At 39.0% G+C, this 144,179-nt stretch overlaps 3 protein-coding genes across 3 annotated transcripts in view; 2 read left to right on the top strand and 1 right to left on the bottom strand.

Annotated features, from left to right (window-relative positions):
• Positions 1-33,079: 33,079 nt before the first annotated feature.
• plpp4 (phospholipid phosphatase 4) lies at positions 33,080-92,369 on the bottom strand (the record flags this gene model as incomplete). Its single annotated transcript, XM_080507839.1, has 7 exons — positions 33,080-33,288; positions 34,818-34,988; positions 43,604-43,728; positions 43,816-43,879; positions 48,361-48,451; positions 56,304-56,412; positions 92,281-92,369. The coding sequence occupies 7 exons, from the start codon at positions 92,367-92,369 to the stop codon at positions 33,080-33,082; spliced, it is 858 nt and encodes a 285-aa protein (XP_080363965.1).
• A 16,022-nt stretch (positions 92,370-108,391) lies between these two features.
• LOC308138314 (uncharacterized protein) lies at positions 108,392-110,880 on the top strand (the record flags this gene model as incomplete). Its single annotated transcript, XM_080507396.1, has 2 exons — positions 108,392-108,560; positions 109,689-110,880. 2 exons carry the CDS (start codon positions 108,392-108,394, stop codon positions 110,630-110,632), a joined length of 1,113 nt encoding a protein of 370 aa, XP_080363522.1. The 3' UTR covers positions 110,633-110,880.
• A 30,594-nt stretch (positions 110,881-141,474) lies between these two features.
• The window catches only part of cdh23 (cadherin-related 23), a gene marked incomplete at its 5' end in the record, with an annotated part of 177,234 nt that continues 174,529 nt past the window's right edge, over positions 141,475-144,179 (top strand). Inside the window, one exon of the mRNA XM_080507244.1 lies at positions 141,475-141,559. Within this exon, the coding sequence (XP_080363370.1) occupies positions 141,475-141,559 (85 nt within the window). The remainder of the gene's footprint in view (positions 141,560-144,179) is intronic.

Here is a 144,179-nt window from a genome sequence, read left to right as displayed (position 1 = left end):
CCTTTTTTTCTGCTACCTTTGTGTGACACTACCAAAGGATAATTTCTCAATCATCCATGGGTACACAATAATTCAGTCTTGAGGTGTTTTCACCCAAAAAAACACATGCATGCAGGCACACACACAGGCCCACACGACACACACCAAATAGCATCCATCCTTTCAAACAAACATTTTTATTATCGAGAGCTGTATCATATCAAAGCTCAATTCACCCTTCAATGTCAGTTTAGTAGTTAAGTGATTCCAGCTCCAAGGACATATTACAGCTTTTAACTGAAGCCATTCATCTTCTGTACCTGTCATTCTTCTGTTTATGGTCACTCTGATGTTTTCTCTTGTTGGATTTTTGGCTCACAGGGAAATAATAATGTAATTACATAATCAAAGATAGTCTTGAAGGATAATGTATAAGTGTAATCACTCTGGCTCTAACTCCTTGTTTTTACCTCAATTTGAGCTATATGGTGTAGACCAGATTCTGGGTAACTGAAACCAGGTGGGGTTTGTAGTTTGAAGTAAAACATGACTTAAGTGTGTTCTGGTGAGAGAGCTGACTTTGATCTCTCTAATAGGAATGCCGTTCAACATGGGGGGCCAAGAGTTGTTGCTTTTTGGAATACAAAAGCCGATTCTTATCACACTGGAATGATATTACTATCTGTCCTGCTCCAGTTTTAACCTTTAGTTATCCACTCTGACCAAAGCGGCTGCTTGAGAACAGGTGATTTGGTGCAGCCACAATGCTGAGAGTAGAGGAGTGTGGTTGGTGATGGGTAATCAATCACTCACTGCTGAGATGAGAGCAGGTACCGCAGCGATCCCGAGGCAGTGGTGGGGAGGTGTGAGATGAGGGACACCACCGTGGCAGCAAGGAGAAGGTTAGAGAGATAAAATTCAACAGAGTGGAAAAGACAAAGCCAAAGTGCGATCACGTCCGCACTCAGCACAGAACAAGACCTGATCCAGGCGGGCAGGGAGCTCAGTGGTGTAAATCTTGGTTCAAACTTTAAACTCAGATAGTAGCAGCAGCACATTTTGAAAGGATCAGATGTTATTTTATTTAAGCTGCACTTTCAACCGATGTAAAGGAAATGCCTTTGTGTGTTTGTAGTTGTTTTTCTTTGAACAGGTGACAGCTTTATTTGTAGCTTTGACAACAGTTGTAACCAGGAAACAATTTCTAACAATCAGAACTTCATCACCTGCCGGACTTTCGGGGCCTTGATGACTTTGAGATTGGGTAGGCGGGTTTCGATCGTAGGACTTATATGAATGGTTCCTTGTCACATATAAACATACTATGTACATATGGTGTTTAATGCATTTGTGTTGATGCGGGTGGTCTCACATTGGTCATATCTTCTATGAAGCAACTTTAAAATAAAAGAAAGTACAGGTACAGTTTGATTGCTTTCAGGTTTAACTAAAACTTAGAATGAGAAAAATTGCTTGTGACTGTTCTCGTCCCCTCCTTGACTTTCGAACCAAAATTGGGGTTGAATAAAACATGACATCCAGCTCAGGTTTGTTGCTGCTAATTTACATTCTATACAGTGTTCCAAATACTGGTGCTGACATTTTAATGCATTTAGTGCATGCCTCAAGCAGTCAACATCCTTTGGTATGTACATAATTGGCTCTAGGAGGAATATAGCTTCCAGAATTGATCAATGTTCAAAAAAATAAATAAATAAAAGCAAAGTATACTGTTCAATCAATCACAGCATTGAAAAACCACAAAGTTGGCTGGGTTGTCAAAATCAATTTTTTTTGTATTCTGGTTTTGCATTGTTTGCATAATAAACATGATGAACTTAAACTTCAGGGGTGCCAATAATGGTGAGCAAGACTGTATGTGTGGTGTACTCAAAAGTAGGAATGCAGGCACAAACTGTCAATACAAATTAACACAAACAAACTTTACTTTTCTTCTGTGTTGCTGTTAGAACCCAATACAACACGCTGAAATGTGGTGAGATTGCATTTTGATATGAATAATTCATTGCAACATCCATCAATCAAGAAAGTTTGCAAATTTAAACAGCTGCCGTGGAGAGATGAAAAAACAAAAACATTAACGTTTAAATGGATGAATGCAATTCACAGCTTTTCAGATGAGCACACTCAGAATGGATAATAACAGTTAAAGCTGACGAAAAGAAAACATCTTCCCCTTTGCGAGCAGTACTGTGTCCATCAGCAAATACATGTTTATGTTTTTATCACAGCAGAGTGCTTATTAAAGTGAACCTGGGAACTTATTAAGAACCAGATTGCGGGGGGGGGGGGGGGGGGGGGGGGGGGGGGAATTGCAGCATGGTTTAACAGTGACCCTGGCTGAGTTGGACAGTTAGCTGTTGCAGATGGAAGATGCAGTACTGACCTTTAGCTGCTTAGTGGGTGGAAGAGGAGTTATTAAAGTTCAGACAAAACAAGGTTCTCTATTCACTGTCGCTGATTTTAAGCATTCTGATATGCTGCATTTTAACTACACTAGCAATCAAGATAAAAGCATCCATTTATGAGTTGTGTTTGGAAAGTGTGTAGAAAGGACTGCAGTTTTTAGTTTCACACCGTTTACCTCGAACTGTGTGAACAACATCCATATTGTCAAAAATATGAACAACTTCGGTGATACAATTTTTTTGGCATCACATGCAGGTCCACATGGTTTACCTATCCACGAGTTACCAAAGACATTCATAGTTATCTTCTGACACTGGTCACTCCCAGATGACTCTCGCCTTGCCTGAAAGTCAGTGCTTCTGTTTCAGAGAGAGATATCATATTGAATCCATCCTTGTACAAAAAAATAAAATCAATAAATCAATAAAAAAAAAGAATCTGCAGAGTCTTGGCTGCCAAATTAGAGGGTGTTATTTTACAGTTTTTACTTGCAGGACTTCAGGAGATCTTTGAAATCTGCATCAATTACAATGAGAATACAAATGTTGACATTCAGAGGCACGCTGGGGATTATTACAGCCATGTCACCACATACCATTAGATCCAGGTAAATGCTTGGTCTTTGCCTTAGCACAATCAACTATATTTGATATGTAAACATAAATAGACTGTGACCTATACCTATACCTTTATCAAAATGAGCATACTCAACTGTAGTATGTACATTTTATGACACACATAGTATTTAGATGCATGTCAGAACTTAAAATAACACCTGTTCTCAAAAGAAATGCACTTATGATCTCACGACAACCAAAGGGGAATCTTAAAAACCAAATGAAATAAATTACCAATATGCAGACAGCTCCTATAAAGTAACGTAACATTTATTTAAATTGCTTTAATCTGGGGCCAAACAGTACAAGCACATTGGAAATGGCAATAATGGAGTTTCCTGTGTCATTATTTTAATGCTGTATTGTACACATTTGTATGATGTCTGATCAAATAATGACTCCATATAATTTGGGGGTTTATTTGGGGACATTTCATTCCAAAATTGAATATAATTTGGCCCCGCCATCTCCTTTTTTCTTGTTCTACCAAGATAGATAAATGTGGTATGGTCATTAGATATTGCTTGGAAATTAATATAAACTCATAAAAAAACTATACATCATAAAAATATCCACAATGGTGGTGTACAGTGGTATAGTGGTTCATACTTTCATGGGAATGTCCCAGAATTATATCAGTGTGTGAGGAGCTTGCATGTTCCCTCAGTATACCTCGGTTGCCATCACATATCCTGGTTCCCTCCCACAATCCAACAAACATGTTTGCAGTTGATACATGGATATATACAGTAGTTAAGTATAAAGTTGTGCAAAAGACTGGTGGACAATTCTTAGAATTGTAACTTATGACGGTGTAATTGGCACACTTTTAACATAGATGTGAAATACATTTCAGTGTGAAACTGAACACTGCGAAGCTGACGAACCAAGAACTCTGCACATTCTCTTCTTCTCAGGCAACAAAACAACTAACCACACTTGTAGGCTGAAGAGGTAATTCTGTAAAAAGTGAAATAAACAACAAACAAAATTGAATAGTTATTTTAATCTTATATTTCTGCCCAAACCTTGTTCTGGAGTCCAGTCAGCATTGCAGGGGGGGGTTGTTTACTCACTGTTCTCAACTTTCATATGAGATTTATTGAGCCTGTCAATCTTTCACTTCTTACATCCATTTAAATGTGTGGAATGTGTCTGAATAAACTAATAGTTTAATACATATTATTAACTCATATTCAACACATGCATTTATGTATGCATGCTATCATGTGATTAACCGACAAAAACAAATATAACAAAAAAAATCCTTTGCTCTAAGAGGACAAATAATTCGTTTTCAAATACATTTCTGAAGAAATTAAATGGAAAAAATATGAATATGAAAAGAAATCATCTTTATGCACTCTAAGATATTATTTCATTTCAAATAAGACAAGTGGTACAAATAACCTTCTCTTCAGACCATTTGCTCAGAAGAGTGATAGAGACACCCACTCCTCATTAAATGTTTTATTGGATGATTGTTTTGGAGTAATTTAATTGATATAGTAGTTTAAAGACATGCAATAGACATGGAATTGCCAGAGGACAAATTTGTGCGGTTAAGATTTAAGAATAGTAACATGTACTGTTGCTCCCAGAAGAAGTAGCACCATATTAACACATTACTATACAACAAATTATTTCAAAGAACGGACAAACCATAACTACGGAGTAACCACTGGTGCCTCAGATAATAACAAAGCATATCTAATATTTATTTAAAAGTCCCCCTAAGGAGAAGCTGACGTCACTTTAATCTAAGAAAAAAAAATCTCTGGATTTCTCACATCGAACTTTAAGCAGTAAAAACTTGTGAGTTTGCTTAAATATATTCTGAGCATGTTCATGTTCAATAGAAAAAGTAAGACATTGGCTGAGATTCCGATCATAAATCTTGTTAAGCTGTTCTTGTTTTGGTCCAATAAGTCAAGTTTATTTGTCACAAGCAGAATTATACACAGTATAATATGCAGTGAAAATGCAACTATGATAATAAGAATAATACACACAAGAAATAAAAAAATTATGTAAATAAATACAGAATGAAGAAAATAAGCAAGGAAATTAATCAACCAAATCAAAAAGTCAAATAATGCAACAAAGTAAATACAGTACAGTATAGAGTTTGTCTATTCCGTCTGTTGTTCCGTGTTGAGCAGGCGGACAGCCTGAGGGAAGCAGTTCTTCCTCCTGTGTGCTGTTTTATTATTATCGTTGATACTTTATTGGTTCCAGGTTGCGGCAACACCTCAAGGTTCCCGACAAGATGGTAATTCTGAAAATCTAACCTGTATCAAGTGAAGTGTATTGAATAAAAATGAACCAGACAATCAATCCGTGCCGTTATATCATAAGATTGTGTGCGCGACTATGTGATTTCATGTGTGTGCTTGGTATTATAAAACTGTATCTTCATGCCTCTTCCCTGTGAGCATCTCAGTGCTTGTGTTTGTTGGCATCTAATTCCCAGCACAACAGTGTTAGTGTGATAGTAAATTTTACTATCTTTTACTGTCAGTCAAGTTATCTCCTATTTGTAATTTTTGTACAGAGTAACATAACAATGGTCTAGATTGATGGGATAGAATTATGACATAAAAATTGTTAGCTGAGGCATTCACTGGGAAAACGCCTCAAATTTGAGTTGCTCTAAATGTGTAAATAATAAAAAAAAAAAATAATCCCTTATGCATATGGCAAGGACCTTGTTTTTTGCCGCAGCTCTATTTCTCTCTTTCTTTTTTTTTTTCTTTTCCAATATAACTAGAAGTCCACAGTGGAAAATAAAATGTAAATTTTATCATCCAGATGCGAAACACAATAATGCAATGCTCCAATTCTCTGTGTCTCTGCCAGAGTTCATGGTGCTCTTTTGATTTTTATGTGTATTCACTGTACGCTCACTAATGGCAAATCTTAATGTGTTTTCTCTTAATAGTGGAGTCGTTTTCCACAGGGGGAAACAGGATGGACCAAGGACATTGTGTGGCTGGAGCTCTTAATGGGCACCAATTTAGTCAAGGCACCAACTAGAGCAGAACAGTGAATGAACAAAGAAACATTTCACTTTGCAGGTGTAAGATGAGATGCCAAATCTCCACATTTATGGCACTGGGAGTAAATGGAGAAATAGATGAAGCTACAAGGCCTGTGTGTCTCTAATGCATGTGTTTAAAAGGAGACGCTACATATATGTGTGCATGAGAGAGAAAGAAAATAGAAAGACATCCCAGGGTCACTAGGTGAAGGAGCATGTTGAGCGTTGAAATGTGTGTGCCTGCCAGAGATTCTCCAATCAACTACTGGCAACTGTTCCCCACTGAACTGACACCACCAAGCAGCTGTGAGAGCCAATTTATTGTGTGTAACAAAGCTTTTGGATAATTAAAACTGCAAGAGCACATCACCACAAAAATCCTTATGCAGATTATGCATGCATGCTCAACTTAAACAATAAGCCGTTTAAGATCTAGAAGACAAATCCACCTTTTTGCATTACGATGTGTGTAATTGTTCTGCATTATTAGCAATTGCAGCACTGTTCCACTTAATAATTCTGAAAACAAAGCTCCACAAGCAGACCAGAGATTGAGCTCAACATGTGTGTGGATACGTTCAGATAGGATTCATGGCCCATATGAGATGAAATCCCTGGATATGGTACAATTTTGCTGTGCTACCAGCTGCAACTAAACGATTACTGACTGCAGCTTCTGCCCAGACACGCTTGTAAGATGAGAGCACTCATGGGAGGAAGGAGAGGGAAAACAGACAGAGGTTTATTTAAAATATCAGCAGTCAGGTAATCCAACTGCTGGTGGAATAAGAAGATTAGCAATACTCACTGATGAGTACGAATCCAGGAGAAATAGGTGAGGAGCCTGTGCCGTGCTAAGCTCTGACTGTTCAGGTTCAGGGAGTTAAATTCTGCATATTTGAAGCTGATATTTTTCACCTTGACACATTTTAGCGTGTTCCTGCAATGCAGTTAAAAATCACACATTCATTAAATCCTGACTCCTCTCAGCCCAAAGTGCCGTCACCCAGTAGCTCTTCCTCACTGTTTGCTACAGTCACTTTGATTTGACATCCGAACTCGCAAAAATAGCTTCTTGCTAAGACATTTTTGACTAGACTTTTTTTTTGTTGTCGCATGAAATGTCACAATGAAGGCATGGGGAACTTACAGGGCTCTGGAAATAGAAGAGCATTTTTTCATACTGATTAGCAGAGGAGGAGTTTCACTTGCCAGATGACATAGTAAGAAGCATTAAAAATTCATGGACAGGAAATTATCTGTAAATCACTGTTATGATTCATGCATGTTTAATGAATCCTCTAATGTAATAAAAACTGGAGTGTCGATCCAGTGTTCCTTCCGCTTTATATGATAGTGGACATATAGGTGCTGTGAGCAGCTGGCACCCCATCGACCAGCCGGTGGGCATCATCTTTCACTCCTCCTTCACAAAGCAAAGCCTCTCAGATGGATGAGAGGCATGCAAGCCTAAATGGAAATGACTGGATAAACAAACCTATCTCTTCTCATGCGCATTCATCTTTTCATGCAGCAAACAATCTGCCAGAGCCAACAAAGACCTCCGTTAAGACATAGACCGACTGGAGCAAATTCGGAGAATTTCATTGTGAACTTTCTGAACTCTCCAGAAGTGGTTTCAAACCTGGGGTTTGGCACATGTACTTGACAACAGAGTCAGTTGATGATGTCCTGCATTTCAATTCATCAGCGAAGTCTCAATGCAACCTGCCCTGAGCATGCTTGGTGTTGATCAACCAGATAGTGAGAGGGCTTTTTTGCTGGCTTATTTTATTGTTGGTGTCTACTGCCTTGAAGTTTTTTTTTTGGTTTTTTTTTGCATTTTGCATTTTGACTTTGAAAAGCACTGCTCTCCACTATTGCTCTCAAAGCTTGAAAACAGATTACTTTTTTTTTTTTTTTTATGAACAATGCTGTAGAGTGGGAGTGGAGTACTGGAAATGCATCTCATTGTCATGTATAGTCACCCAGGCAACTAGTAGATAGTCTGTCCTCCACAATGAATGCACATGTAATTAGTAACAAAAACATTTTTTTCATATTTTATAGATAAATGCGTTATATTTCTGTTAACCTTACATGAAAAACAAGGCAAATGAAAAAAGTATAAAGAAAAAAAGCATCCTTTCTCTCTCTGAGCCAAATTTATAGAGTAACTTCTACAAGTTTGATTTCATGCCAAATGACCTTGCAGGGGAGGAGGTATGATTTGCTGGCGAAAAAAAAAAAGTTTTTCTAACTTTACAAATCAACAAGCAATGTTTTATTTCTACTGGGACACATGGGTGAAGTTGGTCCATTGTCAAAATGGTTTCAGAACTATCTAATGTATCAAGCCACAAATATGTTGCTATTGTATTGTCACCTTTTGACTGTTTCACACGTATTCAATACAGATGGGAAATCTACACTTGGCATGCTTCCTTTGTGAAAGTGTGCAGGGTTCCAAGGTGTAGGATGTCAATGTCACAATGCCAACGTTGAAATTAAATTTTTTCAAGCTGAAAACAGTATTATTTTGCTGTTTTACGATCAAACCAACACAGATTTGGGTTTTTCATGGTCACGCCTTCATAAATAATCCCCCAAAAAAGACCAGGGCAGTGTTTAATTTGAAGAAGATTTCAGGTGTTTGTTTGTGGTAAATTTGAAATCTTATGGCCTAGAGGTTATGGCAGTGAGAACTGGATGTTTACTGGAAAGCATGATAATAGATCACCACTGTGGGTAACTGACCTATAAGCCTATAATTGTCATAATACTACATATTATGAATAATACTGTACATGCAGATCACAACGTTCTCAGTGGCGAGCCCTGAGAAAACACACATGATAATGTTTAAGTGTTTCAACTGTTCTGAGAGTTTGAACTTAATTAAAATGAACCTTTCCACAGTTTTATGAGTGTAAATGTTCGGAAGGTCATATGGTGATGTAGTGGATAACATGCCTGCCTCAGAGTGAGAACATTGTGGGTTGGAATCGGGCTCATTCTGTGTGGAGTATGTGTTTTCCCTTGGCGTGCGTGGGTTCATTTCTGGATAATCCAGTTTCCTCTCACAGTCCAAAAAGCTGCATTTGTGCTTTGGGACTTCCAATCGCCCATAGATGTTTGTCTTGAAATGGCCTGTGACCTATCCAAAGTGTGTTCTATGAGCTTGGATCAGCTCCTGCACTGTGAGACAAATAAAGTTGTCTGAGACTGAAGCCTTGAATTCGATAAAGTGGTGTTGAAGAATATGTTTTTATTTGACCTTACAGACATCTAATATCATTGAGAAACATTCCTGTTTATGAGAGAGACCTGTTGATGACCTGGATGGATGAATTGATGGATATTTCAATGAATAGTGTTAAAATTACCTTCTTGGTCTTTCTGCATTCTGGTACATGCACATTCTCTTATCCTCAGCATTGTCTAATTTTCAACCAAGTGCTGCAACTAACAGCCTAATTCTCCTCACGATGAACTCAGCTTTTTTTTTTTTCATTCTTGGCAGAGATCTGTGATCTCCAAACATCACACCAACTAAGTAGATTTCAGCTGTTGAATCAGTCTCAGAAAGTGACAAATCTGACATGCTCAGGTCAATGGGCTTACATATCCAGTGAGATAGTTTGAACAGGTAAAACCTCCTCGCAGCAAATAGATAATCTTCCTTGGCTGTTTAGTCTTTTCAAAATCGATGATTGTAGATATTTTTTGTCTGAAAGCAGAGTGCATCTTCTGTCCTGGTGCCCTTGTGTTTCTGTCAGTCTTCACAAATGAAGAAGACAACAGCAGCATTAGCAGCCTCCAAATGTTCCTGGATGACCCATGTGATCAGAGTCCCACTGAAGCCAGGTTGCTGTCGCTCATGATAACAAATCTTATCCAGGCCAGCTGCAGCTTCCCTCCTCTGCAGGGTGCCTCATAGGCTTGGCACAGTGATGCTGCCAATGCCCATCAGCACTGAACATCAGTCACTCCATGCCCCAGATTCACACATCATCTCCACTTCAGAGGCCTGGCCAACTGCGTGTACGTCTGCGTGCGTCTAGAATTACAAACTGAGGCAATTAGAAATTTCATGAATATCATTTTTGCATGAAAGGGCCCAGACAAACAAACCTGATACTATTCTTCTATATGAATAATGTAATCTTTCTATGGTGAAAGGGGTAGTTAATCTGCAAATTCCTTCCCATTCTGAGGCTGGTCCATCTACTTTATGTTTGTTGTTCACAATTTACATGGAATGAAAAATGGAAAGCAGCTTCTGCAGATTTCTAAAACATTATCTTATGCGCAATATATAATGTTTTATTTTCAAATTATGTTAATCTATATAGTTAATGTGACAAAAACAAGAAGCTGATAGCAAGTTAGTCAGAAACATTACAAATACATGCCTGCCTTCAAATATAATCAAAATATCCTGATGTGGTTTAATTATTATTTAGAGAGGAATAAAATAACACTTTGACCTCCTTATTGGAGGACAGTATAAATATATTCCTAAGCAAATTTATCCTCAAATACTCCTGAGGGGAAAAAAAAGTTCATCCAACAATTTGTGTGATCTGTCAACTGGAACCAAGCAAAGAATGAAAGGTTAATTGAATAAGCTCAATAAAATGAATAAATAAGAATATAAATCATGAAGTTTAAAATGTGGATGATCTCTTTTAGACACACATCTTTGTCTAGAATGGATGCTTAGGTTTTCTTTATTAATCTATAAACTACATGTTTTGGTTGTCTTGTTTTAACTTATTAATTTAAATTGTCAGTCTGGAAGGTCTGCAACAGCAACATGCAAAAAACAACATTGACAGGAGAAATCCCAGCTTAAACTAAACATTTGTGGAAGTCATTTTCACACTGTGCTGTTTTTAGGAACTCAAAATACCACTGGGGTGTAAATGACGAGCCACAATTCACCAGGAAGGTAACTGAATATACTCCACCAATTTTGGATTCCCTTTTCTGGCTGAATTGCTTTTATTTCAGGAGATCAGTCCAGTTCTCATGCTGATTACAGCTCCTTCAGCTGCGCAGACCAGCCATGCATATTAAATCAACCAAGAGGAAGGAAAAACCCAAGTCTCTTTGTGCATTCTCTTTTCTTTTTGGCTTTATAGCAGACTGCTCTTCTGGATGGTATGGGTCGTGATGATTGTTGTGATTTGCGTGAATATTTTTCAAAGTTTTGCTGAGTACTTCTCGCCATGACTATGCACAGGTTAAACAAGACAGAAAATGGATGAAATTATGCTTACTTCTCTTGAGAGCTGATATTTTGAGACAAAAGTCACTTACTAAATCAAAGCTGTGCACTTTTATACATGCATGTGCTTCCTCTAAATAATGCTGTTTCACTTTGCTGCGTTGCCTCCTTAAATTAAAGGAAATTAGGTTCAGTTGCATTCTTGCCAATTAATGTGAACAAGAATGGGCTGGATCAGATCTGTGAACCATTTGCGAGTTATAAATGTTTATAATCCAGTTTTATAACCCAGAAGGCCTTTCTGACAACTTATTGTAATTGCTGAGGTTATTGCAATTTTTCCATTTGTTTAGTGTACCTTAGAGGTGTGTGCAGGAGTAACTCAGTCTCATCATGTGGTTTTCACTGTGAGTTTGTGTAGGATAACTTTGCTGTGTTCAGAGACTTCTACAATGATGTGAGTGTGATGCTCTTTGGACTCAAGTTACACCCTACATGACTGGTTCCTGAAGAAACTGGAATGAGTTTCTTGCACGTGTGGTACATTAGCATAATCAGTTCTAACAATTGTATTTATGTTTATCTCTTGGTTTCAGTTTTTCAGTTTCACTTGATGACACAGATTTTACATTTCAGAGAAACGTGTCTATTGAAATAAACTATGCAGTAATTGATGGTATGAAGGATGGTATCTCTAGAACCATGTTTGTTATGTTTTTGTTTTTCGCATGAAACTCCAAAGCAGAGACGGACATGGTCTAATAAAAGAAAGGAGCTTATTGTCTGAGGGATGTCTGGAGATTTCACCACAGCAGCACTGACTGAATGTCCTGGTGGAGTGAGGTCCAGGCATGAGGAAGCAGGTTGATGAACAAAGAACATTTGTGCCTCAGTGGCTCAAGTGGAAGGAGCTTGTCACACATAAGAATGGAAAAAAGCAAAAGTCAATATTATAACAATCACATTTCTTGCAATCAACACTGGAGTGTTGAGTGCACAGGAGTGCAAAGCAGTTCCAAAAAAATAATTCCACATGTTGTCCAGGATAACTGTGGCATAACCCTTTACCATGCAATTTACAATATTCGGTGACTTCCTGATTTCACTACATTTAAAAAAAACAACAACTGATGAGCAACATGATAAGCAAAAAAAAAAAAAAAGGTTTTGAAACAGTCAAAAGTTTGAAGATTTAATTTCTTTGGGAAATACATATTAGAATGCTGTAACTGACTACTCAATATCCCCTCTCAAACATCCTGCAAGAAATTTAACACAAAGCATCTTTTTTTAAATTAAATGTGATTTTGGTGTGGTGTTAACAACTATTTTGTGTGTTATATTAATAGTCTAGAATAGCATTTTTGATAAATTCAAAAAGCCATTGATGATTATCAGTTTCATTGCATTTTCATAAAACCTTTTTCAATAGGACCCTTATAAGAACAGCTGCACAACAGTTTTTTCTTTTTTTTTTTTTTATTAAAAATGCATCAGTTTTCAGAAAAGTTTTGCATTTACATGGCAAGTTGTCAGGTTTCCATTTGACTTGTCTGTTCCCCCATGAAGTCTGTGTCTATCACCTGCTTGCTTTTGTGTGTGGATGCTCGTGCCTCATGCCTCTGATTCATTTTGACTCTCTCCTTGTTGTCTCTCCCACATGTGTCTGATTAACTTCATGTGATTCACCTGCGTCTCCTCCCTCCCACTGTGTTTAAATATCGCTTTCCTTCATGTGTGTGGCTGGATCATCTCAATTGCTTTGTGCTCTGACATCCCGTGTGATCGTGATCATGTTTTTAGACTTCTGCCCATCCTTTCGACTCTCTCATGCCTTTGTATCGCTTTCCTCCACTTTTGAAAATAAACCTTTTGAGGTCAACCTTTTTGTCAGTCTGCTTTTCAGTCCACCATGTTCATGATAAAATGTTTTGAAAACTATATCCGTTGGCACAGAGAGGAGAGATGTGCTGAAAATGATGTATTTAGGATGTGGGGACACTAGTGGGTGCTGTTATGTACTTATGTAATGAAATCACATTACACACATAGGTGGAGAATGCTAGAAATGCTATAAGCATTAACAATAGTGAGTATACGGACACATGATGTTTGGATAGACAACCAAGTTGGATTGCTCTTATGGCAGATTTGCAACCCAGCAGAATGGGGACCGGGAGTCATGATGCTCTGGAGGCCGCCATTGTTGTTGTTGTCCATCTACTCGTGCATGTGCAGAAAACCTATTGACCACTGCTATGGTGTGCATGCACAGTGGCAGTGTCTCAGACATACAGAGACTGAGGTGGACCGTTTTCAAAGTGTTCTGTTTTTCCCTTGATTCACGGAGGTGGAGCATTTTTGAAAGGTTCTGCCTTGTGTGCCATTTTCCAAGAGTTGTGTTTGCAGTGACTCCAAGCACCGTTGTCCTGTAAATGGACCCCCAAAACACAAGGAAATGTTTTAACTTTAAAATGTTGTGAAAACACAGCCTTAGCTATGAGAAACAGGTCAATACTAGGAAATGTGAAATCTATTAAAAAAATATTGGCTAAGGTCAGAGACTGAAATGCAATCTACCAAAAATACTAACAAATGTTGTGTCCCCTCCTAACTAACTCAGGGTGCGATCAAATAAATCAAAGCTATAATAAATCATTCTCACCACGTAACCATTAACACCACAAAGGAAACGTTTACTCAGACTTAACGTCAGTAGACGTGAAAAAAATGGGCTTAAATGTATCTGACCAAGGTGTTTCTAAACCTTTGACTCATGTATAATTCATTGCTCGCTGTGGTGTTTATCTTAACATGTAAAGTCTGATGCTTTTTTCCAGAGAGAGAAACTGAGACACAGCTTCAGGGAGCCTTTGGGCAGAAGAGCTGCCAAGCTGGAACAAGGTACTTCATGGGTAGATATTTTGGAGGTATTTTTTTGCCTCGGGCAATATAACTATTTGTTGTGAGATTATTAAAATAAAGTAGAAATCAAAAGAAATAGTTTTTAAAAACATATTCGTGCCATACGTTGGGTGTAGGGAAAAGTGAACGTGTAATGAATGTGCTATTGTGTTATTATTACTCATAAACAGGATATCTGTTTTACAGGCAGAATGCATTTGTGACTGCACCCTCCATCGGTTTCTTATCTGTGAAGGAATCCATGGAGAAAGTCATGGTTTCTCAGGATCATTTTAGCACTGAATGAGGCCCATGTGTTTTAGAGAGGATGTGTTTGAGTGACTCAGTTGAAGCTCCGGCAGTCATTACTTTAGAGGTGTGACAATATTGCTTTGAGGTCACACAAATCACTTCTCCAGTGAAAGATATATTTATGTCAACTGCCTCACATACTCTCGAACGTTTAATCTTTATGGACTGAAGTTTCCGCAGTCACAGCAGAAATAGTAGGAAATGTTTCAGAACTTATTGCATCCACTTATGCGAAATAAAATAATAACGTATGCACGGGCATAAAGGCTGGGGGAGAGAAAACGTGTTTTGTTTCAAGGTCATTTATGCTGGAATTAACAGCATTGAAAAGGGCATCTCAATCATGTGGCAAGTACATAAAGATGTGTTGTGTGTGTTATTTCACTCTTAAAAAAGCTCCATTTGTTCATTTGTTGGTAAGAAGATATTTCTATGTTAGTTATTAATGAACTAATGGTTTGCTTCAACAAAGAGAGCAAGGGAACATTAATGTTGCCTCTTCACCATTAGTCAGCTGTTTGCTTTGTAAATAATTTATGATTCACTCCCTCTGAGTCACTTTCCTTTAACTGTAAAGACTATGGGCTTGAACTATAAGACTGGACAGCTTGGGTCTTGTTAATGTCTGTAGCTATACCGACAGTATCACACATAGACATCAATGTCCAAATTGTAAAATCTGTATCTTTAATATTAAAATAACAACAATGTTGAAAAGTTTTGCAAACTAAAGTATAAATCTTTATCTCCTTTCGGTGTGTAATATGTTTTGTATTTGGAAATATGCTTTTCAGACATCATCACTAAATCTCAAGCTTTTTATTTCACTAAAAAAACATCCGACAACCAAATTAAACCAGACCTGTTATTGCCAAGTTTATATATGTGCAAAGGAAGGTAATAGTCTAACATGAAGCATTCCCATGGTTACACAAAGAAACCCCACTGTCATTTAATTCGCTTTAAGCTGCAGTTTTTCCTTCATTACTGAGTGTTCACAGACAGGAACGCCACATTTTTTCAGGTAGTGACATGTTGCCTAGCGAGCAATTGATGAAAAAGTGGGTTAAAGAGGTTAAATTAACAAAAGAAGATGTAATTTGAACACAGTACAATAAGACATAGTGATGAGTGTGGGATGGTTGAGATTCGTTCAGCGGTATCGAGGAGTTTGTGCCTCAGTGACAAATCTGTCTTGGTTGCATGAGGAATCCTGAGAGAGCAGTAGACATGTGGTTTTAATACTGTGGATGATCAGTGTGGCTGTCAGTCATGGACGATTTCTGAAAGAAGCCAAGTTAAGCCATCATTTTATGCCAAAGGGCAGTTTTGGATGGGTGACATTCAACAGAACTCAATCAATCAATCAATCAATCAATCAATCATTGTTGGGACACGACTGAGGAAAATTCTTCAAAAGGAAACACTGAAAGTAGAGTTAAACATTAATAATAAAAACGAATTTTTTGTTTAAAAAGATGGAACAATATATCCATAAATAATAGGTCCTCTATCGAAATATAAGTTGCCTCAACTTATGTTTTGATTCTAACTTTTGATATTATTAGAAGATCACTTAAAGAAGACCTGAGCACTCTCACAGGCTCCCATGAAAAAAAGTTAATCTGATAACTGTTGAGAAGCAAAACCATTACAAGCTTTAAAATTCAATCAGAGAAGCTTTGAATCTATTTGAAAATGATCAGGAAGCCCATGCAGAGGCTTTGAAACAAGTATAATGTGGGCTCTTGTTCTCGTCTTTGAAAGTAGCCTGCATTCTGCAGCAGCTGAATCTGCAGTGTTCTTTCAAGGGAGATCAGAAAGAGTTCTGGGTCAAATATCATGTCTGTGTGGAACTTGTTTTGCAGGTATTCAGAGTTTTTGTTTGAAGTTTAAAATTCCGTTTATCTGCACCTCCGGTCCAATAACCAGAACCTAAGTTTTTATTTGGACTTCAGTCTTTTACTCTGCATTGTTTCTTGTGTGCAAATGGTATCAAACTCATGACAGATGCCATGACCTTCATGACCCAGTCTTCCATGAAGTGGAGTCTCTAGTAAGCAAAAATGTTCAGCGTTTTTGAAAAAAAACACCCCGTAGTCATTTCGTCCCAAGCTAAACAAGCGTTAGAAAATACCATTCATCATTAAGGACACCTTCCATGGTTTCAAAGCAAAAATTGAATGCACATAAGTTGATTCGGGGATGAATCCAAGACTGAAGTGTAGGGAGACAAAGCATTAAAATAAATAAACATAACAGCAATGACTGCAGCCATGGGAAGAGCTTCAAGAAAGGCAGAAATTAAAGTCCCGAAGTGTGGAAGAAGAGGGAAAAACTGAAGATCCAAGCTGCTCTAAGTTTCGTGTGAAGTGTTCACGTTCAGTAATGGATCACATAATCAGTGCAGCCATCTTCGACTCCATTTTAAAGCACTTGATGCTGCCGTCTCCTAACAAGCTTTATGAAAAAGCTGATTTCCTTCCCACTTCCAAAGAGACTTGGCTCCAGTCCACAGTGCTCAGACTGCTCAGCACTGCTTTGCTAACCGTGGGAACATTCAGCTGGACTGGCGGGCCAAACGGCCTGACATGACCTCTAAAGAGAGTCTTTGTGCTGTTGTCAATACAGAAGGGCTGAAGAGCGTATTTTAAATCAATCTGAGCCTCTGGAGGGCCTCAGGTTGATTTTCTCCCTGAGACTGATGTGGGATTTGATTCAAATGGAGTACAGATCAAGATCAGTGTTAAAATGTGCTTGTCATATTTAAAGAATTATGTCACACTTAATCAAGTTCAGCAGGGTGGCATAGTGTTCTCACCTCATAGCGAAAAGGTCATGGGTTTGATGTTTCCTCCAGAAACATATATGTCAGGTTCATTAATCACTTTGTTAGTTGTGAGTATGGGGTTGTTTATCTCTGGTGACCAGTTCGGGGTGCTTCTTGGATGGTTTGAAAAAGCTCCCTTTCCTTTTAAATGAGTTCGAACCTGGCAATGTCAGTGCTGACATGAATGTGACTCTTGGGCTTTAACTTCATCACAAAAATTTTTATGAAAAGGAAATGTTAATGACCACCTTTTCAATCTTTTCCCCCTGAGTGTACTTCTGTGAATCTCCACAGCCACCCCATTGCCCTCTATAAAGCATTTTTTCTGAATAATTCCAGGAGGAAAGTTAATAGTCAGATTCAAGGTACTGTAAACCACAAAAATTAAACAAATTCCAATTTAGTCACCTAAATCTCACCAAGAAAATGCAATTCAGGATATTTTCTCCCCAAAATGGTTTTTCTTTAAAGATGTAGCAGATGGTTTTCGTTAGGAAATCAGTTGATTTAGTTCACCTATGAGCCAAGGAGACAGAAAGGCAAAAGAATCAGAGTGAAAGACGTGTTTGATTGGTACAAGAACGGGAAAGAAAGCTTGACAAAAGTTTGTATTACTACTGTAATCGGGAGCCACAGTTCAGTAGTATCCAGGTGAAATTCCATGTCAAACCAACATCCAGTCATTATGTTGTGGGTCTGCTTTGCTGTTGTCTCCTATAAGCCACAGGTGTTGACACCATTTGTCACAATGTTTGTGTGATTAGAAGACTTGCACCAGTAACTGGCTTGTCAGTTCTCAGGGTTAGATGTTGTGACTAGAAGCTGAATTTCATAGCAAAAGACACAGAGGTGAGCATTTTTTTTTCTTTTAAATCATACAACCAGACATGGAGTTTGTACCACACAATGAGCTGTTGAATTATTGATGTTTCTCTCTTTTTAGGAGACGGGTGTTGCTTCTGGTGACAAGCTATTGTCATGGCTTAATTTTATCACTTGTTTATAGGGTTTCTCTGCCTCCTTCACTGACAGGCCTGAGGTCTGAAAGACATGCAGATACGCATGAGGACCCACTCACCCAAACATATGCATATACGTGAGCATGCACCTTGATGTGGAAGCTGTATGCCTGGCGTGTCAGTAAATAGGCTGACAGGCAATCCTGTGGTTTATAATGTTCGTGGAGTCATTCAGCTGGAACAGATTGAATTTCTGGACTTTGGCTGCACAGCTATTTGCAGCAGACCACCAATATGTTTCAGAAAATGTTACTGTGTATTGTAGTGGTCAAAGATTAATATATGGAGTCCTCACATGGGCCGTACAAGTCCCATGAATATGAAATGTAGAAATTAGACCAGTGGTTAGTCCAGGAATTTTCAGTTGAAGTAAAAAAAGAAGGGTTTTTTTCCTGCAGGAAAAAAAGAGAAGAAAATAAAGTGACTGCAAAGGATAAATTCCTTTTTTTTTCATATTTATCATTCTTGTTTATTTTTTCTGCATTATTATATAAATGATTTGAATATTCCAAAAATATTGTGAAGCACATAATGACTATTTGCAGTTTTAGTCACTTGAGCTCATGATGTTGATTTAGCTTGGCTTCTAATTGCAGATTGAGGAGACAATTGAATGCAAATATGTTATTGTGTGTCCAAAAGACTTTAATGGAGGAACATATCTTAACGATGTGAGGAATTTTGCCAGATAAAACTGCACAACATGTGGAACATGTTACTTTTGAAGCGGTCAGTAAAAGGATTGACTTCAAGGCCAACTGGGTTATAATCAATCACAGGACTTTAAAATGAGTTTTATCTTTACAATTAAAAGAGAACCAGTACAACAGCTGTGTCATCAATTCTGCTTTATCAAAGGTATTGATATTAAGTTGGTCTTGTGAAGGCCAGTCATTATCATTTATCTACATATCTAATCTACAAAAGATTGGTTGCATGCTGATTAGGTGGACTCAAGGGATGCCTGACACCACTGTAGAACCAAAAAAAAAAGAAAAGAAAAGAAAACTACTTTATTTGTCCAAAACAGAAATCAAGATTCTAAAAAGCCAAAATCCTGCAGTCAGGTGAACAAAGGCCACAAAGACACAGGGAAGCTGCGGCTCAGGAGAAAGGTCCACAAAAAACATGAAAGCTGCAGCACAGGAGGGCAGAGACACAGGCATGCTGAATGAAAGAACACAGGAACAGGTACCAGGTACAGCTAATCACACACTCAGGTGAAAGACATCAGGGTGGGGAACAGCAATCAGACAAAAGGAGGGGAAATCAAGGAGCCTGAAAGGAGAGACAGAGTTAAAGTCCCTCCATACTCCACGAGAACGAGAAGAAAGTTTGGCAATTTGGATCTTGCCAAATGAAATGACGTGCATTTCTTTGGCAAACTCCATGTGGCAGTGGAAACCGTTTGATTAGAAGTGTCTCTGTGTCACACAGCCGACAGTTAACGTTAGCCTGAGCAGATCGAGTTGCGCAGTGCATCCCCATGTGTTATTTTGAGAAAGTGTTTTTGAAAATATGAATTTACTCGTGAATGTCGATTAAAGTATGCATGTAGTATAGTATACGTGTGGAAAACAATTTCTGCCCAGACAAGTACTCTTTCCTGTAATTGCTACACAGTACATGAAGCAAGCCTGAAGGACTGCAGATTTAGTCTCAGGTGGTGTACTGAATGTTAAAGAGATAAAGCAAACACCAATGTTGTAGTTCTCCACTGACTTGAAATGAAATTCCACATGCAATATTTGTACAGTCTCTGTCTGTGTTTAGGATGGAATTTCATGCACTCTTGGTTTCCATTTACCTGTCAACCCTACATGTCTCCTGCCTCATATTGGTTCATATCATGAAATATTTATTCATTCCTCGCTGGACTTTTGCAGCCATTTCTAATTCTCACCAGTCCACAGGCTTGTTGTTTGAGATTTCGAACGGCCTGCCACAACTCATCAGTATGAAAATCTATCGAGGTTCGTATTGGAGCGAAGGCACAAGGCAAACACACGTGCAACAAACATATGCACATCACAAACAGTCATCGGGAAAAGAAAGGAGCACCATCAACCTCTATCAGTGTCTTTGTTCAGAAAGGGATGCGTGGCAGTCTTTTTCTTCTCTGTGGTCTCTTCATCACACAGGCCTGCAGATGCCAGATAAGTCAATATTTCGCTGATGTCGATTAGACTCTCACCCTCAACATACACCGTGAGAGAGATGGTGCCCATAAAAATGACTAATTTTACAGCTGTGCTGAAAAAGGTTTCTGATGTCTATCATTCAGTATCTCACAAATACATTAAGTGATTCAGCCTGTGAGGATGTCAACTGCAGATAGAAATGGCCTGTCGTCATTTTCACCCCAGAATCATAATTTTGTGCCTGTCGGTGCAACAGGCATCACTTTGGCAAATGCTGTATTTCTGCTTACAAAAACAATACATACAAAATGTCTACTACTCCTAAATATATGACATAAAGTTTTAGTTTTAAGCAGCAGATCTCGTTCAAATCCGGTATTAGTGGAGCTGAATTTTCTAGAAGGATAAAACAGGCTTTCTTGTCATTGTCCAGTAGTTTAACAACTCAAATGTTGTGGGTTCTTCATGCTGCAGGGCATGAATACATAAATAAAAACATCCTAACTAAAAGTACAAAACAGCAAAGGTCTGTATGGCCCAGGGGAAGAAACCTGACCCGGGGCGGTGGGTCAAGCAGGTGATGGGTGGGATGTGAGGTGTCTGTCCTTTCCTGAGGCAAAGGACAGACAATGTCTTTGGATGGTGTGATTTCTGACTGCACAGTCCTCTTGTTCTTAGCTGCGGAGCCCTTGTGACACATACAGACAGTCAGTACGCTCTCCAAAGAGTATTGGGCCAGCAGCAGCAGAAGTAAACATTTATATGGACGAATAGAGAGTCACAATTTACAGTTAAAGTTGTTATTTTTGACCTGAAAACTAACATTTAATATTTGGACCCAAAGCAACATCAGATGACATCAAAACACAACAGAAAACAAAAACGAGATGACATGTTAGCTTACTTTAAAGAAAAACTAATTCACCATGAAATTACAGCAAAGCAAATGCCTTGATACCAATTTAACTGGATCTTAACTAAAAACTTTCTTTTCCATTTACTTTAGACTTCCTCATTGTATATTTATCCCCTTTATGCCAACATCTTTACATTATTTACACTTCTACTTATGGTTTTCACCTTTCACGTTCAGCAAATCTGCTCTCTAAATGGAAATATGGCCGTACAAGATAAATCTTAAATTTGAAGTCAACATATTCTTCAGTCAGCCATGAATGAGAGTCACCTATAGAATACAGATTGCACCTTCAGTCGTGGCACCTATGAATAGAAGAAATAGATTTAAAATAAAGGAGGCGGGGGTTTTTCAACCTCATCGTTGAATCTACTGATGAACAAATCTACTTCAATCTGTTCTGTGGAACGGCTGTATGTTTTTTTCATTCCTATTCAAAAGTGCTCACCGGGATGTTTTTTGCTATACAATGCAACAAATGTTATCAGAGGTTGATTGGATCATCTGTACTCTTGATATGAAAACATTCACTTAATATGAATTTCTCATTTGAATGGAACTATACATGGGTTGTTCACAATTTTACCAAAAAGCAAGGACAAGCCAAATATGAAGCTGTCTCGATGGTTCAAATGATCCTCCAGACTCATGAATACTGTTCACCTTTCATGTAGCATTTAAAGATCCCATGTGCAGTAATGCAGCAATGCAACTGGTTATTAATAAGAAACTGGATTGTCCTTCCATCTTTACCAAAGAGAACATAAACACCAAAACTCTAAAGAATAATTTTAAATTCTGATTCATCTGTCCACAGGACACTTTTCACCTCTTCCTTGTATCTGAAATGAGCTCAGGCATGGAGCTCAAGGCAGCAACACTTGGAGCTTTGACTTGAATTCACTTCACAAAGAAAACCTATTTCCACTGCTTGAATTGTAATGCAGTGTTGGATCAAGCCAACTTGTGTTGTTTTTCCAGGTATTTCCCAGCATGATACTTCTCTTGCTGACTAGTGAGACTTGATCCAACTTAACTTTTGAAAGAATCTGCTGTGCTGGGATGTTCAGACACCTGTAAAGTGTCTGCATCTTAAAATATTGGGTAAAAATAATGTATATTTTAAGTAGCAGGCATTTTCTTTGATTTGTTTCGATAGTTATAGAACATTTTCAAAAAATTAGAAATGGGATTAATATTAATTTAATAATGTTTTCCTTTTAGAACTCTCTGAATTACACAAAGCTTCATGGGAATTCTTCTTGGCCCGATGCAAAGTTGTACCACAATTTATTATTTGATGCACGCCCTGAAACTGAAGCTTGAAATGTTCAGCTTTGTACAAAAGTGATGGAGTGTGTGTGTGCGTGCGTGCGTGCGTGCGTGCGTGCGTGTGTGAGTGTGAGTGTGTGTGTGTGTGTGTGTGTGTGTGTGTGTGAGAGAGCAGTCGGCTGTAGCAGCCGCTGCACAGCTTGGTGTTCAGTCGCAGCAGTCTCAATCACTCCTCTGGTCTTCTTCTTGAAAGCACTAGCAACTAGGTCAGTGGCTGTTCGCATAATGCGGCTCACCTGTGGCCGCAGTACCTGGTGCAAAGCAGATAATTTGCGTAATCCTTCAGCTCTGTTCCAGGGCATTTCCTGTTGGCTTCAGCTGGCCAAAGTACTGAGAGTGTTGGTTGACTGCAGCAGTGCGTCACAGTGTCCCAGAGAACATTCACACACAGGTGCTTTAACAGTGTTGGGAATAACACTTTATAAAGTACCACATTGCTGGGCGAGTTTTGCTCTCATAAACATAGTAATGGATTGGTATTATAAAATAATACACTTATTGAAGTTTCCATTCGTTAATGAATATTTTCTTGAAGTCTCCACAAAGATAGTTGTGGACCTCTTCCTCGACTGTTCCCTGTTCTAGCTTTTTGTACAAGCCTTGCCCACAGCTTCTTAATGTTACTATTACACTAAAATCCTGAACACTGCAGGAGTGTCTCATTACTCCTGAGCTAACGTAGTTCTCCTGATTGCTACATAAAACATGCCTCACTGTGAGTTACATCAGCCTGTGTGCCCTGCATCTGGGATGTATCTGTATCCCCAAAGAAAAGTCAGCTTAACTCTGTAAAATCTGTAGTTTATTCCAGTAGTTTAGCTGCAGGTTCTTCTCATTGTAATTCATTTAGGAGTTAAAAAATCAGGACTTTAATAATGACAAATGAACAATAACGTGTGGGTACAACAACCTTGGCTTCCAAGTAACTGATGTAACTTCAGCTGAACATAATGAGTGAATCAGGAACTACGGTAATAAGCAACGGCACAACTTTAGCAGAGATAAGCAGTAATTATAGTCAAGTACTTATTTCCAGTAACTTATTGACCTATTTTCCACAAAGAGCAGCCCCTTTGAACATTTAAATTTTTATAGCACGATCCATATCATGCTGTCCAATTTGTGGGCGAAAAAAGTCGAGGAAGCCACAAATGAGACTTGATTGTGACACCTCTCTGAAGCTGTTGGGAATTAGCTGTCTTGGTTCCTGGAGAATGTTGGAGATGTCAGACGTTGAGGCTTAGCTGTGCTGACAGTGCAGAGTGGGTTTGTTGTCTCTGGGTGCCACCGAGCTCTTCCCATACCTCTGTCATCAGTACCGACAAAAGCAAAGAGGAAGATATAACAAGATCCAGCGTGAGCCAGCCGCCTGCCTGCCTGCCTGCCTGCCTGCCTGCCTGCCTGTCTCTCTGCCAACAATCCTGCTGATGCAGCAGGAAACTCCAGCATTTCACAAAACTGGTAAATGTATGAATGTATTCAACAGCATTGTTTATGATGCTGTGTCAGAACACATTACAACACAGTTTGCGTAAACTGGTCTCGTATTTCAGCGTAAGCGAAGCACAACTTTCCCTAGCCTCTGTATTGCTTAAATACGACGAGCTGTGTCTGTTTGTTTTCATTGACACACAAAGATACAGTCCTGTGCTTTCTCTCAAGCAAACACTGGGAGGAAAGTCAACAAAATAAGACACTGGGAGTAAGACAGACAGACAGGAGGCAAAGTAAAAGTAACGGAATGAAATAGTGGAATGATGATGGACAACACACACAGTTCAAAGGGAAAGCACAGAATGCAATTGTAGATAATAAGGATTATGTAGTGCATTGGGAATGCTTGTGTGTATATTTTAGATGGGGTTTATGACAAAAAAAATAAATCTAAATTAGCTTTTAATGTTTTGTTTTGTTTTGTTTTTCCATTTCATACCAGTACAGGCATTTCTCTATGGTAATGGATGCAATACATGTTAGTGGTCAAATCATTCGTTTTCAGACTTTTATCAGGTTTTTAAAGATGTCTTCATTTGATTTAACATGTTTGGGAAAAGAAATAATGATTAAAAGAAAACTGTACCGTACAACTGATAGTCCATCCATCCATCCATCCATCCATCCATCCATCCATCCATCGACCCATCCATCTCTAGAGGAAAGGTAGGACATGTTGGCAGTCCATCACATTGCTAAGACAGGGAAACTGACAATCCATCCATCATCCACCCACCTATCCATCCATTTTTTAAATGCTTTATCCAGTTCAGGTCCTAGGGCAATGAAGCTGAATGCAGCTAACCATGGGTGACAGGTCGTCAGTCCATCAGGGCAAACAAAGAGAGATAGACTCTTTAAGAATTACCAATTGACCTCATATGAATGTTTATGGACTGTGGGATGAAAACAGGATGTCTGGAGGAAATCCACACATGCAAACAAGTATAATATGCAAACTTATTTAATTACGAGCAGCATGCCATAATTTACTAACTTATGCTAACGTTAAGACAGTATGTTTTCTGGGTTGTTTTTTTTATTATTATTGATGATTAGTGACCTATGGTAAGAAGCCAAAATACATTGCATAAAGTTACAAATAATTTTTCAATGCTGCATAAAATGAGCTGCAGGCTAAATAGAGCACATGGAAAGTTTCTCAAACCCCTACTCATAACTAATTGACAAGAATTCCTCATGGAAAGATAAAGTTCTTCCATGCAAGCATGTTTGTCCTTTGCAAACTTGTGTCCCTTTGTTGTGTATCTGGCTTATGTGGATCAATTTTTTCCCTTTGAGTGAAATGAAAAAGAGCATAATCAGTACTTAACATTTAAAAGTACAACCCTGCCACTCACACTGCCTGCAATTCCCCAAACCCTTAAGTGGGGGAAGGGATTATACTTAGTGTGGCACTTTGACAGAATTGTGGTTTGTGTATTAATGAGACAGACATGACAGAAATCAGAATCCTACAATATAGCACAGTACCCCGAGGAATTTACAGGAGCCTGAAAGGTACATCCGCTGCTGTCTGCTCAATGCTATTGATCTATTATGAATGTCACTTTCCACTTTGGTTGTGATGCAGGAGAAGTTGGGGGATTACTGTGCATTTTACCTTACATATGTTGAAATATTCTTTTTTGAATAATGCTTTATAATTGAAAAGTTGAAAAAAAGTCAAAGCAACAGTAATATTAATGTATAATATAGTTCATGTAGTTTTAATCTTAATAATGACTTTGAAGTTTGTTGAAATTCTGAACTTTTCTTACTTTGTTGAAGAATCCATCAGAACTTCGCAAAACTATGCAGCAAACAGTGTCCTGTTTCTTATTGGAGCTACTGATCAGAAGCAGAGTGTGATTCGCGATGAAACCTTTGTCATTGTGTTTTTGTCTAAAGTCACAAGGACAAATTAAAACTAAATGAGCAACCATAAGTGTAAAGGGTTTTTCAATGGCAGGTCAATATTTAAAATGACCCATCCAGTTTCAGGTAAAAGTCTCTAACTAACTATTACATCTCTGATATATTGTTCTTCCTTGAATCCCAACAATTGCATGTTGAATTCTTCAGGAAGATTATCTGTGATCTTAGAGTTCATACTGGAACTTGTACTCCCCATGTCTGACAGTTGGCAGCTGAGATTTGCTTTGGGTTCAAAATACGAATATTTGATATGTTAACTTCTTAACAATTTTTTTTTAATCTCCTGTATGATTGGAATGCTTAAGCAGAAGGGAGAGATACATACATCAAAGAGGGGGAGCTCACCTTGATTAGAAGACAATATGAAGACAATTTCTTTATTTCCTGCTTTTTAAAATTATTTATTTCAAATAATTTTACTATTCAGAAATGATAGATTCTGTGCCAAACAATTAAAAACATCAACACTGATCTTCATAACGAAAAGTTAATACTATAGTAACAAACATGCGCTTCCTAAAATGAGTTACCATAATAGTAAATCCAACAATAAACTTTTAAACACACCAGTACAAAGGAAGGCAAAGGAAAACAGAACTAATGTTTGGCAAAACCTTCACAGAAAAAAATCATATGGTCTCTCTGAAATGTAATGCTCTTATTGAATATCATGTGTCATATGAAATATTTCACTGTTACAATAGTGCAGATTTCCACTTTAATGGAAGAGCAGCCATTACTACCAGATTGCCCAGACAGAAGTTCATAAGCTGTTGCAGTCAGAATGTATTATAATGAAATGTTATTGCAGACATTGAGTGCAGGGTACATTTTATGGTCTCCGTGTTGGTGTAGTGGTTAGAACTCTTGCCTCATAGCAAGAATATCCAGAGTTCATCTGGAGTTCCTTGGCAAGATGGTCAGAGAGAGAATCCTGTCTGTGTGAGAACTCAAGTTTCAATGAATTCAAGGTGAAGGTGTGACTCCAAATTGCTGTTTGGTGTGAATGTGAGTGTGTGTGCTTGTCTATCTGTTTGTTCTGTGATGAACTGTGTGACCTGTCCTTGGGTGTAGTCTGCCTTTGCTCATTGTCAACTAGGATTGGCTCCAATGCTCTGCTACATTTTATGATTACATTTTTTTTATTTGTTTCACTGTGCGTTTTCTTTTTCTTTTCTTTTTTTTTCTTTTTTCAGTGTTGCACTTTACCAAAATTGACTCATAAACATTTCTTCCTGATTGTTTTGTTTGGAACCATGTTCGTTTATGGGAAGTATTCAATACGATCCGATATAATGTCCCAAAATGAAGTACTTATGTTGATTTACAGCCACCAGTTCAGGCACAGGAAAACTACGATAGCTGAGGTTGTCCTTGCAATGATCAACCATCATCACCACGATTTGAACAATTGACACATTTCACAGCGATGTTCGTATAAAATGAACTGCAAACAACTCATATTGGAGAGGAAGGAAAAAAAACATAGAACTGTACCAAGCAACCTTGTAGTACTGTAAAAGCTCCACAAATGCCAGAAATCCTGCTGGGAGGTGTTTTGTTGTTTCTCAAAGTTGCTATATAATTCACACTTATTGTTGGTTTCCATTATACATTGTAGATATAAGTCTGTAAAAAAAAAGCAGTGTTTCCTACTGGAAACACAGAAGAATATTACTGAAAATATTCATGACCTGATAGTTTTGAATTGTAGAGATTGCAGAGCCTATATAAATGATGATCAAGCTGTTTTCAGTGTACCTTTCGTTGCGTTACACATTATAGAAATGCCCGGCCAAGATGTTGATCATCCCGTCAGATATTACTGTATGTGCAATGGAAGCTTCAGGTTTTCGCATGATACTGGTATTGGCTTTAACACATTTACTGTGTTCTACCATTTGCAGGGTGTGAAGACGATATTGAGTTTAGTGTGATAAAGTGCCCTCTGCAGTCCTGGACTTTTACAATCGATCAGATGTTTATATAGTGGGACATTTTATTCGGAAGCAGATATCTGATAAATGCCACTCTCCGTGATGAGTTTCTCATATATATTAGACAGACAACTACATTTTATGAATTCATTATTTTCAGTCTAACTGCAGCCTTTTTAAAACTGCATTGCGAAACAAGCGTAGGGATATCGAATAAAATCTTTGGTTAAAGTCTCAGCAGAGAAAACTGGCCTGACATCTACCACTGTTCAATGTCTTATCAAACATTCATGAAATCTAATTACCAAGTTAATGATCTCCTTTTTCTGATAACGTGAACCCAAGTTGTGACAGCCTTCCATTTTAATCCCCCTCTGACCACACAGAGGGTGATGGAGTGCCGTGCACAGCCTCTTGAAGGGTATTGCAATGTTAAGTGATATTAGATCCCCACTGACTATTGATGCATTAGATCCAGGTTGATTTGACTGCTGTAATGGTGCTGCTCATCTACAACTGCCCTTCACAGGAAAACAATATGGGTATTGTGACAAATTGAGGGATGACATACAGTATACACCTTTAACTGAGCAAACTAATCATCCTCACACTGATAGGAGACCATCTCGGCTTAGCTACTGTTTTCAATATGTTATCTTCTGCAATGGTAAGAACTGCATCAGCTGTTACACATATAATCTCAGATCAGATAGCTTCTTGTGTCAAAGAAGTTTCAATGTGACAGTTGCTTGTAAGCAACACAAGGCATGCTGTGTAATTGCTGTTGTGTGGGTGTTTTACAAATTTGTAATGTGCCTTGAAAAAAACCCTATATTTTCCGAGCCTAACAGCCACAGACACTGTGAAAGATAAGATTTTTGACTTTCAGTATATCATTCTTTTTATTAAATGCGTTAGATATTTAGAGCAATACAAAGTGATTTAATCAGTCATTGAGGTTGAAGAAAGCTCATTTCTTCACTCGGTAGATGAGTGAGGAATAAGCTCTCTTGGTTTGATGCACAGTTGCCAGACGCCACAAAGCACTTTAAGGTTTTATCCAAGTGTACATTTCTTTTCTGCCATTCTTTCTCTCGCCTTCACCAGACTCAAGGCCTTGTGTTCTTTACAAATGTCATCACACTTTAATAAGCTTTAGAGAAAGAAGCTGTGCAGCAGCTCATCGGTGCATTTGGTGAGGGCAGATGTCTGGCAGGAGCTATCTCATTGATCCCTGATGTATTTGTCCCATTATTCGGAGGGAATAATTTTTTTTACAAATGACGAGACTGTGGGGGTTTAAAGCATCTCTGAAAACAGTGAGTGATTCAATTTTCGCCCTTCAAAGTATTTTTCAAACTGTATTATTTGCTCTTTTGAAAAGCAATGTTTCATACTATCCACAATCGAAGGCGACCGTGGGTGTTCAGTTCATTATAACCTTTGCTCAATAGCCAAAAACACATTAGCTGGTCATTTGAAATCAATGCACATTTAAAGGCTGGTGTAAATGAAACTGATGTTCAGACAGAGCTGTAATTTTGAAATACAAGCTATTTGTCAAGCTAAGCAATGGAGAAGTAATGCAGCGGCAGGTTGAAACAGACCACAATCTATAACAAAGCTGGCAGACCAAACACTGAGTTTGACTGATATAACTTACAGCTGTGTATTTGCACAAATCTTACATTTATTTCTTTTACACATTTTTTAAGGTGGTTAAAACTGCCTTCATCTGAGATTTTCCTACATTTCAGCACAGAAGATCATTCAGCGGGTCCCTCACAGTACAGTAGGCGACACTAACAAGTAGGATGAAAAGCAAAAGGCAGTCTTAACCATACACACATTTATTGAAAACTCTTAAACAAGAGAGCATCACACACACATAATAGTTCAATTATATGGGAGAGCAACACAGCCAACAGCAAAAAGCAGAACACACACTTTAAGCAGAGTTACATTCACGCACCCACACACACACACACACACACACACACACACACACATCCAGATCACTCTGTATTTGTACTTGTGCAACCCGGAAATTGTTTTTTCAAAGTATAAACAGGTTGAAAAAAAAGAATTGAAGTGTAGATTGGATGTCTTTGACTGAATAACTCAAGGATGAATATCCTCAGTTTGATTTATCTTCAGTGGTGTATTTAATCCAGCTCACCACCTGAGCAAACATAGGCTCCAGTGATACTGAAAACACAAGTTCCTTTGTTTTCTTCATTGACAAGATTCACAAAGCTGCAGTCCTTTATTGTACATAAATCATACAAACAGCAAAACACATCTCAAAGTGTTCTCAAGGCCCAACATGCTTAATGATAGAAAACAGCCTTTTCTCATAGAACTGGCATGCCATGAACAAAGATTCTCTAGTCTTGCACTCTTTTTTTCTTCTTCAGACATCTATTCATAATAACTGATTTTTTTTTCACGCGTTGGATATTTTAATCACTTTTCTCCCTTATGTCCATGTGAAGGTGAGATGAGAGAGGAAAAAATAGCCAAGAACAGCATACACCACTTGCCCTTCAGTGTCTGATTTATTGAAGGGATAGAGAATGTGTGGTTTCCTTCTCTGTGGAAAATGACTGAACTTTGTTTTTAAATCCACCGATTGAAATAAGCAACACCAACAGCTACAAAAGTATCTATAGCACCAAATGGTTTCTGAGAAATTGCAGAAACCTGTCTGCCTTCTGAAAAAACCCCAACGGATAACACAGGTGTATAGACTCTAAAGTGTCCGTGTCACAATCATCTTATCAATGAAATGTGCCTTGAGTGTCCAGAATCATAAAGATAAAGATCTCCAGGTCTGCAGAGAAAGATTTTAAGGACTCACAAAAAGGCTCCACTGTGAGTGTTGTTTCTCAGAGTCCCATCAAGTCCCATCACAGTGTCGAATGCCTTCCTCTGTCTGTTAAAACATCCAGCTCTGAAGAGATTTGTTTTGTATTGCATTGCTGTGGGTTAAGACTTGCCAAATGCATGTACGCGAGCACGCACACAGAGTTTGAAGAAGCTGCCAATGGAATGCAATGATGCCAAACTGTGGCTGATTTAACTTTCTCTTCTTTCTTTGATGGGTGACGTTAAAAATAATTGTGCCATGATAAACTGTGTCCAGAATGAAATCAACCACCAACTATGGGTGCAGCTGATGATTTTTACCAAACAGTAGAGAAAACCAAAGGGGAAAAAAACATGCATCATTAACATCCTGCAAGGTGATAAATTCCAATTAAAACTACACTTGACTTACAGCTTGTTTCACTCTCCTTGCAGTACAAATGCAAGCCTACTTGTGCAGCTTGTGGTGTTAGAGAAACACTGAGATTGTTGCTTCCCATTAAAGTCCCATTAAAAATAAAATGCTGACCAAGGCAGCACTAGGATATGTAATGTCCAACAAAACTTAACTAAAAGGCTACAAATTACTTGGATGATGATAGGGAACCAGTAATCTGTCATCTCTGCTAAGACAGCCAACAGGGTGAATACAATCGAGCTACAAGTCTTTGGTGTCTGCTTTGTTTCAACGGACTTCCCTATGTCAATAAATAATGGAAGTTAAATGAATGAATAATAGATCAAAATCACAGTCCTCTGTTTCAATCTGTCGCTTGCTGAATTCTAGATTGTCTATTTGTAGGGCTACAGTTTGGCTGAAAGGCCATTTGCAATGCTTGAGCAGTCCGCAGGGCACTGCCTATATTCCTAATGTCCTCATAAGTAGTAGTGGCTGACTTTGCTTAATAAGGATTAATGCAGGATCAGATTGGAGTTTGCACCTGTTGGGACACACTTGTTCTATGCCAGGGGTGGCCAACCCTGGTCCTCGAGAGCCGCAGTCCTGCACGTTTTAGATGTCTCCTCACATCAATACAGCTGACAGCAATTAGTGGCTCCTTGTCAAGCTTTCTGCAGAGCCTCATCATGACAACAGGTGTGTTTGAGCAGGGAAACATCTAAAACATGCAGGACTGCGGCTCTCGAGGACCAGGGTTGGCCACCCCTGTTCTATGCTATCTTCCCCTGCATGTTATTTATTATGTTAATGATGGTCCGTACCCTTTCGCAACTTCTGGGTAGCACAGGTATAATGCAGGGCTTGTGAAGAGTAGCACTGGACACACAGACAGTGAGGAGGATGGAGGCGACAGTGGAGATCTGAAGATAATGTGGAGAGATAGAGCAATCAGAGGAGAGTAGCAAATAGAAGAGGTTCGGTGAAAGAAAAAGTAAAACTGTTTTGATGTTGATCAGTGTTTACCCAAGAAGGTGTCCTGTATTCTTCATTACATTGCCATGAACAACAGAGAAATAAGGGAGTTCTGAATCTAGACTATTTCCTCCTGAAACCCAACAAATGTCAAAAGCTTTATTTATTGTATGTATTGGATCTAACATACCATATTCCTAAATGTTTTTGATGTCATGGTTTCAGTGCTATCACATTTCATTGGATTTCTTAAGATCTCTGCATATGTCTGTCCAAATCCCTCAAACAGCTGAACAAATAAACTCAGCCCATCATATAACAATCTGCCAGCCATGTTTGTTGTCAAGAAAAGTTCCAGTAAATCTACAAGTATTTATGTTTTCCTTCACAGCTTTCCAGGACATTTCTGCAGGATTTCCAGCACGTGTTTCAATCGTTCCTCTCAGTGGTGATGTCCCATATTTGTAGGTTCCTCTTCAACATCGCATCTAAATATAGGCTTTGATGGCTGCTGAACAGCAAACTGGATCCAAAAAAAAAAATACAAACACAAAAAGGTGTAGGTGTCACCGAGACGGGGGTCTGACAGTATGGAGGTGGGTGAAGGGCTTTGCCGTCCACTGGAATGTATACAAGAGCCCGTCAGTCACTGGGAATAGGAGGCGGGCTCAGCGGCTTGGTGAGGGTGTTGAGGGAAGTCTCGGTGGTGGCCACTAGTCATACTGGCCCTTCAGTTAAACCCTCCAGGGGAAGGGTGGTGGCATTGTCGGTCGGCTGCGGGTCGTCCAGAGGCTGCACGGGCGTGTGGGTGGCAGCAGCCAGACTGGCATAAGGCAGGTGGCCGTCTGTGTGCAGAAAGGGTGGGTAGTGCTGGCGGTAGCAGATGTATGCAAACAGCAACCCGATCACTCCCCCAACGAAGGCATCTGCAAAGTCACAAAAACACGTATATTTAAAAGTATGCACATTCAGCTAATTTCACCCTCTGTGGAGGAAGATGAATAGCACCTGTTCTTAGAATGGACTCAGTCAGCTGCCTGTGTTATGTTTAAATGAGCATTAGTCTTGGCAGGATAGTTTAGCGGTTGATGAAAGTAACATGAAAGACGAAGCAATGAATCTGTTGTACTGAGAGTACAGGGCTCACTAGCCTCTGGACAGCCTGCTTCTGTCATTTTGTCATATGCTTGTAATATACCTGCTCCCTTTAAGATACAATAGATCACATAATATCACCCTGTCATAGTGATTACTAAGCTTATATTACTGAGTATAGATCAAAATGACACCAGCAGCTGGTGGCCTGAAGCAGCTGAAGCGGAGGGTTCCATCATATCAAAATCATATTTTTCCATAGGTCTCCCTTTATTTTCTCCTTATGGCTGAGATGAAAAATAATCTGACATCGATTCTCACAATTCATGAGATGTACAATGCATGAGCTTGCTCCGTGAATGTCTCATCGAGTCCTGTCAGCTGAATTTAATAGACTGTGATTTGATGCAATATATTAGTGCAGTGGCCTCATTGAGATGGTGATTGGAAGTCCAGGCCTTTTCCCCTCCCAGAGGCTAGGGCACACCTCCAAAGAGCAAAAAGGGAATGGTGACAATATTAACATCTATCAAGCATCGCACAGCTGCCATGCTAATGGGGGCTACCAGCTTGTGTTTACACTGAGAGGAAATTGAGCCCCTTCATATTTGGTGGGCCGCACCATTGCTGCTAATCTTAGACTTCTGAGGAGAGGAAACAAAGAAGATTCAGAGAGCGATCATTGAGGTTATAATTGCTGCATGTGTTACCCTTTTGATGCAAATAAGTCCTGGTTGCTAAAAGAGTTGTCTGATATCTAGGAACATATGGCTTCATAAAACTAATTAACACCATATGACTGAGTTGTCATCACATTCTCACATATTATTTCCCACTCCCCACCCACATATGTATTCCCTTCCCTCCATCTCTCCAAGTCTGCTTCCAATTTCCCCGGAGATGATAAAAATAGCCAACCCTTGTAATTATACACTTAAAAAGAAAAATCCTGTACTGCTGAAAGAAATGTTACTTCACAGGTATCTGACTGAGTGCTTAATCGATCAAACCCTGTTATTATGTTCTAACTGAAAAGAAAGCAGCCTGTTGGATAAATAAGCAAGCTGTTTGCCTAACAGGTGTTGGCGCTTTAACATGTCACTCATACTGATGGTTAAAGCATTTTGTATTATTGTGTAGCTATTCATTCACAGTCCCTTTATAATTTGTATGTGTCATAATTGCACAAGTAGCCCAAGCCAAGTTTTATTGAAATATACAAACCAACATCAAGTTCTTTACCAGCCGACAGAAGCACATATAATGATCAAGCAAGTCAAGATGGGACCGTTTTTGTTTGATAATAGGTTTTGATTATTACAATTAATCCACAATCAGAAATGTGAAGATTTCGGCAGACCTTGCCAGTGGTGCTTGTAGTCGCAGGTGCGGGACAACGCAATCATCATGGCACTGTAAAGAGGCAGCACCATGGCACAGAGGCGCCAGCTACGCCCTCGACCTTGATCCGTGAAACACTGCAGCTTTCCCGCCAGGTAGAAAGATGTAAAACCAAGCCCGGAGAATGCAACTATTGCAAATAAAGGACAGAGAAGAGAAGCATGGACATAAAATTCTGCATTCACTTTATAGACTGTCATCTCTGCTGTGAATTATTCATGTAAACCAGCAAAAGTCATCATCTTGGAAATATACATACATATAATAGTGATAAATTAGCACACATCAAGAATTTTCTAGAATGGGATGGTCTCTATTCCAATGCATACAACACAAAACATAGACATGAAATTGGCAATTTGTAGTTACTATGATGTGCGTAAACTATAAATACACATTTAAAAACTGCTACATTTAAATGCACAGTGGTGCATTGGTTAGAGTGGCTAGATGACTTGGAATGGATGGATGGATGGATGGATGGATGGATGGATGGATTCCATGTTAGAGTAAAGAATGACAGCATTTGTTTTAAACCCCTAAGTATGTATTGTCATTATATAAAAGATCCAAAACGCTCTCTCAGGCGACTATTACACTGATTGATTAATGTCCCCATAACTAGCCAATGTAGTGAATTCAGAACGATAGTTGTTTTGAAATAAAACAAATGACACTTCATGTCAAAATGTCTATAAATAGATTCTCAACAGATAGGTTCCATTTCAAAATAAATCCCATTCTGAACAGGACAGGTGGTTTAGTATCAAAGGAAAATGAGGTGATAACACAGACAAATGCATTTTTATTGCATAGGAATCCACACACTGACGTCATCACTTTATTTGGTTTCATGTAAGCAGAAGAATCTGACCACTTGATCTGGAAGAATTCAATCAAATTGACAAAAACAAAGCAAAAACATAGATATATAATGTCAGCTCATGTTTGTTGCAAAGAGAAGCCATTAAACTATCGTGTTTTTAACTCCATTATCTTCAAAAACACATTGTTTTCCAACAGAATTCATGTATATTTACAACATGTCAGTCTTTTTTCTGATGGGTAAACAACAAGTCCCCATGATGCAGATAATTAATTTTGAGAACATGTTTTAGAGTATAGGTTACTCACTGCGCAATGAACATATGTATGTATGTGTGTGCATGTTTGTGTAGGTGTGACAAGAAATGTATTAGAGAAACTTTAATGAAGGAAGCTGATGTGACTTTTGCAGCTTGTCCACTACCACACACTTGCAAATAATCTCACAGAAGGAAGAAACTGACTTCTGTAAGGCGAAAACCGTGCTGCCAAATCACGGCTGCGGGTGCCCGAGAGCAGGCTAAAGCAGGGAGACAACTACATTCAAAAAAGCTATACTGAGCACAACCCACACACGGAGAGATTTAACAATGTGTACTGTATATTATTGCAAATAGAGTAGTGTGACATCAGTGTACATTCCACAACACAGAATTAGATTCCAAATGAGTCATTTACTATGTAAAAGCTGCCTTACCCCCCCCAAACTGATGCAATGATCATTTCAAACATAGAACTCACTCCCTGCATGAGAATTGTTATGTGCAGCTGGCTTTCCTGCAGGTGTGATAAAAAAAACCCAAAAATATACACCCCACCAGCACTTTCTTCCCAAAGCCTAAGCTGATCACAGTCAGAATAGGAGAAGCAACTTTGGTATAATTGTCTGAGTTAAAGGATTTGCCATCGAGCCATATGAGGCTATGCAAAGACAAGGCTACTATCTAAGCTACAGCAGGCCAGAGAGCACCCATCAGTACCTATCAGCTGCCCATTTGTCACTCAACCCACAAACTGGACCACTAAGGATGCAAGGACACGTGTGCTGCCTGTAGAGAGGAAGGATGGTGGGAAAACGAGGCAGACACAGAAAGTCCAGCTGTCTCAGTGCCTGTCCTGCTGTTTAACTCATATGTGAATTAAAATATTACAACGTCCCCCTTGGTGCCATTTTGAAAAATTTATTAAATTCCTGGTTTAGGCGGACACTTGTGTTTTTTAATCCTCATAATCTTACATCCATATCTAGAGCTCAGGATGTACTCTTATTCTACTGCATTTGTACTTTGAATTCTTAATTAAATCCTGTTTGATTTTTTCACAGAACTAAAAGCTTTCATAATACTCTGCCAGCTAGCCATCAAGTTGAGCTGATGTAGGTCAAATATGTGCAACAAGGGGGCATTGATTTGAGAAGTGAGCTATTTCCAAATTGTGTGGACCTTGTCAAGGCGAGCGACATATGCTTCCAGGAGGTCAGATACAAATATGTCTGATTATTTGTTGCTTTGGGTGAAAATACAGCAGACTGCAGAGGTTCTCCAAAGCGTTGCACACATAGCAGACCCCAAAAACACATTGTTAACCTCTGCATATCTCAGAGCCCCACTGGTGGCCTCAAAATAAAGCACTGCAAATTGAAGTGGACAAAGTGAAGCAACAGGAGACGTTTTTTAAACCAATTACACGTCAGCAGGAAATTAGCCTGAGAGTTAACTGGCACTAAATACAAAAGTAACTGAATTTATCAAAGGCCACAAGAATTAAGTTGATAATATGGACGCAGGGAAATTTGAATCCTATCATATGTCATCTGGTACTTTGTGGTAAAAAATAAACCCCAATATAGTCACCATTACTTACAAATTGTACCACACAGACTATGCAGACAGCCTTTAATGTGATTTGGCTGCTCAAGTCAGACTCGTCCTTCTGTTCTGAGGTTATGAACAAGCCATCCAAGACCCTCGGCCCCAGCATCCCTCTGTGCCCATCCATCTCACTTCCTGATGACCTCTCCACATTTTCAATCACACAGTGGCTACCACCATTCATTTTAATGGCCTTTAGCTCAGCCATGACAATTACACTACTCATTTGAAGGGACAGAACTAAATTATCCATGAGATAAAGATGCAGTGTGCTAACTGAACATTTCAACTTTCAACATCGTACAGTTTCAAGACAAAATCTCATGTTTTCAGGACTTATTTTCAAAGTTTCTGCAAAACCAAACCCATTATAGCAGAATGTGTAGTATTGTGATATTTACATGAAACTGCTCATTTGTAGTTTCATTAATTATTGAGGCATTATAAATTAAATTCTGCATATTTACCTTGCTTTGATTTTTGGATCTTCTTAAATTGTTAACATACAGCAATTGTGATACTTGGTGTTGGTTTTGACATTTAGAGCAGAAGGGCAAAAGCTCGCTTGATCTTGATTTTTCAAGTATGGATACAGATTGTTAAAACTGGGCCTCACGATCCTTCTCACATTTTTGGTTTTAAGCAGTGGTTGTCAGAAAAGTCACCACATGGATAACTGGCTTGTGGCAGCAAAGTGTTCATAGCGGCGTCGCTTATTGATCCCTCAATGTCAACTCTTCCTATCACTATGAAGCAGAATTCACCAAGCGTTGGATTGTTTAGCCAAGAATAGGGAACGTGTGGTGGGATTAGACCATCATAAGACAGGTTAGTTTTGCCTTACTGGCAATGTGTTGTTGCAATAGTAATCCTGCTGTAAATATAAACACCAACACCAACATGTTTATTTATCTGTGAGGACATCAGCAGCAGCAGCAGCAGCAGCAGCAGCAGGGATCCAGTAAACTCTTATTGCCCATTATCATTATTCATCCATACTGACAGGAGCTGGAACTTATCCAGACAAGCTGTGTGAGAGAGGCAGGGAAAAACTCTGGACAGATCACACTCCTCAGAGAGTGAACACATTTATTCATCCACATTCACAATGTGGATGAATAAATGAAAACAGTTTGGAAGGTCACGCCCGACAAAACCGACTGCATCAGTTCAATACTCAATCTTTGAATTTTTGAAACATTCCCAGCTTCATCAGACAGCGCAATTATTTTCCGTTTTCATTTAATATCAGACTTGTTGATATATTTCACATTATATCATTAACAGCTCTTGGGACCATCACGGAACAATAAAAAGCATACGTTTATTGTGTCTTCATATACAGTCTGAAACTGGTGTAACTATACAAGCTTAGAAGCTTATTACTTTAATTCATCCCCACTACATCAACAATGAATTCAGTTAGGAAAACACATTTCAATAAAATATGTATGAGGCATTCAAGAATTAAAAAGGGAATAAAAACAAAAAGTGAAAAAGTGTCCCCTTGACTTTCGGATTTACCCGACATTAAAAAAAGGATGTCTATTTGCACTTGTGTGTATGTTTTTGATAGTCTGGATGAGTTTTGACACTGTAGACTTGAAAGAGGATGAAGACAGTAAATGGGAACAACATTCACTGAGCTGTTTTACATTTATCTGATTGAAAGCACAGATATGAAGGGATTAAACCTTGCCAACTAATTAAGCCACACAAAGCTTGAATTGAATTTCAAAAGAATAAAGAAAATGGTTTACTGAACTGAAGCAGGAAGACTTGAATATTTTATTCCTCCACTACACACAAACAGCATGTTTGCAGACACATTGAGTCAACATCTTGAGGATTACACTAATAGAAATGCTTTGGCAGCATACATAATACATGAGCAGGGACTGCAAGTGTCTGTCAAGTGCATGCATAGCGACACACAAGAAAAGCACTCACGCGTTTCTACATGTAAAATTACTACAATTAACTGAGGATGGGAAACACAGTGAATATGAGGTGTAGTTAATAATCGCTGAAGAATTGACTTGTGAAGAGGGAGCAATTCCCAAAAGGCCAGGGGACAGAGAAAGGAGGCCATAAGATAGGAAAACATTGTGGTAATGAATTTGCTTCATGCATTTCAAAAGCCTTTAAAACGAATTCCCCTGAGACAAAACAAAGACGCCTAATGAGAGTATTGAGTGCAGCAGGATTCATCAAACAAACACAGGTTGTTCAGAGTGTTCGAAAGAAGAATGTCCATTTCTGATAATTCCATAAAAAAAAAAAAAAATGGAGGTGGTGGTTTACTGAAACAGGATTTATTTTTTAAAAACATGAACTAGGAATCCATAGTAAGAAATTTCAACATCAATATGCAATTAATTCCAAACCTGGAATGAAGATTTAACAGTCTGTCAGACAGAGGAAGCAAGAACAACTTTACTAAATCCAGCAAGCCGCTAACACTGAGTGGCTCACATTTCACAGCATGAGCGGCTTTGAAGAAGCAATTGAAAGAGAAGGTCCTTTGATTCTTTATTAGTGTCTGAGAATATGACGAACATATGTGCTCACTCTGAAAACCCAATTCTCGCCTGGTACTTAATGTGTTCATCTCAAGATGTTCGAGGAAGTGGCTGCGATAGGTCGAGGAGATATGAAGAATATTATTAAAAGGGCATTATTCTCACCACGATTCCAGTTTTTAATAGAATGTATCTTGTCTTGGTTAAACCATAATTTTTAGTATGAATCTTCAGTGATCCTCTGGATTTCCATCAAGAACGTTGAGCGAGTCTGTTTGATAAAACCAGTTGCTGGTTTGATAAAAAACAGTTCTTGCTTCTCTTTGATACTGTTGATGTTGGGACCAATGCTGTTGTTGGCAGAATTTTCTGCTATTGACAGCTGTTGTTGATCAAGGTCACTTGAGGGGAGAAAATAGACATTGTTGTTGTGAAAACTTTCAGTCTCTCAGGCTTTCTGTGAAACTATTTTTCTGCAAGAATCCATCTAAACTGATTAACACAGTGTTTACACTCAATATCAGGCATCTTTAATATTGTGTGTCCTTTCCCAATACTCTCTGGAAATAATTCTGATTTGCCATCTGATGAAACTGCATTTTAGCAACTTATTTACTAATGATTAGTAATCCTAGTAAGTCTATCTTTGTAAAGCCGCCCATGGTCTTCTGAGCATTTGTAGATACATATATATATTTTGAATTTCAAGTCTTCGAAAATGTTATTCTTAATTTGTAATTGTAAGTCATCCTCCATCATTTTCTGTCAATACCTCAGTTGAGAACAGAGAAACTGTAGATTGCGTATCATTAGACCTCAGCAAACCATCCCCACTCTGTTCTGTCTTCTTCCTCCTATTTTGATCCTTTGACCTTTGCAGGGACCGTTGAGACCTTACTCTTGTTTCTCACCTGAAGCAATGCATATTAAGTACCCACTTGGGAGTTAAGGCTGGCTTAACCATTAACATACAAAATCTCAACAGAAACTCCTTATTAGCACTGTATAATTGCTGTTCCCCTCCTAAGTCAACCTAATTCTGCCTCTTTACAGAACTGCAATCCTCTTTAGATGTCATACTTGTATTGTGGCTACAGCAAACCACGGCGAGAAAATAAACGTAGCTGTGCATACGTTTAAAGAAGTGGAAAGATGCTAAGTTTGACTTGCTCTGTCTCAAAGGATTAATTTATCCATAGAACAGAATGTGGACGTTAAAATGCCAGATGATTTTTTTATGTACATTAATTGGTCATATCTGATGGCTTTAATTTGCACCAGGGGAGGTGGAGGTAGTGAGATGCATATGAATAAGATGCAGACAATTACAGTAGAAGCTTCAGGGTTTGCTTATTTGCTTTACCGCTGCGTATATTGGTGCAAAGGCTTCCGGGGGAGTTTGTATTTATCTGTTTGTTTTCCCCTTTCTGGGACCTGCCTTCTCCAATTTCTGTTTTTCCTCTCGCTTTGCTGCAAGGTGTTGAAAACAAAACTAATCACAGAGCATGTGAGCAGCCTTAAAAACTCTGAATGCAGCCATAATAGTCTGTGTGCTTTAAAAAAGAAGCCATCAAACAGTGACGTCTGGAGTATATTTATAACTGCATTTATATATTTTTCCTGGCCGATTGTGATGGATCAATTTGGGTTATATCTTACCAGGCAGCATCTCGTGAAGCTTTTATCTGCCCAAATGTGGGGCTTGTGAAAACAGTTTGTGTCTTGGGCCTCACACTTGCCAGAAGTATTGCTGTATCACGTCCAGATGCCACTTTAAATAAGGCTACATCACTCTGCAGACCCTGGTCCTCTGTCCCTTGCCACGTTTGTCTGGGTAAAAGCTTTGTAACTTATGCGTGGTCCAACAAGCACTGTCTGGCGGAAAGGGACACAGACAGGAAATTGGATTTCTTCTGCTTCTCAGAATGTGCTGGCATATGGGTGCTCCCTGTGTCCCGCTCGCACTGTTCTCTCAATCACTTTCTTACTCGCAGTGCAACATAAGGCTATTAGAGCTGTCGCATAGAAGAATGTAATCCATACACAGTTCTGCACTGAATTACAGGCCAATGTGCCTCTTTTGCACTTCTAATATGACTCTACCAGCACTTCAAAGCATTTCTTCCTTTCCTGATGCAGGTGTGTTTGAATCTGTTCATCTTAACCTTTAATTTCATAACAGACCAGACCGTGAAATTACAGTCATGATGAATATTGGTAAGAATTTTTGCTGTCAAAGCTCATCTATCATCAAAGTATCTTAGCATGTTTCTGTTATTTGGAGTTTGTTGCAGAGTCGGTCAAAACGAGATGCCAATTAAGCAGATTTTCAAAGAACTTCACACAGACACACACCTTTCATCTGTCAGGACCACCTCTATCTGCGGTGAAATGCATGCCGCATTATGCTCATACCTTGGATACAAATGCCTTCAGCAGTCAGTTTAATTCTCAGTCTGTCATCATTCATTGTATGTAAATTAACTTTTATCTTTCCCTGCCGTCTTTTTCTTCATCGTTCAGTTAGGGCAAAGAAAACCAAAACAAACTACAATTAAAACAGTGAGATGCATCAGTTGTTTCACTGAAATACATTCTTCCCCCTTTTTAACATATGTTAGGTAAAAGCTTCAGTTCATTACACGTTGCTGGAGAATTCCACACAATGGCCTCGCGTATGTGTACCCAGCAAAAGGGCTCAAACAAAAGGGGGAATAAAAAACTGAAAATACAAATATCAGCCATTGTCACAGCTTACTGAAAGTTTTTTTTTCTTTTTTTTTTTAAGGCCAACTCTTTATAATATAAGAAATATTTGATTTCACTGTAATACTGGTGTGAACTGCACTGAAACATACTGACACACAAGCATATATGGAAAAAAAACCAAACAATTCCAAATATCATCTCTCATTTTATGTTCAATGGTGGAAAGGCAGTTGTGAGACGTTTCCGAACATATATCTTCGTATTTGCGGCCTTTACATGCCTGATGTACAATTCTCTGCTGAGGGTTTGTGCAACATCTGTGTGGCCCTGAGCAAATACTCTGTGTTTTACAGCTAAACATTCATCAGCAGGACAACAGGAAAACGTGAATTATTTAGCACACTGCTGAAGTGAAAACAGCTTGGAAAGCAATATGGTCGAAAAGATGTCCGGGATCCCAACTTGGCCCAGGCAGCTGAACGCAGCAGGAAGTCAGACAAAACTGAAACAGCCGGTACAAATTTTACTCTCTTCTTGCACCAAGTCAGCAAGAAGGAATCTGCCTGAGGACTGGGGAACCTTATGATAACTCATCGCTACATGTACATAATCACCTTTGAAGAGGGATAGAAAGAAGAAACACCTTGACACAGATAATCAGCACAAACAGAGGCTTTCTCCTTGTTGAAATGTTGCTCAGAGCATCAAGACCAGACTGACTGAGAAGTGGAAATGCAGTTTTAATGAGGTGATGTATGAGTGTAGATATCTTTTGACATTGTTTTATAAGTTTAGGCAGCGATGCTCGTAATACTCACAGGAAGAATGGCTGCTGGGGAAACTCTTGCGTCCCTCTGAGATGAGCTCTGGCTGACCGGTGCAAAGCATTTTTACATTCACTTGTCCGTCTGGGAAACAACGCTGAAAATAATCTGGTCTTGGTCTGGAGTTTACAAAAAAAATGCAAACGGTGAATTTTGTAAATCTATGCAAAAAATGTGTGTGAAATGCTTCTGTTCGTTTAGCATACCTGCCAACAATCAACTTGATTGTATTTGTGAAGACTCCATTCAGTGCCAGAGCCAGGGAAACAGCTGGACAAGGAGAGACACATGCATGAAACCTCTTACAGCAGCTCATTGTTGAAGCTGCTGAAACGAACAATATTAAATGTTAATTAAAGCAGTAGTTCTGGTAAAATATACAAGTAAAGTTCATGAGAATTTCCCTTCTGGCTGGGCAGGTGGTTGGATTGTGTGGATTTATGTGTGAAACAGGCTCTCGTGATTCCTCAGCAGGTTTTACACACAGTCAGAGCTTCACTTCAGCACCTCTGTGAAGTACTTTTCAAGCACAGTGGCCCTTTGAACAAGTTGACTTTCTACCACACTCGCATTGGATCATTCTGAAACAAACACTTGTAATTTTTAACTGTTCACCATCTTCACCATATCAGTTTAGAACATTACAATTTGCCAATTATCACTGGAAAACCATGAGAAACATCCAAGTTATTGAGCATTATGGTGAGCAGTTCAGCAGTATTCCATACTTTGTGTTTCTGGGGCCTCAGTGCTCCGTCGAATCACTTCATATCGAACACAAGCAATAAAACTTGCAAAACTTTGCATCCATGAAGTTTGACATGCTCTGCAAGTTCTTTGTAAACCAGGCTCTCAGTTTCTTCCATGCTCCTCTTTCCTTTTTGCTCCTCTTTCTTACGAACTTATTTTAGGCTAAAGTCACTTATATTATATATCAATAATATTATATGAAGATATTATATTTTAATGTTTACAGACAAATTCTAGTGTTTTTTGGCCAATACATTTTTTTAAGATATCATAAAGCTTTAAAAATCCAGAGAGTTGCTCAGAAGTCATGAATGTCTTTAATAGAAACATATTTTGTGTTCATGTTTAAATTTTAAACAAACTTAACGTTTCAACTATTGTGTACCGACATGAAAAATAGTGTTTCACTGAGTTGCACAGTGATAAACAAACCTTATCATACAACATACATAGCAACCATTGGCAGCTACATTCTCTATCATCATAGTGTTGGTGAATATACATAATGAACAATTCAAAAGAGATTCTTGCTCCATGAGTGGATTTAGAGGTTTTAGAAAACATTATTTTGACACTTTGTTTTTAACCACAATTTGATGCAACATTATTCTCTAGATGGAGTTATGCAAGTTCAATATTACTCATCGAAGTCAAAGAAAGAAATACAGCTAATAGTGGCGATTATCTTTTAGATTTTCTGAATGAAGTACTGAAAAAATGATACTTCAACTGCAATGAAGCAATTAGAGCTTTTTCACAGAGTTGGTGAGAGGAAACATGAGTTAGTTGACAGGTAAGTCTCACTTTGTAACTGTATGCTCATTTAATTAGCTATAAAGAAACCCACAGGGGCTCATCATTAGCCAGAGTTCCTGCCCTCACAGGTTAATCTCAGTAGTCCGCAGTGGAATTGAATTCACCCCACGTTGCCAGAGCTCAGATGTGAAATCTTCCTGAGCTGCCGAGAGAAGCACAGTGTCAATGTTATTTAACAGCTTGTTAATTTGAGCTGTTTCAGTGCAGGCGAGAGGAAAGCACCAAAAACCAGACCTGTTCTGTTTGACCAGCTTAAAAATGGGACGTTGTAAATTGCAGTGTGTTTCCTCCTGTCGGATCTCAGAGCTTAGCACTCAGGATGTAAAACTATTGCCCCAGACCTGCGTCCAGGCAAGCTTTACGATGTTTGCCATGGTCGTCAAAGTACTAATAGATTTTTTCTTTTTCTTTTTTTTTTTGTTGAAAGCTGAAAGCAGATCTTAACCAGTTTTTACAGTTTGTATTTTAGCTCCAAACAATCAAGCATCTGTTCAAACACAAAAAGTAGAAACTGTGGGCTCTTCAAGCACCTTTGAGGGGCTTCATTCACTTGTGGGACACACAGAGGTCGGAGGTAACAATTTGCTCATCACTACTGTAGCCGATTTTTGAAGTATCTGTACTTTACTTACGTCTTACCTGTGCTTGTTTTGTTTTTACTCCCTAAATCTGAACATGATAAAACGTTCAGTTTCACTCCTACCTCTATGAGGATGAGTCAGATTTACAGTGAAGGCTTCAAAGTAGCTGACAGTCACACTCGTACATAGTGAAGGAGCAGAAGTTGACAAAGTAAGCAGTGATCGAATCATATAAACAATGATTGAATGCTAAGGCTACCGGTTTCCCCCCAAATAATGCTGTTCAAATTTAATTCATAGGGTTTTACATACAGCCAAGTCAGGTTATTGCATTTTTCAAACATAGAAGTTGCACCTGAATGTGAGTCGCATTTGTTAAAAAAAAAAATCTCGCTCTGGCCATACATTGACATAAGCTCACAGTTAGCCTTCCTTGCTTTTTTCAGAAGCGTAACACTTTGCTGCATCTTTTAATTATTAATTTGTATGATTTCTGCAGTGTAGCTTCTTTTTTGGTCACGTTGATTACCCCGTCAGCTAAACGCAGTAATAACTGAGGTTTTCCTGCAGCAACAACATATCTGAAATCTACTTTCTGTGCCTGAATAGCAACAAACTTTAATGACTATATCTGAAATGGCCAGATGCACCTTTATTTCAGTCTGCCTACATTACGTTTTGTGCCAAATTCTATGTTATAGCAAGTGAAGGGAAAAAAAAGACGATTTAACTGTCACTTTTTCGACAGCAAAAGAAGACAAAATTATAAAATGATCATTCTTGATAGAAACAACATGTGGTCTCAGATGGTAGTCAGCCCCATGTATCTCAATCACCTCTTAGTATAAGTAGCATAACCGGTCAAACAATTCACTTTGAACTTGTAGTGATGAACCACTTGCAGCCCACATGAAGTTCATATGCTTTATTCTCATAATGTGACCTGCACCAGTGTTTCTGCAAAATGAAAGCGCGCTCTCTGGCTCTGATCTACACTTTTCACACCTACTTAAAAAACCATTTGCAGTAATGATCAGACTTTGAGCACAATGGTAGAAAATTAGAGGTATATTGAAATAAGGTGACTGTCTTTACACTGCTGAAGTTGCTCTCTAATGTGGCTTCTTTGGTGGCCAATGTGAGATGTTATTTGAATCGTCTGAATAGTAGAAGACGTGGCCTTCTCGCGTGCAACCAATTAATCTGAATGATCCGTTTCTTGTATTATTACATAGTTCAGTTGTGTGTGTGTCAAAAGGATTGAATAATTGACACCTCAGTACAAATATTCCACAAACTCCACTTGTGTCTCACTGGAAAATGAATCCGTTTACATGCGGTAAACAACTGTGCCTCTGCATGATGCACAATCTCATATTCAGATGCTGAATACTGTTGAGCATGCTTTGTAACCAAAATTAAAGAATAATCACTATAGAATCATTGTGGTGCCATTCTCAGAGTGCAGTCTTTTGGAAAATATAATCAAACTTGCAAAACGGCTTCATTATATACTGAGTGATAGATAATCATGCAATTAAGCTGCAGGAGTTTTGGGAAGTTCGTTAAAGGGAACAGTGTTATCCTTTTTTTTTTTTATATAACTCCAAAGACACGTAAGGGTAATAATGTGATGTCGTAATATACATAATTGCAGTGAATAACGAAGACTCAATGGTGGTACAACGTTGATTCGTAATCACATATAATGTGTTTGCATATTTGATTTCACTCTTGCTCTGTAAATGAGCCAACTCATAAGGAAAACTGCTTTTCTGTGATTACAGCTCGAGACAGGAAGTAAATATCTGCAGACAGTTAAACATGAACTGCTTTTTTTTAACTGTGCACTGATCTGAAGAGTTGCTTTGTGATATTTCCTTCTCATTAGGTCTAGAGGTAACATCGATTCAAAGCCATCCTCATAACTACGATTATGTAGGAAGTTGTCAGAAGAACAGGCTTGCTTTTTTTACTCTTTGTTCTTCCGAGCGATGCTGTGTTCGACTTGCAGAAGAGCATCTCTGCAGGCGGTAATGGGCCTGTTAAGTTTCACGCACCACTGTAATCGCTGCACCAATGCACCGAGCCAGCCTCTCTCTCCTCCCTGATTCATCTCCTTGTGTCGCTTTAATTGGATTTCTGTTAAACTTCCTTAATGCTGTCTGATGTGCCAGAGCCTGCACAGACCTCGTGACCTGAGGGAGAGATGCCAAAGAGGGAATAAAATATACATCCGTGTGATAAGAAATACTCAGATGCTGTCTGAGAAAGGCACAAATAGCATTACCATCTTGAATACTGGTGGCAGATTAACATGTGAGGTCTCACATCGGGTCGCAGAGTAAAAAACATCTTCGCTGTTAAGTGCAGTAAAGTACTTTTGTCCCATGCTTCAGGGCAGGAAAGGGAAAAAATGAAAGATATTACAATTTTTTGTTAAAAAAAAAACCCAAAAAAACTTTTTTCATATTAGTGAAAAAAAATTCAGGCAGGGATGTTTGTGCAGAAACTGTCATATATATTCTGTCATTCTGAGGCCATTCAATGAGGACAGCTATCAGCAATATGTTTGTGACATTTCAAAGAAATGGCTTCACGTACCTAAACAGGCTTCTTTGATTTCTGTCTTGTCCGTCCTCTGAATTATCTTCACCACAAATATCACTGCCAGCGGGGTAAGGAAGGATATTGCCTAGGAGGAAATGGAGAAAATTACAAATGTATAGCTATTACTGTGACATTAAAGATGTACTGCACTGTTCCACTGGGTCCCTTCTGCAGGTTAATTGTAAAAAAGATGTGCGCCTGAGGAAATGACCCGAACCGATCCATCACTCAGAGTTAATTTTAACAAGAGAAACTAAGAGGCTAAACGAGCTTTTTTATTGAAAAGTGGGACGTCCTGCCGACGCTGGGAGGATTTGTATCCCTGAACTTGATGTGAGAAATGAGCCTCCTGCGCACCTGTGTAATTATTTATGCCACATAATGTATGAGTCACTTCTCAGCCATTCACACTGCCTTAAGCAAAAGTTAAAAAACAAAAGCAGAGATAAAGAGTCCTTTATTATATCACAGCTTACAATTCCACAGAGAGCCCTTCATTAGTTCAGCTTCATGCGTATCTGGATATCTCTACCAATTATACACAAATTTTATAATTCACCATCCCCTTCAAGCATGTTAAACTTGTAAATCCTCTTGAAATCAGACTGGTAAGTGCACTAACAGGCACTCTCTAAATTTAAGATCAAATCAGCTATAATTATTTTCATTCTTTATAACAAAACATGAGCATAGTAGGAATTACAGAAGTCCCATAGAAACATGTTGAGTAAAACATGTAAGAACTGAAACTGAACAAATTGAATTATTGATAGGATTACTTTATATGACGTTAATGATATATTGTAATTATGCTGGCAGATGAAAACCTAGCCTCTAAACCCTCGAGGATTTTGGTTTGAAAGTAGAAGCTATTGAAAGTAGCCTTGAAAACATGCACTATTAGCTCACATTTCAATTAGACAGTATTCCATCATTCATAGACAATAGAATATATTTCTGTTTTACAAAAACATTATGTTGGAAAAGCTGAGATCATATTTCCACTATATCACTAAAACCACATCTATTGCTTCTTCATGCAATTTCCTGTGTTGCCAAAAATGCACACAATTTGCTGAAATGGGGTCTAACAAAAGTCCAAGTATGTAATAATGTATCCCAATTTTTCAGGTATTTGTTGTTTTAGATCATTTGTTTTTACTTTTACTTTATTTATTTTTCTAATCAAACTTCAGCTCAACCAGATGAAACAATAATTACTCATTGTATTATATGAATTAAAATGTGGACAAAGTGCAAAGACACATACTATGCAATCTTGCATTTCACTTTTTGGGTTATGTCAATAACAGATGAAATGTTTTTCTTTTTTTCTCATAATTGGCAACATGTCAAAGTAACATTAACTTTAAACTAAACACAAGGCTACCAGTAGATGAGCAAGCTTCTTTATGTCCATGCAGGTTTCTATTACCCCACAACATTTGCATCACCTTCTTATGTGGTCATTAGTTTTATTCTCCTCCCTTGGTTTGCTATTAATGTTGCTGTATATGCGTGTTTTACTATTCATATCCAACATCCTCTCATCACAACATTGAGTTGCTTTTAATTTTTTATGTTGTGAAAAAGTACCGCTTGCTGTAAAATGCGTTGTAGTCCTCTGGTGTCCTACCCTTCAAGTAAAATGTGTTTCTCTTATATCCTGAATGAATCACTCATCAGTCAAGACGATAAAGCTTTAAAGTCACAAAATGAAACATGAAGCAATAAATCGACTGGATTTATTATTTGTACCTGATAAAAGAAGCAGGATTTAGGACTTCATGGGATAAGTACTGTAACTGAGTACTTCTACAATGTGCATGTGTTCCTATTGAGGCAGTGAATTTAATGAAAAGAAATGACTGTCTAGTTTCAATTGACATATAATATTTTATGTTTCTTAATCTGAAAGAGACTCAATAATACAGTAATTTGATGTCATTTTCATTATGGACTTACATATATTTTTTTATTGTTCAATCAAACATTGTAAGTTTTGTGAAGTAGTGAAATGATGTTGGGAGAAACATTGCAACATTTGTGTTAAAAGAAGTCAATGAAGTTAGAGCCCGCAACCATGACAACATTTCAAGTGAAAATGTATAATTTTCACATTTTTGTTTAAAAAAAAGTTTGTATTTACATGCCAACTTTTTGAAAATGATGTTCCGAATGTCAGAACTGATAGAAACTAATAAAATTATGCAGTTTTCCTGTAGAGCCACTAGCGGGTGCTGTTGGTTGTGTTTGTAATGAAACCAAACACACGAGTGCAAAGAACATTGCGCTGTAAGCATTAGTACATTGACAGTTGTATTGACAGACGATGAAGTTGGATTGCTATTATGAGTGACTAAAACTACCAAGTCCCAGGAGAACATGCTGCTTTTTTGAAAAGTTCCACTCTGGAAGCCATTTTCAAAAACTTGTGTTATCAGTGGCTTCAAGCATCACTGTCATGTAAACTGACACCCAAAACAAAACTATTTTCTTTTTAGTTTTCATCAACGTTGTTGTTGAAACCCGGCTTCAAATTAGTTGCATATTCATCAGGACAATCCATAGGTGTAAATAAAGAGAAAATATATGTGATGACAGAGATTAGGAAAAAGAAGCCTGCTGTAAAAGTACTATCTGGCTTTAAGTGAACAATATAATACAGTTGTATTTTCTGGTGAGAGAACTTTAAAAAAAAACCCTGCTCAATATGTCCTTTGAAGCCTTGCGTTTTACTTTGAGACTATTATTATATTTTAGAGCCTGCTGTCCTTATTTTCTAATTTTGCTTGAATAAAGAAGCTGAGCCAGCACTGCTTTTATTGCCTTTTTTACGCAAGTATACTTCTTTTTAAGTGAAGAAAGTGTTTACTGCAGCCACCACTGTGTGTCGGTGCCCTCTCACTGTCTTCATTTCCTCTCTGAGGTTGTACCATAATAAAAAACAGATCTGTCCCCTGTTGGAGTGGCATTTTCACATCTTCCCAGATTTTATGCCGTACAGTTGAAAGCACAGCACTATCACTATCAGCCTAACTTTCTTGTCCCATACTGACAATGTCCTGTACCAAAGTTGGCACCATCAAAAGAGAAGAAGAAGCAGGTGCTAATAAGAAAAGAAACATTTGAGAAGATTTTTATTGTCATGGTGTCAGGGATCAGAGGTGGTGTGCAGATGGACCCAAGCGCAGGCTCCAAGAGTCCCATAAAAAAAACTAACAAAAAAAAAAAACAGGTTTATTGCAGTCCAGGGAAAACAGGGAGACACGAGGACGACGAGAGGAGTGACGAGTTGACAAGACATGATGACGAGAGACAATACATGTTGATGAGCGGAACCGACCAAGGCAACTGAGGGAAAGGGGTTTAAATACACAAGTAAGGGAAGCACACAGGTGGAACACAACGATAGAACACAGAAGGAGAAGGCCATTGGTTAATTGGAAACACAAGGTGAGACGCACCGACCTGACACATGGAAACACAATAAGGCATCCACAAGGTTTGACAATGAATGAACGAAATTGTTTCAATAGATATACATTCCTGTGTGGGTTACTGTATAGAAAACAAGCCATGTGCACATCTTTGTATATGAAAATATGCCAATGCAATGTGGATGCGTTGTTCACCCTCACACACCTTGAGATCACATTCATATTACTGACAACAATGTCATGTTGAACAACAACAGTTCTCAGCGAAAGTTTCAAGTGGAATTGCGCTTTAATTGTTTTACTGGTTATTTTAACTTTGCAGACGTAAGAACCGTCATAACTATTTTATATTCATTTCATTGTACTGACCAAAAGAGTATGAGATCATTGTGCCACATAATAGAAACTTTTTCTCCACTTCCTTCAATGAGTGACCCTTAATGCTGTACTCAAGCAAATTCTGAATGCATTTTAATCAAGGTTTCAATGAGTCATAATAGCTTATCTGATTCCAGATGGATTCTTTATACCTTCGGAGTCACCAATGACACTAAAGAGGTCTGACTGTTGCATCTCAACAAAGGGTCCGGCTGCATTATCTCCAGCTTTTTGAATTAGTAGGATATCAGCCAAGCACAACAACGTTAATGCAAACTGTCAAGCTTTTAAGGAAGAAGGTTTAGTAAATGATTTGTCTTGTGTGTAGATGGATGTGTGTATGCATGTATTTATACAAATCTGTGTATACACGCTTCCCTGTCTTACCAACATGATGGACTGCCAACCCTACAGTTGGCATGGATGGATGGATGGATGGATGGATGGATGGATATTTAAAGTGAATGAATAGCAGCATGGTTCAGTTGGTAGAGTGGTCATCTCCCAAACGGAAGGTTGCAGGTCTTCACATGTCCACATGCCAAAGTGCCTTTGGGAAAGACACTGAACCCAAAACTGCTCCCATTGGAGTGACAGTGCCTCCATTGGTGTGTGATTGCGTGTATCAATGTTTGAATGTGATGAATGATCTAAAGCGCTTTGGGGCTGCTCAAGCAGTTGAAAAGCGCTACATAAGTGAAGTCCATTTACTATCTATCAATGAATGTAAGTCTGTGTGAATGTAAGATAACGCTGCAGCGTCTCCACAAGACAGTGTGCATGTGAATGAATGTGTACGAGTGAACGTCATTTAATGTTCAAAGGCTTTTTATCTGAGTGTGAAGAATTCTGACCATCATTAAAGGCTGATACATTAAGCTTTAACGTGCATCATTTAGCATAAATCTTGGATTTATTCCAACCAAAAGAAAAAACAAACTACACATGCTTAATATAACAGTAGCTGCAATGACTGACGGAGAGAGCTCAGCAGCTACTCCGAAGCTGGTTTTCCACATGATGACATGATTGATGTGTGTGGAAAGGCACAGTATGGGCCAGTCACTGCAGTGCTGACAGCTCACATACAGTTGAGCTCAATAAAACCTGGACAGGCAAGTGAGTTGATCATTTTGATACTTTGGATCAAACAATCACGATACAAACATCTGATGCTGTGCCAAATCAAATGCGCGCACACACACACACACACACACACACACACACACACACACACACACACACACACACACACACACACACACACACACACACACACACACACACACACACACACACACACACACACACACACACAAACATGCACACACATAAGCACAAGCTATAGTGCACACCTGTGTTTATTATAACCACTCGCATTTAAGGTTTCACTTTGTGTCACACTTGTCACAAAAAAGGTAATTGCTGTGACAAAACAGTGCAACAGCCTGCAACACCTGCAAATCCTCTGAGATCAGAGGAAAAACTGGATGACACACAGCAAAATGACTCAGTGCCAAAGCTGTGAATGATTCTTTATCCATTCTGGAGGTGATGAGATAAAAGATTAGAGATCTGAGATATATATGTCGGCACAACACAATACATTTTGCAGGTAACACATCAGGCATCTTTCTGTGAATTTCTACAGTTCTGCTTTGGATATTAAATAAAACATACAACTTCAGAATCACATTTAATTACTATATTGCTAAGCCATCCTAAAATCTGTAGGATACTGATCGTGTTTGGCTTATTATTGTTGAGTTGATCTTGATCGGTCTTTGTATTCCCGGAGCAGGAGTCTGGTTCGCATTGCCGGCAGTAAGTCGGACCTGTTCCCTGTGCACGTTGGCCTCCGGCAGGGGTGTCCTTTATCACCGGTTCTGTTCATCATATATATGGACAGAATTTCTAGGCACAGCCGGGGGCCGGAGGGGGTCCGGCTTGGGGACCACAGAATCTCATCTCTGCTATTTGCGGATGATGTGGTTCTGTTGGCCCCATCAAGCCTGGATCTCCAGCGTGCACTGACACGGTTCGCAGCCGAGTGTGAAGCAGCTGGGATGAGGATCAGCACCTCTAAATCCGAGGCCATGGTTCTCGACCGGAAAAAGGTGGCTTGCCCCCTCCAGGTCGGTGGAGTGCCCTTGTCCCAAGTGGAGGAGTTTAAGTATCTTGGGGTCTTGTTCACGAGTGGGGGAAAGATGGAGCGTGAGATCGACAGGCGGATCGGTGCAGCGTCTGCAGTTATGCGGACGTTGTATCGGTCCGTCGTGGTGAAGAAGGAGCTGAGCCAAAAAGCGAAGCTCTCGATTTACCGGTCGATCTTCGTTCCTACCCTCACCTATGGTCATGAACTATGGGTCATGACCGAAAGAACGAGATCCCGGATACAAGCGGCTGAAATGAGCTTCCTCCGTAGGGTGGCTGGGCGCACCCTTAGAGATAGGGTGAGGAGCTCAGTCACCAGGGAGGAGCTCGGAGTAGAGCCGCTGCTCCTCCACATCGAGAGGAGCCAGCTGAGGTGGCTCGGGCATCTATATCGGATGCCCCCCGGACGCCTCCCGAGGGAGGTGTTCCGGGCATGTCCCTCCGGTAGGAGGCCTCGGGGCAGACCCAGGACATGCTGGAGAGACTATGTCTCTCGGCTGGCCTGGGAACGCCTTGGGGTGCCACCGGAGGAGCTGGAGGAAGTGTCTGGGGCGAGGGAAGTCTGGGCAACTCTGCTTGGACTGCTGCCTCCGCGACCCGGCCCCGGATAAAGCGGTAGCCAATGGATGGATGGATGGATGTTGAGTTGATGTATGAGCTTTGTTTTTACAAAGTAAGAAAGCCACAGCTTGGATGGTGATTGAAGCCTTTCTCCATTAAACTATTTATTTCCCTTTTTTTCTTAATCAAATGTTAATCAGATACTTTAAATAATAAGTAAGCATTAAGTATTTTTTGAAACAACATTACACGGGCAAGTTATTAATCTTCTGCATTTGCATTTGTGTTTAGCTATTTGCTAACTTCTTCATGAAAAATGACTAACTTTCTTGTGTCACATGTTCATTCAAATGGTTTATTAAAGAAAAACAAATAACTTAAATTCATGAGCTTCAACAAAATTGCATTTGACTACTAGGTGTATTACACTCTTTCACCACAGTGGTTGTAATTAGAGGCAATCAGCTATGCTGTTGAAAGTTGGTCACCTGTTAAAATGTAATTAAAAAAACAAACAAATTTACTGAGTGCAACACCAACCAAATGCAGTCAAAAAACATGGCAAGTGGAATATTTTCCAAATGGTTAATGTAAGTGTAGACAAGAATACAGTGCATTTTGCATACATACACATTATTGGAGTGGTCAGTGATGGTCAAAAAATTATGTCAGAGGTGGGAGTACAGTTTATGAAAGGGTTCTCTCCCAGACATCCCAACCTATTAAAATAATTCAGCCTTTGGAAATATACACATCAAAAACAATACAGTTGGTTGACGTCGAGTTCTCCATTTTATCCAACCTTCTGGATGTCCATGATTGCTCTCAGGTTTCTTCCAATGGTGTGCAAGTACCTTGCATGGCAAATATTGCCATTGATGTGAGAGTCTCTGCATATGTATATGAAAAGATTATTTTGTCTGGTCATCAAAATATATTTCATCAAGGCTTTCCACTGCTGCTTATGCTTGCTCATGTGGATTTGTGGGTTTCCCTTTGTAAAAAAAAACAACTTGAAATGATTGTGTTATAGTTGGTGCTATAGAAATAAAGTTGAATTGAATCGAATCGAATTGAATCATAAGGTTTGTTTGTTCAGTGTTTACAATATGAGGGCCAGGAAAAGTATTTTTTTTACATGCTGCATCAGATAGAAATGCATCTTATGTATGAACCACCCACTGACATAAAAATAAAACCCTTGTCATATATTTGGACGTGATTCAGACTTCTAATCCCAGATGAAATAAAAGTATTTCTGTGAATGACAACCTACAATGAGGTGATATTTCTGTATCACGTAAATGACAAAGTCTTAAGTTCATGATGTATCTCAGGTCAGTTGAAATAAAACTGCTCCAATAAAATAATCAAATCTCTGCAAGTAGAAATAGGCATACTTACAAACATAACCCTCTTGGGGATGTGGTCTGACTCAACCAGAGGATTCTTGTACAGCCAAAGCTCTTCAGGTTGAATCACTCTCTCAAAGGGCTCCAGAAACTCTGTGAACCTGCATCAAAAACAAACACACACTGATCAGTGACTGACATTTTAACAGGTCTATTCACGAGAAGGACACGATGAGAGATGCTACAACTTTTTAAAGTGAGTACAGTACAAAAGATTTCACAGAAAATTCCAATTGGATGAGAAGCTCCAACAGAGGCCATGTAAAGGGGAGCGACTTCACCCAAAATTACCTCCGCTGCGATCTCACACACTTACTGAGTGGTAACAAATTAGTATGCTTCTGCTTCCTCCGGCCCTCCCTGGCCACCCAGTGATCTGTCAGGCACGACCTTGTTCTCTATCATTCCAACAAGGTCTTTTTCTTGCTGCACTCTGAAACAATTCAATATTCTACCTGCTTCTGCAGCTGAACTTCATGAGACTTCACAATAATGATGGAAGCAGTACGGGCTGTGACGAATGTCAGTACAGACTTCAGCCCCTGGCCTTGTACTCCTTTGTGGATCATCAGCATCGCAGAGAGCGGCCTTGAATGTTGTTGGCTGCTGCAACTCAAGCATGTTAAGTGAAGACATTCACAGAAAATAAATATTTATGTTTAAAACACAATGCAAGCAGTTCAATACCGCAATGGATTGGAATCAAATAAAGAGGACGAAGGTTAATAAAGACAACCAAATCAATTATGCTAAAATAGATTTACACATTCAGTGACATACCCATTTAATCTAAACAAACTCACAAATCTAATCAACTAAAATGGGGTTATGCAACAGGTCAAACCTCATTAAAACAACATTTGTTGGTATTTTCTTTTTCCTGCATCTCTGGTCATCTCCTTCACTATTGTTTATGAATTGAAATGAATTATGTTTTGCAGTATCATGAGGCAGCAACCTTTTCTTCAAGCAATAAATGACAAAAAAAGTTATTCAAGTAGAGAGTAGCTAAATGGCACTACAAAATCCACTTCATGTGTTGTTGAGATTGAGACTTGAGAGTTTCGTCTATTAAACAGTTATGCTGAAGGACTCCTTAATCCAAAATGACAGATATACTCTGAACTGCTGTAGACAGCTGAGTTTGCCTCGACACTTCATTGGTGCCTTGGCTGCATAGGAATGTTTGATTTCTCCTGCTCTTTACTCTTTGTATCCCACCACGTCATAAAACAAGAGGAGAGAAAGTGAGCATGAACACTGACATGAACTATGAATCAGGCCAAAAAGATACAAACTAGAAAAAACTTCAGGGATTCATACGCCGCAAGAAGACTTGAATTATAGTAGCAAGAAGAAGCAAAATGAAATTTCGAATTTGGACAATTCATACTTCAGAAACCCAAGTGCAGGCTTCCTGTGATGAGTTGAAAAAAAGAGTGCACAGGTTTGCGTTGGTCACATGAGGTTGAAATTTCTGACCTGTCACTTAATGATAATAGCGCACGAGAAAAAAACCTTCTGCTCAGATGATGTGTTTCTGTTATTGCAAATCATGTAATCATTGGTAGAGATTCACATTTTTGTACTTCCTTAATGCTTCTGCCAGCCGCTTCTCAAAACTATCGATTTCCAAACAGATAGCTTTTTCAGGTTAATATTGTCCTTTTGTAGAATATGACTGATCATACAAGTGATGAAACAGCTACAAGGAATAAGTTCAGAATAACAGCTTGAAACCTCCCACCTTTACAAAGAAGCAATAAAATCCCACAATATTACGAATAGTAAACAAAAATGATATGTTAAAACACAATAAAGTAAAGGGCATAAGGTGTTGTAAGAACAAACCAAGTCCAGGTTTTCCTACTCAAAGTCCTTAAGAAAGGCTTTCTCATGGCCCTCTGAGTGAAAACAATTGTCTCTGCTATCACCAAGTATGTATAGACCCTTAAAAATAATATGAAAAGGTGGGTACTGAATCCCAAGGCAGCTGCCCCAATTTTGTTGAAGTATTCTCGGATATGGTCGCTCAGCTTTCAGATAAACAGATTCTTTCTACGAAGAATCAGTAACTGGGTGATACTCCTCAGTGACACACCCTTTAACTACACATTTATCTACTCCAGAAGCCCACTGGCCAGCGGCAGAAATCTGAGCATATCCAGGATCTGCGGCAACTCCTCAGTGTGAATTCAACCGTTGAAACTTGAGCGAGGCCACAAACTGAAGTGATCCCTAAACCCTCTCCAGAAATAATTGCTTCGACAATACCACCCCCCCCCCCCCCCACCCCTGCCCGTTTCTCTTTTTTTTAAGCTGCAGGGAAATCAATTACATAATTTTTAATCTCCCTAAAAGACATACGACAGATTGCACACCCAGTGGAATGTCTATTTGTTGCCCTGCTGATAACTATGTGTCATGATGTTTTTGCAAAGGCAGAACTCTAATCAGCGTCGGCTCATTTTACACCTTGCTGAGCCCGCATGCATGATTCACTACAGCCGCATTATATTCACGGTATGTGGCGTACAATAAATTATACTGTGCTAATGGCACACAATATGCTCCATGAATTACTCCATTCTCACAGCTTGTCCTCTCATCGGCTCTCTTGAGACTGGCAGTGTTATTACAGTCTTCGGGGCTTACAAGCGGATGCAGAGCGCAGAAAGAAAGTCTGAGTTGAGACGCACCTCGACCCCAATACTGACACAGACACACAGATGAACAAGCTGAACAAACCTCTGGTATGAACGTGCGCTCACAATAAACTCTCGGGTCATTAAATGCGCCAATGATCTACCTGTCACTCCGCAAGGCTTATCTCGCATCCAATGTCTTAATGAGTCCCACATTCCCCGAAGGTATGAATTTCATCCCCGTAATCTTCGGTGGGTTATGTCAGAATGCACAGGCTGCACAAAGTTACTGCGGTGTGTAATTACGTCTCTGTATAGTCAATTTAATTAGTAGTGACATAGTTTGCTCGCCCAACAACCATGAGAAGAAGAACAATGCAAGTTTTTGAGGTCTTTATTGGGACAAAATCAATCTGATCTGACGTACGGTTTTATTGTATTGTAGTATTCAAAATTCATGTTTGTTTGCCGCATCTGTGTCTTTGTTTGCCAAGAAAGATCACTTTAATAAGCTGAAAACAAGATGCCTCTCGGATACGCAATATTCCTTCTTCTTTTCAGAGAATTAGTATCACATCTCCTCCAACAAATCAATGCCACCCTCAAAGGATTGCTTTGGGATTTTCCCTCTGCTCTAAGATTCAGATTGAATTTTCTTTTGCCTCTCTACTCCAATGAAAAACTTTATTAGAAGATAAACCTCAATATGGTTGAGGCACATTCTAAGCGCTCCAAGCTCCAAACGTCATACACAGTTGGACTTAATCAAGGCTAAATCCTGGTTTCCACAGATGGAAATGTTGGTCATTTTATAGGAATTAATTTTAATTGTATTCCAATTCATGAAGCAGCGGTACATGTGAGAGGACATGTTTTATCTACAGCAAAGTGTTGGTGTGCGTAAATAAGACAAAAGTGAACTGCTGCCACATTAATATCAGAATTTAGAGTGGTTCTGACACACACAGTATGCAAACCAATTTATCCTACTCAGAGATAATTGTCATCACATTCATTACAAAAAACAGAGATAACAAGGGTGAACAGATGTGGGGGGTGGGGGGGTGGGTTCTCTGTTAGAGAGGAGAGAAAAGAATCCCAGGTTACCTAGCCAGAGGAGTTGTTAAGATGGGGAGGTGATTTATAGCTTATGTTAGTGATTTGTTTCCCGTTAAAGACTCGGCTTTATTCTGCTGACTGTAGGAAAGCTTGAAATGCAAATAAGCCTGACACCTGAAGATACGAAGATGCTCAGTCGAGGCGAAGATAAGGAAAGAACGAGATAGTGAAAATGAAATGTACAGAAGACTGGTAAATAACAGTTTTTCTCCAAAAAAAAAAAAAAAAAAAGGTGTCATCAGTGCCCCAATGAGGCCCACTTGGGACAATCTCCAGCCGGAACAGGCAGTTCTCCCGGTGCACATAAATACAAGACTCACAAAATGCCCTGAACTCCGCACCGCCTGCTGGCTGCCTGGGAACTACCTCATCTGGGTTGATCTGCCCCTGTTTTTTTTGAGTGGAAACATTATTCAGCAAAGTCATGAAGACTTCCATAAGAGCTGCACCGCTATGGATTCACTGTCAACAGAGCAGGTGTGAGGGAGCAAATGTGAAGATGCTTCATTTCCAAATTTGAAGAAATGGAAATCTCAATTTAATGTTGCATGCTCTGCGGGGGCCATTTATATTTCATTGATATTGCCACATATATTTACATTCATTTTTACAGCTAACCTTTAGTTTGAGCTGTAGGTTTTTACATCTGCTTTTTTACAATTCAGGAACTTTTAAGAGCCTTTGTCTCATCCTTATTTTTCTTTGTTAAGAACCATGCCGCTACGCTAATTTATCATCCCCAATTCTACAAGATGCATATCCTAAGTCTCACAAGCACAGTCTCAGCCAAAGGGATAAAACAGAGTTATTTCTCCAGATCGCTCTCTCTCTCTCTTTTTCCACCTCTCTCTCTCTCTCGCTCTTTCAACAATTGGAGCAGCTAATTATTTGAAAATTCTTGATTTACGATGCACTGCGGGCGGAATGACTTCTTCAAGCTGGAAAGTCTTATGCAGTGCCGGTGTGACAACAAGTTAAAGAAATGTCAGGATATTCTTTCTTAATTAGACATGTTGTGAAGCGATTAGACAGATTGAAAAGTGGTACAAGTTGCTTGGATTAACGACAGGCAAGCTCGCGCTTTCTGCAAACTAAATGGGATACTTGAGTTGAATGTTTATGGGTGTCCCTGCAGTGGTCTATCATAGGTATATCCAAACAGGACCAGAGCATTTGAATCAATATTGATCGTATTATATCTGTGAGCAGGAGCTGGCTAAGCTGAGGCCAAATGCCCAGAGCTCTTATTAAACTTAAGTCCCACAGCATTTATCTGCCGGTGCAGGAGGAATCAGAGCAGCTGTTACACTTTACCACACAGCAGACAAAAGGTGTGACCTCTACCTCTTGGGGGGGGGGGGGGGGGGGGGGCAGAAACTATCAGAGAGCTTTACAGTGTCCATGAGACACAGGCTCAAAACACTTTCAGTGTCTTGAATGTAACTCCCAACCAAATCTCATCATTTCCTGAGTGGAATCCATTTACCTCACTTTGCTCACTAAACAGAGATTGAGATATCTGTTGTATTTCAAGCTACTGTGCTCCCCCACCTACAAACATTTTACCCTATATTGTTATCAGCTGTTTGTCATTGTCTTCCGATTCCCTGTGTATATCCCAAGGCTGGTCGCTTGTAAGTCTGGCATCTATTATTCCCCTATTGTTCCTTGTCGCTGTAATCTTTTGGTTTCTATGTACCTGTCCAGTTTTTGGTTTTTCATTTGGATTGGTTTGGACTTTTGTTACAATTTCGAAGAGGCATTTTGTTTGGACTTTGATCATGTGCGAGAACTTCTATGTTCTAATTTTCTGTCTACAACTTTGTATTTTTTTTATACCACATTCCTGACACGGGCATTCTGGAGAATGCAGGTTGTTTGTTTGCCAACAATTTGATTGCATTTTGCTTTTTCAGAGGTGAATAATAGCCAAGCTTGTGTGTGTGTGTGTGTGTGTGTGTGTGTGTGTGTGTGTGTGTGTGTGTGTGTGTGTGTGTGTGTGTGTGTGTGTGTGTGTGTGTGTGTGTGTGTGTGTGTGTGTGTGTGTGTGTGGTAACGGGATAAATACAGGAGCCACTGAGGGGGGCACTGACCATCTGCCAGATTTGGGACAGAATTTGAAATGACTTTTCCAGCCCGAGGTGTACATCATTACTAGCATTCTCTCAGCCGGGTTGCACCCGCATGACACCCGCTACTTATTACTGCAGTCATTTAATCATACAGCAGGGAGCTATTGAAAAGTGACTTATAAGATTTACAAGCTATTAGGATCAGAGGTTGTGTTGAGCCCTGTGGGAAATTCCCATCCTTCTCTGTTTAGTGCATCGTCTGGTTCATTTAACATGGGTACATTTCCATTCCTCCTTCTGCACACCATCAAATGCTGCAGAATTAGACTGTTCAATAAGCCTTAAATGGTCAGGGGTGAATGCGGAGTGCTTGGACCTCTTAAAATATGAAGGGAGAGAATTGCTAAGAGAAATATAAAGTGCAACATGAGGGAAAAGACCAGAAGAGCTGCCTCTCAGATTTCTGGCCGAGTTATGTCCCAGTGGTGGCTCGCTCGCAGACTGTTCAGGGACGATCAAATCTGGAGTGACTGCATCTTCAGATTGTCTGCAGAAGGGTTTGGCTGCACAGATCAGTTTCAAATCAAAAGGCTGGTAATGCATGCTTTTTAGAAAAACCTGTCAAACTGACATTTTAAAACTGTGTTTTGCTCTTTCAGTTTAATGGGTTTCAGCCTTTCAGCCTTTCAGTTTAATGGGTTTCATAAAATCCTTTAATCATTCAAAGGGCTTGTTTGTTGAAGTTGTTACATCATAAAAGTCCCATATTTTTCAAGGGCCTCGCTCAGGGCCTACAGTGTTAGGCTTTCAAAGATGCAAACTTCCAAACTGAAGTGCACTTCTTCAACCTCTTGGTCACCCCAAGCCAATGTCAGAGCAGCCAGAACCAGAGGCTCTCTACAGCACAGGGGGCTCCAACTGAGGATGCACTGGAGTAAAAATAAAAGTACTAAAATAGAGGAATATTTTTTTTATAAAAGTTTAGAACTAGAAAATGAATAAAGGAGAAATATCTACATATTCAAATAAATCCAATACTATTCAAAAGACTAGCAGTAAAACTACCTGTGTGGAATAATATTTAAAGGTTGACTCATCATGGAGTTTTGTGATTTTTGTTTCTGAGGACCAGAGGACCTCAGGGTCCACGAGGATCCATACGATAAAACCAAGTCTGACAAATAAGAAGGGGAAAGCTCATTATAATGAAGGTGCAAAATCTTATAACAATAATAAGAACATTAAAGTATTAGTCAATTGTTAAAAAGACCTTAAAAATCAATCTTGAAGCATGTGGGGAACCATAGCAGTAATTTTAAGACATGCACAATGTCCTCGTCACATGTGCAGCTGGAATACTAGGTGTGAGACGTCAGCACGCAGCAGGTAGTGCGCCTCAACAGTGTAGAGCAGACAAGGGAGAGTCTGGTGAGAGCTTTGGAGGTCCAACAACAGAAGATGGCCTCCCAGCAAGAGGAGAATGACCGCCTGCTTAAAGAACCTCTTGCTGCAAAAGGCTTACTGGGGAAGACATACGGCCAGCTGAACGCTCTCAGTGAGCGAATGCTTCCAGACAGCAACAAGCATTGGGAGGTGCGCTGGAACATGTGTGAGAAAAACTTAGCTGGAAAGGAAGAAACTTTGCTCATGAAACACCAGCAGCAAGTCGCCCAGCTGAGTGCAGAGCTGAATACAGTGAAAGAGGCTGTGCAGACCAAACAAACTCGGGCCAAACAAGAACTGATGGTCTCCCAGCTGGAGGAGAAAGAGCGCCAGCTGAAAGAAGCTCTGGCAGCAAAAGACTTGCAGGAGATGAGATACGGCCAGCTGAAAGCTCTGAGTGTCAAGATGAGGGCCGACAGCAATAAACACTGAGGGAAACGCTGGAATATGAGGGAGAAAGAGATGGCTGCGAAGGAGGAAATTCCTGTCAAGAAACAAGTCACCCAGCTGACCGCTAAGAAGGAGGCTCTTTGCATAAGCCTCAAATCACCTTAGATCCCCAAGACAGAGTCTCTGGCAGAGTGGGAGCACCGCTGGGGGCTTCGGAAGGAGAAAGTGGCAGCAGTGATCGCCTGTTTGAAAGAGGAGCACCGGCGTGAGAAAGCGGCACTGATCTAGAGATCGACTTTCATCCATTTGTTTTAGTTTATTCCCAACATTTCACACAACTTTAGTTATTTTACTTTGTTTTTACATTGTATTGTTTGAAATCACAAGTTGCAGATGAAAGTTTGTATTTTCAATATTCCATCAGTGACCCTTTTCAAAATTTTGATTCCCGCTTCATGAGAAGGAAACTGAATAAACAAGAAAATTGTAGAAGCCCGTGGGAAGGAGGAGGTCAGGTTGATGGAAGGGAGCTTCAGAAGGAGAGAGGAGCTGCATCGACAGACCGGAGGAGCAGAGGAGACGTCCACACTGAACACCAAGATCATGGTGGACAAGATCCCTCAGCTAAATGCATGCATGTCTGACCCGAACTGCAGTACAAGAAGAAAGCAGGATAAAGAAGAGATAGGCAAACTAAAAAAAAACAACTAAAAACTAAAAAACATGTCGGCACAGCGTGAGAGCAGCATGCTTGTATGGAGTATGCATGTTCTCTCTGTACCTGCATGGGTTTGGTTTCCTCCAATGTTCAACGACACACACCTCCTCTTCACCTTTCTCTTCTTCATTTATCCTCACATTTCAGTCAAAATATATGAATACATTCATTTATCTCAATGAAGTCTGAAGCTGATGTTTGCTAAATGAAGTTAACAGTATGTACTTTTTCTTCAGATTTCATTCATCCCATCCAGTAAACAACATAAAATGAGTCAAACACAGAATTATTTGTTTGGCCTAAGTCGAGAGCACGTCCACTGTTTTTTGTTGTTGTTTAAAATGGTCAGTTGGATACGGGTTTGTCTGTGGTTATTAATAAATGTCATGATGTAAATAGATTTTCTTCAGGAGGGGTTTCACTATTGCTTTTGTAAAGGCTTCCTATCTATCTCATGATGCATACAATTTCAATTCCAAAGCATCTATAACATATTTTTAAAAATCTGAAAAGCAAAAGGTTGGGGCCCTAGCATCAATTATAATAACATTGTCTGGTGCTTCCTAGCAAACATTCAAACTTATTTAAAACAGATCACTGGTCTGAGAAAATGTTTGGTTTATTAAAATCAAATTTGCTCCCAAAGTGGTCTGCAAACTCCTCCCATAAAAAAGTTAGTAAAAGAGTTTCTGTGTTCATTAAAATCAGGTTTGATTAAATTATCATGGACTTGAGGATGATTTGGAAAATTATTCCAGTAAAATAATTATGCACCCTTTTATTCTATAATTTCATATCTATTCGTAATGTTTGATTGAGGCTGAAGAAGGAGGATAAAATGACAGCTAGTAAAATCACTGAAGGACTTTTGCAGCGTCGATAAACTTTACAGACACCTCTTGAGTCAGAGAGTGCCTCACACTGAGTAGGTATTGGTCAAATGCAGCCACTTAGGAAATGATGGGACTTGGTTGGGAGCTAAATTCAATGAACCAACAAAAAAAGATACACTGGTGAATAGGCCATGATGATGGAATCCAAAATGCGTACCTTGTTATGAGTTTGCTGCATGACATGATGAACAAAATGCATACAGATCAATAAATTGTTTCAATGAACGATTGTTTATGTGTAAGTTAAAATTATCGGATGAAGTGCAGTTTATTGTTAACATTTTGCAGGTGAATGAGATTATAATAAACAAAATCAACAGGCTTTCGGAAAACAAAGGATTGGAACTCACTAGAAAATGACAGGCTTCAGTGAGAACTGCCAGTCCAGCCGTATTTTTGTGAGAAATAAACGGTCAAACTTGTTATATAAAATCAGGTCATTAATGATAAAAAAATTTAAAAAAAAAATCTTTGACAAAGCGTGAACATTTTAAAGAACCATTTTAAGGGTTAAAAAAGTGTTTTCTGGACACAAATATTGCACATTTCAAATATTTGGCCTGCAGAAGTTCTCCTTTTATAGTATCTGAGTGTGATGATGGTTGGAAAGGGGCAACATGGTGGTGGGCTATATGAAGCAATATTTGTTTGAAAGGGGCAGTAGGGGGCACTGAGCTGAAGGACTGTGGGGAAGGAAGTATGAGGTAGAGTGGAGTCACAGTCAATCACCTGATGTTGTGATTTTAACCCCATGCTGGATGATGGAGGCCGACATGCAGCTGACACCCCTGCAAGGGTATATGCCTTTGTGTTCTGGGTATGAACAGACTGGAGGCAGGTGTTCAGAACTTGCTGAAGTGCCATGCCCCTGTAGGGGGACAATTACCACAGCTGGCCAGCAAATAATAATCATTTAAAAAAAATCATTAAAATCCTTGATTGAGGACGAGAATGCAGCTCCAGACTTTATATAGAATGACTGGGGCTGTCGGACCAGGAAAAAAGTGAGTGAGTGTTGAAGAAGTGTCCCTCTAATGGTAGAGTCCCTGACTATTGTTGTACTTGGGGAGGACAAAGGGATGAGGACCATTACTTGGTGGCTAAACCAGGATCAGTTCTGCCAAGATGGTGACACAAGTGAGGAGAGCCCCCAGCACGCCAGTTCATCACATCTTTGAGCTGTCTACACCAGACTAAGGAGGTAAAAGACCGAGAGGACAGCCGGTTGTACTGCAGCCTTCCACCTGAAAGTACCAACCGACAGGTGGATCTATGCAGTCCACGAAGTCTCAAGGTGAAGTGTGGCGCAGGAGGAGGGTTGTGCCATAGAGAGGTCCTGCTGAATGAGCTGAGGCAGATTTGTTTGGACTGCAGTTACCAGGAAGCCAGACAACATCATGAGTTGGGCCATAAAGCTAGCCCATAGTGACTCTTTTAATTTTTAAGTTCATCTGAGAACAGATATCCTCCTCCTCCAGGTCTGTAATTGTTTTCTGTTCCATCTGTAGGAGGACATTATCCTCACCAGGGTGAATTGTTGTTCCATAGTTTGTTTGTGTGGGATGCTCACTCCTTGACAATCCACGTTAGAATAAGATAGCTATCAGCTGTGTAGAATTGTGCAGGAAGACAAAACATGTTCAGGAGACAGTCTTGGAGATGTGACAATATCCAGCATTGATATCAGCCTGTATTCACTGTACCTTGATGCATCAACATGAATGTTTGCTTTCTTGTGTAAAATGTTAACTGCTGTAAAAACACAAAAAGTACCATGCCTTGTTGTCTTTTAATATAATGATAATGTCCAGATCTCGGAGCATCTTCCTCCAACTAACTAACTTGATTGCTAAACTTATTTTATTGGATTGATCCATACAGAGTCATCCATTTGTACATTACAGTAAAAATGCCTGATGAGTATATCAGTACAGCCCAAGGAAAGAGAGACAACTAAAAGGTGCTATTGTTATATGTAATTTGTTCATTTCTCAAGTGAATAAAATAAACACAAAAAGCATAGTGACAATATTTCCTGTTTGTGTTGTAATAAATATGCTAATGCTCCTGACAACCTGGAAAAAGGGGGTCAAACATCTATTCTCCTTCTATTCAAAACAAGCTGAATATATTTTTCATTACTGTATGCATCTTTTTAGACGATATTAACCTCCCCACTGCATCTGAAAAATATGATAACGGCAATGTTTTAACCAATTAAATACAAATTTGCAATGACTAATGATGAGTGTGGCAGCCGATGTATCTCAATTTACCACAGATCTTACATACCCAACATTGCTGAGATCAGAAAGCTACAGGTTTTGCTTAAGTTATCATTTCTCACTCCATGCAGTGGAAAAAGAAAATCTTGTGTTTGCCGTTTCAGCAAAATCAAATCTAACTCCTCCAGCATGGAAGGATTAAAATAAAGACAGCTGGGCATCTGTGATTTAATAAAGCGCTGCTGCAGCAATTGGATTAGGGGTAGGTCACAGCGGAGACAGAGGGAAGCTGACTGACAAACTGTGGAAACATGTCTTGATTTAATTATGCCTCTTTATTTCATTCATTATTAGACCCATAGACCTTAGTGCGCATTTGCTGTCATGACAAATAAAGTTCCTCTATGTGTATCAAAGAGTGGACAGGAGGAACAGCAGGAAAAACTGAACATTTCAAGAATAAACGTTTTAATCATGCTTGCAGGGATCTGGTAGATTCGCCCGGGATTGAGGATATAAAGCTGCACATTTGTACTGAAGAGACACCAGACAGCAGGGAAACAAGTTTGAACAGTAGGTTTTACAGTAGGAGGTGAGGTTGTGCATTTGGGTATGGCAATTGTTTTAAAAGCTGGAGTTTGGAAACAGAATTTAGGCTTGTGGTGTAGTGATGAGGCACAGCTGTGGCTCCAAGGAGCATCTGATCACTGCACATTTCAGAATGATAATTGTCGCAGAATAAGTGAAAAATGGAAACATAATTTAATTATGTTTTGAACCAGTAAATAAAGTAAAGTATCTGCTGATGGGAAGATTACCTTCATAATATTAATTTGCTCATCTGGATTTTCCGCATCATAATTTACTCATCCGGCATTATCGCAGTCACTCAAAACAATGGATGGGATGTGTTCAAAATGGAGTTGTATAATGTCCAAGGGGCTTCATGACCAGAGCTCGGCCGTACAGCTCACTGTTATGCGGATGCAAGGATTATAACAAACACTCTTTTTCTGAATGTTGGGTTTGTGGTAGCTGTTGGGGCTTCGGTCGAGCGTGCCGGGAATGCACAGTATTGGTCATGTCACCAGCAAGGCAGAGACAGGGGAGTGGGATGGATGCTGAGTGACATTTGGCCGCAGCACTGGCTTCCCAGGAGATCTCGCTTCTCAAGTTGGCTAAAGGGAAGAAGGCGAAAAAAGAAAAATAGCAGGATTTGTCTTGTCACACAAAGCCATAGCAGAGTACGCTATGGAAAATTCAAGAAATATTTTTGTGTTCTAATTACCCATTGACACTGGACAAAGCACAAAGGTATATTTAAAAGTGACACTATAATAGGAAGCAGAACAAGGGCTGCCTTTGCCGGTGTCTGTCAGGAGAAAACCCATGAGACACTTAAAGAAAGGTCAGAGGCCTAAAATTGAGCCACGTTCTTTGTAATGGGGCTGTCTGATTGTGGCTGGATGTGGACAAAGGGACAAGCAGTGATCGAGGAATCAAGGTATAATCCAGTGGTGCAGTGTTGGTGATGCTGTCGGTGGTGGGAGGGTAAAGTGAGATACGTCGCTCACAGCAGGAAAGAAAAGAGTGAACTGAAAAGTTTTCTAGGAGGCTTTGCAAATGCTCAATATATCTGAAGCTTGTAGTCATTCAGCCTGCTGAGTAAATACAAGGAATATACTGCTCCACTAGTGCTTGCTCATTTCGAGTTTCCTCTCCCTCTTTTGTACTAGAAAGTCTTCCCCTTAATGCACCCACATGCTACTGAAGTAGAATACGGTTATTCACTTTAGCAACTTTTTTTCTTCTAGTTTTTCTTCCTTATTTTCCTCCCACATGACTTCACCATGACACGAGCGATGTAAACAGCCTATGGCATCCTAACAAATACAGATATAACAAAAGACTTAGAACTTAGGAATTTTCATGCCTGTTATGATGACTAAAAACTCTGAAGTTAAACAAGGACTTGTAGATGGTGAGCAAAACTTTACTGTGAACAAAGGGAAACCATTCACCTTCACGCTCTGATGAAAACACTCGTATTAACACCTTGAAGCAGTAACACTGATTCCCTGATCTACACGTAAAACTGTTCTGTGTTTTATTGAAAATAATCTGTTTAAGAGTTGAGTTAGGTTATGTTGAATTGTTGCTTCATCCAAACCAACATGGCAATTCGATTGAATCCCTACTAGACTTTCCCTCAGATTAACACATCATTATGACATTGGTTTATCTTTAGTAGTAGGTTGTATACCACACACTTTCATGGTTGATCTCATGAAACCTCTTCTTAAAAGACCCACCTGTTAGTATTTATAACATCCAAATGATTTATTTCAATTTCCAGGATTGTCAGGATTTTCAGCTTATTATGATGTCACCAAGTCATAAAAGTGAAGTTCACTGTAATGTTAGAAGGATGATAAATTAACTTTGTAAAACATTAAAGTGATATCACAAATATGCTTTAAAAAACTAATTTCAGATAGACTAAAATAACTTCACAAGATAGTGTTAAAGTCTTGGTTGTATTTTATTTTTTGACATGCTTTATTATGAGGAGTTGCTGTTTGCTGTGTGTGTGTGTGTGTGTGTGTGTGTGTGTGTGTGTGTGTGTGTGTGTGTGTGTGTGTGTGTGTGTGTGTGTGTGTGTGTGTGTGTGTGTGTGTGTGTGTGTGTGTGTGTGTGTGTGTGTGTGAGTGTTTGTGTGTGGGTGGCTGGGTGGAATCCACATCCACAGACATATTGTGAGGACGTCGCCCCAAGGAGAAGTTTGTAACATCAGGTGTGTGCGATGAATGGTGACTTAGTGACCCCACTAGATGGATAAACTGCTACATTCTTGTTAACAAGCCATTCAAAGGCTTCAAGTGCTGCATTCCAGAGGCTTTCGGTGACAGCAAGGATAATGAGCTATGCAACTACGCAGAACTGGAGCGTGTGATGAACAGCAGCTGGAGTAAACATGTATTCCCACAGCATCATTCTCTCTAAGTCAAGTAAGAGAACATTCACAGTGCTGATACACTGTACAAACTGAAATGTCCTTCCTGGAAACAGCAGTCTGGAGATGCATTTGTCACTGTCCAGTGACGGGACCTCTTCCTATCAGTCCTGCCACCATCCATCCATCCATCCATCCATCCATCCATCCATCCATCCATCCATCCATCCATCCCTCCCTCCCTCCCTCCCTCCCTCCATCCATCCATCCATATCGTGTTCAAGGTTGGGTTGAACATACAAACTCTACACACAAAGACCCGGTCAGTAATTGAACCCATGCCTTTTTTGATGTGCGGCAGGAGGGCTAAGCACAATGAAGTCCAGCCTGTCACCAATTGAATTTAAATGTAATAAAAGTTGGACAGAAAGTGAAATATAAGTGCACAAAAATTGCTAAAGCTTGTGGACTGTCAGCATATTTTGTAGAACTGCAAAATCCTCCCATTATTGAGCTATTAAGCCAGCGAGCTCAAAGCTCCGAGAGTGCAAGGGGCCGAGAACAGGGGGCCGAGCAGTATAAATAATAAACACACAAGGGAGCCCCAAAATGATCTGGAGACACTCAGCTACAAGTACTTAACAAATTGCAAATTAAACACAATTCAAACCAAAAGCTATTATTTTCAGCATACAATAAAACAATTGTTGACTTTTAACAAAAATGTCTCTGTTTCCTCAACCTTGTTGCTGAAGAAACTATCCTACCTCTGCTCCACTACACTGATTGGAATGAATGGGTCAATATCATGCTCCGTAAAAGCTTGATCATCATGGAATGTTTTGAATGTTACAGCACATAATGACAAATACAGTCCAACATAAATCTTTAGAAATGTCATATTCAGTTTTCAGAAAAGATGCACTTAAATCCAACAAAATGTCAAAATAACTTTGATAACAACTTACAATTACAAATTGAAGAGTCCTAAGATGCCTATTTTGTTCCCAAAAGAATAATTCTTTTCAGAATATTGCATTGACACTTTGTTGTATTAGCGTGAATATTACATTTAGGTTATTCAATATCTGTAAATAAATAAACATATTGAACATCCCACCTCGGTCGAGTGGGAAAGGTTGCTGCCTGCCACAATATTTTCTCATATCATCTTATTTTGTTATTATTATTTCATCAATCAGGTGCTTATTTAGGGCAGCTGATTGATCTATCTATCTATGGAACATGCTTTATAATCTATCATGTTCAGCAAACTTAACTCTCCAATGAGAAGAAATCAATCTCAGACAAATTGCTTTGTCCCCTTTGAGAGAAACAAGAAAAAGAGAAAACGTGTGTGAATGGAGCTGCATTGAAACTCGCTGGTCTCCTGCTTTGATAAACAACAATGTGTTCACCTTTAACCCGCTGCACCGTGATCACACCTAAAACATAACTGGGTTGATCTAAAAACAGCAGGTGTGAAAGTACTCAAAATTTTAGTCTGTCTGTCTATTTTTTTCATGTCTGGTTGCCCTGTCTGCTGTCATTCCAGATGTGGTGTCACACTGCCTCTGTGTGCCTCAGCTTGATCCTTGTTCCTGATTGTCTCCAGCTGTGCCTCATCAATCTCCTTCCTCCATGCATATGGCAGTTTGTTGTCCCGTGTGTCACTTGTCTGTCGTATAGTATCCTCATCTCATGCGTCGCATAACGTGTCCAATGTCCAATGTGTTTACAGTATTTCAGCCATATCTATTACCAGTTTGCACATATAAAAATACTGCAGGCATGTCTGAAATTGTGCAATTTTACCAAAATGGGTGGAATTTGTGATTTTATGGACAGCACTCAATTAAGATTTCTTTGAGAATTGAATTGTTTCTAAGTGGTGAAAGGCTCGGCTGGCTCCCAAGACTTTCACTTATCTCTCACGTTGCCGTTTTCATTTTTTAATCACCAGAATTTCCTGGATCCACAGATTCAACTGCATGATATCACACTTCATTTTGAGGTTATGGTGGCTCGGGTTTCCATCCAATCACTCCATGGTCCAAGCAAACAAGCATGGACGCGATTCAGTTCCCACAGAACATTGTCATGTACAAAAGGAGCATGCTAAAGCCTCAGTTCATTACTTTTGTTTGCACATGATACTCGTGCTGTTATTTTTAGGAAGTCAAACACAAAATGCATGAAAGCTGAGAGATGAGTCTAGTTTAAGTATGCCACGTTGGCACAAAAACTGAAAACTTTTGTTGAGTTTTCAGTCTCTACTTACCAGTGTTGCCACAGTTATTAAAAAAAAAGACTAATCTGATTTTTGATTACTAGTTACTCCTTTAAAAGTAATGTAGTTACTTCAATGATTACTTGTTTTTAAAAGTAACTAAGTTAGATTACAAGTTATTTGAATTACTTTCAGCAGCTCCCGACAACAACCGGTTTTGCCAAAAACTGCTGATCCCTGCCTCCTGCACCTGCAGATTCATATTTGACCTTCATTCCTTGTTGTATGTATATCTGACTCATTGTTTTATTATCAGATTTGTACTATTACTGGTATTTGCAAAAACTGAAATGCTGTTGTGCAAACAGGGCCTCAATTTACTTTTTTTTCTGCCTTTCCCTTTTCCATCCTCGTCTTCCTGCCAATCTGTCCTTTGCCAAATGAAATTTAGAATAAACCTTTGTCATTGAGTTATGCGTCCAAAATGTCAGGTATGGGAGGATTCTGAGTTTTTGGTTTGTGAAGTAGAGTCACTGGCACATGCATCTGATGTGTCAGTGTATCAGGACATCAACCATCAAAACAAGAACTTTTTGCCTCAGTGTTGTCCATTTTAATGGATTTGTTAGGTGCACACATGTTGGCACCAGAGCAATGATTTTAGTGGCATTAAAGCAAAATGCATATCTACACCAGGAGGAACTGCTGGGCTGATATCATGTGTTATATAAATGATAAGACTTTCTGGAGGTGAAACAATCCTTTTTTTCTTTTTCTTTTAAAATGTTGTCTTATTTATAAGCGAGTTCACTTTCCTTTTGGTTGTGACTGTTTCTTTTTTCTTTTTTTATCATAAGCTGATTATTTCCAACAAATAAACATCAGTGTGGTGAGATGACGGAAATTATTTGTTTCAGTTCTTAGATTGGGATCAAGCAAAGATGGAAGAAAAACTACTTTTCCAAAGTATTGTTTAAACAAAAAGAAAATCTCAAGCTCTGAGAAAAATAGGCTGGACAAATAATTGAATTTTCTTTTCCTCTGGGCTGTTTGTGAGACTATTATTTTTTTCCTTTTGTGCTTCTACACATCAAATATGGGCAATGTGACAACTGAGTATGGAGCCTTCAGGTTCTGTTAGATCCCTGTTGCATTGCCGGACTGTGTATTCATTTCTGCACAAAAATGAAATGTAATGATGTTTGTTGTATTTTGATTCATTTTCAGGATGCATTAAGGAGTAAATAATTGTTGGCCTTTGTTGCAATAGCTTCCATTTATTGGATATTCACCAGAGCAAATGCAAGCATGGCATCAGATCATTTACCTTTAATGAAAATGAAGACTTATGCACAAAATGCTGAACAGCACACCAATAACTGGACCAAGGAATTGCTATTTCAGCTCCATTTTTAATTAAAAAGGCATCGCATTTTGACTGCCTCTCATTCTGTGTAAGCTATTTGTTAAGATATTGGTATATTTGTCTTTTCAACATGTGCTATCAGAACGAGTGCTGCAGGAGGAAAGATAAGAGAGGGTCGCTGGCAGCAATACCTGATGTTTATCATTAATCTTGAAGGAAGATAAGGCTGACAGTACTGGATTACTCCTTTAATAACTTCTGTAAATGTGAACCAGACGTAACACCAAATGAAGTTTGCAGCTACTGTACATATTATACAAATTTATTCCAGCAAGTCACCCCTGTACTCAGTAATTATCTCGTGGCCTTTCGTCAAACTGTCGCCGCTGAAGCATGAAACACACAAGGAATTTAGCATTTATCAAGTCACCTTGAAATGTTTTGATCCAGGAAGTTTCTCTTCTAATCTGGTTTCCATTAAATGGCCTTTGAAGCTGATGACTATCAAAATATAAAACTGGCCTGATAACACAATATAATTAATTCAGCAGACAGAATAGATGGCCTGTATGGTTACATCAGACAGTAAGAAATCTATATTCAGCTCAGCACAATCATGCAGTGTTTGGAAAATCAGTGGCATTAAACACTGATCAACCATCACATTGTGACCACAATGTAGCTTAAACTACTGCAGGAATCAACACTATAGAAAGGGATCAGGATATCAAATATTAGGCTAATAAAGGGGGGATGCCAATCATTATATAGGTGGCCAAAATATCATGGCTGATTAGTATAAAGACTTATCTAGATGTGATTGTAAATGTTATTAGGTCTAAGCCCCATGATACAATGTCAAAAAGCTTCCATATGATTAGGTATCTGAAATTATTTCAAAGTCGAGGGAGCACATTCCAGATTGTCACCGTTTCAGTAGCAGATCATGCTGTATTTGGGTTAAACACCCCCTCGAGTTTTATCTGTTGTGCAGATGAGACATTTTAAGCTGCACGTGTGTTTCTATTGGTTATGAAGTTAGTGAGCAAGTCAAGAAGAGTCATGAAAAACATGGCACTCCTTTAATGAAGACAACATGAGAGGATTCAATGTGAAAAATATCTTCTTTTTTGACATTTGTTTGAACCAGATGTATTGATAACTGAACTACCCCCCCCCCCATATATTTAACATGAAAACTATGAAAATGTATACCAATATGAAACAATATTCAAATGATTTTTAATGACAGTGTATGCATATGTTTCCAACAGCTCAGTCTACATCTCGCAAAGCAACTAACAGCAAATGCATGTTTTATCGGCTGCAGGGTTAGGAAACACTCTAATGTGCAACATTAGTTACCAGATACATGACGCTGCTTGACAAGATGAGCAAAGTAGGGAATTTAGCGGTCGAATACATTTATACACCTATTTCTCATTGATTAAGAAACTGCTGGCTGGTAGAAAATAGAAAAAAAACCCAGGAAATATTGTATTTCCTGGGGTCTGTTAGGCTTGTGGATAAGCATGCATGGGAAAAGTGGGGTGGGGGGCAACTGAAAGAATTTAACAGAGTCCCCCGGATCACGTGCACACATTAGACACATATACGCATGCATGTGGGACAAAGAAACTGACATCTATCACTGCTGTCATGCTTGGTTTTTAATCGTAGCGAATATCAAAGTTGATAGCAAAGAAAGATGTCTGCCCTATGTCCATTCAAAGGAGGGACAAACAGAAACTCTCCTTACACCATCCACAGAGTGTCAGTCGGTCATTAGCAGCATCAGAAGTCAGCTCTTTCTAACACACACAAACACATGCACACGTACACACAGCAGTGATCCCGATATATATTGAATTTATGATGTACGTACTGATCTGTAGGACTTGTGAAGACTGTTTGCACTTCCTTTGCTCACTTAAGGCTAGTTTAGTTTTATAGTGCGGGCTTGAACTGTGTTTCTGTGTCCTTTGGTGTTTTTGTCATGTTTATGACTTTCAGTTTTACTCTGATGACTTTTATCAGCATTTGCATATTCTTTCACTTGAAAACATTTCTGTTTTCGAGTGTGTTTATGTCACATACTGGAAAATGAATACTTCTTGTTTCATATTTCCACGATTTGCGTGTGTGAATAAACAAAACCATGGCAGGTGTGTGGCTCACACAAATGATGGAGGGATATATTCTTTTCTTTCTGGCTGATTAGCCTCTTATGGAGGACAGCTACTGCTGCAATGTAGTAAACCACAAACAAACTTTCAGAGCTCATCAGCTCTGAAAACCGAATGTTTCCTGTCATGACTGCAAATGATCTGCAGCAAATAGTGTGAAATCATCTGCTTCCTCAGAGGATTGCTTTTATCAAGCTTTACGTGTAGTTTCTTTCACGGTATAGCTTAAATGCCCTACACGCCCCCTGAGCGCTCTTGTATTCTGCATGATTAGACCTCTGTGTGTTGCTACCGGAGGTCAATCTGCACTGTGCACTAATAAGGGTGGTAAAGGCAACAAAGCTAACAAGGGAATGAGGGCGATGTCAGTCAAGCACAGCCTGTACATGCGCACACACACTAAAGCACACACACGTGCACACACAGACACACACACACACACACACACACACACACACACACACACACACACACACACACACACACATACACACACACACATTGACGCAAATTGGAAAGGAGCACATTGAAAGACTATTAGTATGGATGTTTTGACATTTTTGTCAAATATCAGTATATGTGAAAGAGAAGAAGATGAAGAAATGGAGGACAAATTTAAACAAGGGCCTTTTGTGGAGCAGAAGCTGCTTCTTCTCTACAGGGGGGGACGTTTGGATACAGACTTTTATTCTTTGTATATTTGGATGAAAATTCAATGCATGGCTCAGTCTGAGGTCATACTGAAAAACATCAAACAAGAATGGGATTTATGAGCACATATGAAAGGTTAATAATCATTTCAGCAGAAGTCGACAAAATCAATGTTTTGGCCAATGACCCATATCTGACATTTTTACGGAAATGGGAACAACATAAAGCTGACTCTGGACCTGATTTAAAGAAGTTGAGCAATTATCTTCTGTGATTTCCTAATGCTTAGTTTTTAACTTTTAATATTTTGAAGCCACAAGAAAAAACAATATTTATAAGACAGTCGTGGTAAAACCATCACGAGAGTTACATTTACAGTTACATAAACTCAATTTTAACTGGTAGTTTTGTTATCCCCACAAAAAGAAACAACAACAAAACAGTGTCACACCCTGGCTGATTTAAGAGCTGCAAATCAGCATAATTTCCTTGTTGGTCTGTGTTATTAATTGATTAATTTATAGTATTGTTGCTGTGCAGTTAATACAAACGGAATGTAAAAACTTCAATTCAGTCTGAGATGCTGACAGACTTCCTGTTGTCCCTGTTTGCTGTTATGCTAACCATGAAGTGCAAACAAAGCCACCAAAGACAGTTATTTGTTTGACATTTCAGCCTCAGCCATAATAACAATGAATCCATTCATCACTTCATGATATTCATGTTTTAAAAGGAAATCTCTTAAAACAGCTTATCTGTGCTAATTTCCAAAAGAATAAGTCACAATTGAAATAATTTCATTTTTGATATTAGTTATTTTTGTGGCGATGCAATCATAATACAATTGTTCTATCAATTACTGTTAGGTTATTATGATCTCATGCTTTAGGAGCCGTGGCTCTGTGCATGCTGGTTTACTCATGTGGCTCATTAAATGGACCGGAGGACTCATTAATATGATTAGTTCCACCTGTGTGTTTCCTGCATTAAAAATCAGTGCCATAAGTGTAGAAGAAGAAAACAAGTCCTCTGTGCTCACAGTATTCACCTTTGTTAGCTCCAAGAAACATCAGTGCTGCTTTAATGCGTCTGCTTAAATGACTTGAACCTTGGTGGTCACAAAGCTCCACTTAGAGTTAACGGGTGTCAAGGACAGTTCAGTTATTCTGTCTGTAACCTCAGCACAGCTAACCGGCCTCATCAATGTAAGTGTCTGTATGAGTGTGTGTGTGTTTCTGTCTGCGCATGTTATATCTCTCTCTCTTACATTCCCAAAGACTGAAACTACACGACACTTATGGGGCCCAAAATATTTTTTTAAATTAAAATGTGTTTTATGGAACAAAGGCATTGGTGTCAGAAAATGGTTGCTTCTTTTTTTATTTTTAATAAAGAAAACACTGTCCCCAAATCAAATTATTCAGTAAGCGATGAGAATATGACATGACACCAAGACATAGAGCTGAACAGCAGATGATGGTGATGGGAGAGATTGGTAATATAGCGGTGAAAGCTTGCTAGCTATTTGCTAGTTTAAAAGTTGTAAACATGTTAAATAAATTCTGTGTTCTGTGGAGTTTCAGGCTTTGACCAAACAACAACTGTATTAAATAGGATGCAAGCATATTTCTTCATATTTCGATGGTTCAGCCTGGAGTTACTGAAGTCAGGGTCAAGGTTTCCTCAAAAATGCCCTATCATCTGAATGTATGCAGTAAGTTTCCTCTGTATGGATTGAAAATGTGATTATACACCACAATAATATATCTCTATACAACCAAAGAAGTTATCAGCAGTTGCTCAACATGCTTTCTAATGGCCAAACTAATGTATCTTCAGTTGGATCAAAATTACTTACAAAAATAAATACAGTTGAAATAATGTCTCTTTTCAGGTCTTGTGAGAAAAAATTAACCAGAATATAGTTGGTATAGTCTGTTTTGTCTTTTATCCAGCTATATCAAAATCCCATGTATTGGTTTCTTTTTTTCATTGTAAGAATGTACACAGCAGCCTCACAAATACACCAGTTTAACAGAGGTTTATTAGACACACACACATGAATGCAGGTATTATATATTTCACTCTGCTTCCAATTTGGCAGCTTCTCTAGAGCCTCTGTTTGTTAGCAAATTGGAGCCACCTACAAGGCAGTCCATGATTATATCATACACAACAAAGTACCGTTGTAAAAAGGGCTAGTTATTGTAAACACATGCTTAATAGTGTCTGAAAAACTGACTATATTACATTTGACCTCTCTGTTAATAGCTAAAGCCCAAAGTTGTGTGTGATGTTGGCTGGAAACCTCCTACTGTGATCAATATTCACTATTTCCTTAAACATGGACCTTCATAACTGTGATAACAGCACAGATGCTCTCTAACTTGACACAATATTAATCAGAATGAACTGAATTCTGAATTCTGACTGCAGGTCAAATCAGAGTTGTTAGTGAAGTCAGATCTGTGGAGACAGACTGGGCGCATCCTATTTACAAGAGATCAAATCACATTTGTGGTTGCAGACTCCACCGGACTATCTGCAATTTAGAGATGTCTGAAAGTTCTTTCAATCCAAGATTCAGGAGAATTTGAGTGTACCATCTCGACCCTCCAAACAATTGTGCTGTCAAGCTGCAGTGCAGAACTCCTCCATCACACCAAATATCATAAACACAATAAATCAATCACTGCAGCTATGTGGGTTCCTTGCACATGTCAGCATTTCCATCTGCCTGGATCGGTTGTTATTGCTGCTGTTGCATTGGAAATGACTAAAAAAGACAGAAACAACTGATGTAACTAGAAGATGGAGAAATCTTGTCGATTTTAACTCTTTTTTTATTTATTCTATTTATTTTTTCTTGCTGCTCCTCCATCTGGAGGCAAACTGGATGTGGTGAAGACTAGATTTGGTCTAAAATGGAAGTGGAGAAATATTGTTTTGAATTTCATTTTTTCACATTTCACAGTAGATCCACCTGCGTTTGTTCGCCTCCCACAAGTTTTACAGCTTGCATTGGCCGTGAGGCTCCATCTATAGGATCATTCAAATATAGATCTTTATTTGTGTCTCCGCTTTTCATGCATCATGAACAACAAAAGATAATGACATATAGGGTATTTTAATATCTTTTCCAAAGTGAGAAAGCCTTTCTCTAGAATGAGAAATACAATTGAATACTTAACCCTTTTTACTAGTAATGTGGAAAATTTGAGAATATTTCGAGACATAAACTTGCTATAACCTTTAACCTTTTGCAAAAACCTTTGAGCATTACTGTGCTCTCATTTATGGACATGATCAAGGGACAAGGAACTGCACCCCATTAGATAAATAGAACATGATGTCAACACTGACTTTACGGGAACTTTTTTTTTTAACATCACTTGATTTATATGCTTGATGACGATGTCGTCTGTAATTAATCTGCTGATTAGGGTATTTCCTATCATGCAATTTTCTAACCTTCAAGATTCAATAATGTAATTTCTTATTTACTACATTGACATCAGAGACTTTAGTTTACATGTTCACACTGTTACACTGTAGTGATAGCCCACTCCTTTGTCACTGTTTCTGCTATTGAGACTGAATATTTGCAGTGAGTTAAATGTTCACCTATTAAATGTCATTGTGCTTTTGGTGGTGGTTATTTGTCAAACAGAATCTGTAAATTATTTAGTTGTCTTTTCTTTCTATTGTGTTCATCTGTGATTGCTTGGTACGATCATAATTGCAGCACATATCACAGTCATTGGATTTTCTTGTTCATTTGGTCTAAAAATCTAATTTGTGGTGTCAGATAAAGACATTGAATATGAATGGATGAACTGTGGCCAGCCCAAGAAATCATTGTCAAACAGAAATAAAGCATATCAATGTATCTCTTTATTATTATTTTAAATTTTATGATGCTGATAAAACAGCGTTGCTCATATTCTCCCCCTTGAGAAAGTTTTGTTAAAACACTTTTTGTATAACCTAAATTCATCAAAATGAATTTGCTGAGACACATCTGTACCTGTTTCCTCATTTCAACCGTGACATGTATTATTTTGGATCTTTTTCACGTTGCTGCACTAAAAACTGAGCCCTCATTCTGCAGCATGCTGTCGAGCAGAATCCACACAAGAGTCATCAAGGATAGAGTGGTCTGACAGAAAACTCTGTGGGCCTGGGGGAGTTACGCATTCACATGCACACACACACACACACACACACACACACACACACACACACACACACACACACACACACACACACACACACACACACACACACACACACACACACACATATGTGATGAAGGTTGTTTTCTTTTTGAAAAGAAGGTTTGTGTTTTATATATTTTAAGATTTGGAGCAGGACGTGTCCAAATCTGTGTTGTGGGAGGCCCTTTCATCTCCTCAGCTCCCTTCATCTGTCTTTGCAAAGATAAGAGCGAGATGCTTAAGATGACAGTAATTGAGCAGATCTGAGAAAATACCCGATAAAGGGGCAATAAAAGGAATGAGGGACAAAGAGAGGAATAAAAGGAAGAGGACTATATTCTCTGACTGCAGCTGTCCCCTTCACCGTGTGTCTGAGCACTCGCCGCCGGTTTGAATTTTCATATGCTTATCTTATAAGAGGCCTTGAGGTCCGAGACAATGTTTTCTTACAAGAGAAACACTATGGAAGTATGTGCCATTCATTAGCATGTTTGAGTGTAGTTTCACCTTGGCTTTGCTCAGATTGTGAATGTACACATTGTTAGTTACAAAAGCTTTGGCTTCATACTTTCAATTATATGTTTCTTATAACAATGGAGCTGATGACATGAAGACGTGTCCTAACAGTTAATTGTTGCATTTCTATACTGGTACCGCTGAAAGGATTTGACATGCATACTTCTAATAACAATGACTCGTAGATTGTCTATGATATCTCTTTGTGGACATATCCTTGTCATATCGTGCTCAGGAGTACTTTCACAGCTCAAAGACAAACTACAAAGAAACGCCAGTGTTCAGCTCCTGGAAGACAACGGACCAAACAAAGTCAAATGTGTATGAGCTCACCAGTGACTGTTTTTATCTGGTGAGAGACCAGATAAAATCATTAATTTCTTGTTTCTTGAAAGCATATTCTGTAATTTTATGAAGATGATGAAACACATTATTATTTGAGCTGTTATTTTCTTAAAGCCAAAAAATCTTAAGTATTGAAGTAGATGGAGAATGCAGACGTGGTCCAGTCTCTATGGAAATCTGTAACCCCTCCCTTTATTTTTTTAATAATAGTGCCACTGTAACTTGTTGTCTGCTTCATCTGTATTGGTTGTAAGTATCACTAGGTGTTAACAGTAGACACACTGTACTCTGGTAAGGAAAGCAGTATCAGTGCATCTTTGCTTACAGTTTGAAAAGTTTGCTATCATGTATCACTATCACTGAACAATATAAGACCGACATACCACTACCAAAAGAGATATTGCCACAATGGTTCATTATTCATGCAGGGAGAGCAGATGACAGGGTGTACCTTAAGAGCTTCTCCTTATGAGAAACATCATTGCCTGAAGATGAATTCCAACATGTAGAGTGGCTCTTGAATGTGCATAACTGAATTATAAATGGAAGCATAGTCAGTGTAAATCAATGTCTTGACGAGAATGCACAAAAAAGGAGGAGGGGTATCCTTTTTAATGTCAAAAAGTGAATACAGGCCTTTGGCTGTAATCACAGCACTGATTCTGTGTGAATAGGAATTTGTAAGACTTCCAAATCTGGACTTTGCAATTTTACTCCATTCATCTTTGCAAAGCTACTCAAGTTGTGTCACGTTGTATTGGATTCTGATGTCAAAAGGACCATGGCACCATTTTTAAAAGCAATGAATTGGAAAACATGGAAGGGGATGAATACTGTTATTTTCCAGATAAATGGAATTTAAGAGGACATTTCTTCATGTGAATGCAGTTTTAATCATATACACTGTGATTTTCTTTAGTTGCCTCTGCTGCAAACCATTAGGTTTATTATATTCACTTTGTAATGAGAGTGATGCAGGGGGTTAGGGGGATTAAGTCGCATTTGAAGGGAAGACTGCAAATCTCCAAAATATGATGAATCATTAATTCCCATATGATAATAACTACACCATTAGACTCAGAAAAAATGTTCTCCTAGAAGTCTTTGTGATTCACAGAGAGAGTAGGTGATGTGGAAAACTGCTAAAATCTTTTGTTTTTCTATTTATTATGTATCAAAGTCACTTGGGGTGGGAAAAAAATAGCAACGCTTGATTATTTAATTTTGACCCAAATCTCTATTCACACAAACAAACATGACAACAACTGTCTTATTTTCCAATTTTTTTTTTTACCCTTATTCTTTCTGCTCCTCTCCCATTATTTTCATGGTTACAGTGAATTTTCATCATCTTATGTGGAGAGTGGACCCACAGGCCAATTTTCGCCAGAGCTTGACGTGCCCCTTTAAGAGAGAGCGTGGCGAAAAGGGCGCACAGAGTTACTGAGTGATCTGATGCCCATGGAGGGATAAAGAGATAGGGCTGGATATATGACAGCGGGGACAGCGAGTCATAATGAGCTGATCAAACGATTGTGGAGACTAGAAATGCCAGAGGAGCTTAGATGGGGACAGACTGAGTGGTGAGGGAATCCCTGGCCTTGGCATGACAGTCAGCTGCCTTCACTCTCACTGGACTCAGTTGCTATTTCTGCCTCGGCACCTGCCGATCTGCAGATCAACACACTTCCATCCCTGATTATGAACCTCTAATCTATATGTGAACATTCTCTAAATAGGATATGTATGTTTCTCCATGTTTCCTCTTCATCTGTCTTTCAGTAAATGTATCTTCTTTTTCCACACAGTGCTCAGATTCTGAATTTAACAAGGTCACAGATTAGAACTGTCATCCAACTCAAGTCCTTTGAAATACTTTGTGTCCAGGCTTGTTTCCTTTGTGTGCACACAAATGTTCCTGTTGGATTATCTTCCTTCTGTTTGGTTTGATTGGGAATAGAGCACCACTTTATAAGCACCACTTCTTCAGGACTCAGTGATTAATCAGGTCGCTTGTAGCCAATGTAATCAAGAACAACAATGGGTGCTCTGGAGACCAAAGAAATCAACAAATGGACATTGCTGGAGATCACGCGTCTCCCACTCACTCTGTGAGTCTGTCTCCGGTCAATCTCTGTAAATAGTACCCAATCGAGAAGGATTTCAATAGCCCTGCAGTCACAGAGGCCTGTCAAACATACCATATCCATTTTTCCATTCTTCTCCAAGATAATGAGGGTTGCAGACTTTGTGACCTGTGATTCAACAGCTTACATTTTTGCTTGCACAGGAGACTAATGTAGCTTGAAAGACATCATAAAATAGGAGACTTCTTTGTGGCATTGTTGAAAAGTGATTTGTGGACAGAGAAGCATAAAAAGACACACAAATAAACTGAGTGGCAAAGGCATCATACATATTGAGGAAAAGAAAGTCAACGGAACTTTGTGGACAATATGTGAGGGTAAATGCAATATATTGAGTCTGCTGGAGAGCCGTATGGAGCACTTTCCCTCTCTGGCATCACTCACTATGTGCTGCATTGTGCAGGAGTGAGGCTTGTTTGCTTGGAAATTTCGCCCATGGGATGTGTGTTTGGACAAAACCACACAGACGGGTGAAAGAAACAACGAGCTGAAGGCTGCAGGGCTGAAGTGTCTAGCTTGGAGGTCAACATTATAAGCAGCTCTTTGAGTTCAAAAGAACTAATGAAAAGCTTAGTTTATTAAAGCGTAAGCATTCACACATGTGGCCTTTGGTGGAGAAGTCTACAGCCTGTATCAAAATCCTATGTCAAAAAGATTGAAAAATTCGATAGAAATTTTCTTGAGAGAAGCTTGTACCTTTTTAATCACTGCATTGATTCGGAGTGACCTTTTCCTGGACTCACAGTTCCAGTCAATCACACTGGTACTATCTTCTTGGTATAGTGATGGTATGCATGCACTCACCAGCTTATTGAGAATATAATGAAAAATTACCATATGAAACCATATAATTCTTTCATGTCTGAGTTGTCTACGTTTATATTACTAAACACATAATAACATAGAAACAATATGTGTTTCACAATGCAATGTTTCTTTGCATGTCCAAACACTTGCTCAGTTTATTATAGGATGTGTACTTTCTCTTGTCAGCAGGGATGCTCTGAAAAACTGAGAATTGCAGCCAGTCAAGTGGGGAGTGTTTTAAAGCTATGTATATTAACTCTCAATAGACGAGACCTGTGGTCTTACAATAGTGAAACTCACACTCTTCACTCTAAGACCACACAGCAACTTTACACAGGTTGGTTTGAGGAAAATCTGAGGAAAATATTTTCTTGTTATTGGTGTAGTCCACTGGTATTATGAAGTTTAATTCATTGTTTTCGTTCTCTGTACAACACATTCCTCAGTAACAAATTGAATTATATAAGACTTGGGTGAAAAATATATAGTAGATGAGGTGGGAAAAAAACTGGAATGGGGTGTGATTTGGAACAATGTAGCTGGTGCCTTGAAAACCCCAAATCATCAATACATGCATAAGAGATTTTGTTATAGGTGTACATTGGGTTTTTTTCCTGTTTCTGTTTTTTTCCAGAATACTGGTTGGCTATCATGGCTTCATGCTTCTTGCTATACAGTGCCCCCTACAGGTTTGGCCGCTCATAGCAGCTCTGAACCAGCTGTTTATGCGGTCCGTGTCAATGAAGATTTTTTTTTTTGTAAAGGTACAGGGGGAAATGTCAAATTTTTGTAAAAACCCATGTGTGTATAAACGTGGCCTCAGGCTCAGAGCTCCTATAAGCATGCCAAACCTGTAGGGGACAGTGTAGCGAGAAGCATGAAGCCATGATAGCCGTTCAGAATCCTGGAAAAAAATACTACATCACGAATTGTGACGTAAATATCCACCTACCCGCCTTTAGATGTCAACAGATACACGGATTTTATCCAGATCTCCACTGTGGCCGGCGTTTTCAAGAATCATTGTTTGTGGTGAGTCGTAGCTGTGTTTATGTGTAAATGCGCAGACCAAATGCAGAGAAATATCACAGTTTTTTTCAAATACCCAGGTACGTGTAAACATGGCATCAGAGTGTGTGTGTGTGTGTGTGTGTGTGTGTGTGTGTGTGTGTGTGTGTGTGGGTGTGTGTGTGTGTGTGTGTGTGTGTGTGTGTGTGTGTGTGTGTGTGTGTGTGTGTGTGTGTGTGTGTGCTTGTGACATTGTCTGTGTGTCTGATGTTCGTGTGCGTCTCCCCTCACATTTCCATTTAACTCTCCTCCTCACGTCATCACCTCAATGTGTTCCACCTGTGGCTCATCTCCTCATGTATATTAACCCTCTCCCAGTCTATTTATGCCAGATTGTCTTTGTGCTATGTGTCAGAAATTCAGCGTCTCTGTATCCTCCTAGTGTTCCTGTTTTCTGGTTTTTGGACTTCTGCTCTTCGCTTGACCTCAGCTTGGATCTCCCCTTGGAAACGTTTGTTTGCTGCCTTGCTGAGACGTCTTAATAAATTCTTTTGAGCGCATCTCTGGTGTTCGAGACTGCATTTGGGTTCCGTCCTGGTCTGTGATATAGATTCCCAAACATCTTGACAAAATCAGCTGTTTCTGTTGACAGATACAAGTTGGTGTAGTGGTTACCACTCCTGCCTAACAGTGATAATATCCCTGGTTGTAGTCTGGGCTTGTGGGATGTTCTCTCTGGAGACTACTTGTTTTCCAGGTACTCCAGTCTCCTCTCCCACTCGAAAAACATAGGGTCAATGATGACTCCAATAAAAAGGTGAATCTGAGTACATATTATTGTCTTTCTTTTTTTCTTCCCCTGTGATGGATTCATGAAGTGTCCATGGTGTATCCTGACTTGGTCATATTCAGCAGAGATCAGCTCCAGCTGATTATTTACTCATTATTTACTTTATCTATAGATGAAGTGGTGTAGATGACTTATGTTGCTTTTTGGCTTTGTTTGCTTAACCTAATAAAAATGATTGTATATGAACAGCTTCATTGCATTATGCGAAAGCATCTGTTTATGTTTCTCTACTTGATTGTTCAGGATTTTCATATAGCTGGTTACTGATAACTACTTTTGAAATAAACATTTAATCCTGCCTTGTTTTCCATCAATGATGACAGTGTGGTGATGTACTGTTTGTTCCCTTTTCAGCAAATAAGGGTGCTTGTACGTTTCTTCTAATGTAACCAGAAGGTGGTTGTTCACATTAAAAGCACTCAACTGACAAATACATGGGGTGAAAAGGGGATGCTTTTAATTCTAAAGTGATTACACAAGCTGAAGTAAGTTTGCCCTTGCACCAACTTATCATTTTTCGTTTTTGCAAGTAGATCATTCAATCTTTAATGGAGCAAGATGTGGAGGTCACCGCCAGCTGTCAGATATAGAGCAGCAGACGAAGGTCAGCACACCTCCAGAGTTTGCCCACCAGCATTTTGAATAATGCATCATTAAGTAACGTTGCTGTTTTTATTGTCATGGGCCAAATGTTTGTTAGATGAGCGAAGGTGTTCGGGTAATGGTTAGTTTTTTTTAACTAAACTCTTAACTGGAAGAGTATTGCCTCATTGATCCGCATTTGTCCTCATGACAGCAACTTGAAAGAGTGAGCCCGGCTGTAGGTGACATGAACATTCATTGTGATTCAAAGTGGTCAAATATTGGTTGAGTTTTATAATGTATATCTGGTGCTGTGTGCATATTTCTAATTTAATGTATTGATTTTGATGAATATTTTTCTTGAGGTTAATAGTCCATGAATCACTTTCTTTCAAGAAAAGGTTATATTCAAATTAAAGTGTATCCTAATCACAAATGATATAACTGTAAAATCCAAAGTATTGTAATATCTACCTTTCTAAAGACTGTGACTCCACTCGTTGTTCGAGGAGAAACTAATAGCTGTCATCAAGTACTAATCATCAGTAACATCTACAACACTATGACACCTCTGTTCTGTTTACAGCTCTTTGTGCAAACCACTTTATCAAAAAAGCTCCTTTAGTTGCATTATAAATAGATTTAGCAGTTTCTCAAATAGAAGCAGCTGCTCAAGGAGTATTTGTTGTACTATTAAATTACAATCCCTGTAGCCATAGTTATCTCAGAGACTTGCCCCTCAACCAGAGCTGATATTATTGAACTATGTTTTTCATCATTATTACTTTAGCCACAGCAAAAATAGCCCCCCAGCAATGTTTTTTTTTCCTCAATTGAAGGTTTTCTTATTTCTCATCAACTGCAGAAACAATGAATCCTAATGACACTGTATTCAGTTCTCCAAAAAAAGGTATTTTCTTGAAACACACCACAGCACAAAAGCCCTCATCCTTAATGTCCAGGATAAACAATCTGTTTCTTCTTAAATGGTCTTAGGCCTGACATTTCACTCTTCCTCAACATCTCACAAGGCTTTCTGAGGCTTGCCAAAGCTGTGGGCTGTATCCCAAAGCTGGTCCTAATTCTCCCTCTGAGAGCAGAGGATGATATCCAGTGAACCAAAAAGCCTGTTTTCAGGGATGACAGTGGAAGCAGCAACTACAAATATCCTCCCTAAAACAAAGCCAGCATCATACCATGTTTGAGCTCATCACACTCACGATCTGTTGAATCGCTTCAGTGTAAGTACCGGTAGATGCAATTTTAATCACTCGTACTATATCACCACATTTTTCTTAATTAAAAAAGTCAATTGCGCATGGGTATAAATTGGTATTTTTAGCACAAACAGCTTTTGATTTTCTTTTATGTGTCAGCCTGTAAACTAGCTGCCCTCCTCTCTGACCAATCTCTCCATCCAGAAGCTTTTAGAGATACAGATAACAGTTGTCAGTGGTTTCTTGTGCATCTATTTTCTATGGGAGACCGTGGCTCAGGTGGTAGAGTGGTCGTCTTTCGGAGTGAGAGGTCGGAGGTTCGATCCCAGTCTACACTGGTCTATGAGTCGAAGTGTCCTTGGGCAAGACACTGAAACCTAAATTGCTCCCAGTGGCCAACTAGCGCCTTGCATGGCAGCTCTGTCCCATTGGTGTGTGAACGTGAGCGTGAATGGGTGAATGACTCATATGTGAAGCGCTTTGGGACTGCACTCAGTGTGGTTAGAAGGCGCTATATAAATCTAGACCATTTACCATTTATGTCTCAAGTCTTAATCTATAAAATGTCCAGGCAATCAATATTCCCTTACAGCACATCCTCCATCTGTGTTTATATTTTATTTTTTGACCATGATCTTCGTCACCCTGCTCTCCAACTCTAACATTTATGGTAATTATCTGCTAATATATGTGTCCAATAATGAGCTTGAAAAAATAAAAACATAAGCTTTAAGTCTGAGCTTGTAATGATGGGTAACATGAGCTGTCACTTGACCACTCACTGAATGAAGGCCTTCTTAGTATTTGTCTAACCTCATGCTGGTGGTGCTTTGAATTACGAGCAAAGTGCAATAGCTCCAATCTCATTATCTCCCTTTTTATATTGAGAAGCTAGCCTGGATGAGAATAAAAGAGCATTATCATTTTCTGTGTCAGTATTCAGCTTTTGATTTTTCTCTTTGTTAAATGTCAAAGATCCATTTCCATTTAGATTGAACCTTTTGCTTTGCACTTGAGAGACAGGCGACTCCTGGGGTTTTCAGGCTGTGATGACTGCATGACATTAGTGGTTTCATAGCACAGGGTTAACTTAACCTTACACACATACACACGCGTGCGCACTGCCTGTCGCTAAGGTCACTGCACCCTCCCGAGGCTGAGAGCAGACAGGCAGTTTGGCAAGCAGCAGAAAGTAAAAAGTGGCACACTCCTTTAAAGGCATGCTGTCATTGGCAAAGTTTCAATGTGAATAATGTAGGAAAATCACGTCCCCTGGTCTTTAATTCATCTAACTGTGAGGATGGCTAGTCACGAACATGCTGAAAAAAAAGAAAAATCAATTCTTACACTAAACATTTTCAATCTGTGTAAAATTAAATCATGAAATATATATGAGATATATATATATATAACCTCACACAGAAAAACCAATGCCTCAGTTGTTCTTGCTCGGAAGGTTTACTGCTAATGATAGCACTGACATACAACTCTTTTTTTTCTGTCCACCCCAAAAAAATGGTATTCTTTCAACAACAGTGAACAAAAGATGATGGATTACAGCCAAATCTCACTATTTGTGAAAATTTACAAAGAAAGCTCCTCAATCCCTCCAAAGAAGACGCTACAGGGCCCTACACCTACAGCAAAAATATGTGAGCAGCAGATACACAAGGTGACAGGGAAAAAAAAAAACTGTATTTCCACTCCTTCAGCGAAAGAAAATGGTAGCTTGTGTTTGACCCCATTTATCCAGCCTTTACCTTGGTCTTTGTGGTGAGTCAAGAACAAGGAACTGCTGCCCTTCATGGCCAGAGGGCGACGCTCTCATCTCCTGGGAGTAGAGCTTGTTCGATGGAACAATTACTTCTAATCCTGAAGACATGCATTACACAGAATAATCCACCGTGACAAAATGCATGATTGGAACTAAAAATAAATTATATATGGGCTCCCAATCAGTCCAATAATGTTTTACTATCATTTAAATGAATGAGAATAAAGCTACTTACAAAAGACAATACAGTTGGACAAATCATAGACAGATGTATAGCCCAGCTGCAAGGTTACAACTCTGCCACAGACGAATAATACATAAAGCAAAATCAGGCTGACATGCACGCACGGGCGTGCCAACAATTGGATTTTCTGTCTATCGCTGAGCTTTGTCACGGAGAAGGAGTAAACTTATTATATAAAACCAAATTAAATGTGAGTTCTGCAGTGCTTTTTGCTGGAAGTACTGAACATAAGTTAGAAGCCCATAATATACTGTTTATTAGCCATAGTTTGCTCTCTGTGCAGTTAAGAGGGAATAATGGCAGTATAACTCACTTCATTATAATGATCAAGGACTTTGAAACGGGGGCATCAGTGGCAGAATACAGCAGCTAGTGTATGATGAGGGCATATTGTGTGAGAAATTGCATTTTTTTTTCTTTGTTTGGCCTTGAGCAGAGATTTGCAACTACACATCAAGTCTGAAACACATCGATCTCACAGCTTCACAAATGAAAACACAAACATAAAAGGCTAAACTGAACTGCTTCTTTCCTCCGCTCTGGCATGTCTCACTCTTTGACCAGATCATCCTTGCTTGAGTTTGCCCGTGTCAAACACTATGAATGTGCAGCATCAGAGTCTTCTTGGCTCCTATTTTCAGTTCACATGTAGAGTTAGACCACTTCATCCAAGGACAGATGTGAATGATAATGTACACAGGCGATTCAGGCAGCAGAGCTGCACACTCCAAATCAGGGAAGCTTATTTTGGGCTTCATTTTCCTGGAGATGGAATTAGAGCCGCAGCAAGGTGAGTCATTTCAAATGACAGGACCTGGGGCTTTTTTCCACATTATATCAAGCGCAAAATCAATAAAGGGCACAATCATTATGCAAACGGTGCTCGAAAGCCTCGGGTAATACAAAACTATTAATGATGTATGTGTATGTTGGTTTAGAAAAATGTGCCTCTGAGTCACGACCGTCTCAGGAAATGTCCTGCCAGGAAATGCTGGAGTAAAAAAAAAAAAAAAGAAAAAAACTCTTATTCACAAGCTAAAGTGGACAAAGGAAGAAGTAAATCGTCTTTGACAAAATTTGTCAAGTATAAATTAAGCATAGTAACACTATAAATTCGTGCTGTAGCCTATTGTGAAAGTTGTTTTGCAACCTGTTACCGGTGTCCGTGTGGTGTGGACGGGCTCTGTCCATGGTGCTGAACTGGCTCTTCCAGCACCACACCGCGGCAAATCCGCCTTAATACAGCACTTCAGCAGTCTAAATAAGAGGCAATACGTGTGGGCAAAGCCAGTCACGAAACTACACACCGGTGCCAAGGCACACACCACCAGACTGGATAGAAAACTCTCATCTTTACTCATTTTTACTCACACGAAAACTCCGAAGAGCAGAACACGGATGCCAATCTCCAAAGCCAATTCTCGCATGCTTTTCCTCCGGTCCGGTGGTGACACATTCATGGTGATGAAAGAAATCCGTCAAGCGAGAAGGATTAAAGGTGGTACCAGTCAGTTCTGGAGGTTGCTCACTTTTGTAATCCACTTCAACAAAGCCGACGCTCCCTGAAGCGGCGCTCTCCTAATCACGCATGCCGCGCGCCTCCATCGCAACTCGGTCACCTGCAGCAGTCTGCCCCTTCTCCCTTCTCCCTTCTCCTTTCTCTCTTCTCCCTCCTTCCTTCGCCTGTTCCCCTCTGTTTCTACTCCCCGCTGGCGGTTCTGTACTCTGTTTGTGACAGCTGCTTTTTTTTCTTTTTTTTTCCAGAGAGTCAAAGTGTCTGGGCTCCTCTCCGTCAGCTGCTCTATCTGGGTCGGAGCGCTCAGAACAGAGAGCAGATCTGGAGGAAAAACGCACAGGTGTGCGAGAGTATAGTGAGAAGAGGGAAGTGATGGGAGACGACAAAGTAACGAGTCTCTCTCTCTCGCTCTCTCTCTCTCTCTCTCTCTCTCTCTCTCTCTCTCTCTCTCGCGCTCTCTCTCTCTCTCCCCCAGTTGACTGGTTTCAGAAACCCACCAAATTGAACAAATGAATGAATGAATGAATGAATGATATTGGCGGCTCTGGGGGAGCATGTAGGTATTTAGCCCTCGCCTTAACGGTTTACTGATAATTCAGAAAAGCATGCCTCAATGACTATTTGAGCTTAGTTGTGGCTTATTTACACATTTTCAAAAGGACCGAGGGCTAAAATGGGCTTTAAAAAAGAACCTAAATAAAACCACGGAAAATACAGCTTTAATAAAAATGGCTGGGATTGCTAAAAGAAAAAAAGCTTTAAAATGAAGGGGGGAACATCCACAACTGCGTAAAAGAGAGCCAAAATGGTTACAAAAAATATATAATATTAAAATTGTTTTTAAAAAAAAGAAAAAAAATATAAAAACTCTAAAATTGAATCCAAAAACAGTAGAAAATGTTATGAAATATTTCCCATGCTGATATTAGTGAAACTTCAAGAATGCAATTTTCTGTATATATATTAAAACTATACATGAAACTTTTCAAACTTTTAACCTCGTTTTAAACGTAAATGTGTTTTGCGGCTGCACCTAAATTTCATATTGGTGGAAAGTCACAAAAAATGGCTCTTTTGGTCATAGAGGTTGCAGACCCCTGCACCAGACCAACAGCTGGTAGTGAAACACATCCATCAGCTCTGCCATTAGGCTCGACACCAAGCGTGACACCTGATATTGAAAGGCTTCACCAAAAGATGGCCAGTTCAGAGTAGCCTTGCTCTCTGTTGGTTCTTCTCCACAGTGTCCAATCATATCACAATGAAGAATGTTAGACCTCGGGGTGTGAGCAGCAAGACAGTGATGAAGGAGCACAAGCAGAAGCGTACCTGCAGGCCTGGAAAACTGGCCCACACTTCATAGACACACATGAATATTTTATGCCCTCTGAACCAGGCTTTCATGCATTACCTGCTCGTCCAATGAGAATATGTTTGTAGGACTGGAAGTGAGACCACAGTGAGGTAAAATGGAGAAAAAAAAAGAAAAACCTGACCCAAAAAGCAAAAACTTCCCTGCTTTCTTTTTAGGTCACATGCTGACAAGCTGGAACCTCTGTGATGCAATTTAGAAAACCATGCCTTCTCACAAGTTAAAGCTCCGTCTTCTCTTAACTAAGATAACACACACACACACACACACACACACACACACACACACACACACACACACACACACACACACACACACACACACACACACACACACACACACACACACACACACACACACACACACAAGAGATTTTGATCTCTTTCTTACAGTGGAGTTCCAGGTGATGTGTCTGGCATCTTCTGCAGCTCTTTAATAAGAACAAAACAAAACAAGAGGAGATGTGAGACGGCGGTAGGTTGGGAGGTGACATCTAACTTCAAAGTTTTCTGGCAGCCATCAGGCTTCTCTGCGTTTACAGAGCGCGGCATGTTTATTACAAGCTTTCAACGTAGTTTTATCAAACAGCATCATGGCACTCTGGAATCAGTGTAGTCAGGAAACCTATTCAGACTTTACCAATGTCAGCACAAGACAAAATAAACACTTAATTATAGTGCAGAGAACATCATAGTACACTGCTTTCTCTGGTTAATAGCATGCTGACTTGTTTTTTGTCATCATAAAGCAAATACAAAAGCCTTTCATGAAAATAATGGAAACTTCCTGCTATATTGAGGCCTTTTTCTTAGTTTAAATGTGATCAATATTTTTATTGTTCTCTTACCCTGACCCATCTCTTGAGCTTTTTTCATTTTTATTAATTTGGTTTTCTGCACTGTTGAGTCCGAGTCACATCCTCAGATGCCCTGGGTATCCAGCAAGGCTAAATGTGCACAGAGGTCTAAAATAAATGAATAATATTTCGATAAATGAAAGTTGACTGCATCATAGTAAAGTGCTCTTTATCATCTCCATCTGTACTACCCATTGTGGTGGATATTCTCTGCTACTGGGTGACTCATTATCCGAGAAAGGAATTGGTTTTTACTTCCCTGAATTCTTGGCTTGATTGGACATCACTTCTTGTTACACTTTGGTTTGGAGTGTTTACAGGAAAACATCTCCCATTCATAGTTTATCGACAGTGTGTGGGTGGTAGTTTTACATGCAGATTTACCTGAGGGTGTGAAGTGTGATGTTGCTGTAGGAACCTACTCACTGATAGCTGATTGTGCTTCTTCCACTCTGTATTGTTGGCTCAACTGTCACACAGGACCAAAATACACATCCACTTCAATTAAGCCAAGTTTTATTTTTCACCCAAAAAATATAAAAAAAATACAGCTAGACAGGAAATGCTAAGTTGAAGCTGAGGGCAAGGCAAATATGTACAGGACTATGCAGTACTACAAAGAAAAACACAGACAAGACACCAGGAAGACACAAGGGAGGAGCAAAAACGCAGACAGGGAGTGTTGAGCAAGACATCGGGAAATATGAAGGAATGTAAGACATGAGGACAGAGTGAGGCACAAAACAAGCAAAACAAATAAATGGAGGGTAAAACTACTTTTATTAAAATATACACCCTTGAAACTGACTAAATTATAACAATAGAATAATTTACCACTGTCACACCAACTATAAAGACTCAGCAGATATTTTAAATTAAAGCATCAAAGTAGCATAAGAAGAGCTGTTGTTTTACTACCTATATGGAGCTAAACAGCATTTATCATATGATATTTGAAACGTAAGGAAGTCCTTCATTGAAGCACACGTACTACTTCAGCACAAAGTGTGTGCAGGATGGAAGGCAAGCAATATGTCCCAGCTTATGGTGCTTCACTATGAGAAGTACTGCTGCATTGTTATGTATTTCTTACAAAGGTTTCCATGAATAGTGCTTGATGCTCCGAATGAGTGAATCCAGAGCTCCAGATGAAACCTTGTGGATTGCACTGAAAGATTAGCGCCTCAATCACTTTTACATCCTCCTTCTTCTCCTTTATATCATGTGCTTATTTCTCTTCTCTTTTTCTTGCTAGAAACTTTTGTAAGTTTGAATCTCAGTGCCACTGCGGGCCCCTGAACAAGACCTTTGACCCCCAGTAGCTTTGATTGCTGCACTGCAGCAGTACTGCTCCTCGTATGTGGAGTTAAGATGAATGTTTGTGTACCTTCTGCGTTGATGTGTCATCTCACTTCCTGTTCGGTATGGGGAAAAAGCTGAACGTGCTCCACACATACACCAGAAATTATAATTGTGCAAGTGCCATTGAAATTAATATTGAAGTTAGGAGAAAGCCAATCTTTAGGGCTTCTTGGAATGAGGGAAGATTTCACATCAGATCTACTGCCCACAACTCACAAACACGTGCTGGGTGACAGACTTAAAAGCAGCCATTGCTCTGAGGGATTACAACAATCAAAAAGGCTCTGAGGGAACAAAACTGCATGACTGCAGTTGTTTTGATGCAGACTGTTAGAAAACTGCACCAGCCACACTATATGTTATGTATCATATATTCTGGCACAACTCTCTATTTAATCACAAACAATAACATTCCTAACCACCAAAGACTGAGACTATAAAAGATCGATAGACCATTTAGTGGGATTACAGTTGCTTTCACAACGACTTGAGTCTGAGTTTATTTCCAGTGATGTCTCACGTTGAGAAGTCGAGTCCAGCAAAACTGATATTTTGAGGTAAATTACTGCTTCAGCTTTAGACTGACGTAACTCGATTTGTTTTCAGGCTGTAAGGTTAATTGTTGGCACCTAAGATCATTAGCATACAATAATTCTATGTGCCGCCACTTTAAGAGGCAATGCACAAAGATTAGTATCTCATTAATTTTTATTTTTGATCTTTTTTCTTTCGCCAGATTTTTCGGGCATAACTAATCATACACCATTAGGAACATGTAACCAAAAAGCACATCAGAATTCGCAGAACATGAATGATTCGGCAAATCACAAAAAGGTGCAGCCAGTCAAAGAAGATTGGATTGCGGAGAAAATGTGAGCATGTGTACCAGGAGGACATCAGAATATGCAAGTAATTCAGGAATAGTGTGCTATTCCTGAATTACTTGTTAATTAATTAGTTGTTGTTGTTGTTGTTGTTGTTGTTGTTGTAGAGCTGCTGTCTCTCTGTCCTGCTCCCTATTATTATCATTAGTTTTGATTCTGCAATGCTGGACCTGTACTCCCAGCCCCTGTCTGTACATAAGCTGACCTTTCTAAGACCCTTCTGCATGTTGGTAGTTTATCTCAGATGTTCTTGTGCTGCTTCTTCTCATCATTAGTTCATGAATCATTCTCTTTCAAGAGCAGGTGTTGTGCCGAGTCCCACATGACTGCAAAAGATCGTACTCCACATGCAGGAGAACATGCAGTGGATCACTTGCAGTTAAAAATAGAATAGGATTTTAATGATGACTTTAACGATTCATTATTTCAAACAATCCCAAATAATGTGTTTTCACCTTTAGTTAAGTGCAGATTTTTGGAAGACAGCCTCGTGCTGATGCCTTGTTCAGTTTGAACAGAGGTTGATTGCCCATGAGAAGACAAAGAGGTTTAATTTAAGTTGACAGGCCACCACAGCTGAGCACAGCATGTCAGAATTTAAATGTCAGCAGTCAAACGTCAGATGGAGCTTTCATGAAATGAAAATCATGTCAGAGTTAGATTTCTCTTCGGATTCGAGCTTATTGATCTGCAGCAAGAGAACAAAATAAACAACAAAGGATCTCAGTGTGGAGTTGGTTTTTCACTGGAGCTGATATTTTTCGAGAAAACAAAATAAACACAATTTTATTATTCTATTCAAACTTTATACCTCCTAAAAATATAGCACAAAAATGTTATGTAAGAGGCACTGACAAAAATATCAGATTTCAGGGGCATTTGCTAATTATACACAAAGACAGGAAAAAGTTGCATTTTCTTAAGATTCAGTCAGGTCACAGCTCTGTGCCTCATGTCAGTGTGCTTCTATTCTTACTGTGGGTATTTAAGCAAAATGCAGCTTGACTAATCCAATCATCACCAAACTTATCAGCACTAATGACATCAGTGAAATTAGTGATTAATGTCAGATACTGGTTCAGCCTTCAAAAAAATGGCACAGACTGATGAAATATTAAACTCCAACAAGAATGGGAATATTCATGGATCTCCTTTCGGGACCAGTGCAGTTTTATTTGATTTGCGACTCTGCCACTGAGCCACCCATTTGTCTTATTGTAATGTAAGTTTCTTGGACAGCTAAGAGAGAGTGGGATTTACTTGTGTGTGGATACTTGCTTATGAAAGGATAAAGAAAATTTAAAAATCACAAAAAAAAACAGCATTGTTGATTTCTTTTTTTTTTTACAGTGAATCTGAGTGGAAAAAGTTCTCACTTTCAAATTGGAGCTCACAGCACATATTATCTGTATTATAAAAAGATCTTTTAGTGATGGAAATGTAACAATCTGAGTACTTGTCCATACATATTACATATTACACTATACCACATTAAATAAGGTACTGGTAGGGTCATTGGTTCTAGTTTAGTTTAATATTTGAGCCAATGAACCTGAGGTCTGTGAGTTGATTTGTTTTTCATCTATTCATCTTCAATACCAATTTATTCATCTTAGGGTCGCAAGGCACTGCAGTCAATCCCAGCCAACTCTGGTTGAATGCAGGGTACACAATGAACAGGGTGCCATAGCAAACTCAAAGAAACCATTGATGACACAATCACCAATTAACCTCAAAATCAAATTGTTAGACTGCGTGAGGAAACCGATATGGATGGATTAAACTTGTGCACAGATAGGAAAAATATCAAACCTACACATAATCTAACCCAGAGTCAAACCAGACACCGTCTGGCTATGAAGGAAGAGTTTGACCTGCTTTCTCACTGATTTTCCAGCCTTGTCTCATCCGCAAGCCATCAGCTGTCTGTTAAAGTCGCTACGACCTTGTTTGTCAGGATATCAAACGCTTGACCACATTAAAATGCTATGTGTATAATGAGGTATAAGAATTGCCCAGCATGCATTGATTAAGTGTTGTAATCTAGTCAGTCAAAATCATAACACTGTGATCACAATGGATGAAGCTGTTAATGTAATCAACTAATGACTCATGTGATTGTTTGCTTCAGCTGTGTGTCTGCATGTTTGCATCCACCTCCCTCCACAGCATGAAAGAAACATTTGATATCCCCAAAGATTAATTGAAGAGCCCGATTTCCTCTCCCCATCTGTTTTCTACCATTTGTGCCACACTTCAATACATCAATGTTCTCCTGTATAGTTGTGCTCTGACCTCATCTGTAATAAAAGCAGCTGCATAAACCAGGCTTCTGCATTCTTCCACATTCAGAAGTGTAGTATCCAAGGAGGTCCAATTTCTTTACAGTGAGAGTTCTACCAAATAAGATTGAATGCACAGACAGATTAAAAAATTGAATAAATCAAAACTTATGTGCACACAAATCCATTACTATAGAAATCAACACAGGTACTCCAAGCACTCTAGTTTCCTCCCACAGTCCAAAAACATGCATTTGAGGTAAAACAGTGACCCTAAACTGCCTGTAGGTGTGAATGTGAGTGAATGTGTTTGGCTGTCTTTCTGTGTTTGACCTGTGACTGACCGGCAGCCTGTTCAGGGTGCAAGATGCCTTTTCACAAGGATAAATTGGTATATAAAACAAATGCTATCTAAGCATGTTTTTGATGCAAACATTTCTTGATGTATGTTGATACTTTGAATGTGTTTTCCTTGTAAATCTTTTCACAACTGGGTGAGACTTCAGAGGTATTTATTTCAGAATGTGATATACACCAGTGTTTATGTTCAACCTTAGCTATTCTATAGTTAATGAGAAGTATCTATCATTTTAATGGATATCACATAAGATCACATCAGGTCATATCTGTGCAAATCTAAGAAAATTTTGATCACCGGCATGCAAAAGCTGCACTGTTTTTCCACACATCTTTAACTTTTGAAAGATTAAAAGACTAAAAAAAACAAAAAAAAACAAATCAGTGTGGCCTTGACTCTGTTTTATCTCCGTGAGGGGGATTTATATACCACAAGGACAGAGAAATGTACTCGTTTTCTCAGGGTGGCAAGAAGAAAAAAGGAGTTGACTCTGATCAGGATATTTCCGCCTTCGGGGGAAACTAAAGTAGAGATGATAAAATAAACTGACAATATGTGAGATGTTCAGTTCTCTGTTTCATGTCATATGTCGATAACATGCTGTGAAAACTTCCAAACCAGGGTTGCAAGATCAGAGTGACATCCTTCTTTTCTTTCAGTCCTGAAAAAAACTGTTCTCTGTTCTTACAAGGTAGGAATAAACTTTATGTGTCATTCAATATTTTTTTACATGGTAGCATCAAATAGCAGGTGTTCTTTGTGTTGTTTGCCTCTGGGTTGAGTCATGTCGCTGGAAGTCCGTTATTTCCTTTTTGGGTTTAGCTTATTTGTTTCAGATCATATCGAGCCAGCAGGTAAACACAACACCTGCAGATTAACGCAGACATCCCATAAATTTCAGGTTATGTTTGGTCCCTTCGACTCATGTCTGTTCATGTCGTTTTAGGCTTTTAGTAGTAACCATTGATTTTTAGCATTTAGCACAGCATTTATTTGTCTGTTTATCTGTCTGTTAACAAGATATCTCAAAAACTAATGAGTGGCTCTTCATAAATAATTGGCACACAGGTGAAATTTTATAAAAGGAAGACTCCATTAAAATGTGGTGGTGATCCAGATTAAAATCATTCTTAAAATATAGTGTTTTGTCTTTTCAATTTATGAAATACAATTATGTGATCACCAAACTAAATAAATGAATAAAGGCAGTTGATCTGGATGTGGAATGTGTGTCATTTCCTTGTGTCCATGTCTCCCCTTGGTCAGAAATCACTGATTTCTCTTGTTATCCTCTAATTTTATTTGTTTGGGGTTTTTTTTTCTTGGGTTTGTGATGCAAACAGACACATTGGTTATTTGAATCCTAATGTCAGTTTCAATGTGATCTGGAAGAAGTCAGAAGTAAAACCAATGCCAAGTGTAAATGAGGTCAAAGATAAACACAAGTGACTGTTGACCTGTGGGATAAGGGCCCAAAGTAATTGATATGTCTGGACACAGGACCCAAATATACGACTTGGAAAAGGAAGAAGTACAATCACACAATCTATTGAAGTCTTTGGAAAAACTGGGCTTTGTACAAGGGGAATCTCCAAGAGAGTGGAAGTACAAACAAAAATAAACCAAGATGAGGTAGGTAACACATGTGGGTCAAAACAAGATCAAAACAAACTAGGACAAGATAATTAACAGGCAAGGTAAAGTGTTGCAACAAACACTCTGAAGCTTGTGAGAGAAAATTAGCATTTGACAAGAATGATGACAACACAAATATACACAGTTTGAGAGGGGAGTGAAGAGACTCGTCTGATCTCATTCAAGGAGTAATCAAGAGGGAGGACAGAGTAGGACAAGATGACACTCCTAAAATTAGCCACTGAGAAGCAGAGCCATCACAACATGAAACATGAGCTCAGAAAAAGCATTGCATGGCAATGCATAATGGAACACAAAGGTGAAAAAAAACAAGACAAAACATAAACAACAAATCATGGGATCAGTGAGATCCATTATTTTCTCCCATTTATGTGACCTTCTCATGGGGTTTCTCATGCCATGTCTAGACCTAGACACAAATTCAAAGGTTTTAATTTCAGATTCATGTTTTTTTGTCATGTTTGGCTCTAGATTTGGTTTTCTATGTTGTAGCTGAGTTCGCCTTGTTCTAACCCCTGTCTTCTTTCAGGTTATTATGGCCTACCATTCAGCTTTCCTGCATTCCTAATTGTGTGCACTTGTGTATGGAAGTGTATTAGGGCCACTGAAAAAAAAAAAAAAAAGTTTGGAGGTTAAAAAAAAAAACCTCATGCAACTTCAAAAAAAAAAAGTTGAAAATCAAAATCGAGATTTTTTATTGCCACTAGGGAAAAAAATATGAGGGGTAAAAAAAATAAATCCTCGTGTACAAAATAGAGACTGGCGACATCTGTCCATCCCTCATCAATTGCCCGTGGATGCCAAAATTATCCCATTGAATCAAATGATTCTGACTAAATAGGCTGCTTTCTGATTTTTATACATCTGATTTTACACATGATTTCCTTGTTTAATAATAATACATTTTATCACCACTCGTACTCGACCAACGTACGCGGCAGAGAGCGACAGGCTGCACTGTCTCTTCAGTCTAATGCTGATGATAATTGCACTGTTTATGAGTCAAAGCCTGTTCTGAAGCATTGTTTCACCACTTCATTAAACTGCCTGCAATGCATTTTGTAAAAGCAGTTACATGTGCTGGAATGTGGATGGACCAGAGGAGATGGACATTTCCACTTTGTATTAAAAAAATAATCTTGACTTTGATTTTTGACTTTTTTTAAGTGCATGTTTTTTTTTTTCTTTACTTTGAAAAAAAACCAAACTCAACTTTGACTTTTAACTTTTTTTATAGGGCATGAGGTTGTTGTTTTTTTACATCCATATTATTATTATTTTTTCAGTGGCCCTAATACTCTTCCGTAACCTGTGTGATTATATATACCCTGGAATGTACTTATTCTGTCCTCCCAGTCTCTTTTATTGCCAGTTCATCTTGTATTTCCTGCCATTCTTAGCCAAGTTCCCTTATGTATACTTCACACTTTGTTTTTAAACGTAACCTGCCTTTTAACCTTGCCTCTTTGATTACCCAATTTTACTGTTGACTGAACTTTAGGTTAATCCCATGCATCAACCTATTGTCCACCCCACTCTGAATACACTGCCTGAATCCTACTCAATTATGAGTTATAGTTTTGTGTCTTTTATTCTAATATGTCACTGACAATGAAGATTTCACTGATTGGATCAATCACATCCAAGACTGTCACAGGCGTACTATTCCAGTTAGTTAGGACATGTTGCTTTTTTTTAATCACAAAAAAAGGTCAATGTGAAATGCAACAAAGTGAAAACAGTTTAAAGAATGCTTTGTTCATCATGTAATTGGAAGAAACTGCTTTACTTATGCTTCACCATCACTTGCTAATTTAAATGTCTTGCCTGTGTCGTTATATCCAATCACATACCTGCAGGTGTACACAAGAGATTGCTGTAACCTCACTGATGTTGGCCTCCTCCATTACCCCAGGCTCTCCTTTATCTGCAGTGTTGCTGATTCAACATGTGAACTACAATGTAAGACTTCAATAGATAAAAGTGCACCGATTTGACTCAGCCACAATTCAGGTCCCACATGGTTAATAGGTTCAGATGTTCCAGCAGATCCTTCATGGCAACATGTTTTCTTTGAAGAAGAGCATTATGTTGGTGTCTAATGGTATTAGTATGTTCAGTTTTTAAATACAAGACAAGAACTGAGATATGCCTGAGGTCCTTGCTTTGACACAGTTAACTGTGCACCGTGTTGTTCAGTGTCACATTCATTTATGTTTTTGAGGAAATGAAAGCTGTTCCGAGAGCATGTTTTTCCATATTCAAATATCTGCTATAGGAAATTGGAACCTTCTTGCCTCATACAGAGCAGAGGGAAAAAAAACTACAGCCCCGACGAAAAATCCATAAGGTGAGGATACATTGTCCATATTAGCAAAACTCATGTTGCATTATTCTTCGATAATGTTTACGTTGTGCTTTAATGTAGTTTGAACATGAAAGGTTTGGGAGCCAGCCTACCATGTAGTAGTTCAATGTATATCTGCAGCTTCCTTCTTTCCTTCAGATGTTCAGATGTATTCTTCCTACATGGAAGTAGCACATTTCAAACTTTCCAAAGACTCATGAGCACACAGATGAAATCTCTGATAATAGAAAACTATTAATCTATTGTTGTTATTTCAGAAAACAAAAGGTGTTTAACACATTTGCACCCTCGTGCAGGTGAAAAATCACAGAACAAGCTCTGAACCCCCTTCACAGGGGCTCCATGGTGGAGAACAGGTCATGGTGTAGGTGGGTTGGGTCTCGCATAATATTTTGATCATGTTGCAATCTGCAGCCAGCTCTTGGACAGGAAGTACAATCATTTTATCCACCATCCTCACCACTCTCTGGAGAGTCTGGCACATGTCTGTCATCTGTGCAGGGTGACAGCATTAAAGGACTCCTTCTCCAGCAGGGATGAGATGTGAAGTGGTGTAGACAGCCGACGACACACCAACCAGACCCCAGGGGTGTTTAACAAGAAAGTTGGGAGCCCTTGGAGGTTCATTCAAATGAAGGCTGCATGGTGGCCCAGCTCCTCCAGGAGTCTGAGGCTCTTTCAGTCTTTGACACAGGAGCAGCGCTTTGGGAAGCAGTCCTCCCAAACATGCATATCTGCATGTATACATTGAAAATAGTCCAGATAGCTGTGGTGAGTCCATGTTGATGACAGTTCTATTTTTGAGGACTTTAGTCAGTCATACACTGAGCCCTTCCTCAGTATAAATGTCCTGAAAACAAAACAAATGTGGATAGATTTCATGAAGATGCCATCTGCTCTCTGTAATATTAAATAACCAGGTTGCAGAGGTGGTGCAAAATTACAAATGCCTTGGCATCACCATCGTCAACAAGCAGTCTTTTGAGAATCATGTAGTGGTACTTTAAAGAAAAAAAAAAAGCCAACCAAAAACAGGAATTTTAACGGAGATCAACCTTTTATGAGACTGTTTTATTGTTGCATCTTGCATCTTGCTTCTTTTTATTAACTGTATGTATGTTGATAGTGGTTTCATGTTTTCTAGCTTTTTGTCCCGCCATATGTTAAAAATTATTACAGTCTAGTTTTATGTCTTCTTGAAAATTATTTTTTAATCATACTGTTATCAAATTTTGGACCAAAATAACCAGGGGGAAAGACCAAGAAAACAAACAAAAAAACAACAACAAACCAACTAAAATATGAGAGAAATAAAAATGATCATAAGAAATAACATAAGATTACAGCTGCTCATTAAAGGTGATTGTAGTTTGCACAGGTTGGCATTTGTCGCTGAATTCTCTATAATTTTGATGATTGTCTGCTACATGAAATGAAGATGAGAGCTGGTGTCGAGAATGGAAATGTGATTATCTAATTACCTGAACATCCATCCTAAATCCTGTCTCAGTTCTTCTATATTACACAACTCTTCCAAAAGGTCAGTGATGACACTGTTATTACCTTCTGCCTATTGCTGGAGCGTAATCGCTCCTTTAGCTTCTGAGAGTGCATGTGCTTGTAATAAGGCCTGACGTTTCTGCGAAGTTGCCACCATCTGCATGCAATTCTGTGTTATCGGCCAGCTAATGAAACAAGAATGGGCTTCAGCAGAATGATAATGGAATCTATTACAGGTGGTGATAACAACAAATAGTGATTCGCTCAGTTTCACAATGTGTTGTGATTTTGAGTGCACTGCCCTGTTTTTATATCTTCTCTTCACCATACTCCCTATATTTTATCTACTTTCTGATTCAGCTATTTAATGTGTGATAAAGCTAAAAGTCCAATAAGCCACATTTAAATGATAAATATACAAATGAGTGCATTGGGTTGGAGGAAACAAAGAGTAATTCAAAAAGAAGCTAAAACAAAACAGTAGAGTGTCGGCAGAAATGCCCAATTATAGTTATCACCCAGGAGCGTTTCTAATTTTAACTCCTGGGTGAGTGTGAAACTCCATTAAGAATGGGATACTCTTGCATGTGTAATTAAGTAAAAGAGAAAGAGAAGCAGGATGGGTATCAAATGCAGACAGCTAGCCTACGTGTAGTGTCTCTCCTCCGAACAAGTTATGCTCTCTCTCTCTATGCCATACTGCTCCCAGTAATTTGGTTTTAATAAGATTCCAAGAGAAACAAGCCAAGGTCTACCATGCTCCTGGTTATTCATGAGAACTCGACCTGCCATCTGTTATCTCAGCCAAGTCTGTCAAAAACCAACTTATAAGTATTTTTCTTTCTGCTGCATGGTGTCAGCCACTTCTATCTCACATCAACGCACTATTGCAGATAGACTTCTTTTCTTTATGTGTCTGAAAGTGATAAAGTGTCCTGCAGACTCAAACAAATCGCATGAGTTATACATTTAATTTGTACTGCTTCGCAGGATATGTGACATCAGTCACTACAAGCGCAATCAACCCGAAACCAATCAATCCATCCACATTTTGCTGATTACAGTTGCAGGAGACTTCAGATTATCCTAGCGCAGAGCTTGAATTCAGAACTGTAACTCCTATCAAGACACTGGCAGGAAACACAAACACAACAGCTCCTTAAAAAGAGATTTTTCAAAGTTCCAAAATAATGACCTAATGTATATATCGATTGTGAGCAGAACTCAGCTGTCCCCAAACTGCATGCAAGTGACGCATTTGGAGGTCAATCACCTCCATTGTTGTGTGAATGGGTGACTGGTGATTGAAAAAAGTGATATAGGTGTAACCCATTGCTTTCACTCAACAGCGGAGATATATAACAGAAAATCTTACTTGAATAAAGTGGGGATGCAAGATGGATGGACAGATAAATGGAAGAATTGGTGGAAAGATATAAAATCCTCTCCCTTGTCTGCCACCATTCATGTTTTGGATCTCTCCCTTAACCATCACAACTAATGAGTATTTATGAGGCTTTCTAAAAAAACTGGATGACAACATATTTATTAGAGTTAGGTGTTTGTTTGTTGGCTTGTTTCTTTCTTTCTTTCATTATATAATTGGTGGTTTGATTGTTTGTTTGGTTATTTGTTTATCTAATAAGTTGAAGAATAGGACAATGTAGGGGATACTTTTCAATGCGTCCATACATTGTACATGTCAATAATTGTAATTTTATGACAAGAGGAAACAATGGCTTGCCAGATCTAGGAGTGTTTGAGAGATGTTTCATTCTTCTGGCAGTATCTCAAATATTTACACTTATTGTATTATTGTTTCGATTCTTTTTTCCATAGAATTGTATGAAATGATTTATCTGACAAATGATACTTGTAAAAACAGCCAAGCTGAAAAACCTCCGGAATGGGTTTGCAGTAAATATCCACCTGACTGTGCAGCTCAGCTTGTGAAACTCAGAAGTGGCCTCACCCCTATCTCCATGATTCTTCTTATCCTTCCCACCAACCCTCACTCTGTGTCTCCACAAATGTTTTAAGACCACACTTCAGCCCTCGCTTCTCCCTACTGTTCTCTTCATCCTCTCTATACTATTTTGACATCACAAATACTTCACAGACTTGTAAAGACGAGGCTTCCTCCAGTGTGGACAGACAGCAGTGGCTGCTCAACATGTGATGCTCTGTGGAGCAGACACACTTCAACGGAGAAAAATTATGTGATACTATAAACCCCCTTGGTGCTGTTTGGCATGGTCTTAAGGAAAGTGTGTCCAGAGGTGTGAGGCAATCGCCGTAACAGGGATACACATTGACCTTCAGGCCAGCAACTGTCTGTGTATCCATGGCTGGCAAAGGATGTACCAGTGTAATACACTAAGCTCTCATAATTTCTCTGGTCATTTTGGCACCAGCTTCTTCCAGTGGACAGCTGGGAAGCCATTAGCAAAATACCATAGTTCTCAAACCACAGAATTGCCATTAATTTATTCAGTCTGTAAAGACAGCAGCTCCACATCCAAAAAACACTTTCAGGGGACAACTTTTTATGTCAGCAATAAGATTTCAACTTGGCTCGTCAGGACATCAAATCTTAACGCAGATTACAAATCAATACAACATGTGACATAATGTAAATTTATGAATGTCCATGTTTATTACAATAAATCTTTCTAACACACAACACTCACACACACACGCACGCACGCACACCGCACACACACACACACACACACACACACACACACACACACACACACACACACACACAAACACACTCTCTCTCTTTTTAAATCTTTTCTCTTTTTTGTGAGGTGTGCAAGAAATGTGATATGTCCACACTTTAACAAGGAGCTAAAATAAAAACAATAAAAACACATATTTATAATTAAGTAATATAATAAAGGAATAAGAACGCAAGAATCATACTTCCTTTCATTCTTATTTTTTTAAGGTTCGTTTTCCCCTTTGCTCATCATAAACCAGAGTGTTGCTTTACTTCAACCTCCAAAGTTGCTCCTTCAGAAGTAATAATTATTCATTCTTCTGCTAAAAGATTGTTTTTCAATGGATTTTTATAGTCTGTTATCTTGGAAGACGACACAATGATTTTTAAGTGTGGGAAACCGTACTCTTTTAAATTTGTAAAACTTTCAATAAAGTTCCGAAGGAGAGAAAAAAGAGTTTCCGTCGCGAAATATAAACGTCATTCATACGTCATCAACACGCGCCTTGACACGGGGTCGACTTTGTGAAACAAGAAATATTTTAGGTGCTGTTTGGTGTGGTGTTGGCTCACTGACGGAATATTCCATCTGCTCCATCGACAATGAGCTCACTTCAGGCTTTGAGAGACTTTATCACCGAGCGACTAACTGCTGCTGCTGGAGAAATATTCACCGTGTTTGAACAAACTCTCGTCCAGTACGAGGAGATTAACCGTCAACACAGACTGCTGGGAATCAGCTGTACACCTCAAACCAAGTTACCCCGAACAGGTATGGAAACGTCTAAATGAGCACATGACTTTGACTCGTGGATGATCTTCATCGTTGTGGTTGTGTTTGGTTTATTCACCGCAGACAGAAGCAGGATTTGTGTCTGGCTGGAAGCTTGGATTGAGCTCAGACTGACTTCTCCCCCCAGGTTTGAGTTAATACACAGATGCAGTTGAGAGCGGCAAAACATGTTTAAAATGAGACTCACACAGTTTAATATATACTTTTGATATAAAACGTTCTTATGTTGCATTTATGAAGCAACTACCGTCGTGATGTGCATGCGCAGTAGTAGTGTTTCTACTGTACCAGTGGACGATCCCTTTGAAAAAAAATGACTGGAGTTTAAATTACCCCCCCCCCCCAAAAAAAAAAAAAGTTTATTTATGAATCATTTTATGTAATCTTCATGGAGCTGCTACACAGGCACTAAAGAGCCACATGTGGCTCCAGAGTACAATGCATCAAAATAACGTAAAAAAAAAAAAAAAATTATATGGATATCCGTCGGAAAAAAGTGGACTGCTTTGAACGTGTTGTGGAGAGTATAAAATATTCCAATTTCCACTTAAAATAAAAGGGGCATTCGGCAGTCACGTTACCCAAAGTCTGCAACAGAATGGCATAGGCAAATGAAAAGTACCAATGTTTCCATTTTCATAGCCCTTAATGCAATTTTGTTAACTTACTACGTTTTTGAGCTAAGGAGAAATGTATGTCCTTTTTTTGACCTTTTACTTACCTCAAGTTGCCTTTGGAGCCAAGTGTGTCTGTAGAAAGAAATGTATTGCGGTCTGAAATAAAATCAACAAATAGAGCTCTCGTATTGGCAGGTATTGAAATCCAGCTATCGGGCTCGGATCACAAGTGGAAAAAAAATATGGATCGGTGCATCCCTATTAAAGTTGAAATTAATCCAAAAAGTAATCGCTAATCCACCAGCTGCTCAGCAGCAGATGGTGCACATGCATTAATGTCATTATAACATCATTTTTTAAATTTGAATGAAGGTTTGTAATCTCACTGCTTGCCCCCCCCCTTTTTTTCTTTTTTTTTCTTTTTTTTTAAAGCTGGAACTATAGAAGTAATGTAACTAACATTTTATCTTGTCCTTTTTTTCCCCTCCAGAGCTCCCACAGCATCATGAATGTAGGGAGGAGAAGCTCTTTAATCAGGAAACAAACTACTGCAAAGAGAAGGGAGACCAAGAATATCCACAGATCAAAGAGGAACAAGAAGAACCAGAACCTCAACAGACTGAGGAGCCTGAGGAACTTGGTCAGGAGGGAGAGCGGCTCGTACTGAAGCTTGAACCTTCTATAGATGGGCAAAGATACTTGAATGAACCAGCAGAAGCACCAGACCCTGAGCAGTTCCTCTTCCATGACTTTGAAGTCCACAATGTGAAAAAACATATTGACTCAGACTCAACTACAAATGCAGAGAGTAAAAAAATCACCACAGTTCATAGTGACCTAGTGGAGAGAATTTGTGAATTCTGTGGTAAAAGTTACAACAGACATAGTGAATTGTTGGTCCACCTGAGAACTCACACAGGTGAGAAGCTGTATTCTTGTGAAACATGTGGGAAAAGTTTCGGTTTCCACAGTAGTTTCTTGCGTCACATGAGAACTCACACAGGTGAGAAGCCGTATTCTTGTGACACATGTGGGAAAGGTTACACTCTACAGAGTCATTTGTTCATCCACAAGAGAACTCACACTGGTGAGAAGCCGTATTCTTGTGAAACATGTGGGAAAGGTTTTAGTCAGCGGAGTAATATGAAGAGTCACATGAGAACTCACACAGGTGAGAAGCCATATTCTTGTCAGACGTGTGGGAAAAGTTTCAGTCAGTCCAGCACTTTGATGAGTCACATGAGAACTCACACCGGTGAGAAGCCGTATTCTTGTGCAACATGTGGTAACAGTTTTATTGATAACAGCACTTTGTTGCGCCACGTGAGAACTCACACAGGTGAGAAACCGTATTCTTGTGCAACATGTGGGAACCGTTTTAGTCATCATTGTTCATTGCTGCGCCACATGAAAGTTCACAAGATGAAGTCATGAAAGGCTGCATGGGCGATTTCATTGAGGAAGTCCAGCTTGATCCCAAAATCACGAGGTATGGTCAAGTTTATATGAAACGTTGCTTATTTAAACACTGTTGAGATTGCGTCAGGAGAAAAAGCAGTTTGTTTCTTGATTGTCACAAAAATAAGATTTACGTGAACGTGGTTTCCATTTGTGTTGAACTCCAGAGACGCTGACAAATGGCCCCCTGGATGCATAATGAACCTTTGTCTACGTTCCCACTGCAGGTGAAATGCAGCTCAATTTTAACTTTATGCATATACGTCGCCCATATCAACTGAGCTTAATATAAATGTAAATAAATTATTGATATGAATCAAATGGGTTTTGTCATTCAGTGTTTGTTGTAAATTTACCATGAACGAGTCGTAATTTAATTGCATACCATTGGAAAGAATTATTGTCACTTGAATGTGACATGTCTGCTGAAGTACATTGAAAAGGTTTATGGAATATCGTGTGCTTGAGGGATGCTTGAAACTGATTGCATTCATCAAAACATGCCATCCATTTCTAAAACTAAATGTTCATTAGAAATGGTAGACTAAAACATGCAGGCAAGACATTTTGGTGTTTATCCAAACACCATCAGTTATCAGAATGTAATTCCAATGAATGCACATCAGGATGTCACTTAATATGACATCACATAACTTAAAATGAAATCCATTCCTCAAATCCAAGTTATTCTGCTGGTAAATTGGCCAAAATCACCTTTAAAATTGCTGCAGTGTGTTAAATGTGCTGCAAACAGTGAAACCAAATCAAAGGCGCAGAAAATCTCCCAACTCATTCCTGTGGCAGCGTGGCTTGTCTCCCAGTCAGAAGGTTGCAGGTTTGATTCCCATCTCCGCCTGTCCCCATTGCGACAGGTGAAAACTGCTCGCATTGGAGTGACGGTGCCTCGCATGCCCTCAGCCTCCATTGGTGTGTGAATGGGTGAATGTGATGAACGCCGTAATGCGCTTTGGGACGACTCACGCAGTTGAAAGGTGCTATGTAAGTGAAGTCCATTTACCATTAATGAATTCTTTTGCGGATGAGCTGTACATTATATGTAAGTTTTTAATTTTGGTAGTGATTGGTTGGTTATGAATGCCAAAAATATTTTTGGCATCATTCAGGGAGAATTTCCAACCAATCAGAAGTTCCGGGCATTGCCTCTCATCAAAAAATTTGATTACAAGTTTATATCTAATAGATTCCGATAATTAAAATAAAATAAATGTAATAAATTGATACGTGTCAAATGCACTGGGCAATCCATTCATAAACGAGCTCCAACTATTTCAGGTGCGGCGAAACACCTGCAGTAGACGTCAGTAGTAGCTGTTCAGGCGTTGAAACAAGGCTTATTGAGGCTTATTTGTGTGCAAATAAGCCTCAATAAATGAACCTTTTTGTGAACAGTTTAGCTGCAACGCTTCAGGTCTTCCAAGACGCTTCATCTGGCCTCCAAAGCCGCTTCTTACTTCACTTTTTTGGTAGCTCACAAACAGCTTGTTAGTGATTCCTACTGGACAATCCTGCACAGGTTTGCAGCATGCTGCAGCCAAGTCGACTATATGGACGAGGGCAGGATACTGCGGGGTCGGCCTCCAGTCCATCACAGGACAAACACACAGACAGACAATCACACACATTCACACCTGGGGGCAATTTAGGGTCACCAATTCACCTCACATGCATGCTTTGAGATTGTGGGAGAAAAGCTCTGCCCCAATACTGATCCACACTACAATAAATTTTTTGGTAATTCAAAACAGTATATTGAAAGTTACATTCCTCTTTAATTCCTGCAAATGTATTATGTTTCTGTCAATGCCCCCCCCCCCCCCCCCCCCCCCCCCACACACACACACACACACACACACACACACACACACACACACACAATTTGTAGTATTATATTTAAACATGGCTTGTTGAGTGAATTTGAGTTGATTCAAAGCGAAATCCACATCGCATTACAGATAATCTCTCTCACAATAGTATGGTGACCATACACATCCTGCACTTACTGCAGGAATTCATAAAACCTGAAACATGTATGATGTCTTATGGGGTGTACAGTAAATTACTGTTATGGTTACAAGATAGAATAAATAGAAAGTATAATCACAGCCAGAGTCATTGTCAAAGTATATACAGCAGGCTGATGGTGGCTGACAGCAGCAGACTCAACAAAATCATCAGAAAGGTTGGTGATGTGATGTGGTGAGGCAGAGACAGACTCTGTACTGGTGGTGTCAGAGAGGAGGATCCAGTCTTCCAGAGGTCCATTCTGAACAATGTCTCTCATCCCCTCCGTGATGTTCTAGTCAACAGCAGGAGCTTCTCCAGCAGATTCATACCAGGAAAGTGCTCTACAGAGTCACAGGAGACCCTTCATTCCTGTGGCCTAAGAGACTAGAACACATCTTTTAAATAGCGTTTCTTGTGTTTTCCGGTAATTTAATCGCTTCTGTGCTAATAGAAGTCACCATAAAGCCTTGTAAATAGTCATATTTAATAGGATGTCATTTTTGTCTTGTCGTATTTGATATTTAAATGTCTTTTTTATTCTGTGTGGAGCAACGCTTTAACAGAATGAGATTGATAAAATATGTCTATGCTATATTTCAAATGAGATGACAAATGTCTTCTATTCTATTCTATTCTATTCTATTCTATTCTATTCTATTCTATTCCAGTGATTTCCAACCCCCATAAGAAGTGCCAAAGATTCATGGGGGGGGGTCACGAAACCCTCTTGATTTTTCAGTTTAATGATGGGTAAGTCAGCATCAAAATCATTTTTGTCCCAAAGCTACTCATGCTAAGTGTTTAAGTGGAGCTAAGCTAAGTGTTCCTAATAAATGCATAATTTACCTAAACACTATAAATTTATTTAAGGGGGCATATGGTGCTGCCAAGCAAGGTGGCAGGGAGCTCTGAATGTCCATTTGGTTTCATGAAATCAAACACATAAATTCCACTTTAGACCCAAAAGTTTAGCTCAGCTGTCAGATCATAATAATAAGTTATAATATGAGTTATATTAAAATAAGTGTATTTTCTTGGAAAAGGCCAACAATAGCACAACTTGTAATGAGTATTTATGAGGCTTTCTGAAGGGGTGGATGATGAGACCTTTAATAGATTCAGGTGTTTGTTTATCTAAAACGTTTAAGAACAGGACAATATAGACTCTATATTGTCCTGTTCTGACAGTATTGCCAGTGGCACTTCTTCCTTGATAACAAGCGACGGAGGAGCCGAAGCTGACAGCCCAATCAGAGATTGGAGACAGAGGTGGCAAATTTGCCTGAAATCGATAATTAGTCTTAAAAAAAAAATCTACTTTTAACTGTGCAAAGATCACAATCGATCCTCTGTCATTGAGGATACTTTTCTGTTTTGCCATAACATTTGCTTGTTAATAATATTATGACACAAAGAGAAAATAATGGCTTTCCAGATCTAGACAAGAATGGGTTTGCACTGCAGCATTTTCCTTTGTCTCTTCAGACTGGAAGATTTACTCCTGCATAAAATCTGTCTCTCCTACAACTTCCTCTGCTGGGAGTTAAGAAGCTCTGAGGCATCCAAAACTTCACAAGGAGTCAGTCAGAAGGTGACAGAGTGACACGAGGACACCTTTTGAGACAGTGACCTTATGACATAATCAGAAAAGTATGAAGCCAACTAAACTTTGTCTCCACATCCCAAGTCTCACACACTTCCATTGGGCAGCAGGGTGATTTGCAGAGGTCACTCTCATGGTTCACTGCGGTCTTTCAGTTTTTCCAGCTCCATCCGGCTGTGGAGCTCAGCCTGCAAAGCCACTGAAACCCAGAAGTCTCTCTCTCTCTCTCTCTCTCTCCGTCTCTCTTCTTATTCTCCCCTCCAACCCTCACTCTGTGTCCCCCACAAATGTTTTAACACCACACTTCCGCCCTCACCTCTACCTGCTGTTCTCTTCATCCTCTCTATACTATTATCACATTACAAATACTTCGCAAGTCTGTGTGGACAGACAGCCGTGGCTGCTCAACATGTGATGCTCTGTGGAGCAGACACACCGCAACAGAGAAGCATGATGGGATACTAAAAACCCCCTCGGTGCTGTTTGGCATGGGCTTGTGAAAAGTGTTTCCAGAGGTGTGAGGCAATCGCCGTAACAGGGATACACATTAACCTGCAGGCCAGCAACCGTCTGTGTATCCATGGCTGCTGAGGGATGTGCCAGTGTAATATACTGAGCTCTCGTCTTTTTCCTGGTTGTTTGGCACCAGCTTCTTCCAGTGGACAGCTTGGAAGCCATTAGCTAAATATCATAGTTCTCACCATATAATTACTGTTTTGCTTTTGTTTTGTTTTGTTTTTTTGTTTGTTTGTTTTTTTACTCAGTCTGCAAACAAGCTCCATGTCCAGAAAGACACTAAGGTGACACTTTTTTTTTAAAATGTAAATGTAAAAAGTTACATGACAAAACATTCTTTGGTAATCTTGAGCCAAACTGAATTCCAATAGTTTTTTCATGCATCACATTAGACTACAGACTAAAACTCGCTGCTTTAGAAAACCACATCATTACTGTGCAATTTCATCTTGAGTGGGAGGGGGTTGATACAACGATTGCAAATGAACTTGCATTGACAACAGATCCAAATTTGTCCATTTGTTTTTCGTAAAGTGGAACATGTACATAATGAAACACTTTTATGCAAGCATTAAAAAATGCAAAATTTTAACAATATGTTAATTTTAACAGTCTCACTGTGTCAAACCGGCAAAATTTATTTGATTTAGTAGGCCCTTGAAATGTGCACACGTCTCAAATCATATCTCCTGCAATTGTTGTCTTCAGAAATAAGTGACATTTTGTGTATTTTGCCACTTTTTAAAAGAATATGCAGTGGAAGGCTTACACACGAGTTACTTTAATTGAGAAATTTCAGTGATGTTTAATTTTTACTCTCAGCTCGGGCAGCTCGTGGGCTGAAAAGGACTCTTTTGGGCTCACAGTTTGTTATTTTCCATCTATCTTCTGTTATACTTTATCCAACTTCAGGTCACACTGGAGCCAAACTTAGCTGACTCGAGTTCACTCTGTCAGTCTGTCAGAGAGAGACAGACAACCACACCAAGACCTATGGGCAATATCCATTCCCAAGTTGACCTAAAATGCATGTGTCTGTCGTGTGCAGGGATACTGAAGTACCTGGAGGAAACTGAGGCTCGCACATGGAGAGTATGCAACCGCACAGAAAGCGCCTGCACTCAAACTATGAGTTCTAACCACCAAACAACCACGTGGCCCTTCTTCATTCAGGTAATGTTCACAATACTATTTATTCATCGATGCACTTGTAGTTGGTAGGGTTGTGTTATGCATGTATATATATATATATATATATATATATATATATATATACATATATTTATTTATTTATTTATTTATTTATTTTTAATTGAAGTTTTGATTACTTGGGTTGCAAGAATATACTGTATATTTATTAAATGGATTATCAATGCAGTCTAGTTTGCCATCACTTTAACCTCAGTAAAAATGAGAATTTCAAATCCTCTTTCTGTCACAATCTGGAGGAAACCTGAACATGAACATAACAGTAGAGTGTCTGGCAAAGCCATTGCACTTTATCACCTCAAACTGTGGTGTAGTATACCCAGTGAAGTGGCATGTGAGTGTGTATAGTGCACTGTATACTCCATTTCTTACATTTATATTGATTGAAAACAATTCTTTGTAAGTGTTTACTTGGCCAGAGGCTTTCTGTATTTCAAAACTCCAAACACTGCTGTTCAGGCTCTGGTCAGATATTTGTGTTGGAGGAAGTATATAATGATGTAATGTAGTATATAATATAATGCTGCTGTGCAAGCGTGAAAGGTCAACAAGTTGAAAGATAACACAATGCACATGTTTGTGGAATTATTCAGTTCGATTCAATTTTATTTCTGTACAACACAGTAATCTCAAGGCACTTTTACAGAGAAAAACTCAAGAATTCAACAGAAGCCAAAATAAGCAACAGTGGAAAGAAAAAAACTCCCTTTTACCAGGTAGAAATTTGCAGAACCAGGCTCAGAGGTGGAGACTTTCTACTACTCCGGTTGAGAATAGGAGATACAGGAGAAAAAAGTATATGGGACAAAACATACACAACATTTTCTATAATTTGATGTTGTTAGTTTACATCAGTGGTTCTCAACTATTTTCTGTCATGCCCCCCCTAGAGGACCAACATTTTTTCAGGCCCCCCCCCCCGAATTGTACTACCATTGAGAACCTGATAATATTTATTTATTTATCTGTATAAACCACTGTATGATTTGCTGGCACCAGCATTCTGCATACAATCGCCTGATTATCAAAATAAATTAATAAAATGAGCTGGAGGCCCTTTTTTTATCGTTCAAGCATGAATAAAGACACTAATACTGAAAGTTGCGCCTGCCTCACGCCCCCCCTGACACCCCACCACGCCCCCCCCAGGGGGGCTCGCCCCACCATTTGAGAAGCACTGGTTTACATTATTGGGACATTGAATTAACTATTCTAATATTACCAAATTACGGTTGAATAATTTATCCACTAGAGGGCAGCAACACGTTATTTTCCATTATCATAACGTTTGCCATATACTCGGTGATAGATTCTCTGACTTTAAGCGCATACTTTTTGTATTTTAGACGGCAAAAATGTTAGTGAAGTATTTATTATTTACAAATTAACACAGCACAGCACTGAATTGCATTGAAAAATGCCATCTCTCAAAGCGGTTTTATCCCACGTTGACTGCCTCATTGTGCATTTAGTTGCAAATAAGCACTTTCCCACACACACACACTCACTCACTCACACACACACACACACACACACACACACACACACACACACACACACACACACACACACACACACACACACACACACACACACACACACACACACACACACAGACAGACAGACAGACAGACAGACAGACAGACAGACAGACAGACAGACAGACAGACAGACAGACAGACAGACAGACAGACAGACAGACAGACGGAAATTCACCTGATATTGTGTTCCTTGCAACGTGCTGAGTTGCTCAACCAAACAAGAAAGTTGCTGTCCCAGTTTTAATTGCAGTCACTGTGAATTAAAATGTCTTGACAAAGCTTGTGAATTCACCACAAACAATGAATGGTGGAGCTGCATTTACCTTTACTGACAATGTACAAATATCCATGAGACCACATGAAGGCCTCAGTGTGTTTGAAAGGCAGTGAGGCTCTTTGTTTCAAATTAACTTGTTAGCAGGCACTTGCTCTGCTACAAGGAACATTTCTATATGCTTCGTGGTTAACAACTCATTTTTTTCCTTCTCTGCATCATAAAGACAGAACAGACTCTTTGAGGACATATAGACAAAACTATGTGCATCAACTCCTGTTTGTGTTTGATCGGATGAAAGATCAGCAAAAACCATAATTATGTCTGTAGAAAAATATCCACTCTGACAGCTGTTAAAAAAATATATGACTGAAACTGCTGAAATATCATAATGAAGTTTGGCTTTGTGGGATCTGTAGTAAAGGTCACTTAGACCTGTTTGACTCTTACAGACTTAAATGTTTTAGTAGCAATGACAATTTAATCTTTCACTAAAAAAACCCCGCCAAAAATCGTGATCATATAAATGATTTTGAATGTGACTGTCTACGTTTCTGTGCTTGCCCTGTAAGTTACTGATCAGCCCAGAGTGTATACTATTGGCCCATATTCGTCTGAGATCAGGTCCAACTCCCTGCATCCAGAACTTGGGGAAACAAAGTCTGGAGGACAAAGGGGGGTTTGTTAGGGCTATGTTTATTAATTCAGTTCACTTTTATTAATATAACCCCAAGTGAAAAGTACCCATCTTACTGTATCTTGTAGATACATGTTCAACAATCCCAAACGACCAAACAAAGGTGATTTTGGAAATGAAAAACTGACTCTGGTGGAAGATGGTCTTGACTCAAATACTTTTGAGAGTCGATGTATCGTGTTTGTAAAAACACAAAATGAGTAGATTGTGGCGATACAATCATCTGTATCCAAACGTCTGAGACGGATTATGTGTGTTCAGTTCCCACTCCCTTCACTAGGTGGTGCAATCACACCGGCTATTCCCCGAATATCCACGACCTCTGTTGATCAAATAATGGATTTCAAATTAAATCTGTGTAGTATATCAGTTTATGATCTTATTTAGAATGCTCACAAATAGCTTTCTTTAATCTCGCTACATTCAGCTTTCTCCTTTGAAGCTCGCAGACGATTTGTCACGTCGATGTGCGCTGGTATTACTTTATCCACTTACATGAGGACAGTGGGGTCATACTTTTACACGTGTTACCTGCACAGGTAGCTGCGCATGATTAAAACCATATCAGTTAGAAAGTTAGAACTTATTTTAATTGGTAGTTTGGAAAGTGTAAGAGATGACTTGTCCAATTTGGGGGGGGGGTGTTGGTTTCGCTTAAAATGAGGAAAAACTTATAGTGAGGTGTCTGTCAGCCCTGGTGTATTAACCATTAAAACCAGGTTGTGGGGGTCCAGCGCGGTGCACGACGTGGGAGCTCCAGACAAGAGGAGGTCTATTTGCGCCTTTTTTTTTTCCCGGTTTGTGAAGGTAATTCTCAACACCGGGGAGTGAAATTTGCAATCACCAGGGCGTTGGTGGTGGTGATAGAGTGAAGCAAACGACAGAGACAGTCTGAGAGAGAGTGAGGGAGAAAGGGGAGAAGGGAGAGAGGGAGAGGGGAGCAGATACTTGGTAGCGCATCACAGCAGGACAGGCAATCGAACCTCAAGGCGCTCAGCCAGGGACGGACGCGGACGAGGAAGGTAGGACTCTATGATAATGACACGATCATCCTGTTATGAGTTGGTAGACACAACGCAGAGTTATAGTGGTGCGACTGCGGCACAGAGGACGTTTTCACAGAAAGAACAACGCCGAGGCACATTTCATGCCCAGACAAGCCGCGCGTAATTCATGACTTTTACGCACGCTTATAGTTCTCTTACTTTTACGCATGGCTGTGCAGTGTGTTTTGAATTTTGAGGTGTTTTGAAAGTACTTGCTCAATGGCTTAAATATTAATATCATATACATATACAAACCCAATCGTTTTATTTGTAGTAATGTCAACTCTCATCTCCAACCGTTTTCATTCAAGTTCCGTATTTTTTCATAGCGGCTTTATCCAACTGTTGCCATTGTTTGTTCAAAGGTTATTTTGTCAAAGTAGCCAAACACTGGTTAAACGTGAGGCAGTGTGCATGCTTGCACAGAGGTGTCAGGTGTATAGTGTTAGCTCAGGTAACCCTGGCGACTCCAGAGGCGCCTGCCTGCTGGGAAGCGCCTCGGTGCCCGCTTATTTATTCATGTGTCACCTGAACGCGGCGACGACGCAACGCCAGGTTAAAAGAGAGCACCGCTCACTGTGTGGATGCAATTGTTAGTTTATCTGCATATTTATAGATGCATAAGAGGACCCGACCTGTTAGTGAATATTTAATGAAGTGACGCTTTGGTATTGATGCTGGAATTGCTATACATGCAGCAAATGCAGCAATGGTTTTGCAGAGGAATGCAGTGCAGTTTTATTGAATTTTTTTATTTTTTGTAATCGTTTAGGAGTTTTTTCATCCTGGCCTTCTACATTACAGGTAATTTATCAATGCATAATACATTTTACATTGTACATTGTAGACTTATGCACATTTACATTAAGTCATTGCAGTGGTACTTTAAGTTCATATTTATATTTATGTTTTGCTCGGGAGTTCAATGAGGTACATGTTATGGAGCAAATGTGTCTAGATTGAAAGTGTAAACAGTCACAAAGCATATAAAAGAAATGTACTTATGAGATAGTTTTGGCCTTCAGTAAACTTCACATCAAGGAATAAGACATGTGTTCAGTGTTACTGGCATTTTTACTAACACTTGGTCAACTGTCATACAGAATACCATGATAAAATTCAGATCAGTTTGAGAGAATGTGAATTGTTGAAGCTGAAAGCTGCAAAATAGCCAACTCCACTCCTTTCACTACTGTTGGTGTAATAAACAGTAGAAAATTTTGGCCTCAGTGCTCCCTCGTTGCTGTTTTGTTCTCTATTATCCATGTGTGTAGCTATAAGAACAGATATTTTGCACTGAAGCGAGCAAACAAAATATGAATGCATATGATGTTGTGCTGACTGTTTCAAATTGATTGGTAAATTGCTATACCCCGACATGTTCGGAGAGTCTTGTGTTTTACATTCTGTACGTGATCAACTCGAGAGAAAAAAAAACGTTTCAGCTTTATATGCATTATTCGGGGGAAGCACACCTCTGACAGTTGCCCTTTCTGAGTCTCTCTCACTCTCTGAATTCATTGAGAATACAAGGAGGAAGAAAAAAAATTGTGAAATTGGGAGTCTATATCTGACAGACACCTTGACTGACAGGTTCAAATGAAACCCAATATGAGGGATAGGGCAATGAATTGCAGATACAGCGACTCTTCTGGACTGTTGTATGAGGTCTCCGACAGTAAGCAGAGCAATGTATGGGGCCAAGAAAGGTTTGCAACACTGTAAAATTGAAGGATGGTAAACTAGTGAAAGAGGAAAGGATGGGTGAGGAGGTGATGTGGACTGCACAAAAAGGGACATTATTAAGATGAGGCATGTCATTTCTTTTGCAAGGTATCTCGTTAATTGCTTTAGCTGAGTTGGTTTGTAGAAAAGGTGAAAAGAATCATTGTGAAAGGTTTTAGCATTCATTTCAACAGTTAAAAACAACCAAAGTCAGTGTTGCTGCTCTTGGAAAGTCTTATTTTCATAGAATGCTTCTTATTGTCACCACTGTGGCTTCTTGAGCATAGGCCTCTCAACACACAACTACTCAATAGTATGTAACCTGCTTCTCGAGTGGCATTTTCTGTGTTCTTCTATTGTTGGTCCCAGATGAAGATTTCATCAGGAAGGACATCCAGGATAAAATTTCAGCCAAAACAAACAGGTGGATCACATGATTCAAATGGAGTGGTGGAAAGAAATAATTCTAGAGTTTCATAAGGCAGGATTGTCTTTATTTTGCTGAAGTATTTAAACAGTGAAAGATGTAACGCTGTGCCCCTGTTTCCATATATACAATGTTTGGCACAAAACTCTGATTTTCGGGGTTTTCTGTCTTGCCTCTCTGTGCTTTCAGTCCCTACACGTATAATTATGATCACTGTACACTTCCCACTTTTCCCATTTTTGTTCCTGCCTTTCTCCGGCTTCAGCTGTGGTTGATCATTAAATGAGGCAAGGCGGTTGGGCAGAACCGAAGAAAACAGGCAGGATAAGAGGGAAACTATGAGAAAGTGAGCTCACATAAGTGTGGGAGGATGAACGCCAACCTAGGATCACTTGAACCGCATTGCCCCTGATGCTTTCTCTCACATCATGAAGTATTTTTGGGAGGATGCCAGACTTCCAGATGTTTCTCATATTATAAGATGAGATTGTTCATAGCTGTTGGGATTCATTGGAAATGAAAATAACAATTTTCCTTGCAGGTTATTTTGAAAAAAGTCTTTATAAATAGACTGCAGCGTTTAGGATTGTTGCACTTGCAGTTTTGCATTGTGCTTATTGTAAGAGATCCTTTAATGTAATGCAGTACTTAAAATATGTTTGAAGTAAATGATCAGTTGTTTTCCTCTTTGCCTTTTTCTTTCGTTGTAATTTTTTTTCTGCTGCTGTATCAGCCCTGAAACTCTCCCTGCGGATGTGAAGTTGCAGGCTCTGTTAAACTTGTCAATTAATCACTAAAGCCTTACATTCGATGATCATTGATGGTCCTCTTTTAGAGAGGTCTACAATATTTAGGTAGTATACCTCATCCTGAAGTCATCTTTTGGGAGGAATCCCTATATCCCCGTTTTTGATTCATCATTATGGTATTATGAAACCTTTATGAAGAAATGTGGGAATTAAAATTTCCTAAAGGACTGGTTAAGGCTTCTAGTTTCATGCAACTACAAAATACTGGGGATCCATATCTAAGCCAGTCGCCTATACCACTGCAAAATACATTCTTCCCTGGAAATAAATCATGCCATGTAAAACAAACAAAAGCAGCAATTTAATGGCAGCTTTGTTGTGTGGAAAATCCTCGTTGCTGGTATTTACGCCTGGAATGCTGCCCCGAAGTGAAGCTGAAGCAGCAACGAAGAAAAGACCGAGCGGGAGGAGAGACAATATGGCTGAAGCAGGCCGGGAAGCGGCACTGAATGAGAAGAGAGGTGAAGTGTTGAGATGCAAAGGTCATCTGTGTTGGAGAGGAGCTACTAAATGGTGTGTTTTGATCTTTCAGCCAGAATTGAAACAGTCAGCAGTTGACGGAATAGCATGACTGCATCCTGACAAAGAAAGAGACAAAAAGGAGATGAATGAGTCTCTACAGGCTATCGGCTGCCCTCTGACACAGCTGTCTGTATTTATGTTGTCTGATATACACACAGGCCTCTGCCAAGACGGCTTTACCAAGCTCATTGCTGCAGATAATGGTAAAGTGAAAAGAGAGCTTGGTGAACACGAAGGCATCTTAAGACTGACATCAAAACTGATGAAAAAGGCAATCAGTCTACATTGTGTTGGATCTGAGTTAATATCACAGTGTTATGGACAGAGGAGGAAAATACACTGTTTATTCAAATGAATAGACTGCTAATGCTACAATTACAGTACAGAACAGGGAAAGCCTGCAGCACTGCAGCTTATTGACTTACCAAAACTGGTGTGGGGTGTCTGGAGTGAAGATTGAAACATTGTGATCCAGTAGGAATGAGGTTCAAAAGATAACATGACAACTCATTGTTTCATGCTTTCTAATCTGTGTGGTGAATAAGTGCAGAAAAGTCAAGGAGTGTATCATTATCTTCTCTCCACAATTTGTCTCCAAAAAGCCCAGAATCAGAGTGTTGAAGCGGCTTTATCAATGTAAACTCAGAGAAAAAGGAGATGGCAGCAGCCGACATCGTTCCTCAGTTCCTACTTATTCCTGAACAGCATGTTTGCTTTTTCAATCTCACAATGCTGTTGAATGTAATATTTTTCAGTTGATTTCAGAACTGTTTTCTGCTCACTTCATATTTGGATTTCATTGCATTGAATGTTGTTCAGGTAAACTGTTCTCATTTCTCTTAGTAAATGACCATCAAGCACAGAGTTTCGGAAACAAGCTCATAACAGTTTGCTGTTATGGATTACTGTTATGGCACAACAGAACCATTAAAAACAGTTTACCTTTTCTCTCATAAACCGAGTGGGACAAATGGAGTTGCACAGAGATAAGTGTAAGAAATAACCTATATGTATGACAATACACAGTCATATAAATGGAAACTGCAGAGGTGAAGAAAAGTTAGAAAAGAAAAATGATGTCTAGAAAGAGGTTGTACAGCTCTTCATTATTGTCTCTTAACACAATTCTCATGGTTTAAAATGAGATTTCGTAGCAAATATTTGAGATTTAAAAAAAAAAATCTGTGAAGAGAATAAGATATCATAAAATGGATTGAAATGGAAAAAAGCCATCCATCTTCTATATCACGTTTAGCGATGCGGGGTGCTGGAGACAATCCTAGCTGACATTGTGTGAAAGGCAAGTTCCACCCTGGATAGGTCACAGTCCACCACAGGATGAACACTCATACACACTTACAGGCATTGGTCCATCTTCTACACCATCCATCCATCCTTCCACTGTAACCAACTCAGGGTTGCATAGGTGTATGCATAGGTCAGAAAACATGGCGAGCTTGGACAAGCCTCGAAGCACGAGTTCAATAAAGCAGATCTGACCATCTGCCTCAGGCCTTAAAAGTGTAGAGTCAGTATTTATTGTCATACGTTCATCTACACAACAGTATTATGTTTCGAAGCTTGTATTTAGCAGTGAAAAATAAATGCTGTGGACAAGGACTTCTCAGTTTTGTTGCTTGGGAGGGATCAATGCTGTTTTTAGCATTTTTAATGAATGAATAAATTAATGAAACCTTATTTCAAACATACAGATATAAAGAAAAAACAAAGAAAGGAAGAAAGGAAAAGAGAAACATTTGATTTAAATTGGTAAAACAATGAAACAACACATCCCCCTTGATCCACATTTGAATGACACAAAGGAGTAGGAAGAAGTAAAAAACGTTTTATTAACTCCTCCCCCTCAAACACTCAGTGACAACACCACCAATTTGCACAGAATATTATGATAAACTGTGGTACTTTGAATACAGTATTCTCTATTAAACAAGCAGACCATTAGTAAGATAAACTGCTGTACTTGTCAAGTACCAATCCCTTATATCCTTTCTTAAACTGAATTATATTTGATGATTGTTTTTTCTGAGTGCTTAATCTGTTCCACCTCTTACCTCCACAGATTGCGACACAAGCTTTTTAGAGTCGTTCACACTTTAGACATCTTGAAATTTTACTTTCTTCTAAACTCATACCCACTCACTGTATCACTGAACATTTTCTGACGTTACCTGGTAATAAGTTATTCTTTGCTTTGTACAAACCTTGAAAAGTTTTGAACTCTACCAGATCCATGAATTTTAGCGTTGTTGATTGTAGAAATACTGAATTAGTGTGTTCACGAAAGTCAACCTTTATAGACAATTACTTATTGCTCTTTTCTGTAAAATACTGATTTTGTTTGTGATGAACTTGAATATGTGTTTCCCCAGACCTTCACACAGTAAGTTAAATAAGGCAACATCAGTGAATTATAAAGAATGAACAGTGATTTATGTTCTAGTAGATGTCTAGCTTTGGCCATGACTGTAAAACTACAGATAGTTTGTTTTGGACATGTTTTATTTGAGGTTTCCAGCAAAGCATGCATAAGCTGGACACTTTTTACAACACTGACCCACCTCTGTCATTCACACACACAGAAAAAGGCACAGTGTTGGTCAGCGCAGGGTTTGTATGAGCAGTGCCTGCTGAAGCATTTTGAGACAGGGTGCCTTAATGTGGCGCCTTGTAGCGCTCCCATGCCGTTCTGGATAATTACCGTCTCCTCAGGTTCTGTGTAAGCTGCTCTCACTTTGCTTCACTGTCTTGCAAAACACTACGTTCAGTCCACACAGGATCAAAGAAGATGCAAGCAGCATCTTCCAAGTGGAGGAACTGCGCTGTCCTGGCATGTGTCCATTTAGTCCCCTTAGTTCATGTTTGCATGGTGGGGAGTTTCTGATGTTGTACTGAATCGAAGGTTCAGTCCAGCTACTCTTTGGAGGAGTTAATCAACGGGGCTTCAATTCTGCTGAGTTGGGATCTGTTCGTAGTGTAGTTCCAGCAAGTCGTGTAATAAATTGATGCCTGAAACTTTGTTAGAGAACTCAAAACTCTGTCTTTATTAACAAGTCGATCAACTCGCAATCATACAACACAGAAGGGTGTCTATAGCTGCCACACCCATCTTATTCATGGTGTTGTAACAGTAATAACCTGCTCTATTCAGGCTAATAAACAACAGGGTGAACAATTTATAAAAGAAACACAAAAACTCCTGGTATAACCACAATTGGCTCAGAGATAAAGTTCCGGTAAATGGTATCCCATATATCTTTGCACTATCGCATCTGAGCGTGTCACCAGAATCCCAAGCCACCACTAAAATATTAAGCTTTTTCATTAACAAACATCCAACTGAGTGTCTTTTATTTTAAGAAACACTGTGAAGTAAATGGAGCTCAATCCATTCCTTTACTTTAAAATAGTAAAACCACAACAATTTTCAGCTTTTAATCTTGTTTTTGAAACAATCGCAAGAATTTATTGCTTATAGCTGATATTTGCTCTAACTTTGATCATTAAATATACGTTTAAGAGCAGTGACGGTTATTGGTCACTGCTTTCAAAGAGTTGCTTTTCATTACGACTCAAAATATGAATTCAAAATAAATGTCACTTTGTAAAATAATAAATCAGGTAAACCGTATTGACCTGTATGATTCGTATGCTTGACAATAATCATTGCGCTGTGGGGGAGAGATTCTTGCAGTCACGTCAATTGTGATTAGTCATGTCAGTGGTCCCGAACCTGAGGTCTGTGTCCCCTTGAGGGGGCACCAGATCACAAACTGGACATTTTCAATTCAATTCAATTCAAGTCTATTTATAAAGAGCCAAATGCAACACAGTCATTTCAAGGAACTTTTACAAACCTTGAGGCTTTGTCTGCTCTGAGGTTGTCAAAATGCCAAAGAAACTCATAACAAATCATTTTCTAACGCTTTTATGTATTCATGAGGAAGGACAACTATTTGTGGATGCTCTCTGGGGGGTTGCAAGAAAAAAAGAATTAGAGCCACTGTATTGCATTACTTGTACATAATATGCTGTGCCAGTATAGATTGAAGTTTGGGGCCTAAAACGTGGCCCAAAATTAAGGCAACTTGACAAATGCTGCCACAAACTTCTTGGAATAATCAGTTTAGAAAGTGGAGCATCAGCACCATCAGTCTCATATATGACCCATTGAACAATTCACTCAGAATCAGGCTCGAGTGCCAGTTTGATTATCATTTCTGCTCAGAAAGCACTGCATGCTCTGTAATTCAAATGCCATCCTGTTTACACTGCACTCTTGTCATGTGGGTGAGGTTTGCTGAGTAAGGCTTTCAGAAAGTCATGTCATGTTGGCGATGAAGAGATCAGGAGGGCGGGAAGGAAGACATTACTCAGCTCATCAGAGCGGCGCTGTCCCTCCCTCCTCGCTGACAGAGCCCAATGTCTGCTAATCTGTCTGTGATCACTGTGCTAATGAGTGATGGCTTTTTTATGAGGACTGAGGGCCGGCAGAAATCTCTCATTGATTTGCTGCGATAATCCAGATGTGGCTGCCGGGCTGAAGCTGACCACTCTCCATCTGAGAAAGGGTGCCTTTGAGGTGAAAGCAAGTCAGACACAATTGCCATGTAATCAATAATATTGAGTGCTGTAAGCCAGGAGATACAGCCATGTGGGAAGGCAGGCCTATGAGTAGAGAGAGCATGGGTGGGTTAGATATTAGTCTTCATTTTGCACTGCCTTAATCACATATTACTGTCAGATAAGCTATCAGGGCACAACTCATTACATAGACCTGGATCTCAGCCACCCTCAGTTCTGCCCAGCGGGAGCTGCCGGTGTTCCTTACCGGTCTTTAAAATCCATGTCTTTTAACATCTTTGGAATTCAAAGGCAAAGCAACGGGAAAAATAAGTTGCTGATTTTTTTTCAAGTCTAAAACATACAACAAGCACAAAAAGAGCTTTTTATGGCACATGGATCCCAACAGCTGTTAATCAATAATTGTTCAGCGAGAGTGTGAAGGTCATGTGGGACTGTGGTTAAAGCTCTTTGACTACACTTTGATCAAGGATTCAAATATGAGACTTGATTTAATGACTTTTAAACTCAGTTTACAGAACCGTGTAACATTCAAGACCCATTATTCATGGTGTGAGTAACAACTTTAGGCTCTGCCTTGAAAATAAGTTCTGGTTTCTCCTATCATTTGAAACAAAAATGGCATTGATGAGATGTATTCACAAACAACATGATTACTAAAAATGGAAGTATTTGTCAGGTTGACATTTTCTTTCAAAGCAGTCAATCTGTTTGGGTAAACTACAACCAAACAAGCATAATTGCACAAGCCCAGCCCTGTGGTGGTTCAAAAAAAGAGAAGACATGACCCAGTGTCACTCTGGCATAAAACACACAAAAAAACTGCAGCGATGGTTAAAAAAAGTGTAAAACATGAAAGGAACAGACTGAAAATGACATTGGGAAGAGTGAGAAAGACGAGTACAAGATATATTAGGGAGAGGGGATCGAGCAGAAGATGATCAGTGGCTCTGACAGACCAGTGTTGGGATGGGCTGGGGGTTAAAGTAAGGGATTGATGGATGGTGACAGTATAACCAATGGAGTGGGACAGTGCTGCAGCAGGGCCCAGCTTGCATTGAGGAACACCCCCTGCTTGGCCATGTCGTATGCAGTTTAATTGCCCTTTTCCCACCTCCAGGGCCTCTGGCTTCATTTCATTTCATTCATCTGCTCTGTGCTTGATGGGGTTACATTTTCAAAGGCACAGCTTGTGGATCTCATACTGCACCCTAAAATGTTGGTAAGGCATGCAGTAGGACGTAAACAATTGAAAAGTTAACAAACTGAAACCTTGCAAGTCTTAATTTTCTTTTTCAGAGTCATCAAACATCCTGATTCAAAACTCTTCATAATATCTTTGGCCCAGCTAAGATTCTTTGAGTGCTCATCTATCTGAATTAAAGGTGCTCTGAGAATATATTTATCAGAATTAGATATGACTCAAATACGTCAAAAGTGCCACATTTTACATTTTGTATTTTTTATCTTTAAGATTCATTATATGAAAATGTAGTTTAGCAGTCGGTAGCAAACATCACATATGTGCATTACTGACATCACTTGGTATATCATATATCATAAATGTATCCTGATATGCAACCTAAAAATCATAATTGTGTGTAATAGAATAGGCCAAGCCTGAGGTTGTCTCTAGTGAAGAAGGATTCAATCATAACAATTCTTCAGAGAACTTCTGTGGAAATTATCACAGACACTTTCATTATTTTAATTAATAAAGCTTTTTTCTGTGCTTTCCTTTCATTCATAAAGTTGCCTTTTTACGTTTTTTCTACTTTGAATAAGGTTATATTTATTTTGAATGAAAATGCATTTTAAATAGTTTTATACAACCAGAAAGGTCATACAATCTAAATAAAAAAACAAGACACAGCAATCTGTGTTCCTCTTAAATTTTCTGTACTCAGTTCAGAAAAGAATACAGAGAACACATATTGAAAGTAATTTATCATAAAGATTATTGTTATTCTAAACATAAACGTAATGGCCTCACATTTAGATGTGTCAAATTGTCAAACACTTGTCATTTAAAGGTCTTAAATCAATATATGTCTTGAATTAAACGTTGTAAAAGTATAGTAAGACTTTAACACATTCATATTGAGGGTGACATCAAGGAATTGGCTTTAATGTTGTGAGTGTGGTAGAATGGGCTATACCGGTTGTTCTTGGGGAAATTAGCTGAATTTGATTGCCTCTGCCACTGTTCCACTCTTCCCCCACACCACAGTGATTGCACTTGCACTGTATGCACTAGAAACTACATATTGTACGGTCACATAATCACGGTCATGTTAAAAACATGAATTACTTCACCGATTGTGAAAATGTTTTTTTTTAAGTGGTACTGGAATACAACAATATTGGAATTAGGAACACATTTGTGCTCCAGAATAACAACTAATCGGTGTACCATGTGTTTTAATGGTCACTTCACTGAATATGTTCTTATGCCTCTTCTTTTTTCTACTGAATGTAGAAGATCTCCATCTTTCATTATCATTTTCAGAAAATCACAAGGGAATGTCATGGGACTGTTTATTTTGTTATCTCCCAACACCAGTCAGTGACAAGAGGTGTGTGCGTGTTGCTGTCAGTCAATGTCACAATAATGGAAATTTCAATTGGTGGTAATGTAGCACCTTTCTGTTGCAGTACAATGCCATCGAGTGGGGCCAGATGGTATGTTTTGATGCATGACCGGCCACGGCCAAAAAGTGGAACTTATAGTCCAGAAAATATGGTACTCTGATAGAATTAAGCTGACATATTCAAAAATGTAAATAAGTAGATGTGATCATACATACATACATCAAGGCCAACCAAAAGGCCTTATAGTAGACCATATAACATCAAGGTCTGCTTGAAAATCAAGAAACTATAAACAGCAGAACCAGAAGAGCTAGTGAATGTGACAATGAGTTTATTTCGGCCATTTTTACACGACAACGCTTTCAAGTGAAGATGGAAAACCTGCGTTGCATTTTGGGTTTCCATTCACATGACAATGATGCTTGCAGCCACTGAAAATACAAATTCTGAGAAAACCACCTAAGGTGGAAGTTTTTGAAAATGCTCCCACTTCACCTGTAAATGGAGGGGGGATACTCAACTTTTCTGAAATGCTGGTAATGTATACCATGGCCGTAGTAAAGAGTGCTTCTGCACATGTGTGAGTAGATGGGGAAATAACAACAAATGGCCTCCCAAGTGTCATGACTCCCAGTCCATATTCTCCTGGGACTTGGTAGTTTTGTAGTTGAGATAGTTTTATAGGTGAGAGTGGCCCCACAAGAAAACTTAAGAAATCACTAACCACTAGAGCAGATCAATAATGACATTTTGTTGGTATGCGTATTAAAGGTCACATATTATGACAAATTCCCTTTATAATACTTTTTACAACAGCAATCTGTTGTGCCTGTTGTGCCTGTGTATGAGACCCCAGAAGTAAAGAAAGTGTCATCTCCCTCAGTTGCTTGCTCCACCTTTTAATGAATGTGTGCTCATACAGGCCAATCACATATTTTCCCTTTGACCATCTCAAAGGCAGATGAGCTCTGCCCTCTAAAATTATGAGCAGGTTCCATTCTTTCTCCTGGCAAACGTTACTGGAAAGCAGACAAAGAGTATGCATAGAAGGACACAGCCCATTAGCATTTAAAGGTACAAACACGGAAGCAGCCTGTTCTCAGTTGAGCTCACTAGAGGGACTTTTAGACTGGATGAAGTTCAGGATCAAGGCTGGATTTTAATACAATGATGGATCTCTGACACATATGTGAAATTGTTGAAAAAAAAACGGTGTAATAGAGGGCTTTAATCTAAGATATACAGTGCTTCAGCTTCAACTCCAAAGTAATGGAACGAACTGCCACAGTGATTGGAATAAATTTATGGAACGCACTTCAGAAAGAAGTAAGAGAGTCAGGAACTCTCCTGGCTTTCAAGAAACATATAAAATCAGCAATGTTAAAACAGAATGAAAAATATATTTGAATATAAGTAATGATGATAATATATATACACATTATGAGATAATATGCAATATTAGACATATGATTCAGGCAAACATGAAAATTATGGTTATGTTTCTTTTTTTGTAATTTTTTCATTTTCAAATTTTCAATTTTGTAAATACTGCAACATAGAATGCTTAAAAATATCTGTAAATATGTATACATTTAGAATGTTGAACATTTTGAATGTTGAACAGTTTGAAGACATTGAGAGACAACTAAGGGGCAGACATAATAAGAGAAAATCTTCTTTTCTGCTCCTTTTCATACGAAAATTTTTATTTTTTTATTGTTATTTCAATTTCTTTTCAAACAACAATACTACTCTGGACAAAACACTATCAAATCTAGAGTTTGTAACATAGTACTTGATTGAAACTGAACTCTTCTGTGTGCTTTATGAAAGGGAATTTAAATTAATGTCATGGAAATGGGATGCACTCATCAATACAAAAATAGAAAAGACAACTTAGTATTGAGCATGGGAAGCCATTGAGGTTTTATTTAAAATTTAATTGGATGATCTGGTGGGTGTTGGACCGTCACTGCCAGTGTTCAAAACTTCTAATAAACTCTTCATAGTTCCTCACCTTACTTTCTGCCACTTCCACAACATACTCCTGAGGTCTGAACTAATGACTCAGTCTTCATCAGTTCATTGACTCTGCTGACGTCTACGATACCACCAGTGAAAAAAAAAATCTATTTCTCCTCACTAAGAACAGTCTGGTGCATCTTTTCCAGAGAAGGGCTGCAGTGTTATGAGTCCAATCAAGTTTTGTTTTCATTTGACTTTATTGATTTGCTGATATTAAGCTTCAGGCATTTTTTATTTTCTTTTTAGCTATGCCGCTCAACAAAACTAAAATGTTTTAAAGAGAAAACAAGATGTTTCCCACTGAAAAGGATTTACTGGAGTCACCAAGAAATACATTTAACGTCTTCTATTAATATCTGTTTTTTGCTGTTGTGAGCCTTGAGAGAACATAAGAGTGCTGTGCTGCAGTAATACTCTGTTGACAATTTTTTCTAATTGATTTTTTTGTTAGGTGTTGTCAGTTGTCAACATTTTGACCACTTGAAAACAACATGTTAACTAAATTACAAAAACCTAAATACCTCATAACTTCAGAATTTCCAAAAGCAACTAATAGGGGAAAAAATCACCACAAATTGACAAGAAACAGCAACTAACAATGAAATTAAATATTTCTCTCATTCTTTTGTAGATTTAGAGTGTTGAGCATTTTTTAGTCCCATATGAAATATGTGCAGGGCCCAATTTGGAAAAATGTTTTAGATTAATTTTATTGTCAGGGTTGACAAAATATAAATAAAAAATGTATTAAAATTCAAACTACAAAAACAAAAGTAAGTCAAAACTATTCCATCAATTCAATAGAATTTTTTTTTTTTTAATGCTTTAAAATATTGTGCACATATTTGAAAGACACAGCTCTGTTTTAATCTGATATTTATTGGGCAATTCTGAATGAGGGTGTACATGGTTCACATTTTCCATTTCAAATATTTTAGTATCACTGTTGATGCTTTTATTGGATGAGTTACAGGACTGAATCTGATTTCCAAAGGGGGAAAACAAATCACAAGTCACAGATGTTTTGAAAATGTATCAATGAATAAAACAACTAACATTATTATTATTATTTATTTATTAATTTTTTAACTCTGATGACCATTTTTAAAGTTTTAGAAAGACGATCAGATTTTTTTTTTTTTTTTTTAATGATCTGTGGTACTGCAGTTTCCTCTCACAGTCAAAGAACATGCGTTTGATGCTAATGGCTTGTAGATGTAAACCTGTGCGTGCAATTAATTGTCTCTCTGTTTCACATCACATCAAGACAAAATATGACAATTAAACAGACCTAATATAAACAAATGAAAAATGATGCAAAAACAAATCGTCAGTGACTGAAAGCTAAAATTGAGGGATGCAGTATTCCCATTATTTATATTTGTCTGAACGTTGTCAATGCCATGTTACTTTTTCAAGCCATTTCGTCAACATAGACATGAAATGGATGAGTTTTTGCTAAAACAAGGTCAGGAACTCTTTGCCGAGCAGGCGTTTACATCACAAAGGATGATCGAAGTAATGTAGCCTTGTTGCAGTTCAAGATGACTGCACAACATTGGATGAAGAAAATGCTTTCGTGAGGGACAATACCTGAGGTCGCTGCATGAACTACTGCTAGCTTTTGCTTAAATCTTCCGGTTGACAGCATGTACTTTACAGTTCTTGCCATTTTCGATCTGATCAAAATGTTCTATATCGCAGCCTTGCCATTGAGAATGATGGGAAGTTTCAACTGATCATAAGTGTCATACATAAGTCTCACACGTTATATGAAACCCTTCCTGTTTATTCCAACCTCCTCTGTGTGAACCCCTCGTTGATGAGGCTAATGAGAATACTCGGAAACGGACAAAACATGGTTATATGTCGTCCAGTTCATTCATGTATGGAGACAAGAATAAAACTAGGGAATGAGACTTCATCAGAGTCGCCATTCTGTAAACAGAGATTCTCGACAGACTGCGGAAGGACAGATAAAGGATCTTCGGCCATCACCAGTGGCACAGTAATAGACTGTTGGCTGTTACTGTGTAAAAAAAGAAAGACTTCTAAATCATAGCTCAAAACCTTTTTTTTAATCAAAATATATCAGCATCTGGAACTCTTGCAGATTTAAAGGTTGTGTTGTTTTAGTGTTATAGGTTTTTCCTCTGCACAAATTGCGCTGCTGCTCTTTGGTAAACAATTTAGGAAGTAAAGAAAGTCAACACTGATTTTCAAAGTATAAAACTGAAATATGTCTGTGTGCCCATGAAGAGGGGAAATGTTAACTGAGGAAATATATCTGTTGGATCATATAGTTTTCTTTCCAAGCATTTCAATTTTCTGAACATGGATAAAATGCTTTATTCGAACATTTAATATGCTAGGAGTTATGTCAGTGCTGATTACATACATAGTTAAAAATTAAATAAATACCTAATAAATAAAAAAATATATATTTTCACTTTTTAGGGATTTAGTCAATATTATAATATGAACCATATTTTTTATTTTCAGCCATATTTTTAGACATAAAAAATATGTATCCCTTAAAACCAACAATACATATAAAACAAGTTGGATAGAATAATTTCACACAACAAAACCATTTGTTTGATTGCTTTCATAGCATATATTTAGATTTTTAATTTTTTTTTTTTTTTTATAAATTGGAACATTTAATGCAGATTGTGCAACATTTCCAAAACTTACAGCAAGTACAACAAAAGGAACTATTTACAATAATGCAATGATATCTTTAAGCCTGGTAGAAAAGTGGAATGGAATAAGAAAAGCATTGTCAAAACAGGTGAATACAAATTAAGTAACATTTTTTGATGACAATACAAGTACATTACCACCCTAATATTTACAGAAAGGCTCGATTTAAGAAAATTTAACATTTTAGTGGATATATGTGATGGTCTTTTGATGGCAGCAGGTCAAAGTACTAAGTTCAGATGGAAATGGACAGTCTACAAAGACTGACTGCAATTCCTTGGCTTGTTTAGGGCAGGAATTAAGGTGTGCGGTGTAACAAGTTGTCCAGGTACTTTTTTCAGTTTCATGCAACTTCTCCATTGAGTGGTTTGCTTTACTTCATGTGACAATATCTCACTGTTGACTTTGTTGTAACTTGCAAACAAAAAACAAAACAAAAGATAAAAATATGTTTTAAAAAAAAAGAAACCCTAAAACTTCTCCATCGAGTCTCTCTGACCTGGAGCGCTTGTCAATATAGTGACTGCTGCAGCTCTTTTTGCTGGAGGCCGACTCTGTCCTCTCCTGCCTCCCTGCAGGGTACAGAGTAAGCAGGACACCTCGAGTTAGTCTTCTTCAGCATCTTCAGTACTGCACACAAGAAATTACTGTGGGACGTGTGACATTGTTTCATGTGTTCCACAAGAGAAAAATATAATAATATGCCGTTGCAGAACAAGCATGAATGAATATTTCCTCCACATTTTTAACAATATTTGATGAATATAAGCATACATCTCTTTAATGAAGTGAACTGTTGGCAGAATCGGATGCCCCCCTACTGTGATACTTCTTCTTCACAACATATATTCCTAGATACCGCTGTGGGACACAGTGCACCTGCGATACATAACCTGTATATTCATATGCAGAAATAATTATGTCTTTTTTATTTTGTGTCAACTCTCCCAATATGGATTCGTAAATAGTTTTGAGTGAACTTCCACTGGACTCAAACAGTTGAGTTAATAAAAATGTAATAATGCAGATTCCTAAATTTTGACAAAAATGTACTTGTGCTACAAGTGTGTGATTTCAGCAAAGACGAAGCATCAGTGCTGATATTTAGAATGACTGGTACAATTTACATCTGCCACAAATATCTTTAACGACTTTAATTTCCAAATATGTTTATGATAGAGATTTGCAGAAATAGTGTAATTACTTGTCAGTTTAGTGTTATGTTAGGTTCAGTATTTTTGTAGTCGGAGACAAAAATGATCATAGTTATAAAACATTGATTTTAGTTTTGCTGCTTGTTTTGTTGTTACGAATGTCCCCACTGAATATATAATTTTTCGCCACACCAAATTTGAACTACGTTGATATACCAGAGAGACCATATTATGATCCCCCCGCCCACAAATAAAAAACAAGACACTTGGGCCAGGTTCAAGAAACTGAATTAATGACTGTATTCCTTATCATTTTAATTGATTGAACATACCACTCCTCCTATAATGATATAAAATTCAGTTCAAAAACAGAATATTCTCTATAACCAAAGACACACACTATTAGGCTTCTCCAAGGTAACTCACCATGCTTTGTTATGCCTGAAAAAAATCCAACTTCCACAACAGATGGTACAAAGAAACCCAAAAAACTTACAAATCTCTCTGGAATGAAATACTGGTAGAACGAACGCAATTTTTGTATATTGAACCAAAATGTGACATAAAACACTGTGCAATGTACTCTAGCAATCTGTGCAAAGCAACAGTCACTTTAAACACATGTTCAAAAATTGTCTGAAAAATAGAGTAGAATAGCGTACAGTAAAAAAAAGAAATTAAATTGAATGGACAGTAGATGAAAACTGGACATGACATTTGATCACCTTGTGGTCTTCAATACAGTACCACCTTCTCTAATTTAATATTTCTGAATTAGATCCTGATCAAAGCAAATAATAAACACTTGTCATCCAAATAAAGATTTTTGTGGAGTAGGTGGTTGGCTGGTCCGGCGTCAGACAAGGAACTGTGGGCATTTTCACTTACATTACTGATCCTTGAATTGTCTTTAATGTGTCCATCAAGTGGCAGCATTTTAATCCACTTATTGATTTCAGAATAGAGCGACTGGCAGAATCTTGTGCACAATGTCAACACCAAACCAAATGCATAAGCATGATGAAATAAGACTAAATCAAGCTTCACTTTGTATTTTGTGTGTACTGTCCCTGGTATTTTGTTAAATATTTCATTTCCTCCTTAATTTAATAAGCAAACATTGAGAAGTTTAATGGGATAAAAACCTGGAGTTTATGTGCAGAATGGCAAAGAAAAATCAAAAGAATGACGAGAAACTCGTATTAACCTGGGTGACTTGATTATGTGTAGATGAAACGATGCATAGAATTGGTGTTTAGACATTGAAGAAAAACAAATGAAATGGATGAAGTGGATGAATTGTATGCGATCATATGTGAGATCGAGGTTTGTAATTTGCTCAGAGCAGCTGCTTACTTGGCTTACGCCTCAGGCAGGCTTTGACAGAGGCCCAGAGAAATGCACACAATCCACGTTATAAATACAAACAAAACAAAAGGCAAGTAGGTCAGTGTAAGCACCTCATCCTCCAGCTGTACTACTATACCTCTGCAGCTTTGTGGGGATGTTTTCTTTATTTGCGGGCGTGTTATATAGGAAATCATTCTGCTTCTTTGTGAGTGCAGAGCTCTGTATGGGGCTGCAGGACTGCTTGCATTTTCTAATGCTGGCTCAGCCTGTCTCACCCAACATGTCTGTCTCAGCCAGCATCCATCACTCTGGTTCAAGCCGGTCATCATCTCTGGTACGTCCTTTAGCATTCAGAGGAAGGATTATTGAAGAGTCTGAAGAAGGTCGCATGCTCAAAAAAAAAAAATGATAGGCTGGAAAGCCAATACTTTACCTGCATGCACCAAAAATGAAATTACATATAAATAGAAGATTTGACAACATTTTGCACATTTTCATGAAAATGATTATTTTACAAATTGTCCTTTTTTTTTTAGAAACATAATAAAGGGAGGTAAGAGTGAACACGAACACTTTTCCACAGCATTAAAAATAAACAGGACAGATAAGACTGAAGAGGATGTTCACAGTTTTCTACAAATTGTTCTCGGTGTCAGAGAACTGGTTGGACTTAAATGATCGTCCCCACTTAGATTGATCAACTGTAAGCCAGCTTCAAAAAGGAACAAAGTGTGCATTCGGAGCAGGGTAAGGGAAGGGAAGTGGAGCTGCAACACCAACTCTTCAAGGAGTTATTGTTAATCTGAATGCTGAAATATTGTTTATACTGACACGCACGCGCACACACACACACACACACACACACACACACACACACACACACACACACACACACACACACACACACACACACACGGGCTGGATCCTTTTTTGCCTCAGATCTTTAATTCTTCGTGGCGTCGATTCAACAAGGTGCTCGACGCATTCCTCACAGGCTTTGTTCCATATCAACATGATAGCATCATGTACTTCTTTATGTTGATGTCCTGTTCCACCATAGCTGAAGGTGTATTTAATGCATGTGTCGGCCAAGTCGGCCACATTGCATGAACTCAAACCCTGAATGGAAAATAAGGTGATTTTTAGTAAATATCATTCATTCATTGTTTCATATTTGAACATCAGCATGGTGATTAGCTTCAGTATTTGCTCTTTCTACTAATAACCGAGTGCAAGAATCGTCCCTCTTGAGTGATACTGTGTAAATACTGTTAATATTAGGGTGTTTATAGATTTGGAATTGTAAATAAATTCTGGGGAAACAAGTTATTGCCCTTTAGTTCTTTAATAAGTGTGTTTATGTGACCAGCATGATGTGGGAAACGAGACCAGGTTGGTACATTATGCAGACGGACGTTCCCTAAACTGACGAATCCTGTGCAGGGAGTAGGGCATGCTGGATTGCAATTGGACGAGGTTCCAGAAGGACCCCCACAATGCAAAATCCCAAAAACAAATGCAACACAACACAACACGGAATAAAAAAAACAAACAAAACACAACACCAATGCAAAAATACAGTGGAGCAGATGACTCTTATTGTAGCATTTGGATTAGTATTGTGTTTATTCTTCAGGCCCACTGCACTTCTGTTTTAGTCTGGTGGGTTTTGTATGTTTGGAGTGGCTTTTGCGTTTTGATGATCCCTCTTGGCCTCTATGGAAAACGGTCATGGAAAACAAGAAGGTTTTACCCTCAGGCCTTATTGCGCTTTGTCTTTGACAGTCTGTGCAGCCTCCGTAAATTCACCTGCTGCAGGATATACTTGCAAATGTATGATAATGATAACAGGAGAAAATGATATCACACACAAATCTTTGCCATAGAAGGGGCCAGTACTGGAAATTTGTCATCTCTTGTATTGTTGTGGTTAACCTTCTGTTTGACCTTCTTTCTGATTTGACATACTATCTTCCACTAGAAAACCAAATCTGTGTTGAAGGAAAAATAAAAAGGTGTGAGTGGGTGAAAGAAGTGTGTTCAGGACCCAGCAAAAGAAACAAATGAATGTCTGTAAGCGAAGTAAGTGAGAGGATGGAATGAGGGAAGAAAAAAAAAGTAGCAGACATAGCTGTGCTGGCTGCATTGTTCCTGGAAGTGAAATGCCATAATGCTGAGGAAACAGGAATCTAAATGAAAACAAATGTGCCCATTCATACTGACACACATGCACAGCTAATATAAACGCGCACACAGACACATACTTATACAATAAGCGATGACAGCCTATTCTTTACCTTGCATTTCTCTCTCACTCACCTGTAAATTTGAGCTACTTTGTATGAATTGAATCCACTACGTGCTGTATATCTTTAGGAGCGCAGCCGCGACAGGGCAGCGAGCATTAACACAAAGCAGCATTTGTGTTGTACTTTATTGCCTCACACAGTGGTTTCTGTACTTGATGTTGCTCTTTTTTTCCCCCTGCCATCAGATACCTGAAGGACAAGCAGGTCCGTTGAGGCATGCTTTTCGGTGCAGGCGGCAGCGTGGTGGGCTTTGGGGACAAGGGGGTGAATTTAGAGAGATAACCCTTCAAAATTAAATTGTCACTGAATGAGTTTGCTGACCAGCCAGGCCTTGCTGGGACGAGGGATGACAGTATAAAGAGGGAAAAGAAATGAGAGTGGGAGGGGAGACGATGGAAGTCAGGGGGACTATCCCTGTGTAAGTGGTGTCAGGAAGGAGGAGGGGCTTATTAAAGCAAATGTCGTTTGCTAGACTGTAAACTGAAGATGGATAGTCATCAATAGATCCATGTTGCTATTCATAGGTAATTAGTTTCTCTGCTCTGCTACAAGCACATTGTCAGTAAACACCTCAGAGCAAACACCCTGACCACAAGTACATTGAGAAAAACATTAATTGCACTCTCCACATGTTCAGTGTCATTACAAGTAATCAAGGTGGAAATTGAGATGGAATCAGTCAGGGCGAGGTTTTTTTTTTTCCACAGATGGGGTGGGGACACTATAAGTAGAGAGTAAAAACATTAATTTCACAAACACGAAAAGCTTTATATTTTTTATAGCTTCACTCTATGGTAAAATGTTAATGTATTAAATGTGATGAGACATAAGTGACAAAATAAAATGGAAATGAATAATAAATAGACTTATGATAGCTTTTGCTATTGAGATAATAAATAGCCTCTATCACCTGGGAGCAAATGTCAGTCATTGCTTATGGGTCAGCCTTTTAAAATTAATGAATGTGTTTGCAAATACCAGGTATTGAACCAAAAAATGTTTCTTGGTGTGAGTCAAACAGACTGAGGTTAGAGCTAACCTCTTCAGTGTCCCAGTTGAACGGTGGCATTTCTGCACTTCTTACTCACAGAGCCCCCCCCCCCCCCACACACACACACACACACACACACACACACACACACACACACACACACACACACACACACACACACACACACACACACACACACACACACGTAGAAAACAAGGGGGACGATGTGAGAACATGTCTAATCCCCCCATCCAACACAGCAAATCACACCCTGAATGTAATTAATCTTGACCTTAAAGTTTATAAAATGAAGTGGCACCTTTGTCACATCCGACTTTATATTATAGCAAACAATTAACAGTGCACCGTCTTGATTATGGCTATTAAACAGCATGTGTGCCGTACTGTAAATGGACTATTGCTGCGAGCGTGTCTCCATCAGCAGATCAACCCTTGAGCTGACACACACAAGAAAACACCTGCTTGAATCACAGTGGGCAGTAATTTTTTTTTTTTTTCTGTGTCCCCTAATTACACCAATCACATCTCCCACTCACTTACATGGTAATCACCTCACACAGAGGAGCTGAAATGTGTTTGGGAATTATGTGGCTAGACAGAAACAGTGATGTGGGTAATCAGCAACCCAAATAATTGTGGCTGTGTTTGGTTGTGTGTGATTTCAGGTGCAGGCGATGTCGTGGAGTGTGGGTTTAGGCAGCAGGATGACAGTTGCCAAGCTCCTCCTACCCGTCCTCATTCTCCACTCTTTCTGCGAAGGTGAGTCCCCAAAGCTGTAACCAATGAGCATGTGCAAATCTGCAAAGAGTAGGCTTTAATTGTGTTGTCTGTGATTATGGAGCAGAGGAAATCATGCTCTATAATTTATACAGTATCATAAATTCCTACTATAGCACATGCATTCCTACTTGAGTTCCTCCAGTGTGTCCTTTCATTATTAGAGGATGGAGGCTTTATTTGGCAGCTGCTTTTGTGGAAGAGTGTGAATCTGAGGCTCAATAATTAACATGAGCATGTTCAGTCAGTCAAGTTCCCTGAACAAAGGGAGAAAACTTTGAAAAATAAATGGGGCATCAACATTTAAGTGCATCTCTACCTTTGTTAGTCAAATGAAGCATTATGAATTAATATGGTGTTCTTGTCACTTTATCAGTAACTTGGTAAAATCTGAAGAGAAACTTGGGTTTGATAGCAGACCTTTGCAGTGCTTCTCAGACTGTCGACTACGATCTCTATTCACTGAATACTATTTCCAGCAAATGCACCATTTCTTGACATCTTCACATTTTCTTTTCAGTCCTGCACATATTCTGATTCCTCGTATGTTATCTCTCTGTCATGACTTCAGTCTATACTTTCATTTTCCCTGCTCATTCTCCTGGTCTGACATTACATTTCTGTCTGAAGAGCTACTTAAAAATACTTCCCCCCTCTTGCAGAGTGTTTCTCTGAGGGTTGTAAAGAGGAAGATGTAGTGAGAAAGAGCTCTAAAAGTCTCACAGTGACAGGCAGGAGATACCTCCAGTCACACATGAAGCAGTGAGGAAAGTTATTTAGTGAATGCCACGTTCTCTTTCCATCAAGTACAATGAGTTCATCAAGGCTTCTTTGAGTTCTCCAACCTTTCTTTCCCACCTAATGTATTTCGTGAATGCCTCCCTCCTTCATCGTTCGTTCTCTCCTTGGTTGTCCCTCACTGTGTCTCACTAACCCATTAGCCCATTGAGCATGTGTCCTCCCTCCCGGATCCAGCAAATTGGCCCAGTGATCATATGCATGATTATTTTGTTGCCGTAATCTGTCTACATCTGACCATCCAAGCCAAAAGCAGCACCTCGCTGTAATTAAGCCACAGGTATGGACAGGAGATTATTAGCCCTCCTCTTCGACACCTTCCAGCCTGTCAACACGCTCCGTGTTCTTGGCTCTTAAGTGCCCATGCTTACAAGCCAGAGATGAGCATCTTCTTCCGCATAGATGAACTCACATTGGAATGAGAGCAAGTGCCTGCGTTCAGAACACCGATTCGATCAATCAAACAGTCCGACTTCAAACAGGTTGCCTTCTCCCTCCTCTTCCCATGCCTCACTGTCTCTGTGGTCTAGAACCCAGCTCAGCCGATCAAAGACCAGTGGCTTTGTTCCCTGATCTTTCGGAAAAAAACTACTTGTATTGGGCTGCCTTCTGACTCTGCAGAGGCCTGCCCCAACACAGAAGACTATTAACCCGTTAACACAGCCTCTCACAAAGAGTAACGCCCTTGAAGTCTATTTTGCCAATAATGGTCTCGATTAAGCATTTGCCCCTCACCTGAACCATTATTCTGCAGCAGAGGCTGCAAACAAGTTGAGCACACGTCAGACTGTGGACTGATAATAATGCTTTGAATTCAGAACAGGATATAATAGCAGAAAAGAGAAGTAGCAAACTTGGAGGAATAGAGAAAAATAAGAATCTTCAAGGGGGCTGGCATGTCAATGGCTGTTGTGCAATCACAATATCATATTAGAATATTTTGAGTGAATAGTTGACAACCTCAGTAATCTGCTATTACCCTTCAAGAAAGGACAAGAAAATGCATCAGGAGGCTTGGAGAAGATGTATATTAGACTAAATGATCTGTTTATTTACATGAAAATACAAATATAGGACAGTCTCAAGAATGAATACTCTTATTGCACTTTATAAATTATCCAATTAATTATTTTTGGCTTTGCCTTGCTCCGTTATGTTTACTTGTTTTGTGTGTTTTTATTAAAATTTGCTGATTTGAATTATCTCATTTGTGCCCACATATCCGAAATAAACGTTTAAATCCATCAATAAATGGAAAGATCCCCTGCTTCCAAGATAAAGCGCAAGAAAACAAAAGAATAAAGACGGAATTGAATGTTTCTTCAATTAAAATCCATTACCTGCCGTCAACAAAGCTCATGAGTAATGACCCGAATAGAGCTCAAGTTCTTATGTACTTTGTGAATCCAAACTACATAAACACTGGTTTTATTTTTCACAACCCGAGAGCGCCTCTCCTTCCCATCCAACTAGTTAATGAATGTAATTCAATCTCTGCTATTTTCAACATTTTTAAAACATAGTGCCAGGTTGTCTGTATGTCTGAACTGAATACACTGCATACTGAATGTAATGTATTTAATGTATGTTTGATGAACAGGAAGGTTCCCATTCTTGAGCATCATTGTCTTGTGGGGGGGGGGGGGGGGGGGGGGGGGGTAATAAAAACCTACCAAACATCAGGTTAAAATGATTAGAATTATGCAAAGTCAATTCATGTGTATTCTGAGCGTGTTTGCTCTGAGCAGGGGAACAATATTCTAGGCGCCATTCCAGTTAATTTTAGATAAAAGACAAGGTTGGT

The sequence above is a fragment of the Blennius ocellaris genome (genome assembly GCF_963422515.1).
Source record: "Blennius ocellaris genome assembly, chromosome: 13".
Taxonomy (NCBI): Eukaryota; Metazoa; Chordata; class Actinopteri; order Blenniiformes; family Blenniidae; genus Blennius; species Blennius ocellaris.
The sequence above is the reverse complement of the archived record's forward strand: the minus strand, read 5'-3'. Positions and strand labels throughout refer to the sequence as shown.